At 32.2% G+C, this 101,249-nt stretch overlaps 4 protein-coding genes and 1 long non-coding RNA gene across 14 annotated transcripts; 3 read left to right on the top strand and 2 right to left on the bottom strand.

Annotated features, from left to right (window-relative positions):
- The first annotated feature begins 2,038 nt into the window (after positions 1-2,038).
- Positions 2,039-24,275, top strand: LOC143072305 (15-hydroxyprostaglandin dehydrogenase [NAD(+)]-like). Its single transcript, XM_076247185.1, has 7 exons — positions 2,039-2,445; positions 7,636-7,759; positions 8,369-8,475; positions 9,908-10,004; positions 10,328-10,404; positions 17,678-17,820; positions 23,516-24,275. Exons 1-7 carry the CDS (start codon positions 2,353-2,355, stop codon positions 23,655-23,657), a joined length of 783 nt encoding a protein of 260 aa, XP_076103300.1. The 5' UTR covers positions 2,039-2,352; the 3' UTR covers positions 23,658-24,275.
- A 1,334-nt stretch (positions 24,276-25,609) lies between these two features.
- On the bottom strand, positions 25,610-60,205 carry LOC143072304 (uncharacterized). Of its 9 annotated transcripts, none has more exons than XM_076247174.1 (13): positions 60,053-60,204; positions 44,878-44,918; positions 44,475-44,659; positions 43,196-43,234; positions 41,693-41,812; positions 41,176-41,224; positions 38,453-38,535; positions 34,024-34,348; positions 31,618-31,695; positions 30,375-30,647; positions 28,210-28,356; positions 27,373-27,450; positions 25,610-26,452 (listed from the first exon to the last, which is right to left on the bottom strand). In XM_076247174.1, exons 1-13 carry the CDS (start codon positions 60,103-60,105, stop codon positions 26,286-26,288), a joined length of 1,638 nt encoding a protein of 545 aa, XP_076103289.1. In that variant the 5' UTR covers positions 60,106-60,204; the 3' UTR covers positions 25,610-26,285. The 9 variants fall into 9 exon arrangements, with proteins under 9 accessions (XP_076103289.1, XP_076103290.1, XP_076103291.1 ...); XM_076247175.1 differs by having other exon boundaries at positions 41,693-41,800; XM_076247176.1 differs by having other exon boundaries at positions 44,496-44,659.
- Positions 47,417-56,250, bottom strand: LOC143070924 (uncharacterized). Its single transcript, XM_076245022.1, has 6 exons — positions 55,733-56,250; positions 54,680-54,801; positions 53,969-54,124; positions 49,287-53,252; positions 48,107-48,266; positions 47,417-47,563 (listed from the first exon to the last, which is right to left on the bottom strand). Exons 1-6 carry the CDS (start codon positions 55,757-55,759, stop codon positions 47,417-47,419), a joined length of 4,578 nt encoding a protein of 1,525 aa, XP_076101137.1. The 5' UTR covers positions 55,760-56,250.
- Positions 60,206-66,898: 6,693 nt separating the features above from the next.
- On the top strand, positions 66,899-74,625 carry LOC143072303 (heterogeneous nuclear ribonucleoprotein 27C-like). 2 transcript variants are annotated; one of them, XR_012977127.1, is made up of 5 exons: positions 66,899-67,040; positions 71,156-71,196; positions 71,757-71,923; positions 72,831-72,923; positions 73,804-74,146. XR_012977127.1 is itself a non-coding variant. In XM_076247173.1 (4 exons), exons 1-4 carry the CDS (start codon positions 67,018-67,020, stop codon positions 73,837-73,839), a joined length of 267 nt encoding a protein of 88 aa, XP_076103288.1. In that variant the 5' UTR covers positions 66,899-67,017; the 3' UTR covers positions 73,840-74,625. The 2 variants fall into 2 exon arrangements, 1 of the variants encoding a protein (XP_076103288.1); XM_076247173.1 differs by lacking the exon at positions 72,831-72,923 and having other exon boundaries at positions 73,804-74,625.
- Positions 74,626-86,065: 11,440 nt separating this feature from the next.
- Positions 86,066-87,784, top strand: LOC143072302 (uncharacterized). Its single transcript, XR_012977126.1, has 3 exons — positions 86,066-86,686; positions 87,361-87,459; positions 87,706-87,784. It is a non-coding gene; the product is annotated as an uncharacterized LOC143072302 (long non-coding RNA).
- The last annotated feature ends 13,465 nt before the right edge of the window (positions 87,785-101,249 follow it).

Below are 101,249 nucleotides of genomic sequence, written 5' to 3'. Positions count from 1 at the left end.
TTACATAAATTAGGCCGTTAGTTTTCTCGTTTTCGAGGCCTTTTATAGCTGACTATGCGGTATGGACTTTGCTCATTGTTGAAGGCCGTACGGTGACCTATAGTTGTTAATTTTTTGTGGAGAGTTTGACAATCATACCACATCTTCTTTTTTTATATGTAGACAAAGCATATTAGCAAAAATGAAATATAACATTAAAAAAATACTAGAACAATAACACAATGACGGGATGTATAAGTACAGAGCCTCGTCATTCGTAAAAAAGAAGTGCAAAAATGAAAGACAAGAATACAAAAATTTATCCGCATAGAACAATAACACAATGACGGGAGGTATAAATACAGAGCCACGTCATATGTAAAATGAATAACAAAAAGGCATATAGACAAATTATATTATCAAAAAGTAAAGACAACAATACAAAAATTAACATAGAACAAGGACAGGATGTATAAGTACAGAGCCACGTCAAATGGATACCACCAAAAACAGTAATGGTTTACTTTTATAAATTGTTATTTGGATGGAGAGTTGTCTCATTTGCACTCATACCACATCTTCCTATATCTATAAACAGTAAAAGTAATATTCATAAAGACAAATAAAAGAACACGTTATTCGGACGTTATTCGGACGATAAACAATGTTAGTACCCAGACTCTATACTTCACGACCATCGTGTATTATTTGTGAAGTTGATACGGAATATTATCGACACGATCTTATTGAACTTTAAAAAAAAAAAGACGAGACGAGACGATCTTTGACATGCCCCTGCATGGAAAATGAAACGGTGGGCTGCATTTATATGCTGATCTGAAATGCAACATGGCTTGCTGTTACTGCTAAACATAATTTAACAAGTTGCGGCCGGCCTTTGAGGACATCGGGTACACATAAAGAGTTTGACGAAACTGTTACATTGATAACCTGGGGAGTAATAATTGCAAATTTACTTATGATATTATATGAAAATTGCTGTTTAAGCCGTTCTGAACTTCTGGACAAACTACACGCTGAAGAAACACGGCTATTATATGAAAATAACGTTTTTTAATAAACATTAAAGTTTCAAAGATTCAATTTATTGTTATGCATCCATGTATGATTTTTTTGCGGAAAAAGCTTATCACTTATTCATGTTATTATACACACAATTTTTAAGTGGGTGATATGTGAAGTAAATGTTCGACTAAAATTGGTACATTTCAGTAATCAAAACGAGCTTTTTGAAGCTCAGTCTGGTATTTAATTGAACTACCGAAGTGTATACAGTTCGCGTGATAAAAATTTCAGCTAGTTTTTTAAGAAATGATTAAGAATTTAATGCACTAACTGCTTGTATATACTTCTTCTGTTAGTTTGTCTTTTGTTTTCTATTGTTTACTATAGTGTCGTTATTTAAGCGTATGTATATTTCCTTTATCATAAGTATTAAAGTTAATATATTCAGTGACACAGATGTTACTTTCATGAACCTAATTTACTTGTTCAATAATTTTACTTACTAGCAAAGATTTTCATAAATGATAGGTAAGTATATCATGAGATTTCTAAAATCATTTTAAGCCCAAAGGTTGTTTATCTCATAATACATGTTACGAGCCTGATATATCATTAGGGCGAAACGAACAATAGTTTGACAAATATCTACTTAACACAAATATTCGCCCCCATATAGTCCTAGGTACGTGTGGTGTCGAAACACTTAAATTGAATTTTTTTTCATTTACTACAAGTTTTCGTCTTCCTTATGCATTATATACAAATAAAACAAAACCGTGTCAGTCATTGAATTAAACTTGTGCTATATTCCTTGCTTTTTAATAAACTAAGACCTTTTATTGTTTCCATGCACTTTTGCCACTTACAGCATCTTATTCAAGGAGTTGTCGAGTTTTAAAACAATGTAAATTGTTACTGTGTTAATCTACAATATGTGTACTTAGTCAAAACGTACACAAACCGACCACACTTCCCGTTATTTTTTGTTAGTTTTTTGACAGTTTAAAGGAAGTTTTTTTTTAGTTTTTTAGCATGTTCAATGTGCCCCCGCATCTCGATTTCATTTTACTCTATAATAGCGTACTCTTAAACGTACTAACTGTAGCATGCTATATAAAAGGACACATGATTTGAATAAAAATATTATTCCGGTATATACTTTGAACAGGTTGTGATTAATCAATATTAACTTTGAGGTTAATCATCCGTGTTTAACAAATATATAGATAATATATTTATAAATACATATCTGATAGATAAAGGGGACATACTCAGCGATATTTTTTTTATCTCGAAGAAAATTTTCACCGTTCTATATCGATAAGAAGGTCGTGGCTATCAATAATAATGGCAAGTGTGGTCGAAGCAGCTATTGTGACGGGAGCTGCCCAAGGGATAGGGAAAAGTATCGCAACAAGTTTACTCAAACAAGGCTATAAGGTATGTGTTCCATTATTTCGTTCGAAAATTAGTTTAAAATTCAGTTTAACCTGGGACATATTCTGTTACTCGGATATATATATATAAGCTATATTACGTCCATGCTCGGATTGACAGTCTATTAATTAAGGTCGCATTTATGTAATTTTGGTTCCGCTCAAATGCAGTACGTGTTTTGAAATGACAAGCATCGATTACAAATTAAGTTAAATTACTTTCTTATGATATTTATATTATGTCTTACAGGTAAATTACGATGTAAAGATTGCGAAATAAAATCAGATAATCCTAATTATTTTAAAACTATTGTTATAGCAGTAATAAAGGTTTCGGAACAATGCCTTAAATGACATTTTGTAGATATATAAAGGTTCTTAGTTATAAATATTTTTTTTATAAGTCTATATACATGTATTTTAATCCATATTTGACCGCAATTACATACTTGAATATTACCATAAAATGAATGTTTTCTTGTTTACTTATGGAAATCGGTATCAAAAAGACGTTTTCGTGTCTTGTTAAAAATTAGTACGATTTCGCGAAATAGGTGTTTTGATTCTGCCAACAAAAGCCGGGACAAATCACATTGCACATTTGGTATCGGTATTAAATTTTGGTGACACTTCTGTGCATTAAGATTTTTTTATTGAAGTTGTATTGCAACCTAACACCGTATTGGTTTCACTCTTAGTTTCGATGAAATCCAATATTTGACATGTTATGAGTCCTGTCATATGAATATATAAAACGTCTAAATAGTAAAAAGATTATCAAACATCGTTAATAAACATCTGTAAATCATAATCAAATATTTAACCATTCACTTTGCGGATGAGGGCAATTTCGATATAAAGAATAACCCTGGGCTGTTAGATAGAACACACCCGCGATATCGCGGATCGGTGACTTGGTGAATTAAAGTATATAGTATGCGTATCCTGTATAAAGTATAACTGTGTGTAAGCCATTTTGTCATATCAATGCTTATTTAAGGATGTGCTTAGGTAAGGTTTTGGAATTTGTGTCAAATGTTCGGACTCCTTGGTGTTTTTCCATACAATACAATGTAAAATATTTTGCACCATAACACCCATTTATTTTTTTCATAGAAGACTTAATAGCTCATGAAAGGTCATTTACCAAAATTTTAAAAGATTCTTAATTTTCTTTCTTTTGTTTTGAGAACTAATAATACCAATTCAAATATAAGTGAAAAGTCTGTGTCAGCCTTTTCCCGCCATATTTTAAATCTCAAATATCTCGAAAAGGAGATCATGACCTGTCAATATTTTTAGCTTATTTTTATCCTTAATTGATGCTCTACGAGTTTATAGTATTAATTTTAACTTCTTAATTTATTAATTTTCACCTAACATCACCTAAGTACATCCTTAATGCTTAATTTGTTCATTGTTGTATATAGTTTTAAGGTACCCTATAGTTGTTAACATTCTTATTATTTGGTCTCTGGTGGATAGTTGTATTAAAGGCAACCAAATCCACATCCCCCTTTTTAGTTCACCTAGCCCGAAGGTCCAAGTGAGCTTTTCTTACCACTTGGCGTCCGTCGTCCGTCGTCGTCGTCATCGTTAACTTTTACAAAAATCTCCTCTGAAACTACTGGGCCAAATTTACCCAAACTTCGCCACAATCATCATTGGGGATGTGTCCGGTGACCCGACCAACGAACCAAGATGGCCGCCATCAAGGCCGTAACTACCCTTGAGGCAAGTGAGGCAATTGCCTCACTAAAATTTCGACACTGATTATTTTTTTTATACATATATATAAATATAATAGTCATTTGTTTTTCTGTCACAACCTCAATTGCTATAACTTGTCATCATTCCTTTTAAACTATTCTTTCTGGATATAACTCAGCATCTCAACGGGTGATGTTTCTCGATTACACTTTAACCTAGTAACGATAATCATCATGGATCTTTAGTTAAAAACAGGCTCTTGCAGAAAAAGGAAAAGCGACACTGAAGGTAAAGAAGGAATAATTCTAGTAAACTAGTTTTTTTTTGTGAACAGAGTCTGAGTATTGCATATAACTTCATTAGAACACTCCAAAAACGATAAGAAGACTGACAAATCAAGTACTGGTCTTCGGAAGGGGGCAGTCCTGTCTGCGTATTCGTTTCTCCGTTTCACCAACTTTTGACAAATCAAGTACTGGGCATCGCAAGGGGGCAGTCCTATCTGCGTATTCATTTCACGAACTATAATCTTTCTCTTTACAGATAAATAAAATATAAATAATATGAAACACGAATGCATGGATTAGTTTTTACCCATGTTTCTTTAACCTTAAAAATTGAAAAAAATATCCCATATTCCAACTTGATATTATTGAGGAATGGTAGAACCTTTAACACAGGATTTTGTCTTTACATATTCGGGACTACGGAATTTCGTTTCTTTATATTCGGGGTTTCGGAATCGGACACATCCAACCCCTAACCCCTAAATTTATAGATTCTGGAACTAAAATACCACCAACTATTTCCAGAAATAATTTGAAATTACGGAACTACATGTAAACGTCAAAAACTCCATTCCAATTCCCCTGTACCCATATCATATATACTTACTCTATAAATAGAATCATATACATGTATGTTATCTCATTCTATCCCTAGTTTGTCTACTCTTTGTCAGCATAAAAGCGAGTTTAATAATTTGTAACTGCGACTGTATGATGGTGCTTACAGGAAAGCTTAATTCCCTTTTGCAAACAAAAGCTGCTACCGAATTGCTGATGGAGAAGGAATTGGAAGAAGACATTGATCATTGTATTGATGATAATGTGCTACCTTTAGAAACACAGACTGCCCTGAAACGACTGAAAACTTGGAAAAGAGCATACATGAGTGGCGAGAGATTGTCCATGTTCATCGCGATAAGGATATCAGCAGACCAAATCATGATTCTGAAACGATTTGACTGAACCGGCCATAGAAAAATGTGGCAAACTCTACTGAATCGATGTTTGTTTTATGTTCTGGCAGCAGACTCAAATCAGTGATATTTGGATGATTATCTTACATATAAATTTAAATAAAGTTGTTAAAAATTTGGTGTTAGTAAAAGTCTTAAAATATGAAAAACTTATATAAAAAGTGTACAAATTCAAAACATTATCAAACTCTCTAAAAAATGCCTAGAATGCAGGATTTTGCACCATTCATTTCATACCCTCCAAAAAAAATTTTCGCCTCGCTTTGCTCGGCTCAATTATTTTGCCTCACTAAAATAAGATGCCTAGTTACGGCCTTGGCCATGGCTAAAAATAGAACATAGGGGTAAAATGTAGATTTTGGCTAATATCTCTGAAACTAAAGCATTTAGAGCAAATCTGAAACGGTGTAAAATTGTTAATCAGGTTAAGATCTATCTGCCCTGAAATTTTCAGATGAATCGGACAATCTGTTGTAGGGTTGCTGCCCCTGAATTGGTAATTTTAAGAAATTTTGCAGTTTTTGGTTATTATCTTGAATGTTATTATAGATAGAGATAAACTGTAACAGCAATAATGTTCAGCAAAAATGGTCAGTTGACTCCTTAACGAGTAATTGCCATTTTTAGTCAATTGTTGTCAATTATTCGTAAATTTTTGTCAATTTTTCGTAAAATTTTGTAATCTTTTACAAAAATCTTCTCCTCTAAACTGCTAAGACAAATTTAACCAAACTTGTCCACAATCATCATTAGGGTAGATAGTTTTAAAAAAGTGTGACCCCACCTGCAAACCAAGATGGCCGACATGGCTAAAAATAGTACAAAGGGTAAAATGCAGTTTTTGACTAAAATCTCAGAAACCAAAGCATTTAGAGCAAATCTGACGGAGACAAATTTGTTTGTTAGATCAAAGGTCTATCTGCTCTGAAATTTTCAGACCAATCAGGCACCCCATTGTTGGGTTGCTGCCCTTGAATTGGTAGTTTTTAAGAAAATTTTGAAGCTTTCGGTTATTATCTTGAATAATATTATAGATAGAGATAAACTGTAAAGAGCAATTATGGACAGCAAAGTAAGACCTACAAATAAGTCAACATGATCAAAATTGTCAATAGACCCCTTAATGAGTTATTACCCTTTATAGTAAATTTTTAACAATTTTCATAAATTTTATAACTTTTGTAAATTTTTACAAAATATTTTAACTACTGGGATAGATTCATAGGTTCATTATAGATAGAGATAATTGTAAGCAGCAAGAATGGTCAATAAAGTAAGATCTACAAACGCATCACCATCACCAAAACACAATTTTGTCATGAATCTGTCTGTGTCCTTCATTTATGATATGCCCATAGACCAAGGTGAGCGACACAGGCTCTTAAGAGTCTCTGGTTTTAATTTAAAGTAGACAGAACCTTTAAGTGCACACATTGAGACATATATCTTTGCCATGAAGAATATGACGGATGCCATATGTGGAGCAGGATACGCATACTATTCTGGACCACATGATATTACCCTCGGTATTGGTGTCTGTGTTGCTCCAGGGGCGGATCCAGCCATTTTAAAAAGGGGGTCCCAACCCAGAGTAAAAGGGGGGGGATTCCAACTATATGCTCCCATTCAAATGCATTGATCGTCCAAAAAAAGGGGGTTCAACCCCCGGACCCCCCCCTCTTTTGGATCCGCCAGTGTGCTCAGTCTTCAGTGTTTTATTTAGTATGTTGTAGACTGATGTATTTACGTCGTTTTTAGTTGTGTGCTCTTAACTTACGAGGTTTGATTATCCCTCTGATAGGGTCTGTCCCTATTTAACTTTGATGAACTTCAAAACGCGCGTCTGGCGTGTATACAAAATTTAGTCCTGGTATCTATGATGAGTTTATTTCGCACGAGTAGAAGAAAGCTGGATCATATACTCATTAGAACCAGTTACCAGGTCACCTAAGTTGAATGAGAAGGCTTTTTATTAAATTTCAATCAATCCATTTAAACTGTATCTTATCATTTCGTTGCAAAATTAAAAAAGTCGCCGAATTATTGGTTCGTTGGCAGGAGTGTTGATCATAAGTGCCTATACACTAAACTGCTTCTTTTTTATTGCTGTTGTTGGTGTTGTTGTTTTACTATTATAAGTTCAGTAAATACTCTTTTTGACTTTGAAACTTTTATGTTTATATAAATACAATATACATTTATTTTTTTCTAACATTTATGTAGATTTTCATTTTTGACCTGGACTCAAATTTGGGACAGGCCACAGCAAAAGATCTTTGTCAAAAGTTTGGTGAATCGAAGGCAACGTTCATAAAATGCGATGTCACAGACAAGGAACAGTTTATAGGTTAGTCTTAAATATACAGGTTATCCTTATATGGTTATTCAAGAAGATTGAAAGTTTTGCAACCGCCTTCTAAGAGGAGGAGGTTCGTTAGGGCTTTAGTTAACCGTTTAAAACATACGATTGGTTTATATTGAGCTCATATTGAGCTGACTATGCGGTGTAGGCTTTGCTTATTGTTGAAGGCAGTATGGTGACCTATAGTTGTTATGTCATTTTGGTCTCTTGTGGAGAGTTGTCTCATTGACAATCATATCACATCTTCTTGTTCATATTGTGTGTATATTTTGTATTAATAATTAATAGACATTTTAAAAGTTTTAACTACGGGTCTGCTCCTTCAAAATAATATGAACATTCACCTCGATTATAAGGACATTTTGTGTCTTAAATAACATAAGAGTTGATAACAATTCCTATTTGCTATTTTACTAGTGTCATATTTTTATCACATGATGACGAAGAATACACAATTTTACGATATTTATGACCAATAAGGAAAAGGAAGATTGCTATGTACTGATATTTTTACATGCCGCCAAGCTTTTGGACCTAAAGTAGTGTTGTATTGCATTGTTATATGCTCAAACCTCCATTCGTTTATATATCCAGGAGCTTTTAACGAAGCTGTGAAGACATGTGGTCATATATCGGTGATGGTCAACAACGCAGGTATAGCTGACGAATTCAATTTTGAAAAATGTATAGCTGTGAATTTGGTAAGCAGATTCTTGTTTCTATTATTTTCATTTGTTAGTCTTTTTTTGAAAAAGGATATTTTTTATACAAATTCTTTTTTTCAGTATCAATCTACATTCACTTATATAATTATTAATTCACTTAAATATTATTTCCGATTTCCTGTTGCTTTTGTATTTATTGAATCCGTCCTTAACGAAAACATTAAATGATATTTCCTGATCTATTTTTATTATTGATTAAATACAGCTGTATATTTACATTAATACTTTCAGTGCAACTTCAAAAATAACGATATATATGTTACCCATCAAAAGCTTAAGAAACCTGTGATTATATATATTAGATAAATAAAAATTACATATTTCATGTTATCATCAAAATAGATCTAATAATTACATTCTATTTGATGTATATGTCAAATACGATCAGATATCGACACCAGCTGTCTAAAATATAGTTATCAATGGTTATGAATGAGTGTTTTAGTATATAAACTTGAGAGTTGTTGTAGAAAACTTAATAGAGTAAAACAGGGAGAAGATTTAAGATTTAAAAAATTAGAAATTAACGACAGCTTTTCTCGGGTATCCTTAATATAGACTTTTTGGTTTTCCCCCAATAATTACAATTGTTATATAAATGATATCATCAGTTTTTTTCATTTAAATATTTTTGACCCGTTTTTTTTTTTTTATTTAAACAAACCACTGTGTTAGTCAATAAAGGTTGGTATGGAAAATCTATTGACAAATACATGCACATTTTAATTAATCAATGACTAAGATAACCGCAAAATTACGTAAGGGTTCATTGACAAAAAGGTATTTTTTTAAGATAGCAAACATAATTTCTTTAATCCAGCTTTAAAATTTATAAATGAGGAACCCAGAGAGAGAAGAAAGATAATTCTTTCAAATGGTGTTAATTTCATTATTACATATTTATTACAGGAGATATCATAGCACAAGGCAAGACAATGGGAGAACAATTAAAGGAGAGAAAATGATTTACATTGTCATTTCTGGACAACGATTTAAAAAAAAAATAGTTTTATTTTTTGTTTGAAGAAGTCAGGGGAATTACTAATATCTCGTTGTTGTACTGACCATTTTCCTTCCTTCCAAATTTCTTTCAAATACATTGAAATATGAAAAATCAGTGGCGGATCTAGAAATTTTCATAAGTGGGGGCCCACTGACTGCCTAAGAGGGGGCCCACTTTAGTCACGCTTCAGTGATTCCCTATATAAGCAACCAAATTTTTTCCCAAAAAGGGGGGCCCGGGCCCCCTGCCCCCCCCCTAAATCCGCCTCTGAAAATCATATATTGGTTAGAATCAACAAAGCACATAACCATGTAATAGTTTAGGTTTTATACAACATTTTTCATCATATCTCGTTAAATGTCGCAAATCCATTCTTGAAAGTACTTTTTTTTTTGTATTATTCAGATTGGAGTGATTCAGGGTTGTAACCTTGCTATAGACCATATGAGGAAGGATAAGGGAGGAAAAGGAGGAACGATAGTCAATGTGGCGTCAATGGCAGGTAAATTAAAGACACAATAGCTAGCAAATGTTTATTCTTATAAATTGAAAAGGAGAAAACTATTAATGTGAACACGATATCAGTTGTGGTAGCCATTGAAAAGTCTCGAAAATAATGTTAAGAATATAAATTTATGATATTGCTGTTTCGTTGAAATATCGATAATTTGACACTTATTCAATTTGTTAAGCATTAAAAAGGCGATAAACCAGGGAAAAAAAAACACATTATGAATATTTGCTATGTAGTGTATATGTACAAAATGTACGTATTAAAATTTAGTTGATTTAGCTAAATAACTTTTTATTTAACCTTTATTTCAGCTGTTGATGCACACTTCATCCTTCCAACGTACTGTGCGACAAAGAGTGGATCACTCCAGTTTACTAGAGCGTGGTCTGTGAGTACAACATGCTATATCTTTAAATAATAATACAAGTAATATCCTATTCCTGGTGTCCTAGAAAAGCCATTTTTCACCGATGCCAAATATTTCTGAGTGCAATTTGGATGGAACAGGATCAGGCCTATTGCACAGCTCTACTAACTCGAAAATTGGATACTTCTTGTAGACCCCCCCCCCCCCCAAAAAAAAACCCTCCAGAAAAAAAAGAATTCAGTATTTTTGTACTTTTCAAAATAGTCTCTTTTTAAAAACTCTAAAGCTTTTCTCTTTATTTTTTAGAAACATTGGCATGTATCACACCATGTTAATTACGGTTATTGTAAACAACTGGTCCTAACGGGGAACATGAACGCTAATACGATTATTCCGTCAAACATATGTTGTCGTTTAATGTGATTTAAATAACATCGGAGTTCAATGGTTTTTTTTTTGTTGTTGTCCCAATTACTTCCTGCTAAAAAAAAGTGAAGACAAATGGATTCCATTTACGACATAGCTATAGTAAGCATGCTTCAATCATCTGCTTCGCATAAGCTTACATCCCACAACATGATTACAATAATGCCAATGTCCGTCAGAACATGTTTTTATGGATTCATAGCACTATGTTAATATCTGCCACTTGCTACAAACATGATATTATATTAAAATTGATTGTTATAATTCTGTTTTTACGGTTATAGTTTTACTTCAAAATTAAAAATCGCTATCAGCTCAAACATATATAGGAGACCAACTACTAACTAATATATTAGACCTAGCTATTATATGTAACATTTAGTAGATTTTCAAACCCCAAATCAGTTACAATTACTGAAATATAAGTAAACATATTTTTCACTCATTTTAGCCTATTTTTATGATGTGTTAGATAAGAAGATAACAAAATCAACTATCAATTATATTGATTGATTGATATAGATTGCTAAACGTCCAGTGGCAAATATTTCATTCATGTTCAGGACGAGAAAAGGTTAATAGTAAATACAATATGTAGGTTTTGTAATATTAAAGGCCATCCAGGATGATGATCGGGGAAATTCGGACTACCACAGGAAATACTGATGAGGGTATAGTGGATAGAGACAAAAAGTTGGCCTTGCAACAGGCCACCCCTCTAAAAAGTTGTTGCAAGCGGGTTCTTAATATGCAAAGAGCGTGGTACATTGGATTTAACGTCCCCATTCTGACCGGACGTCAATTATAGACCAGTTATAAGATCACATGCGTTGTGCATGAACATGTGATCCTTGCACTAAATTCCACTGCAAATTCTTTTATGTCAACATTTTAAATTAACACATACTACTTCAATAGCCGCTCTTACTATCTATGTGTAAGAAAATGGTAATCCCTTGATAAGTACGAGCGTTAGCGTTTACCATGAAGAAAAGGATTATTATTATCTTACAAACTTTAAATTAAGGTAAAAGTATTTATTAATGCTCAAATAATCTAGGCAGTTGCTATTTGTCCTGCTAGCGAGGTTAATAGTACAAGGACTATTTGTCGGCTAACCGGATGCATAGCCCTGTGACTAATAGTTTTTGCCCGACTTGTTTTTTTATAAAAACACATGTAACAGATCATAGCAAAATTATCTTAAATAATTAGTATAAACTAGTGTTTCATTTACATACGATTCCTCCCTGTTTAACGGAAGAGGAACTTATACAGGAAAACTTATTAATTTACAAGGTAGAGTTTACTTTAAAAATGTATCATAAAAAGTAAAATCACAAAAATACTGAACTCCAAGGAAAATTCAAAAAGGAAAGTCCCCAATGAAATGGCAAAATCAAACACATCAAACGAATGGATTACAACTCTCATATTCCTGACTTGGTACAGGCATTTTCTTATGCAGAAAATGGTGGATTGAACCTGGTTTTATAGCTAGCAAAACCTCTCACTTGTATGACAGTCGCATCAAATTCCATTATATTGTCACCGATGTGTGAACAAAACAAACAGACACAATAGGTAAAAATGTCAAAAATAGAGTACAGCAGTCAACATTGTGTTATCATCTTAACCACTATATAAAAAACAAATGTAACGAAGAAGCACAAAAAGGCATACTTCAAATTTAACATCCTCATTTTGCTTATATTATACGATTATATTTATCTATGTAAAATGCACCCATAAAGGATGGAAGGTTTTAAGTACTGGTACTCAATATTCAATATTCAATAACTACTTTCCTTTAAAATACAATTTTGGGGAAGCAATAACACAATAAGGAGAGGTTGCATTCCAATGTTAAGTTTAATACTTATTCTTAACCTATAGCTTCTGAAAACAACTTATGAAAACATTTACTCCTCATTTTTTATTTTGGTTTTCAAAAATGTATGTACAAGTCAGAAAATATGTCTTTAACCGTTACAGATATGGACCTAAAATGTGAAAAGAATAAAACTTGCATGGGGGTTATTCATTTGTAAATTTGATCACGAATGTAATGAAGGTCTAGGAACTATACTGGGTGTTTGATTTATCTTATTTCCACCGAATTTGACAATGCTAAAAAAACGTTTTCCTGACGTTTACATGCTAAAGCCAGAATTATTTTGTTTGTACTGTGTTTGTTACGTATAAAATTTGATGATAAAATTGCTTTAAAACGACTAAAAAAGCATGTATACCTCACTCTGCATGGACTATAGCATTAAAGCATCCAAACCTACAAAAACAATAAAATTGAGAATGCAAATGGGGAATATGTGTAACAGAAAACAACAACAACCCGACCAAACAGCAGAAGGCCACCAATGGGTGTTTAAAGTAGCGGGAGATGGTCCTCAATTGGGCCCTTAATAAAATTGTGTACTAGTTCAGTGAAAATGGACGTCACACAGTAAACTCCAAAATATATAAAGGAACTAAAATGAAGAAAAAAACACCATACAAGACTAACAAAAGCCAGAGGCTCCTGACATGGCACATTATATGATTTCTGTCTGCTGTTTAGTAAGAAACAATGCCAATGAGCAAAACATCCTCTGTGACAGATGTAGTAATATTGAGAATGGAAATGGGGAATGTGCCAAAGAGACAACAACCCGACCATAGAGCAGACAACAGCAGAAGGTCACCAACAGGTCTTTAATGCAACGAGAAATTCCCGCACACGGAGGCGTCCTTCAGCTGGCCCCTAAACAAATATATACTAGTTCAGTGATAATGAACGTTATCCTAAACTCCAAATTGTACACAATAAACTAAAAGTTAAATAATACAAGACTAACAAAGGCCAGAGGCTCCTGACTTGGGACAGGCGCAAAAATGCGGCGGGGTTAAACATGTTTGTGAGATCTCAATCCCCCCCCTATACCTCTAGCCAATGCAGAAAAGTAAACGCATAACAATACGCACATTAAAATTCAGTTCTAGAGAAGTCCGAGTCTGATGTCAGAAGATGTATCCAAAGAAAAATGTTTTTGGATCCATTATAATTCAAGTTATTGCTTCATGTGACTATCTCGACCAAACATGCACGTGCTAACTTTTGGTGTGAAATTATAAATATCAATCCAATAACTTTCAGTATCTTTATAGCAAACATGCCTGATGAAAAACTTTTTTATTACTTACTATCCTATTATTCGGACAATTTCCCACTTGTGAATTTAAATTATGTAATAATTTAGTAAGGAATTATCTTTAAAAAGTTTTTGTTTATTTACAATTCAAATCAATAAATTCAAAATCTGAGTTACAACTGAATGTGATCTAACATTCAATATTTTATTTCAGCTCTAACGCGAAATACATTTTGTACCACGTTATTATCTAAAAGTAAAATATTCAAATAAATGCAGTTTAGGCCAATTAAAATTAATTGATAGATTTCCATCCCCGCCCGCCCCTCTGAAATCGTCCCGCCCCGATTTTTTTTATTTTATAAAATTTACGATTTACGGGTTTTGTTCGTTTCCTTTACCGATAACCGTTAAAATTTCGTTTAATTTATGACTTCCTGTTTCAAATTTCGGTTTTGTACCTCTAGTTAATCTAACCAAAATGATTGTCGACATATTCTGCTGCACTATGATGACAACATCATCTTCCGAGAGTAAAAACTGATAACGATAATGACGTGAAATATTCGTGTTACGAGAAAAACGCTGTGTCCTAGACCACAAATCGCGGTACGTCACAAATTTCTGTGATTTGAAAACTGGATTTTTATGCAATGACTTTGTGTCAGGAAGTTTAAATGTGAAAGATATCCAACGCGCAAAACTTGTGGAACCCATTGATACAGAAAACATGACTGAATTAAATATATTGAAACACAAACACGAACTTGTATATTAAGTTTAAAAAGTCAACTAACATACGATTTTTATTGACACAAGCCCTTAGATTTGGGTACCACAATTTCCCGAGAAATACAAGAAAAACGTAATATCCCCAAAACAAACTGATATATCCCGAGAAAAATTTTTTTAATGGTGTTATAGGTGTTATACTGCTTAAATTAGTGTAATAGCATACAATAATAAGGTGTAAGGCGTTCATAATTAATAAAAGTATACGCAATCTTAAGAAAATCGATTTTTATATCTTGTATTTTGTTACACTATTGACTGGAACGAATGACAGAACCAAATGAAAAATGCTAATAACTTTTTCATTTCTTAAAGGATTTATCTAAACTTTGAAAAATAATAAGATTGTTTTATTTTACATATCGATTTGAGATGAACATTTTTTTTTTACAAAATTTAGAAAACGTGACTTGACCAACGCTGAGAATGACAACCAACATCAACAATGACAGGACCAAATAAAAATTCTAATAACTTTTTTTATTTTTCAAAGGAATTATCTCAAATTTGGAATATAAAATAAATGTCATCTTTCAATCTTAGCAAAACACCATAAAAAAATCTTTTTCTCGGGATATATCAGTTTGTTTTGGGGATATCACGTTTTTCTTGTATTTCTCGGGATATCGTGGTACCGCTTAGATTTTACCCATGATAGTCTTTTCTTGTTGATTAACAGAAAATTTCACAATACCCCCAAAACGGTCATTAAACACTTCTTTTTTTTCATTAAGTTTTACATGATAATAATATTTTCATCTTGCATAAATGCATAAGTACCAACCCTATTACTTTCAACACTGTTTGAGTTTTCATTTTATTCTGTACTCATAATAATTGTGTTGCATTTGTTTCATTATATGGGGACTAAAAACCATAGTTTAGGAACCCAAATACATTTGGTGTAGAAAGTCCAACTGAAGAGAGTATTTCTACATGTTTTTGTTGTTTAGTGTCTAAAGCCGCAATTAGAGACATTTATTTTGGGATTTGAAAAATAATGTAAGATTCCTCATACCTGTGTATACATGATATAAGCTTATTATTACACTTGAATATATGAAGAACTCGTCACAAAATGGTTTCATATGAAATAAAATTTAAGAAATAAAATCTTCCCACCCGCCAATTTTTTTCAAAATTTGGATGAAAATCTACTAATTAATTTTAGTTGGCCTTATGTGAAAATGAATATTCGAGAGATTTTTTTTATACTAGTATCGAAAAAAAACGTTATGAGTGTCTTCATTAGTTTTTATAACCTGTGGTATATAATTTACATAACTATAATAAAACCACAAATGTTTACTAGTTATTCAACAACATATGCATCACATAACCGCAGATCATCACATGATATTGAGTTATTTCACAATGCTCCTTCGGAATAACTCTGGTATTAAACCACTCACGGGGAATGTGTAATCTAAATATTTTACCAAGGATAACGCTTGCATTTTCTCCTTATGTCAATTACGGAACAAAAATCCAAGACAAAGATTCTGAAACTGACCCCTGCCAAATGTGCAACAAAGCTGTCAAAATTAAGATAACTAGAAGCCTAAGCGGCTCCAACGATAGATATAAAAACACCATTCAAATGTAAAAAAAACCCAGACCGTCCGCAATAATTTCCAACTGAATTTTGTACTAGCAAAACCTAGCAAAACCTAGCTATGCCTCCTAACCCGGCCTGTTATATACCACTGTCCCAGGTTAGGGGGAGGGTTGGGATCCCGCTAACATGTTTAACCCCGCCACATTATTCATGTATGTGCCTGTCCCAAGTCAGGAGCATGTAATTCAGTGTTTGTCGTTTGTTTATGTGTTACATATTTGTTTTTTCGTTCATTTTTTATATAAATAAGGTCGTTAATTTTCTCGTTTGAATTGTTTTACATTGTCTTATCGGGGTCTTTTATAGCTGACTATGTGGTATGGGCTTTGTTCATTGTTGAAGGCTGTACGGTGACCTATAGTTGTTTATGTCTGTGTCATTTTGGTCTCTTGTGGACAGTTGTCTCATTGGCAATCATACCACATCTTCTTTTTTATACTTTCCCTATACTAGACATACGAACCATGAATTACAAACTTTCTATAGATCTGTATACAGACTTTAGTCAAACCACAAAATCAAATATCTTCGAAAATGCATGTTTTCGTATATCAAAGAAATGTGGTACCTGTGATAATATATCAATGAATCCATGCATACTATATGGTTACCAAAATGATAAAAAAAAATACATTAACAGGAGTTTTCAGCATGAACCACTACTCTAGATGTGTTTTCTTATTTTCTATAAAATGTTTGCAATTGGTGATAACTGTAAGTCCTTTTAAGAAAATGTCTTGAAGCCAAAATAAATAAGAAAAATACAACAGTGATGGAAAAAAGCTAAAATATAATCAGAATGATCTTTGCACGAACAGATGTAAAGAACATACGTTTTACAACAATTTGTAAACATTGCTAGATATTCGACATTCATAATACTTTATTATAAAAGAGAGTCGAAATATACGAAAAGGAATTCAAAAATAAACTTACAACGCCATGGCTAGAAATAGAAAAAAAGACCAGCAGACAAACACTAACACATAATAACGCAACATAGAAAACTAAAAACTGAGTAACATGAATCCCACCAAAAACTGGGGTGATATCAGAGGCTCCAGAAGGGTAATCAGTCCTCCTCCACATGTGGCACCAGTCGTGTTGCTCATTTGTTAGTACAACCTCGGTAATAAGTATAATTTGGTAGGTCACATTTGGGACACAACTTGGACAAATGTTTAAAACTTTTTTGAAATTTTAGACCAACTTGTAGTTTATATATACAAGACTCATGAAATCAGAATTTTATGTAAGCCTTTTTTATCTTTTAGTGTATAACATGAAAAATATAACAATCCTTTTTCAGAAAAACCCAAAATGTATGGAATATGGATTGACGTTTATGTGTTTGTGTCCAGGCTTTGTTGACACAGAAATGGTACGCACAGGAGGTCCACATTGTTTAAATCCAAACATTTTTGAACTAGCAAAATCGTCAGGACTATTGAAGTAAGTTAATAATACTTATATGGAAGGTTCATCAAACGAAGACAGTGATAGTATTAAGTCACTTATACTTTAAACAGAAGAGTACACACGTGGAAGTGTCTCGTCTGCTTTACTTATAATAATTGAATTTATGCTGACAATATTTAAGATAAATGCTTTTAATATTATACAAATTACATAAACATGCTAAACTTTAGCAATAGACCATTTGATGAGGTCATGGTCAGATGATTCCTGCCAGACGCACATGTTCACCTTCCAACCCTTCAATACACCAAAATATAGTTGCCTTTCTAGCTAAGAATACTTAGTTCGAGAAACCCAACAATGTTCTGTCATATACTCTGAAGCATAACAATTATAACATACTCTAGGAAGGCAGACACTTTCTGATGCATCTTTTTTACATCCAAAGCTGCAAAAGTGTTTTAAATAGTCAGAGCTGAAATTGTTTGTTCATATGCACATGAAGTGTTTTACCATGATTTCAATTGTGTGGTTTTCTTTCTTGTATCCCGCACTGTTCAGAGGCGGATTTACGAGGGGGGGCAGGGGGCCCGGGCCCCCCCTTTTTTGGAAAAAAATTGGTTGCTTATATAGGGAATCACTGAAGCGTGACTGGAGCGGCCCCCCTCTTAGGTCAGTCAGTGGGCCCCCACTTATGAAAATTTCTGGATCCGCCACTGCTGTTTAGAAGTGCGAATAATGTTCCAATTTTCATAACTCACAACGCTTTAAGATTTGAAGTTATTACAGTGAATGGGATCATATGTTTCAAGGTTTACCACAAGGGTCAATTCATGATCCAGTTCTTTTCAATGTTTTCATAAATGACATATTTCATTTTGTACAAAATAACAAGCATAAAACTGAAATATGTAAAAAGGCATCAAGACAATTAAACATTCTAAAACGTATGGGTATATATTTATGTCAACAGCATAATATACTCTTTCGTATGGAACGCCATGACTGCCTTATGTTAATGATCAGCAGTGCTCAACATTATATGCAGTGCTCACACCATTATATGCAGGGCTCACACCGTTATAGGCAGTGCTCACGTGACAACATTATATTAAGTGCTCACAACATAATATAATGTTGTGAGCCCTTAATATAATGTTGTGAGCACTTAATATAATGTTGTGAGCACTGCATATAATGTTGTTAGCACTGCATATAATGTTGTGAGCACTGCATATAATATTGTGAGTACTGAATATAATGCTTATCATTAAGATAAGGCAGTCATGGCGTTCCATACTTTCGAATTTTAACTATTGTATAGTAATTTGGCACTACTATAGCGAAGCAAATGCTTTGAAATGGAGAAAAAATCAAGAAAGAGCTCTTAGATTCATCTATAAAGATTATGATAGTCTGCACAAAAAACTGCTAGAAAAATCAAATATACCATCTTTAAAAATAAAAAAAATTGCAACAGTAACTTTAAAAATAATTCATAAAAAAGACATAGCTTCTTTCATGTTTGATTGATATAACAATTAACAAGTATGAATTAAGATCGCAAGAAACAGCAGTACTCCCGAAGGTCAGAACTACTAGGTATGGCTTAAGATCATTTCGCTAAAAATCTGCACTAATCTGGAATGAGCTGCCGAACCTTTTTTCGAATTGAAACATCTTTTACCAATTCACAAAATTGGTACAAACATGGGATCCAAATAACAGCACATGCCAGTGCAGTTAGTGCATGCATATAGTGTTTTATGCCTATGCTTCTTTCATTTTTTTTATTTTTTGTTCGACTATGTGAGTTTTTTTTTAATTTGCTTATTTTTCTTAAACTTGTGTTATGTTTTAAGATATACTATACTTTTAACTTTTATATCTTACTGTGCATTATATGTTAAAAATTGGGTTGTTTTCATGACTTTTGTATGTGTGTATATATTTTGTTATTCAGTCGATTCGAAAATCTCACTAGAGCTGTGTTTATGTAGTTTATGTTTAAATATCGACTTTAAATAAAACTTTGAATTGAATTGAATCTAATTAAAGGGAAACTTCGCAAAAAAATCAAAAATTGATATTATGTTCATTCTGTATAAAAATGCTCAAATTCATAGATATTAAAGTTTTATTCCGCTAGATAAGCGATCACCATCGATTTTAAATTTAGAGTATTAATTCTCTGAGTTCCGCCATTTTGTCCTTCTTTCCCGATTAATGAAACGATATGTCTATAAACCACAAAGAAACAAAACTACAGTAACCGATGTAGTCGTAATTGCGTGTCGATATCTTGTCAATCGTACGGTTGTTTTATCCGGCTAACTAACCATGGTCTGTTGTTTTTAAACTTGATATTGGAATTAGGTGAAAAGTCAAAGTTGAAATCATAAATAAGTGTTCCGTGAAAATTGTTTTCGAAAATCTAATTTGTTCATAATTCTTTAAAGTAATAAACCGTTTTCAAATAAATTTTTATCTTCCCTCTTCTGATTACCAGCATGGCTAAAGGTATTACTTCCAAAGGTATTGTGAGGGGTGTGAGGTGACACGTCCAGGTATTCAAGCGATTTCCTGTCGGGCTTGCAAGTTCACGCATCGTTTCACTTCTGCAGGTATTGATCAGTGTACACGGCTGATAACATTTAACTTTCCATTTTGAACTATCAGATGTATAATATACAACTCTGTCTTACTTGTCATTACCAAACTCATACGCTTGTTTATAAATAACATTTCTGGTGTAAAGAATATTATTCATAAAAATATAAATAATACCCAAAAAATAAGATTTGATGAAATTAAAATCTATTTAAATATTTTTTCCCAGGGTGAATTTGGGAAAATGTAATATATACTCATTGTCAAAAGTGAAGGACAGATTGGAACATACCAGAAATATTGATTTAAAAATATGTACGCACTTGCCGACGATTCGTTTATACGACTGGATAGAAAGTTACGGAACTATAGCGCAATTTACAATATATACATGTATACATTGAACATAAGAAAAAAACATATATTTTGAATAAATAGGGGTAAAAGTGTTGTAAATAGACTAGTCCACGTATGCCAACAGTATGTAATCATCGAATGTCGATAGACTATTGTATACCAGAAGAACAAGAAGAGAACCAATTTGATTTAAATACAGGTCGATGTATAACTTTTGCTTTGGTACATTGAAGTTGTGGACATAGTAAAATCACAGATTTATATTTCAATAAGATTGTTCTCGAACAAAGGAAGGAATTCGTCATCACAATTGTTATATATGCCACTGGACGAACACTAATTATCCCGAAGGGATGTGAATATTTTGCTGGGAAACTTTTGAGTATCAAAGTTTCAAATTAATTTCGGGATTTATTTTTTTTCTTGGTATTCAATAACAGAAAAAAGAAAAATTACTTGTCCGCTAAATAGGAGTATTCTTGTCAGATGAAAGACTTTTAGTTATATTTAAAAAAAAATAGGGAAATATGACATTAAATTGGTTCTGTCTTTTTTTTAAACATCGTTAAAAAGATGTGTGTCTAAGGTGAACGCCACAAGAACCCTGTAATACTAGTACGAGAGTATAGCATGTAAACATTCCTTCTCAATAATATGGTTGTATTGGAAATCTTTTCATACAGATTGACAACTCATTGTCCGATATGCATGTAATATTTGCCACATGACGCCCATAGTTCTTTCTACCATCATCATCTTATTCTTTGATATTGCTGTCAACATCGATGGTTCACACCCAAACAAAATGGGAGTAATGGACCTTCAGAGCTTCTCCGTGTTATACACTTGTGAAATATATAGACGAAATTTCTGTATTGAAATGAATATACATCTCACAAACAGGATTTTCAAATAACGATTTTGAGTAATCACCTTACAAACCAATATAAACGTATGGCAAGATATCACCATGAAGGAATTTAGTTTTTGCCAGACACAAGAACTCATCACTATCATAAACGTATACGTATATATGCATACAATTTCAACTATCAAGAACAAGCGGTCGATGTCGATAGTCCGTTTTCTAACTGTTCGAGTTAGACATGTCACTTGTTCATTCTTGAAAGCCTTCATATTCCCCGTCTAACGATGGGAACTGTTTCTGATTGTGTTGACTATAAATGCTTGTATGGTAATTCTGTTGTTTATCTGTACAAGCGGTTGCATTTCCTCTCCTTTCCCAACAAACAAACGAACGAAACGCTACTAGTCTGCTTTCTCTGGAGCTCATCCTCAATGGCTCTTATACGTCAGGAAACTTACATGTATACTAATAATGATTGTTTTAAGAACAACGATGTATGGATGAACTATTCTAAATTCGTCAATATCAGTTATGCATGACTAAAATATAACTTTTATTACAACTACTGTATTACTTATTTGGATTAATGACGGCTATCATGTTCAACATAGCACAACTATTATCATACTAGAATTAAAAAAAAATCCTCAAAAATCCTTAAAAAAAAATAATGCCTTAGCTTAGATAATTGGTATTTTTTCACAAAAAGTTCGTGTAAATGATTGTCAAATGAATTTAATTATGTAAGACTAAAATGTTAAAAAGAAACTAAAAAAAACCCCATGTATGTTGTATTTTTTTGTCAATTAAAAACTTTAAAATTGCAATAGTTTCATTAGCATTTAAACACAGCCAGATTTGAATACAAGTTAAGAAATTCCGGTAAAGTCAATGATATCAAACAGATGTACAATGGTATATCAAATTGGGTAATATTGCATTTAGTTTTTATTAAAGATTAAAACTACTATTTTTTACTTCATATTTGAATCTTTACGCAAATTGCCGCTAAGAAAGTAATCAAAAATTGTTTCCTTTTATTTTTATACATTTTCGGATTTACGAATCTGAATTTTATTTTCAATTAATTTACACAATTTAATTATTGAATCTTTATTCTCATCGTGTATTAAATCTTAGTGTATTAACATCGTGACATCATACTCTTTCTAATCCTTTCTGTATATCCTTTCCAAATAACAACATTTATACCTGTGTACGCTTGAACTCACACCTGCGGCTAAATAGCTAAAAGGTAAACGAATTGACCTCAAGCCGAGAAATATACAGTGACCTTTACAAAATAATATACACACTCTGCTCACACATTAGTTGCATTGAAATGATTATCAAAACAATAACGGTAAATAGACAAGTAAATAGTAAAAATGTTCAATAAATATTTTATGAATAAAATCTCAACAATAATTAATTAAATTTATTCAAAAACATTTACTAGAGACAGAGACATATAATTTTATAGGAGTTTAATTCAATGAATACAAAACGGTATATGCATATTCATTTTCGTTCATTATTATATTGTGGTTAATAACTACGACCATTCGTCAGCTGTGCGCTTTTAATTACGTATATTGTCGATAAGCTATAAGAGTTAAACAGATTTTATTTTTTCCCAGAATTCAATAAATCGGGCTAATACGTCACGACCCACTCGAGAATTCAACCAAAAAAGTTACAAATACTTGATTTTCTCCGTTATTAGAAGGAATATAAATTTAAAACTTTGCAAATGTGTTTTTTATGTTAAGATGAACATAATTAGATGATAAGTAAAAAATCGCGGAATTTCCCTTTAATATGAAAAAGCAGCACTCATGTATATATTATATCTAACATGGTAAAGTTCTAGATATATACTTCTTTTTGCAGACTAGACACAATTGAAGATGCCTTCTTGAAGCTCATGAATGACAAGCAAAATGGTTCTGTGTTAGAAGTTTCAATATTCAGAATAGAGTATTTAAAACAAACTTCTGTAATGCAAGTTAACAATGACAAAGAAACGTCCTGATTAGGTATTGTGAATGAAAAACTTTGCATCAATGTTAGAAGAAGCCCAAGTCATTGGTTCTGCACAAGTGGAGTGGCAGAACAGACATGCATTGAAAAAAAAGCAAACTAGAATATGGTGGAGCACATTACTTTAACCCGACTGCAATGAATGACATTATAAAAGGAAATCCGAATTTAGCAATCCATTTTTCGTAGTTATACAATTGTTGTCTTTTTCTATTTTCAAAACTCATTGAATAATTTTTCACAATGTACTATTCCAGAAAATATTATAAAGGGGGGGGGGGGGGAGAATTGCACAGGCACTTGCATTGTATATTGAAAAGAATTGTTACACCCAACCACATAAAAATACTATTTCTGGAATTGCCAAGATAACATGTTTTCAGTGGCCATCTTGAAATTGTGAAATTAGAATATCATGCAGTACTAAATTGAACTTCAATGTTGTTTTCTTTTCTCATTTTATATTGTAAATAAAATGCCATCAAGAATATTTTCGAACTTTTTTGCCACAAGTAAGTTATTAATTACAAATGTATGTAATTAATGTTTATCACTCATAATACCATTAGATTATATTAACTTTAATAACAATAAATTAATTTCATTGGAAGTTGTGTTGCTAAATATGTTGCTTTTGATTGCTTATGGTGTTACACTTTTATTCTATACAACTTCTTTCTCCAGTTGAAAAAAAATCAATTGAAAGAAAATGTTGACACAGATCAAGATCTTTGCTGTCTGAATATCGGATGGACATCAACATTGCTTATTATTTCAGTCGCTGGCCCATGATCTAATGGGCATGGCCTGAAAATAGTCAACAAACTGAGTTGTGCAGACAGTAATGTTACTTTAAAGAAAATGTTGTTGTTTATTGTAAGTAGTTTCGATAAAAAAACTTAACATTGAAAATTGCTAATGAGTTTAGTCCCTGGACTATATCCTCAAAATAGTTGTCAAACTGATATGTACTGATAGAAATGCAACTTTATAAGAAACATATCAACGATCAATCACAGGCAGTTCTTATCACACCATGAAAACCTCAAAGTTTTCACCGAAGATCTTACTGACCATTATATTTATGTTGTAAGTATTAAGGATAAAAATTTTACTCCAAATATCACATACTCTACAAGATCCATAACAATGAAATGAGGTCAAGGTCAGATTAAACTTGAAAGACAGACATGTACACCTAACAATTATTCCATAAACAAAATACAACTGACCAATGTCTATCAGTATTTGAAAAACAGACTAAAACACAAAACTTAAAATTGACTAATGAACCATGAGTCCTATATTACGGACTAGACAAGCATTAGCCCTGAAAATTATTCTACCGTCACACCAAATAATGTTGACCTATTGCTTATAGTTCTTGAAAAAACGATAAAAACACAAAAAGTTAACATAGACCAACAAACCATGAAAACATGCCATATTGACAGGTACCCCTTACACTCATTTTTATAGAGCTGACCTACTGCTTATAGTATCTGAGAAATAAATAGTATTGTTCAACATTAAGCTTGAACACTTTTATCAATGAAATGAGGTCAAGGTCAGCTGAACACTGAAGAAAGGATATGAAGATGTTGCAAGAAACCTATATACCAAATGTAGTTATCCTACTACTCATAGTAAGTAAGAAATTCACATGACTTAGATAACAATTTTTTTGCGAAGCAGTTGCTGAAATATGAAAATGAGGTCAAGGAAAATGAACATATTACAGCATGATACTTAGTAAGATAAGGTATCTGAAATATAAACCTATAGTTGTTCACTTCTGTGTCATTTGGTCTCTAGTGGAGAGTTACCTCATTGGCAATCATACCACATCTTATCTTTATATAATACAAAAAGTGAATGCAACCCCCTGATAGTAATCCCTATGTATACTTACTTCATCTTTATAGGAGATACAAAATCAAAAACTAAAGGTTTATAATTTTATTACGCCAAGTCATCCATATTTGAACATCTTAATAAAACAATTGACATTTTAAGATCCATGACAAGTAAATATTTGAATGTTCTCAGTTATAATATAACATTCTTTTATCAAATGATTCCACCAACAGCGGGATTGAAGAACAGAAATCTGTGTCTTAATGGTTACTTAATATTTGGCATATCTGTGCAATAAAAATGATGTTGAATCAAATTTCCTATACTTTCTGTGTTCAATTATTGCACGAAAAATGTGCATTCCTACTCTAAAAAAAAGATGATACTATTGAAAAAAAAGAGGAGTACTTTTCAATCAAGTTCTTTCTTTAAAACATAGCTGCCAATTTATGTTGGATGTCAATTAAAAGAATATTACAAATACCTATGGCAATACAATGAAATTCCCATATACATTTGCTAACATTATGATGTTTGTCTATCACTGTCTATAGAACACATGTGACATTCTATATGGTGTGCAACATCAATTAACAATAACACTAACCAGTGATTTTAAAACTGTTTAAAACCATCTGTAATGATAAATGTCTATGACATTTTGATTTCATGAAAATTTGTCTTTAATGTCCAACCATGATAATAAAAAGTCTGATGCAGACATGATAAAAGATTATTTACAACATTGATTGTTTTATTGAGATTATCGTCTGTATGGATGGTATGATGGAGCTGATGATGGGGGTCCTGATCTCTGGTATCCACCCCCTGGTGGGCTGCCGTATCCTCCGTGAGGGTTGTCACCGGCTGGAGGTCCGTATCCTGGGGCAGACTGTGGTGCTCCATAATTTCCTGCATCACCGTATCCCCCTGTAATAACAAATCGTTACTGTTAGTTACCATGCTGGCAACTTTTTATATACAACCTAGAAGTTCACTCTTTTACATTGTGTCTACTTATCTTACAAAACAAATTATTGGACAATTAGGTATATATTGCTAGTTTGTATTTTTATCCTTAGCAGTTGGTTGTATTACACATGTGTGCAGCACTCAAAACTATTTCAAAGTCAGAAACCTGTTATTCAGTGGTTGTCTTTTTGTGCATTGTTTTGTACATCATATTTGTTTTGTCCATTATTTTGTACATAAATCATGCCGTTGGTTTTCTTGTTAGAATTATTTAACATTGATCATTTAGGGGCCTTTTTAAGATTTGCATTATGGGTTTGGTCATTGTTGAAGGCTGTATGTATGGTTATCTATAGAAGTAAACTTCTATGTTATTTGATGGAGAGTTGTTTTACTGGCAATTATACAACATCTTCTTTTGAAATAAATGATGCCTTCCTCTTTAACAGTAATAAGTGAACTCGTATGCAGTTTATTGTCAATTCTATAAAATAAATATTTTTTATACCAAAGTAGTGTGTTATACTGTCTGTGCTTTTAAAAATATATCTTATATGTTTAGTAAATAAACTCAACACAGATACCAGGATTAAAATTGTTGTGTACACCGTTTAGTAATCCATCATGACAAACAGTAAGTTTTTTTTTGTTATGTTTTGTCTACAAAAGGCTCATCATTGAGGCTGAAGTCAAAAGAATTAAAACACCAAATAAAGAATGAAACTGGAGAGCATTGAGGACCAAACATTCTACAAGATTTTGCCAAATCTATTCCTATGGTAGAAAATTAAAAGTAGCCAACCAAGCTTACATTCAATAGGGATAATGTCTAGTATATATTTGAACTCAAGACAAATATTAAAACTAGAGAAACATACCATAAGAAGACCCATATCCACTATAATCAGCAGGCTTTCCTGGATCTGAAGGAGGGCCACCAGCAGGATGTCCATATCCTACAATGACACCAATCCATTAATCCAACAGTCATTTGATTTTTTAATTACAGACACTCACAAAAGTGTAGGTATGTGTGTTAAATAACACCAACAGCTGGACTCTTGCATAAAAGTTCTGCTTTTTGAAAATAAGGAGATGTGTTATGATTCCCAATGAGACAACTATCCACCAGAGACTTAGCGAAGTGGATGTAAGCAACTATCAGCAACTGTACAGCCGTCAAAAATTTGAAAACCCAATACATGAAAAATATGAAAGTTCCAGTGAGAAAATTATAGCCTAATTTCTAACAAAACAATTTACGAAAATCAAATATGCCAGACCTGTTAGATTGATGCATGAACCATTAATTCTCTATCAGCTATTTTGAATATAGAAATTCATTTAAACTGTTTATTTAAGTCAATCTGTCCTTTTACAATTCCATAATGCTATTTAAGGATATTTGATCATCTGAAATTTTGGCATGTACTTGCAAAAGTGAAAAATACATGTTAAATTTTCTAAGTTTTCAAATGACCTGGAGCAATTGAAATTTAGGAACAGATTACCTATTTGGCCCTTAATTTTTTTATTTGGGTACTACTAATGAGTCTTTTGTAGATAAAACACATGTCTGTCTTACAATATTAAAAGCCTGGTAGCTTTGAACAATTTTTTTTAGCTCTTTTTATTTATTTCATATTTGTTTGAATGCAAGAATAAGCAAGCAAACAAAACTTTGTTTCCAACTTTCTGTTGGATTTATAAAATACCTGGTGCTGAACCATGAGGGGGTTGTGACCCTGGTTGGGGCTGGCCATAAGGATCTGCCCCTGGTGCCTGTGGTCCACCGTATGAACCATAACTACTGTAGCCTGGGGCCCCAGGAGCTGAAGCTGGCTGACCTGGCTGTGGAGAGCCTGAAAATAAAATACATGGATTTTATTTTCTTTGTCCACAACATGCACAACAAAGGCTTTAGGTCTTACAACTAAACAATTTACAAATTCAATAAAGATTTAAAAAAAAAAAGAAGCTATAAACAAAACAAAAGCAACTGGAACTAATAAAGCTAACCTTATCCTATGTACTTGAAATTGTTTTAGAGACTTTTCCATTTGATGTAACTTATAAAATGGAGAACAAATTTGATATTTGGAAGGAGGTAGGGGGTCTAAAAGTCACATATCTGGAATACAATAAATGGCTTCAATAATACATCAATTTATAACAAAAGTTTGAAGGCAGACACCAACACTATTTTAATAACAATTTTAAAATTTCATGGTCATTGATACCATCAGATCTATCATTCCCATATATTTAGATTTTTGGCGTAATATTTAAATGTTCAGTACAGCTAAGCAAGAAATTAAATACAGTTTGCATGAATTTTGTGATTTTGTCTTTGTAAGAATCAGGCAATTTAGGTAAAAATTAAAACATGATTAGAAAAAACCCACCGAGCTAATCATGCTATTTAATACTAACCATCATCCTGAGTTAAAAATAATTGGTCTTTTGTTTGTGTGTGTCTGGTAATATCAAATAACTTGGTTAGAAAATTGGTTAGAATGATAGCAAATTACATAGTTATCTCCCCTTTTTTGTTAATTTCTAGTGCATTTCAACCAAATTGTATCTTCTATTGCCAGAACAGAAAATGGAAATGAATGTTATTTTTGTGCATAACTACATATTATGAACTGAAATCAATGTCAAATAGGGTGGTTTTTTTTTATCATGTTTTCACCACTGCCTGATTCTTAGGCAGACTGGCACTTAAAATACAGTAGTTATAACTTTTATGTTTTATTCTGTTAAAACACAATCCCCACTCATTCAATTCAATGACTTCATTTTTTGACATATTACATCAGCCGAATTTGAATACTTTTCAAAATCAAGGTGATTGATTGATTACTGTTTTCATAAAGCCCAGTGGTAATAAAATGCTTTGCCAAGTGCAGCCTGAAATGTCAGTGAGGTTGAACTCTGAACAGTTGAGGCAACTTTGGACACAATATTCAAGCTTGATACTGTCTGAATTTGGATTGTGATCAAGTTATGACGTAATATAGGTTTCTGACACAAGATAAATGTGCTAAAAGATTTTGGAAATCAATTGCGTAATACTGCGCAATTGAAGATTTCTTCTTGAAACTTTTCAAAATTTGAAATTTGAAAATTCTGAAGAAAAACAATATGACCCCCCCCCCCCCTTTTCCACCAATCTTTTTTACCCCACCCCTTCGAGTAAATGCCCTGAAACTCAATCCCAGCCTACCCTTTGTGTATGGAACCATGTAAAACTTTAGAAAAATCCATACACTTAAACACAGTTATTGTCTGGTAACTAGAAAAATGCTTGTTTTGTTGTTTTTTTCCTAAACTGTTGGTAGCATAACCCCCAAAATCAATCCCAACCTTCCTTTTTGGGTATTGAACCTTCTTGTTAGTTTCATTGAAATCTATTTACTCTAAGTAAAGTTATTGTTCAGAAAACAAGAATGTGTCCCCTGTACACGGATGCCCCATCCGCACTTTCATTTTCTATGTTAAGTGGACCGTGAAAATTGGGTAAAAACTCGAATTTGGCATTACAATTAAAAAGACCATATCATAGGGAACATGTGTGCTAAGTTTCAAGTTGATTGGACTTCATCAAAAACTACCTCGACCAAAAACTTTAACCTGAAGCAGTGAGACTGAAGAACGAACAAATGGGAAAATAGACTCGCAGACCAGAAAACATAATGCCCATAAATGGGGCATAAAAATGTGTCTTTATACATTGACCATGCAAACGCAGAAGACAATATCATTACATTTTACAAACCCCAAAATGTTTTTGTGATCGTATAAAAAGCCATGGATGGGTATCCCTATAAACCCCAGCTATAAAGTGGCAAGGGCAATAAAAAACTGAATTCCTTACTATAATCTCCATAATGTCTTGGAGGTGCCCCAGTCTGGGGAGATGTAGGGTGTGGTGCCTGTCCCCCGGGAGCTGAGTATGCCTGAGACGATGGTGCACCTGCTGGTGCTTGTCCATATCCTCCACCATATGGTGCCTGACTTGATGGCGGCTGTCCTGGTGCCCCTGGTTGTCCTCCAGCAGATGGATGGCCAGGCTGTGATGTAGCTGGCCATGAACCATATGGATTAGCACCTCCCTGCTGATAACTTTGTTGCTGGTATCCTTGATAACCTGATAATATGAAATCATTCTAATTTGTTTTTTTATATTAACAATAATCGCTGTATTTGTCTTAACAAGCAATTTTGTTGTTACTTCCCAAAATTTACCAATATTTTGTGCAATAGTGGTCTGAAAACAAAACTTTATCATAAATATTCTAATTTATCATAAACAATGCCTCAATAACTCTTTATATAAAAAAAGCTTAAGATTCTTATGTTGTGTTTTAATTTTAAACCACAAAAAAATCCATCCAGAAACTTGTATATCAACAGATAACTAACTACCTCTACAGATCTTTTCACAAAAAAATCTCAGAACATTGAACTTACAATCAATTTTAATTGTCATTAGATTATTTAGAAAAGAGTTATAGGCCAAGTGCAAAGTTACATGTAACTCTTAAAAGGTAACAATAGCAATTTTTATCATATTAAGAAAATCTTAACTTTTGTCTCAAGGAAACAATATGAATAACCAAATGGCAATACTTTGCTTTCCTTTCTCATAAAAGAAACAGTTCAATGGATTTACAAGTTTTCCAGAAAACACAGGAAATCAAAAAGATAATCAAATCAGTTTTACAGAATTTTCCTGTCTCATTTTAAATATTAAGAGTCCCTTATTCAAATACAAAGATGAAAATGCGAGACATGAATAATTCCCTCCCCCTATATATGTATGGATTGAATATTACTACAAATATCACATATTATAGCTCTTCGTTACACATGTTGACTTATATTTTAGTAAGATGAAATCCCACCATTAACAGAGAAAACCCGTTACACAAAAATCATGCAGCACATATTTACTTAAATTCTGATAAAAAAAATGTTCAGTCAGAAATGATTTGAATGTTGAAGAATTACAGAAATCACAGATGAACTGATTTTGAAGACAGCCATCATTCACTAGGAAATGTTAATTCTCTTAATCCATGACTTTCACAATAAATTTGGTACAAAGTGAAACCTACCAACGGAACTTTGAACAGGGGCAGGTGGTTGGGTCGGTGCTGCTGCCACTGTAGGGGGATTCTGAGGGGGCCATCCTCCTAAAACATAACTGCATTTATAGACAAAGTTCTATGACGTGAAGAAGAACAACAGCCATGCAAGCTATGAAACTGAAAAAGGCAGCAACCTTCATGCATCTTTGACAAACATGTATGTGCTTAGGTGACTAGAAAGGCCATGTCTTTCAACTCAAACAACAAAGAAAAATCAGGGTAAAAAGCCTCATGCACTTCTGAAATCTTCTAAATCTGAATTTCAATAAACTCTTGATAACATGCAATGGTCAGAGCTTCAAAAAAGACCCAATTATCTAATTAGAAATCTGTGAACAAAACAGATAACTTCATCCATTTTCATCTTCTTGCCACAACAAAAACTTATTACAAAGGATTTAAAAACACCATTGTCAGTTCAATATTTGATAACACATAATTGTATGTAATTCCCATGGTAAGATGAAAAGTTGTTAGTGATTTCCCTGTTTTATGTAGACATTTAATGTGGATATACCCAGCACCAGTAAATACAAATAATTTGTAACTCTTTCTACCTTACCACAACCTCCACAGGGGAAGTTTTACTTGGATTAGAGTATAACCTATTCTTAGATTCCAATGAACTTTCAATGGTGTTTCTAAATGTGGTGTATATAATCCACTACTTATACCAGACAACGTAACTTAAAGCAGCTCAAAATTTATTGCCATGCTCTACAACCCGACAAAAATGCAAAATAACTTAAATTCTACCATAGTGTATAATAAATTTCATCAAACTCTAATGTTTTTAGAAGTACATTTTGTAAGTACTCCTTTCTTCAAGGTTTTTGTCTTTTTTTATGAAAGAATATGAGCGACAGACTTTAAAAAGCATGGACTAGTTTTTTGTTAAATTTTTATGGTAACTGAGTTTGATAAACCTATTCATGCTTTCCAGCTGAGAGCATATTGGACATTGTATAATCACAGTGCTTAATGTTAAAGGTAATTTGAGACCTTGTTTATTTACCACGCTTAAGAAACTCTCTGGATTAAAATTGCTTCAACTCCACAAAATGGATTAATTTCTGGGACACAGATAACATACTGCAGATCTCATTCTTGTTGAAATTTAAGCCTTCATTTGGAAACTTCTTAATTTCTTTGAGATTTTATCAATACATGTATGTACTAAGATCAGATAAAACAGTAACAATATTTGGGATATTAATCTAAAACAGAAATTCTAATAGTGATTTTGGTCAAGTTCATATCTTTATAACACAATGGTTTTAGGGTAAAATTGAAGTTTTTTGGTGCCCAAACAAACAGAAAAAAATTAGATTCTAATAGTGACAAAAGCTCATAATGAATCACGGACCAGATAAACTAAAAGTACATTTCAAGCTTAACATATCCCCCTTCACTTGTAAAAGATAGATTTTCTTATTTGCATTGTCAGAAATCCATTTAAAATGTGTTTTACTTGTTGCTATTGTTTTGTTTTTGTGCGTGTGTGTATTGAGGTTTACTTTTTACAACATACACATGCAAGCAATTAACAACAAAATTGTTTTCCTCGTGGAGTTAACATACTGATTTTATTTTATTTACACAACTATTGTTGATCTATTGTCTTGCACAGTCAGTCATTTTCATGTTGTCTAAATCTTTCCTTTTGTACAATTCATTATGTACATGACAACTATTTACTTTTCTGATTATTTCTAAATACTTTTAAATATCTTATATTATCAATAAAACAAGAAAAGCTGTTAATCATAAAATTTGTCACACCCAAAGGATTAACATGTACATCTAAAAAGGTAACTGTTTTCAGTTAAAATAGTATGGCATGTTGCAAGTAGCTAAAAATCTTTATAAAATTTCTTAGTCTCAAAATCAAATAGTTTAATATCCACTAGCATATGCTATTTCCCGTAAAATTTTCACTAAAATGAAAAATACAAATTTCAGTGCAGAAAATAAACATAAACATGTATAAGTACAAGATGTACTCTTTCCTTTCTCATTAAGAACACAAATTTAAACTGTAAGATTTTCAAGCCATTAAATAAATTTCTAGGTGTCAAGAGTTTATTTTTCCAAGCACGATGTAAAAACTGTGCAATTGTTTCATAATCCAGCTAATTTTGAAGAACTTGTGATTTGCTTTGATCAATCTGTTTTAAACAGAAATCCTGTGTTCAACTTGTTTTACTTTAATTTCTGTATTTTTTTTAATTCATATACACTATCAGCAATCCAAAGCAAAATGGAGTTTTGTAAGATCTTTGTAAGCTAAATTTTAATCAGATTGTGCATCTAATTTCCTTGCAAATTTGTTTTTTCTTTATTATTTTGTTGCTAATTTTTTCTGGGCTCTACCTTGCTGAGGTTGTTGACCCCAGCCAGGACCTCCTTGTGGCTGACCATAACCTTGGTAACCAGGGGCCTGTCCATATGGTTGCTGGTGAGGTGGTCCTTGTGGAGGTCCCCCATATCCAGGTTGATATCCTCCACCATTAGGGCCATATCCTGGTGGTCCACCTTGTTGTTGGGCCTGTTGCTGTTGCTGGGTCCACTGTGTAGCAGCCTCCTGCCAGGTCTCTGGTGTGGGTTGGGTACCAACTCCAGTTATCATCTGTTGAATAGCTGTAATAGCCTCTTGATGCTGTTTTCCATTCCTGGGTTCTGCTCTTTTACATTCAACCTGTTAAAATGATGAAAACATTATGAAATCATAACCAATATCATTCATTCATCTCTTATACATACTAGTATACAATGACCTAATTTATTATAGACCTTAAGTTATTATCATTCAAAACATGACCACTTAACATTAAATACAACTTAATTAAAAACTCTAAGTAAACTTACTGTGCATATCTTGAATTATTTCTATTACTCTAATGTCTTAAATTATGATTAATACTAATGAATTATCTCTATAACCTTAAATTACTAGATAACTGACTAAATAAATTACTTATCATTACGTAAACAACTTAAAGAAAAAAATCATAATATAAATCCATTTTAAATACATTTAAAAAGCTGAAATATACATGTTTATCAATCAGCAGCTACACAAATATGATTATCACCATCAAAATACTGTTAAAACAGATAAAACATGCACAGATTTCTCGCCAAAACAAAGCAGATCTCAATCTATCTCGAGTTGGCAATAATTTCCCCCATTTACATGAATTTTCAAAGTACAAACACAGACATACATATATATATATATATATATATATATAGAGAGAGAGAATACATGGGAATGAAGACATGTCGCATAATTGTTAATCTAAATATGTGCATTCAAAAAAGGTGTAGCTTTAAGTTTGTATAAAAGGAACGTTGATATTTGTCTATAGGGTTAAAAACTTGTGCAAACTAACAAAAGGCATAGATCATGGTGGTAGGTTTGTGTCTCTAAAATACCAGATATGTAACTACATATATCTAACATTGTTTTAATTCTAACTTGTACCCAAATGAAACAAATATAAACCCTTGTCATATTTATGTCAATAAGTGCTATGCATTGTAGTACAGAAAATTTAATTTCATACAGATTTTATCTGAAGTTGAAATACATTATAATAAAAGTAGAAAACCTAATAGATTATCATATTTATTCGTGGTAAATGTCATTTACACCTACAATTTTCTAAATATTGGTACTTAAATAACAGTCTTTTGGAGTTATAATAATATTATCTTTGAAATGATAAGAAAGACTGCAAGTGATCAATGGCTATAATCAGACTTAAATTATTGGTGTAAAGCTTTGTTATTTTTGTAGGCCTCTTATGTCAACATTTGTATGTCTCTTTATCAGCTATTTGTACATTTTCTCTTTGGTCCTACTGCTTTATATTCTTTTAGAGCGTGGGCAGGGCCTGATGCCCCGAAAATATCAAGGAATGATGTCACACGTCCATGTTCATCCAAGTCAATTTTTTCAATAAAATGTGTGGGACTTTATTTATACAACCAAACATCTATCACATTTTGTAGGTTTTAAAATAGTTTTACTAAAGGTTATCAACCAAAAAAATATATACAATGTATTGTGAAGACAAAAAATAATCTTTTGATACTGACTTCCATCAACTTGCCATATGAAGTTGTTTGATATTCTTGCTTATAAAGTTAGTATCAACAAGAATGTGTCCAAAGTACACGGATGCCCCATCCGCATTATCATTTTCCATGTTCAGTGTATTTACACATTGTATTATGCTTATACATATTGATTTGCAATGTTTATAAATACATCTATATTTGACACAATCTAAACTTATCTCAACCATATCTAATTACAACCTATATAAGACAAATAAATGACATACTCTACTTTAAACATACAACTACCTATTACCAATGAGATCTGCTTTGTCTTGTTAAAATATGGTGAATTTCACTGCATCTGTATCCATTTTTTTTAGTTCAGAGGGTAAAACGCCAAAATCACATGACAGAACATAAACCATGAAAATTGAATATTTTCCAATTTTTTTATGTGATGAAAACTTCATACATTTACCCTACGTTTTTATTCTTTTTATTATGTCTGAAGACCGTGACGTATGGTATAAAAGTGTTGAAAATGAAAAAAAACTCATTGATCTTCTTATTATCTGACATTAAAATCACTAAATGCAAGATCCTCTAACTTAGGGACGACATCAAAAGATCGATGTAGGATAAAAAACTTAAATCAAATAGTTTGGGGGTGGGGTCAACATTGCTGCAAGTTTTGTTAATCCAAAACCGATTTTATATATATCCATATAGGTAAATCAATTTTACCCAAATTAAGTTAAGAGGGGGGTGGGGGGTCAGTGGAAAAACTATGTGAATTAAGTTGTTTATCCTACATTGAACTTTTGATGTCATCCCTTAGGGTTACAGATTTTTTTTTTTAAAGAATAGATAAATGGATACAGATTGTAAATATATATTCACTGTTGTCAATTTGGGGGTGAAAATATCTACGACAGAAGGCTGCAGAGAAATAAAGCTATGCAGGACAGACTTTAAATATAAATAATGTTAACAAATTGTGACTATGTTATGCCTCAAGGACATTTTACTGGTTTGTTAAAAAAGATGCTTTCCCCTTTTGCCCCTTTCCTTATGGAGGATTCAAAAGCCTTGCTACAAGATGCGAGTAGCAAGTCCTCTTCATATGTTTTCCTGAACATCAATCATGTCTCAATTTGCTGACATATTTACAACAAGTCCTTTTCATTTCTGTTTAAAATCATCACCATCAAACAATGGTTGATTTCAACAGCATGTGTACCCATTCAATACATTTTAATGGATATATCAGACAGTCTTCTTGTTCAATATTTTTTTTTATTTCATTTACCATCAACATGATCAAGGACAAAACTTGTGCAAGCTGAACTTGTTTGGGACTCCTACTTATAAATCTCAGGATACAAGATAAATCTTTTCCTAGTAGTTCAGTTTGGACATTTTTGTTTTTAAATTTTCAACAAGAAAACAAATAGTAAAATAGTAATCCCATACCAGCATAAAGACTGTCTGAAGATCCTTTCATAATTCAATATTTTGCCTTACAGATCTGACTTCAAAGTAGTAAAGCCCATGAAAGCAAATCTACAAAACACTTACCTTAATACAAGTAGAAATTAGTGTTGTTATTAACACTGATGATTTAATTAATCAGACCAAAAAATATATATTTATAAATACTTATTTTAATAAATTTTAAAATAATCCTTTTCAAGTGCTTTTAATTTCAAAAGACATCTTAATCGTATGCACATTTTCTTATTCTCTCCTAAGAGGAAGATAAATATTGCAAAACAAATTAAAGACAAGACAACTATTATAAACGACACCTAATTGAATGTTAGTTATATCTAGTCTTCATTATTTAAAGTGTGTAATTTGGGTGCATAACATTAAGTTTGCTTGATTGTTTAGATGGACCATTAATACTTTATCAGCGATTATAAATGTAAAACAAACTGGACTAATCAAGTTTATATTCTGCCTTTGGTAACTGTGCCATGATCTGAATGGCTAGAAAAACTCTTTTTAATAGGAAGTTCAAAAAGGATAATTTTTTTATATTCTACTTAGCAACCAAGCAAACTTCTTTGTTCTTTGGACACACCAAAGTATATATTTGCAGTAACTTATGAAGCAGACAGATGCATGATATACATGTAGCATGTTCAATGCATATACAATAAATTATTGGGATCTCAAGACTTTGTAATGCACTTTTTTTTACAAACCCCAAATATATAATATCTATCTATAGCAACACCACACCTGCACACTTGTAAACATCATTAATTAAGATCCAGTGTAACTACATAGATGGTCTAATACTTTTAAGCATATGTATTAAAGGTATAAACACACTTTTATAGTAAATATCCTGTGAAAGCAAAAAATTAACTTGTAAATGTCCGATCTGTAGGCAAAGTATTGTCAAATTGTTATAATTAAATTACATGATCTCAACTGGTTTTTTTTCCCCCAAGTGTTTTTAATACTATTACAAGTGGTTATCTATAACATTGTTTCAATTAAAACAAAAATATTTCCAAAGACAACATTTTGCATAAATAATTATAAAACTTGGTGTTGAACAATTTCAATACATGTATAAGCTGTCTAAAAAGATGAGCCAGTTCTGATTGCCAAAAACAATACTTTATGAATAATGTTATTTCTCAGTTCAAGCAAACTCACTTTGAAAAAATAAACAAGCTGAGATCTGTAATTTCATAATTAATTTAAAATAAAATTTAACCTTCTTATTACTGATAACCACATAGTGCTCACTGCACACGGCGTCTACGCTATCTTCTGACTCAAATGTCAAAAATCCAAATCCTAATGTATATATAAGTACATAAATAATAATAACATGTTTTTCTATTTCAATCTGAAATTAAAACTTAGCATATTATAGAATTTACAGAAATAATTTCTATACATGTATAATTTTTAATACTACATGTTATACTCTTTAGTAATAACATAAATTACATCATTTAATTTCAAGAAAACAAAACTTATGCATGTACATGTAAATAATATCATATGATTTCTCATTACATACAGGTTAAGTTTTTCCATAAATAGTAAGTTCTTAATCTTATCTTAAATATATGTTGCGGTAATTCACAATTATCTAAAATCATACTACTTGTCATGATATATTTCATACATAAAATAAGTAAAAATGCAGACAGGTTGTATTCAAGTATTTCTACCAGCAAAACTTAACTACCTCTCTCAATATCGGCAGAGCAGGCATTTGTGCATATTAATATATGATGATAGAAGTCAAATTTCCCTCCTATAATTTTTCCATCGAATAGCCCCATACATTTCTTTTAAGAAATTTGGATGTAGTTGTAGCCTTGGACATCTCAGATTTAATCGATCATAAGTATCAAAACTTTTAAGACTGTTTTTTTTCCCACAAATTTTAGCATGTGTAAATATTTTTTCTGGCTGACCAGGTTTATTATAATTATTGTAATTTTAAAACAAATTCATCAATATTGGGTAATTAAAATCTTCCAAAATTTACTTTGATTAGTGTTTAACGAAGATTTGTAGATTTTTAAAATAAAGTTTTTTTGGAAGTGTAGTATACGGGTTTGTTGAATTTTTCTTCAAACGTTTTAATAAAATGATCATTAATCATTTTTCTGTGCAAATTGAAAGATTTTGTATAGGAAACACATCATCCATATTGGAAAAATCAATTTTGTTTGGTACAAAAATAACTAAATGATAAAATTTTAGGGTTATAGATCATGAGAAGATAGATCTTATTTATATATGCTTTCAGAAAATTTGGGGTCACATGACTATTTTCAGCCTAAAAAAATAGGTACATTCTTAACATTTCATTAGTGAAATTTAATCTTTTTAACTCTCTGACACAATATATTTGCATATTTTAATAATGGATAATGTGTTAAAATAATCTCATATGAATGTATCAAATGAAATCGGTTAAATTTTTGTATACAAGATAAAATATGTTTAATCATATGGCATGCTAGGAATTAAACATCAAACATTCCTTTTTTATTTTATCAACATATTTCATTAACTTTGGACTGTGAATTGATGAATGGATTCAAATATAATTTTGAGAATTGTTGTGTTTTCTTCTTCACCTATTAAACATGTATTCAAGTTTAATGTCCATTCAAGCATATCTATTGAGATATAATTAAAAAAGTTTTTTTTAATTTTTTATTTCAACATATCTAATGTGTAAGTAAAATTTTACAGAAATGAGTGTCATCATGTTCTTGGCCAATAAATGATAATGTAACCAACTGTAAACTCATGTATTCTTAATATATAAAAAGAATAAGTTCTAAGGATTGTTCCAAAATTAAAAGCATTGGGGGCCTGAAGGCACTTGTTTAAAGACCCAGTAAAAGGCAGTATATTATAATTATATAAAAAATTTGGTTAGTTATAATCCTTAAAAAATTCGGAGGATAACACAACCCATATTAAATTAATTTGAGTGCCTCCTATCCCCCACCCAATAAATTATGGAACAACCCTAATGTTCTTATTCTGTTCTGTTTAAGATTAAAATATGTCAATCATGTAAAAGAACAAAAACTTTTTACATCAATGGTTCTCACGAGTAAACTACTCAAATATGTATAGTCCTAAATTTATTGTTATTTATCTTGATACCCTATAAGTATATCTACTTTTCAAATCTTCAACTTTTCCAGTACTATGTGTAGGAACACATTTTCTGCTAAAAGTAACCAAATAATAATTCCTCATTTTAAACAATCATTAATGTTATTAAGGCATAAGTACCCATTTAATGTGTAGCGTTTCTATTAGTTACATAGATTTTTAAGCAAATACTGCTAGTCTTCAATAAAATGTCAGCCGATTTTTGTTTTGGACCAAAGTTACAAGGTTAACCCAAAAGTAAAACCAGCAGTTTTGATCATTTTCATGGGAAGAACTTATAATTGTGCAATGCAATTTTTGCAGAAAAAGGAATATTAATTTGACAGTTAGGTTTAATTTTTTTATTGCCAGTACAACATTTGTACTAAAACTTTATATAAAAAAAAAATGGAAATTGTGCTTTTTGTTGTGTATTTGAATTGATTTGAATTTAGTTTAAATAAAAAAGGTATTCATAATGATATTGATCAAAAGGGAGCAAATTATATTTTAAGAATAGGACAAAGGATAGTGTGTGAAGCTAAATATATTTTTTTTTGGGGGGGGGGGGGGTTATAACTTGTTTATTTAGCTTAGCTGATTCTCTGCTTCTCACATTGATTTAATAGTTTTACTGAATTTCATTTCAAGCTTTGGCTGTGGCAAATTAAATGGTTCAGACGGAGGAGATAGATCATATACAACTTTAATGACATGATCTAGTACCCACTGCCTGAACTGTTGTATTGCCAGAGCAAAAGCTACACAAAGCATTTTGATTTTCTTTTTCTGTACATGACCTACCTTTTGATTTTTTGGTTTCTTGATCTACCACAACGTTGACATCAAGCACCTGTAAAAAGAATTTAATTCTTCAATTAGAAAAAAATATAATTGCCAATGAGACAACTCTTCACAAGAGACCAAATGACACAGAAATTAACAATTGTAGGTAACTTATGCCCTCCAACAATGAGCAAAGCCCATACCACATAGTCGGCTATAAAAAGCCTCGAAATAACAATTCAAAAGAGAAAACTAACAGCCTACATGTGTAATTTATGTATATATTCTTTTAAAACCAAACAAGTCTCTGTCAACATGGTCAAAGTTGAATACAAGCTAAAAAAAAAAACCCAAATAATTACAAATCTTGACCATAAACTTAAGATATAAAATTAAGTTATAAAGTTAGCTGCAAACTTAATTTATTTTTGATACTATATCCTTTACACTTTATTTTCAGTTTGTGAGTGAAATTTTCTCATTAATAATATTATTCCAAATACTATTGATTTCTGTCATGTTTGGTAAGTCTTACCTTTCCATATTTACTGAAGTAGTTTGTGAGATACTCAGCATCCACATTTGGTAGACCTCCCATGAATATCTTTGGGTGGTTGTCTAAGTTTTTGTTAGTTCTTGGTGCCTGTTGAAAAGACTGAAAATCGTTTCACAAAAGGAAACTATTTAGGTAATCAAGGAATTCATATTCATATCACAAACAGTAAATGCTGACCAACCTGTTAACCATGCAAACTTAAATAACATGTTAAAAGGAGTAGGTTCAGTAAGACCCCTTTTTGGCCCCAAAATATAGCAGTTTTACAAAATTCTGAAAATGTAATCTTTTAGCTATATACTGGAAAGTAGAATGCTTCTGCTACATAAATATAGACTGTTTTTGACAATGCAATGCACATATATTGGGTACAAGCATCATTAAGTCAAGCTAAATTACTGAAATTTTAACATTTTAGCATATTAGTTAAATTTTAGACGGTTTCCATCTTAAAATGAAAGTAGCCACATTCGTGTTCATTCATAATATTGAAAATTAAGTTGTATTTGATGATAATACTTAACATATATAAAGGTTGAAGATGAACACGGATGCGGCCACTTTCATTTTTGACAAAAACCATCTGAAAAATGATGTTTTTTTGGCATATTTGATAGATTTTTTATATTTAAGCTTGAATGGGAACACTTTTAAATTCTAAATCAGTTAAAATCTTTCACATAAACTAAATGAATCAATTGAAATACACATTTTAGTGTTTAAAAAGTGTCCAACAGCATTCGTTATATGAACCTGAAATTTGTTGCCAAAATCAGCGCTTACCAGACCTACTCCTTTGTTGTATAAGAATCAAAACTACCTATATTAAAAATTTTTTGTGAATGTTTAATTTGTACAATGTTCTCAGTAGACATCTCATCACAGTGGCGGATCCAGAACTTTTCCTAAGGGGGGGCCAGCTGACTGATCTAAGGGGGGGCCCGCTCCAGTCATGCTTCAATGATTCCCTATATAATCAACCAAATTTTTCCTACAAAAGGTGGGGCCCGGGCCCCCCCAGGATCCGCCTATGCATCATTAAGCTATATTTGTTGCTCAGTCTTTACTTTTCTATGTTGTGTTTTGCATATTATTGTTTGTTTGTCTTTTTCTATTTTAGCCATGCGTTGTCAGTTTAATTTTGACTAATGAGTTTGAATGTCCCTTTGGTATGTTTCCCCTCTATCTTATAACTTGTTGTTGGCCTATGTGTAGACAATCTTAACGTGTTGTTATCCTATGTGTAGATAATCTGAATTTGTTGCTTGCCTTTATGTAGACAATCTGAACTTGTTGCTTGCGGCTGCAGACAATTTTAAAGCATTTTTCATGGCATTTATCTAACTTGCTGTAATCTGATTTTTTTATCCAATAATTTAATGGTTTATTTCTTATAAAAAAATAAATGTTTCTGCTCAATAAATTTCAAATTAGGTCACTTGTTAATTTCTGTTTTCTTCTAATAACTACTTGACATCCTACCTTTTGAGCTCCTTTTGGATTGCAAGCCTTGGCATCTACCTGAAAGAAAATATAAAAAATAGTTTAAACCCTAGTTAAAACAAAAATTGGAATATGTGAAAGTAATATGGGGACGAAGTCCCCAATAACAGTAGGGAAAAAAAAAAAAAAAAAAAAATCGGAAAATTTTCCCGAAATTTCCATTGTACTAATGAACTCAAAATCGTTCAATTTTTTTGATGTCATGTTTTGAATTCCTGCATCTGCACAGAAATCTACAATGTACTTCCAGTCTTCACGCTGCACTGCTAAATCTACAGGCCCGCAGCTCAATTATTGAAAATTTTTAGTTAAGATTCTGTTGGCCTGTAGGTCTGATTTTTACAGGCCAGAGAGCAATTTTACCAGCCTGGGCTGCTACTCGGCGTGAAGACTGTACTTCCTTTTTCTGGTCTCGTTTGTATGAAACTTTGAGAAAAATATATATTTATCAGTCTAGTATAAAATAGGAAGGATCGCAATACCAATTTCATTTTTAATAATTCCTTGATATGAAAAAACGTTACCTGATGATAGCGTTTCTTTGTTTACATTGCATATGACGTCATAACTTAAATAACGTCACAACTAAAATCCCTAACAACAGAACCAAAAACAGAAACGTTACAATATTTCTGTTTCTTTTTTTAACAATTCTATGAACTACATTCTTTTATACACCAAGCCTATTCTTTTTTCATAGCCTATGATCCTAGTGCAATTGTCACCTTGAACTTAAATTGTGGATTAACAAACAGCAATGTACCAAAGTTTGTGTACCACAACAGGTCATATAGCTATGTATAGAGTATAGACAATGATAGAAATGTATCCGAAACACATCAACAGAGTTCACACTTATTAATTTTGACGGCCAGTCCAATTTTAAGAAGAAATTTTATTGCTGTGTCTTTTATTATTTCAGTCCCCATGGCAAAACATAGTAAGGAAATGACATTAACTGTAGATTAAAAAATAAACTTTCGATGTAAAATTTTATTTGTACATTTTACAATTATAATGAATCTTTGGATTGACCAGTTTTGAAAAGATTCTCACAAGTCCAAGGCCATTGGTCGTAAAACTTAGTACTCAGAGAACAAAATTTATGCTTCAAACCAAATCCAATAACATAATTGGTTGATTTCTGAGACTGAGTAGAATAATCAAACTTGAAAGTTTTATAACCGCAAGGCCAGGACTCTTTAACTCGCCTTAATGAGAACCCTGCATCAGAATGTATTTAAAAGGATCCATTCACCTTATTTGATTCAACACCCACCTGTCTTCCATCTATGGAATGTTGAGTTGAGAGAACTGTGTCCACACAATTTGGATCTTTAAATGTGACAAAACCAAATCCTCGTGATTTACCAGTCTGGGGATTTTTCATAACGACACAGTCACATACTTCTCCAAACTGACTGAAGTAGTTCAATAAACTATCTAAAAATATACAAAACATAATTCTATTTGTCCTGTTAGTATTTTTGTTAAAAGAGTGGTAAATAGTATTAAACATGAAATCATAAAGTTTGAGCCCTGCATATTAAGAAGAATTAGCGTCTTTACTTCAATTACAGTATGTGTGTTTTGAATGTCCTCCTTGAAAGAATCTGTCAACATTTGTTTTATAACTATCATGGAAAATTTAATGAACTAACCTTGATCTGTATCCCAACTCAATCCTCCAATAAACAATTTTCTACAAGGTAAACAAAATTAAATTAAAATGTAATTATGACAAACAAATTTCAGTTATTCTTATACAAAATTAATTGCATGTCATATAGTTATAAGGGGACATAACTAAAGAACAGTAAAAATGTCCCTACCCAAATTTGTAATTGATATGAGTTTAGTGGTAATAAGTATTGTGTAAGTTTCATAAAATTTGGTTGATGCAAACTTAATAAAGAAAACAGAAACGAAAAATTTCAGCAATTTTTCCATCTGTGAATGGGACATACATGTAACTCTAGAATGGTTAAAGTGACACCCCAAAAATTCAAACTTTTGGGTAATGAGCATTGTGTCTATATGTTTCATTGAATTTGGTTGAGGCAAACTAAATTTAGAGAAGGGAAACTAAAATATACAGCAAGTTTGGGAATAACTCTCTAGAAGGTTAAAGTGACGCCCCTAAAGACGTTAAAGGGACACCCCCAAAATTCATTCTTGATCTGTATTTTGTGGTAATAAGCATTGTGTAAAAGTTTCATTGCGTTAGGCTAAGGCAAACTACAGTTAGAGAATGGAAACAAAAAACTCAACAGTTTATTGGTCTGTGAAGAGCATAACTCTTAAATGGTAAAAGTGATACTACCAAAATTCAAAATTGATCTGTGTTTTGAGGTACATGTAATAAGCATTGCCCTGTGTAGGGCATAAGTTCAAAACATTTAGTTGTGGAAAACTGAAGTTAAGAACATGTTGTACTTATTTGGACTATGTGCCTCGGTGTTGTTTTGTCAGATTTCCATATGGCTAAGTATTCAGTATAGTGTTGCCAGTGTGTGACAAAATGTATGATTTTAAAAGTAGCTGTTTCAATCATAATAAAATGATTTTCTGAAAGGAAAATGATTCTAGTTTAGGTTTTTACATGTAAAAAGATAGTTATTTAGTCAGAAAACATAAAATTAGACCTGAATAGCATGTTGGTCGAAGGTTATGTTGGACGTAACAGGACATTCAAAAATGAAATTTTCGCCCATTATACAAAGGCTTAGTTAATAAATATATCAATTTTCCTCTGACAGTTCATAAGATCTTCAAATAAAGTATATAATTTTGTTAAATTTTTTAAAAACTAACTAATAATTTTGAAAAATCTTAAAATATGTCGGACAAACATGGACATTTTTGGAAGAGAATTTGTTCCAATTGCATCATTCAAAGTCAAAAACAAAATCAAAACTATGCTGTTTAAACTAATATCTACACCTGGTGTTCCTCACCAAGAGGTAAAATGGTTCATTGTTGAATAAATGGATAAATTAAAACCATAAAAATCTGTTGGACGAACAGAGGACAGATTCATTTGTTGTAGGACAAACATAGGACAGAATATATTCCCTGTTGGACAAAGGAAGGACAGAATTCATCATTTTACTGATCCAAATGGCAATTTAAAAATGGGCACCTCTTAAGAAGAGACCAGGAAGGGTCTGATAACTGTTTTTAAATTTATGTGGACTAGTTCGTTGTAAATAAGTTTGTTTTTACTCATAATCATGTTTGTTAAAGTTTTTTGTTTCCTTTTTTGCATGTGCTTTTTTTAGTTGAATTTGAACATCTAACTGACTTTGATTCACAGTCAATGTGGACTTATTCATGTCATTTGTTGTAAAGCATGTTTCTTTTTAACCAAAATCATTTTTGTTTTCTGTCTGTCCTGTTTCTTTTTTTCCATGTGCTTTTTTAGTTATATTTTATCTTCTTACTAACTTCAATTCACTGTTGCGTTGTCTGTTTTAGTTGACTCAAGTTTATGGTGTATTTCTAACTGATGAGTCCTGAATGCACTGTATGGGTCATTAACCTCAATTAGGACGAAACACATCCAATAGTTTTTTTTCAAATTTTCAGATATATTTAACCCCATTCAAGATTAAACATTTCATATTAAAATCAAGAAACACATACATTTATGTGATATTACTTTTGGATGTGTCTTAGAGCACCTAGCCTGCTTTTTTTAAAACTTCTATGTACCTCTATTGAAAGATCTTGGTTCTAAGATCATGAATTCCAGAATATTTTATATATTTTAAAATTCATTTTTGCTCACACGAAAACGAAACATTCTAGAGGGCAGTACTCAGTCTCTTATGAATTAAGATGATGCCTGTGAGAGACTGATCAATGAGAATACACCTGTTATTCCACTAAAAGCACATCTGTAAAAAATAAACTAAGTCCGTAAATTATAAGTAGGTGCTGCATAAGTATGAAATTGGTAAGAACAGTACAGGATCCTTAACTGAGGTTTGTATACCAAATATCAAATAGCTATGATCAGTAGTTCATGAGAAATATGTTTAATACGACAATACTTGTTTCTGACAAATGGACATTTCTACAACATCAGACCCCCTTCTTCAAAGCTGAAGTATAACAAAATCTTGATTGTTCCTTGATATTTTTCTTTTTTTTTTATTAAAAGAAATACTGAAAAGTGTATAGGAAAATTTTGTGATGCTAACGCAGGACGACAGATAGTGCCATAGTGATCCCCAAATGTGGCTTCTGTGTGAACACAGGCAACATAAAAAACACTGTACAATAACTTCCTAAAATTTTATTTATTAAAAGTCTCCTTTGTCTTCCTTGGTCCATTTGGAAAATCTGCAAGAACAAGAAAATTTAAATTAAAAGAATCAAAATGACAAAAATTCATTGCACACAATTTCCTTAATGAAAAACAACTATTATTATATAAATAAATTCTCTAAACCCTCATTTATAAACCTTTTACTTTTAAGTATCAAAATCAGAATACACATGTGGAGATAATTTCTTTCAAAGTTTTAGTTTCTGGTCATTTTATAAGTTTAGTTCACATTTTTTTTTTAAAGTACAAAAACTATGTACACCAGAAGACAAATGGGATGTGTTTCTAATTTATTAATGATAAGAATTGCATATGAAAAGAAATTTCCAACTGCCCGCTCTGTTTAGTTTTTGGCTAAGTGTACTGTTATGAAAGCCTAAACACATTTTGGCTTATATAAATTTTGGACTAAGGTGTGAGAATAAAAAAAGCACAAAGGTTCAACTTTTCAAGCATTTGTCAAAAATCAATCCTTATTTCCTCTGTAACTGTATCGTATGCCTTTTAGCAAATAAATCACTATATAAATTTTAATCTATTTATTTTACTTAACTTACCACGAAAGATGTAACCCATACTTCGACCAAGCATCTGAATGTCAGGAGCAGACAAGTCCTGCACAATGTCCTGAGTAGAACAGGTAAAGGGAGTTTCATGAGCCAACCAAATATTGCCTTTCTTTTTCTTAAAGTATAGTATCCATGGCCAATGAGTAACCTGTAAATACATATATATCAGTGTGAGAGCAAGTTATCATCTGGTGACTGTTTCACAAAGCACTTGTATGTCTTGCATACATAAATCCATAAGAAAAGTATGCAAGTCTCATGATAGCTATGCGAAACAGTTACCAGGTAATCTGCATAGTAAGAAATTACCCAAACAAAAACCAAAAAAAAAAAACACAGCCTAACAACTAACTAAACAGATATTCATTGGTAAATAAGTTGTTGGTTTTCTGTTCAGATTTTTTTTTAGAAATTTGCTAATATGGATAACTGTCCAAATTAAGAAACAAATAACTATTGGATAACTAACGAACAACTAGTGGATAACTAATGAATAACTGCAAATAAATATAACTGCTAAATTAACTAATGAACAGCAAAAACATGTGTTGACATTTCAAACTTTGAACTTTACTTACAACAACCGGGAATAAATCATTGCCATGAGACAGACAGAGGTACGTCCCCGTAGGATAGCTGTTGGAGAATACAAGTTATTTTACAGTTTAATAACTTTTAACTAAACCTAATAACTTTAAAATATTTGACCAAATGCACCAAAATTTGAAAATGTACATCTTCATTACTAGTATCATGATTATATGACAATAAACAATTATGTAAAATTTCTTTGTTCAATGTTGTGTGTTGTATACTTTCTGAGTAATAAAGACAAAGATAAAGTGAAATGTTAATGTGGATTTGAAAACTTAGTCTAATTTGTTTTCATCTGTTCATAATATAAAAAAAAAATGTGGTATGATTGCCAATGAGACAACTGTCAGCAAGAGACCAAAATGACACAGACATTAACAACTATAGGTCACTATACGGCTTTCAACAATAAGCAAAGCCCATACTGCATAGTCAGCTATAAAAGTCCCAGATAAAACAATGTAAAACAATTCAAACGAGAAAACTAACGGCCTTATTTTTATAAAAAAGTGAAGAATATTAAAGGACACTAAAAACAAAAGCATGATAAAAATACATCATTACAATTTATTACCTGGCAATCTGTCTATCAATGCCTCCATCAGATACTGACTTGACCTCCTGATGGACTTCTGTCAATAGATCAGGCTGTATCAAATCGACCTCTGGGTGGACTTCTGTCAATAGATCAGGCTGTATCAAATCGACCTCTGGGTGGACTTCTGTCAATGGATCAGGCTGTATCAAATCGACCTCTGGGTGGACTTCTGTGAATGGATCAGGCTGTATCAAATCGACCTCTGGGTGGATTTCTGTCAATGGATCAGGCTGCATCAAATCGACCTCTGGGTGGACTTCTGTCATTGGATCAGGCTGCATCAAATCGACCTCTGGGTGGACTTCTGTCATTGGATCAGGCTGCATCAAATCGACCTCTGGGTGGACTTCTGTCAATGGACCATGCTGTATCAAATCGACCTCTGGGTGGACTTCTGTCAATGGATCAGGCTGCATCAAATCGACCTCTGGGTGGACTTCTGTCAATGGATCAGGCTGCATCAAATCGACCTCTGGGTGGACTTCTGTCATTGGATAAGGCAGCACCAAATCGACCTCTGGGTGGACTTCTGTCATTGGATCAGGCTGCATCAAATCGACCTCTGGGTGGACTTCTGTCAATGGATCAGGCTGTATCAAATCGACCTCTGGGTGGACTTCTGTCAATGGATCAGGCTGTATCAAATCGACCTCAGGATGGACTTCTGTCAATAGATCAGGCTGCATCAAATCGACCTCTGGGTGGACTTCTGTCAATGGATCAGGCTGCATCAAATCAATATCAATTGGGTTTACTAGCATCTCTAATGAACACAATGAAAAGGAATCAAAGTCGAAGTCAATGCTAGTACTTGAGTCATGACTATTTTCCACTAATGAATTGTCTCCTTTTTCCTGATCATTACTTTGTAAAGGCAAAACAGGCACAAAATGATTGGGGATCCAGTGCTCATCTCTCATTTCCTTTGTTCTTGTACTTGTCCACATTAGATAAACAACATCACTAGATTTGGTCATCCTTGGGCAAACCTCTCTGTTAAGATGACTTCTGACAACTGGGTTTCCTTTTTGTGGATAAATTGCAAATAAGCTGCACTTCAATATGCTTGACAAAGCAAATATCAGCCATGCATTACCATATGCTCCAAGTTTCGCAAAATTAAATGTATCTTCTCGTAGTATTCTTCTTGCTACAGCTGGTGTTATTCTATCACCTGCAATATAACTGTCAGAGTACATCACCAAATTGTTAACAATGTGCTTGTCTTCCCCAGTAGTTCCCCTATTCAAATAATATTCATCTAGATAGACATCTTCATGGGTAACTATTTCTATAACCATCCGAGTACGAACCTCTAAATGACTCTCCTCATTTCCATTTGCTAGAACACTACCTGCACGGGGAAGGCAGTTTCCATCTCCTTTCACACAGACTGGATACTTTAATATATGTTTTTGGGGTTCATCTTGTGGCCAAATGTCTAGAGAAAGTTTGTCAACAGTTTTGGCTGTGCTAATGACACTATGACAGGAGGATCCAAGAAATGGAATTTCGTCAATTAAATCAGTATGTCTCGTACATATCAACTGAAGCTCCTCAAAGCTTGATGCATTTTGGAAGTCATCATAGATATATTGAAAAACAGTTTTACGCATGTCATTGTCAACAGAAATTTCAATGATGGGCTCTATGGTCCTGCCAGGTTCCTGATGTGTATCTATTATCTGCCATTCCTCATGTGTTTCTTCAGTATGAGGCTCCTTGTGTGTTTCTACGATCTGACTTTCGTCAAGTGATTTTACGATCTGAGGTTCCTCGTGTGTTTCTATGATCTCGGTGTCATGTGTTTCTTTATTCTGACATTCCTCATGCGTTTCTACAGTCTCATGGTTCAAAGCAGATTCCATGTTTGTTAATGTTTCTTTTCTTTTACCCACCTTTCGTTTCTTCGATTTTGATTTCTGGTTCAATTTTCTAAGGTCATTTGTTAAGGTCTGTTCTACCCATTCATCTACATAGTTATTGTTTATGCATGTTCCTTGCTCAATGTCTAGACATACAACACATGTACATGAAACTCTTCTTGTCTTGATCAATCCTTGGGCAACTGCCTTTACACAGTGAAACTGTCTTGTTCCAGGAACAGTTACAGCTTCGTTCCTTAGTGGCCTTGATCGTGGTACATCTTTCTTGTCAATCAACAAAAATGTTCTCTTAAATGTGTCTGCATCTTTCGTCAAATCTGAGGTTACAAAGGAGAAAATGTCTTCTGCACTAGAAAGAACATTTCCTGCTATTATCCCTCTTGTTATGGCAGATTTCACAACTCCACTACAGCCATCAGCAGGTCCTTTACCATGGCCACTCCCAAAAAAATGTCTCTCAACTTTAATCCCATCTAATTCTTCAGCGTATGAACTTATATCAAAGAAAGGCACTTTCGATTTATATTGGCTAGAGCAGCCATCGGTGAATTGAAGACATTGATTAAGCCTGTTAAGTGACAAATTTGTATGCAAGAAATTAATACAGTTTTTGAAGCAATAATCAACAAAGTTTGCATCATGTGTTAGGTCATCTGATATATAAACGACTTCATGTGTGACTGTTCTCCCTAAATTATCACTATAATAGCAGACGATTGGATGAATTGTGATCTGCTCATAGCACCAATGAGCGCTTTGGCACTCATCTTGGTATCTGGTGCAAAAGTTTTCGGCGAAGTCCATTATGCATACCATTATATTTGCGGGTATATTTTCTTTTAAGTTCGAAAATTGTCTGTATTGCCAGTTGGCAAGGAATAAGTGGATAGAAAATTCTGTCATGTCTTCTGTCAAATTTTGAAGTAGATCTTTAACATATGTGGACTTTGAAGCCAACACTTTTCTTGTTGAAACTTTAGGCTCTGTTATCTTTTTCGTCTCCCATTGATACCAATTGACTGTTTCATCTGTGTTTGCTATTACACCAAGCTCATGAAAATGATTTTCTAGTTGTTTAACCCCACAAGTTTGGCACTTTCTCTGTATACACTGTAATTTCGGATCTTCACCTTTAGAAACCTCGCACATTGTTAACTTATTAGCTTCATATTTGTTAGCAACTGTTTTGATTGACTGTTTGCTGGGATTCTTGTTTGCAATAACTTTGTTGTTTAAGGCTTTTAACTTTAGCTCCACGTTTATACATTTTTCGCAAAGACAACTTCTGAATTTACCTTTCTTCAGGGGAACAACATGTTTGGGTTTTAAGGCCCAAAATTTGCTTTCAGAAACCTTGACATTTTTATTTTCATTTTTAAAGGTTTGATATGCGGTTTTTTTACACACATTTAAGAAATGTTTTGGTTTCAAATCTTTTCCCACTTTTCTCTTTTCGGGATTATTGACTGATATGTATGGTTTAACAAAGAAATCCCTGACCTTTTGTGTTGACTCTATTGACAATGCATCTTTTCTTTTCTTTCTTTCAGAGTCTGAATTACTCTCACGTGACCATTTCAGCATGGTACAATATCTTATACCTAATTCTTTTGACATTGTTTTTATTTTCTTATATTTTCGGAGAGATCTAGACAGTCCAGATACTATCAATTTTCTTTTCCTTTTATACTTTCTGGCATTTGATGATTTTTGGATATCTAGATTTTGTTTCAAAGACACCATGCTTTCTTCCAAAAAATCCAGTCTAGCTTTCTTTGAAGGTGTTAAATGTGTTTCTGAAAACAATTTCCTCTTTCTAGGTGTTGCTTTTAAGATACATGTTTGAATTAAGGATACAAATTTTTTTGGTTCTGAAGGCATTTTTTTCTTTAGTCTACTGAAGGCCTTTCGCTTTGCTGCATGTGTATAATCATCATCAACAAAAGCATCATTAGTTTCACTTCCTTCCTTTGGTTCCATTTTCTTCTGTTTTTCAACTTTTGAAATTCTGTCTCTTTCTCTGATTCTTCTTTTCTTTTGAGGCCCTAATTTTGCCCTGAAGTAAGAACGGTTTTAATGATTAACTATGATTGAAATGATAATATAAAAAAGAAGATGTGGTATGATTGCCAATGAGACAACTATCCACAAAAGACCAAAATGACAGAAACATTAAACAAATATAGGTCATCGTACGGCGTTCAACAATGAGCAAAGCCCATACCGCATAGTCAGCTATAAAAGGCCCCGATAAGACAATGTAAAACCATTTAAACGAGAAAAGTAACGGCCTTATATACGTAAAAAAAATGAACGAAAAACAAATGTGTAACACATAAACAAACGACAATCTCTGAATTACAGGCTCCTGACTTGGTACAGGCAAATACATAAATAATGTGGCTGGGTTAAACATGTTAGTGGGATCCCAACCCTCCCCTAACCTGGGACAGTGGTAGAACAGTACAACATTAGAACGAAAGTTCTATAAAAAAATCAGTTGAAAAAGGCTTAACTCATCAGATAGACACAAAATATGGGATAAATGTCAGCGAGACTAATTTGAAGCCAATATTGCCCACCTATTGCTTTTCTTTTTTTACTCCATTAAATCCCCGTTGCGGATCCAGAATTTTTCATAAGTGGGACCCAGTGATTGTCTAAGAGGGGCCGGCTCCGGTCATGCTTCAGGGAATCCATATATAATCAACCAAATCTTTCCCAAAAAGGGCCCCTGCCTCCCCCCATAATCTGCCTCTGAATCCTTTGTACCTGTAATTCCTCTTAGCATCTCTCCACTTTCCACGTTGTTTTTCCTTCTGGCTTCTAGTCAAAATGCATGTTAACTGTAGGTTTTCTTTCTCTGTCTCTTTACTTTTTTGTTTCTCTCTATATCTCCTCATTCTTTCTCGAGCAGTACTCCTATCTCTACAACACAAATTATGCGTCTAGAGTTAACTGGTTGTAAATTATCAGATCTCCTTTGTATATAATATATATATATAGAGAGAGAGTTTAAGTTACATTTAAAGTAAGAATATGGATTACGTGCATGTGCTGTACAGACAACATGGATTAAACATTAAAGTCCTTTCTGGATTAACCTTCATCAGACAGGCTAGATTTAAGCCAAGTAAGTGGAAAACAAGTAAATTTTAATCAAAATTGCAAACTTAAATAAAATCTACATTAGCGTTTGAAGACCATAACCCAATGATTATTTCCTATGTGTATGAATTTTGTAGGGTCTTGGGTTGTGACGTCACTTAAACATGCTTGATATTTTCCATGTTTCATTATATAACTCGCTTTCTACACATTCTAACTTTTACGTATGCGTATGGATCTAAAAGTATGCCAATATGATTTCTTTTTTTATTTTATACACTTATAGATCTATCTATGTATTTTACTCACTTGCATTGTAAGCCAATATATAATAAATTTTGAAATCTTATATTTATTTTATTACTTTTTTTTTACCTTTCAACCTGTGCAGGTGTTCTGCTTTTCCGTTCCTCCTTTTTCCTCTCGGCCTGAATTTGTCGGAAGGTTGGATCATTTTTCCTTTGGTCCCGCCATCTTTTGCAGTTTTCAGCATTTTTCTACAATTGGTTATGTTTATTTTAATATTGATTACATTAATTACATACACCTTAAGATTAATATTGTGTTTAACTAGGGAGGTCAGTTTTATTTCCCTACATATAAAAAAGGATTATCATGCGTATTGAACTGTCTAAATTTATTTATAAAATTGTGATTAATTCCCCCCCCCTCTCTTTCTCTGGTAATCGTTGCGGAACATATTCCTCTCCTGGTCATGTAGCATTAACAAATGTTGTTACCATTGATTAGGCCATAATAAGAAATTCTTAGAATATTATTCGTCTTTTCTGAAAATTTTGGGCGGGCAGGGTATTTTATTTTATTATTCTCTGATTAGGGACTGACCATTTAACTTCAAGGGGTTAGCCTTGGTGTTCTTTTCTGTTAAGTATATTTTTTTGAGACAGCAGGCGAAAATTTTGGGTTCTTTTTAACGCCTCTAACCAAAGTATTTTTTTTCTTGGGGGCTTGGGTTGGTTTTTTTTTTTTTTTTAATTATTTGGACTAATAAAAAAAAATCCTGGCCAGCACTTAGGCTTAAAAATAATCTGGCTCTCATCAAAAAAAGATTTCTCAACAAAAATCTGGCGAAAAAAATCCTAAACATGATAAACAACATAAACAAGGAAATCTCAAGAATTAAATTGAAGCTGGAAAGGACAAACTGAATCACAAGATAATTCTTGCTACTGGTACACAATTTTGAAAATCAATTAAAAAATGTATACGGGTGGGAAATAAAAGTGGGGGGAGGGGGTATGAGAATCTCCAAAATCTAGGATTTTTTTTTAATTTAATATGGCCTTGCATAAATCATGTAAATATACGCAAGGGTTGTCTGTACCAAAAAATCAATACTTGTATTATAATCTCTGAAACAAAAAGATTTTTTTCGCATAATTTATGTCCACTATGGTCAAACAGTACCTTTTTGTCTCTTTGTTTGTCCAACATCTGAACTTTGAGTCCATTTTAAAAGCTGTTATGTCCAACATTACAATATTTAGTCCTTATGTTCGTCCGACAGAACATTATCTGTCCTTTGTTACGTTTAAAATGTGTGGTTTGTTTGTCCAACATTTGCTGATTGTCCATTTAAAAAGCTGTTACGTCCGACATTACAAGATTTTGTCCTAAGGTTCGTCCGACAGAACATTATCGGTCCCTTGTTACGTCCGACATTACAAGATTTTGTCCTAAGGTTCGTCCGACAGAACATTATCGGTCCCTTGTTACGTCTTTATTTTCAAAATAATGTCCGATTTACACTGTCAACAGTTTAAAACCTCTTTATTTTTCATTTATACGGTAGTATTTAAGGTAAAGTTATTGTCGAAGTTGAAGCAAATTGATTCCGTGACTTATGGTAGCCATTGTAGAGAATATCGGATCATATAATAAAAGAAATTGATCAATCTATGCAAATCTTGAATGTTGGACGTAAAATTAATTCGGACGTAACTTACATCGTTTGTTTGGACAGAAAGAGCGTTCACCCCGTTCATGTCGTTGACCTCCAGTAAAAAAGAACGGTTGACGGCAATACCGCAAGCGAATCGCGATTGTCGTAAAATTTGTTGTCGTAAACGTTAAAAAACAAAAACCGAGCTGACAATTTACGAATGAAAATTGAAATGTTCGCCCGTAACGGGTGGACCGAATTTTCAAGAGTAAACTTTAATGACAATTCCTGAAAAAACTAAAACTTTCAGCTGTATTTTCATGATGAATTATTATATTTTAGATAATTAGCTCAAGCCTCAAGATATTCCGTACAGCTAATTGACCTATATTGTAACATAACTTATACTTCATTTTCACTTAGGAAGAAGACAGAAAATGTTAGTCCGACAACGTGACCATTAAAATAGTTTTTTTTCCTTATTTTTAAAGATTTTTCATGTTTTTAGTGTCCTAAACCTTGCCAAGCATACTTTATTACCTGTAAATCCTTTTTACCTAGTTGCCATTCTTAAAAAAAGGTTTATAAAACAACTTTGATTTTGGGTCATCAGACCATGTCACAAAATGAGCATGCAAAAAACAGGGAATTCAACACTTCATTTATAAAATACTTTATTCAACAATAAACTTTTCATATGAGACTGTTTATATTATCTCTTTATTATACAGTGGATTGATTAGCTACCTTCATTACAACTCCAAATCATTTAAAATATGAGAAAAATGCATTTTTCTGTGACATCCATTGAAACAGCACTTTACTGAATACTTAGCCATATCCCACTTGCGGTTTTGTCAGATTCTCATATCCCGCTTACTGTTTTGTCAGATTCCTATATCGCTTACACTTTGTACGTAAGCAATACTCAATTTTTGTTATTTTCTGTGTCCAGCTAGACTTCATTTCTAGTTTTCAAGGCACAATCATTGGACTTTTAACGCTTACAAACCAGATGCTCCACAAATAGTTGACACAGCATAGGTTTCTGACACACAATGAATGTGGTCTAAAGAACTTAAAATATTTTTTTTGCCTTTGAGCACCTCACTATGCTGTTGAATATTAATCCTCTCAAAAAAATGTTTGAAGAAATTTTCTTTTTATTTATGAAATCTGAAATTTTTTTTCACATCCCCCTTTCCCTTTTTCCAAAACTGATCTCAATTCAAATTCCTAATTGAGTTTGCAACAATAACTACTCATTTAAATACATCATAAAATATTAAAATGTAAAATAAAGTGCTTGTTATCACTGAATGGTAAAGATTGTTTTAATTTATCAGTTGGTAGTAAAAGTGAATAAACATTGTATATTGTATAAAACAATGATTTAAGTTGATTCAACTACTATTCTGGACGAAGAAAGATAACTCCAATTGAAAATTTCTTGCTATTGCACAATATTGTGCAATTAGATATTTCTTGTTATTGCACAATACTGTGCAATTGAAAATATTTGCTATTGCACAATACTGTGCAATTGAAGATTTCTTGCTATTGCGCAATACTGTGCAATTGAAAATTTCTTGCTATTGCACAATACTGTGCAATTGAAGATTTCTTGCTATTGCTGAATACTGTGCAATTGAAAATTTCTTGCTATTGCACAATACTTAATATAATAATTTTGAATCCTGATTTGAACCAACTTGAAAACTGGGCCCATAATAAAAATCTAAGTATATGTTTAGATTCAGCATATCAAAAAAGCCCAAGAATTCAATTTTTGTTAAAATCAAACTTAGTTAATTTTGGACCCTTTGGACTTTAATGTAGACCAATTTGAAAACGGGACCAAAAATTAAGAATCTACATACACAATTAGATTTGGCATATCAAAGAACCCCAATTATTCAATTTTTGATGTAATCAAACAAAGTTCAATTTTGGTCTCTTTGGGCCCCTTATTCCTAAACTGTTGGGACCAAACCTCCCAAAATCAAACCCAACCTTCCTTGTGTTTAAATTTCATAGATTATTATTTACTTATACTAAAGTTATGGTGCAAAAACCAAGAATAATGCTTATTTGGGCCCCTTTTTGGCCCCTAATTCCTAAACTGTTGGGACCAAAACTCCCAAAATCAATCCTAACCTTCCTTTTGTGTTCATAAACCTTGTGTTTATACTGTTTAAATTTCATAGATTTCTATTTACATGTACTTATACTAAAGTTATTGTACGAAAACAAAGAATAATGCTTATTTGGGCCCTTTTTTGGCCCCTAATTCCTATTTAAACTGTTGGAACCAAAACTCCCAAAATCAATCCCAACCTTCCTTTTGTGGTCATAAACCTTGTGTCAAAATTTCATAGATTTCAATTTACTTAAACTAAAGTTATAGTGCGAAAACCAAGAAAATGCTTATTTGGGCCGTTTTTGGCCACCAATTCCTAAAATGTTGGGGCCAAAACTCCCAAAATCAATCCCAACCTGTCCACATGGACACTTTTTCATTGAAATTAGGTATTTAATAATGTCCATTGCCATGGAATGGTGTCCCTCAAAAGGACAAATTTTTACTGCTAACAATATGAAATAGTGTCCACTCACAGGACAGATTTTCATAGTAGTTGCTATTAAATTGTGTCCTCTAAGGGAAGTAATACAAAGGTCATTACAAAGTTTTATTATACTTAAATTTTAATTAAAATATGAAGGATTGGTGAGAAATTGATCAATATACAAATGTAATTTGTATATTGATCAATATACAATTTAACTATTGTCAGTTTATTGTCTTAATTTTGTATGCCATAACCATTTAATGTAAATGTGTTTGTGGGAATAAAATATTGTCTATTGTCTATTGTCTATTGTAAACAAATAAATAATGGATGGAAGTGAATATAGAGAAATTTAAGTTCTAAGAAATTCCCAACAAATGGTTATGACAATGAAAGAATAACAATAAGAAGGAAGTGTAAAATCAAATATGAAGAACTTTGTAATATTTATTATGTCAGATAAGAAGGCAATAGAAAATAAATAATGTCCATTGCCATGAAATATTGTCTCCTAAGTGGACAGCATTTTACAGCAACAGTTATGAAATATGGTCCATCTGCTGAACAAATTTTTGTAGTGAATGTTATTTAATTGTGTCTTCAAAGGATAATAAAATGGAACAGCATCTAACATGTATATAATTGTATTAAAAAATATAGATATGAAGATAAGGATGGTATGAGTGCCAATGAGACAATTTTTATGTCAAAGTAACAATTAATTCAAGTTCGTAATTAAAGTTAAAATGCGTCCAGTAATAACAAGGCAATGGAATCATTTAATACTTTAATCATATCAAAAAATGCCCTGGCGGACACAATGTCCTGTGAAAAAAATGTCCACCTGGACAATATTATGGTAGTGAATAATGTCCATGTGCATGAACACTTTTTCATACCTAAGGACATGTTTTCATAGGAAATTGTGTCCAGGACACATTTAAATAAGTAAATATTGTCAAAATGTGTCCGGTGGACATTTTTTCATGGAGGACATTATTAAATCCTACAATTTTACTGTCAATGGCCATATAGGATAACGATCGCCATTGACAGTAAAACCTCGTCTAACCCACTAAACAAGCTTGGTTTTTTATATAGGATAGCTATCGCCATTCACAGTAAAACCTCGTCTAACCCACTAAACAAGCCCCTGTGGTCCCCAAAATTATATCCAGTTCCCCTTTAGTTTACGGATTGTTTTTCTTTCGTGGTAATTATTTTCACAGATGTTTTACATGTGAGATTTTAATAACCATTTGATATTGCAATTACCCAGCTTCATTTGAATTGTTTCGGTTCATATCTTTATCTCTGTGCATTGGCATCTCTCTCAATAATTTTAAGATGGCGTTGACGTGACCACGGGGAGATAACCACAATAGTTCGGTATATTCCGGCTTGCCGGAAATTTTAACGGAAAGAGTCGAGACCTACGGTAAGATATTCGCCACTAAACACTAATCGCCACAGATGATCGTACAATCAGGAACATGTATTAGATATACTGTTACCAAGTATATTCTGTCCAGGAATCGGAAAACTCCCGATAGCAATCATTTATTTCCCAAGAAGAGTCAAATGGGATTTTTTACCTACTACCATACCACTACCATAATTTTGAAATAAGAAAACACCTCGAGTCAAGTTTTGCTGACACTGAGTTTTTTTTATCCCTAATGTCCAATATAACATTAAGCAACCTTACACCAATCAATGATTTGTATAGCGTCACTATACAAATCATTGCACCAATGAACACCTATAGCCAAAGTGCTTAATTTAACTACAACGCACTGCCGTCATATTCTAACTAATTAATCAAGTTAAAAATAAACTGCACTTAAGTATGCAAATTTACCCTATAATCAAAAGAGATCAAGGCGCTCATTAGTTTAATATGGAATTGGAACAACAATCTTACCACGAATATTGATTGATAGGCATAGTAATTTGTTTGTGTCGATTAACCCGCACGTACGAACGAGTCGACCAAATGCCAACTATCATTGAATTAACACCGTAAGATGGTGACAAGGGAACGTCACCATCTAAAAATGGATAATTAACATGATAGAAAATGAAAAATCATCTCTTTTATCATAAGTTTTAGTATTAAGCTTGCCGGTAGTGATGTAGATATCAAGATCGAGGAAAGGGCAGTTGTCATTGTTAGTATTAGCTTTACATTTATCAGTACGAATTTGATACTCTCATAAAAGAAGCTTTTTATCCAGGTGTTTGATTTTCCTGCCATCCCATAGTGTTTGAGTTTGTGTATCAGTAGACTATGGCTGACCTTGTCAAATGCTTCGAAAAGTCTATGATTAGGCAGTCAGTTTTTTTGGCTATTGTCAAGGTTTTTGGTGATATCGTCGATGCATTATATCAACGGTGTTAATTTCTGCCGAAATCCATGTTGGAGGTCATACAGGATGTTAAATTGTTGTTATCTGCATGGCACATGATATGGCTGGTGACTATGTGCTCCATTATCTTACAACATAAACAAGTTAACGATATTGGTTCAAAATTTTTCCCTTTTTTAAATACTGGGCAGACATTTTCTGCATGTTTCCATAATGTTGGTACCACTCCTGTATCATATGCTGTTTTAAAGATAATTTGGAGTATTGTAGCTATTTCATCTGCTGGAGAAAATATCTGGGCCGGCAGCTTTATGTGGATTTAGATCATTTAGAAGTTTCATTATACCTTCTTGAATGATGATATTATCAGGTCCTGTGGGGTGTTGGCCAGACACGTTGCATCTTTTCTTGAATTTTGTGTTGCTGATGTCGTTTTACTTGAAAATGTTTCCTGCAACGGTGCATTTAAGACGTTGGCTTTGTCAGTTGAGTCGTCATGTAATAGACCTGCTGATTTAAGAGCTGGTATGCTACTCCCATCTAACCGTGTATGCTAAATCATCAATGTACGTTCAGAATCTGTTCATGCAGTCAGTATACCTCTGTCCGACTCACTACTTGGTGTATTTAAATGATGTCTTCAATAGTTAGTTATCTGGGTTTTGCTTTTTAGGTCTTTACAAATATCAACAAACATTGTCTCTTTAAGGGACGACATCAAAAGTTCAATGAAGGACAAAAAACTTAATTCACATAGTTTTTCACTGACCCCCACACCCCCCTCTTAACTTAATTCGGGAAAAATTGATTGACCAATAGGGATATATGTAAAATCGATTTTAGATTAACAAAACTTGTAGCAATGTTGACCCTCCCCCCCCCCCACCCCCAAACTATTTGATTTATGTTTCTTTTTATCCTACATCGATCTTTTGATGTCGTCCCTAATCTCCTGATTTTTTCCTTTTTTTGAAAGCTCTGTCCCTTCTTCTTACATGTCTCCCCATGTCTATTGTTATCCATAGACAACCATCCTTTTTACGAGCAGTCTTAGTTGGTATAAGTCTTTACTATACTAACGATATCTTCTATTGATGTTCCAAATAGATTCCAGATGTCATTTACATATGACTTGTTATCATGCATAGAGTGATTTGGCTATGGATTGGATATTGTAAAGGTCGTCTTTCATATTTTGCCTTTTTGTAAAGGAGGATCTTTCTTGGTTTCTGATATAATCTGTCCACTTCAGTATAGACGATGTCATGGTCAGATAGCCTGGCTGGTATCACTCTGCTCTCCTAAAGCTACCTGTGCAATCGGTTCATTAACTATTTGAGTTAGCCCATGGTCATCTAGAACGTCTGTAAACTTGTGGGGGATCTGGTCATTCTGGTTTTAGTTGGTTAATTTTCAGTCCCATCATGGCAGGAAGGTTGAAATCTACGGCTGCCATGATGAATGCATTCTTCACATTTGTAGCTCTATTCATGCTGTTTGATCAAATTGCCTATATTCCTCTTCATTAGATGTCAGTTTTGGATTGTAAAAGGATCATGTTAGGTGGATGGCTTTATGTCCACTCTAGTGAACACTCTACTGGGCGACATATTTTATCCAATTTGTATTATGTATATATAGTTCGTTTAAATAACAGCCCAAAAATTTTAGATCTGTAAATTTTCGGAAGCAAGTTTCTGTTCTTTACCCCGGCTTTGCCGGGGTACGAATTCATGCATACATTTATGTCTCTGATTTTATCATTATATGCCTGAGGGGCCGTGTGTTGGGGTTTACAGATGAGAGATTATTGATAAAAAAGAATGTATCTATATAGAGGGAAAAGAGAGAGTGCAACAATGGGAAAGCCACCCATCAGTTCTGCAAAAGTGTAAGCATCTGCTTTGGGAGATATATACAATTTTTTGGTGTTTTTTTTTTTAAATAACTACCATATGGCCTTTTAAAATACAGTATCTAGGGAACGACTGTGTTTTTTTTTCTTTCTTATGAAATTATTATGATCCCCAATTTGATGAAACAAATATTGTGGTCGAGCTGCTGACCGAAAAAAAAGTATATTATTAGTTATCTTGGTGTAATCAGGGGCGCAGCCGAATGGGTGTATGAATTTTCAACAATGGTGTAAAATTTCGTACACCCCTGATTACACCAAGATAACGAATTTATTTCTTATGAACAATTCCTTTACTCATTTTGAAACCAGGATGTAAAATTGAAAAAAAGGTAATGAAAAATTTACAGTGTAACATTTTTTCAATGTCCATGTTGCTGCGCATTGTAAAATACTTTTTACTTAATTTTTGGAAAAAATCAGAAATTTTTTTGTGTTCTTTGAGTTTTTCCGGAAGAAAAAAAAAATTATTAAATTTTTTTTAAAATTTTTTGAATTTTTTTTTTTATGAAATTTTTTAACATTTTATTTTGATTATTTATTTTTTTTTTTTAATTTTTTTTTTTTTTTTTTCTTTATCTTGGCAAAAAAAAAAATAATTCTGAAATTTTTGGCAAAATTTTATTTATCCCAGGGTGAACCAGGGTGGGGTGTTATTTACACCGTGGTAATTAACCAATCAGATTGCAGTATTTTTGCTGCATAAGAAATAAAATTCTGTATCCAGACTTCCCCATCATTTATATAGTCCGAAGTTTATAGAAAAAAAGATAATCTAATTGATACGAAAAACCAATTTTTAAAAAATGTTTGCGGTTTGCACAAATATGTTTCTTGACATATACCAAAAAAAAAAACAATACCCTCTCCCCTTTGAAGATAAATGGTTGCTCAACGTTATTACCACAAATCATTCAAAAAAAGATTGGATAAACTTTAAAAAGTGGCGTAATAAAACAACGTCGTTAATATTTAATGCAAAAAAAGAATATTACCAAAACGCCATAACTAGTTCCAAAAATAGTAAAGAACTTTGGAATCATATTAAAGAGTTAAATCCAAAAGAGGATAATATTTTTCCACCTAAAATGCAGTATGAAAATCAAACGGTTTATAACAACCAAGATATTGTAAATACTCTTAATGTTCATTTTTCATCCGTAGCTGAAAAACTTATTGGAAATAATACTTCAGATATGGATTTTTCTATGCTACAAAATTTTACTAGTGAAAAATTAAAGAAAACTGAAAATTTTCATTTAAAACTCATTTCCATTGGAGAGGTGTGTTCTCAACTAAAACATCTTAATATTAATAAATCCGCAGGTTTAGATGGAATAGGTCCCAAATTTTTAAAGCTAAGTGCAGAAATAATATCCCCATCATTAACTTTTTTAATAAACAAAAGTATAACTTCAAATCGTTTTCCGCAAAAATTAAAACTTGCAAGAGTAACTGCTATACATAAAGGAGGACCAAGAGATATTCCCTCAAATTATCGTCCAATTTCTATTTTGAATACCATATCTAAAATTTTCGAAAGACATGTATGTACACAGTTATATGAATTCCTTAACAATAAAAAATTGTTACATATCGCCCAGTCAGGTTTCAGACAAGGTCATTCCTGCCAAACAGCGCTAACTAAACTAATTGACGAATGGTTAAAATATTTAGATAATGGAGAAATAGTTGGTACAGTGTTTTTAGATTTCAGTAAGGCTTTTGACCTTATTAACCATGCCATACTTCTAGAAAAATTAAAATTTTATCATATCGGAAAACATATAATAGATTGGATAAAATCATATTTGTCTGACAGACAACAAGAAGTCCAATACGCTAACATTAAATCTGATAAATCGTTTGTAAAGTATGGAGTGCCTCAAGGTTCTATTTTAGGTCCGTTGTTATTTTTAATATATATAAATGATTTACCAATTCATGTTAAACAATCCAATATGGATTTATATGCTGATGATTCAACATTGCATTTTCATGATAAAAACATTGAAAAAATAAACAGCATATTGCAAAATGATTTAAATGCTATACAATCTTGGTGTAACAATAACAGTATGAAAATCAATGCACAAAAAACTAAGTGTATGAAATTGGGTTCAAAACAAAAACTTAAACAACTATCAGAATTATGTATTACCGTCAACGAAACATGTATTGAGAATGTCCATTCTTTCAAATTACTTGGAATAGACATTGATGAAAATTTAAGCTGGGAAGATCATGTTGATCGTATATGTAAAATTATCTCATCTAAAGTATCACTTTTATATAAAATTAAAGTATATTTGCCAATACACACAAGGCAACTATTTTATAATGCATATATTCTACCATATATAGACTATTGTAGTTCAGTTTGGGGAAATTTATTACAAAAAGATTCAGATAGAATCATAAAACTTCAAAAAAGAGTAGCAAGAATTATACTGGAATGCGATATTTCTATTCCATCTAATTTCATGTTTTCTTCTTTAAAATGGCTATCTTTTACCAAAAGAATAAAATATCAACAATCAATTCTAATGTATAAAATTGTAAATGGGCTAACACCTGATTACTTAGCAATACTAAATATTGATGATGTGCAACGCCACAACTTACGATCTGTCTCTAATAATGATCTTTTTGTTCCAAGACCAAATACAAATTTTTATAAAAAATCTTTTCATTATTCTGCAACCAAAGTATGGAATAATTTACCACTCGAAATAAAAAAATGTCCTAATGTGGAATTATTCAAGAAACATAGTTATAATCATTTTCTTGAAAATTATATGCAAGTCAACTAATTTTTTTTCCTCTAACAAAACTATATCAAATATTGTCATTTATTACCCTTTGTATATTTCAATGATTGAATTGTGTATATACTAGTAATATATATTGTAAATTAATGTATGAATGTATGAATGTTAACTGTATGCATGTATTTTGTTTGAGGGCCTCAATGAAAATTATACTATTTCTAATTGAGTTACCCTCTTTAAGGTAGCACAATACAAAGATTTTATAACTCCAACTCCCAAGTTTTAAAATGCTGTAACTTTCTTAATAATGCTTGAAAATTTATAAAAGTGGTAGTTTTGGATAGCTAGCAGATTACACTTTCAAATTAATGCAATGTTAGTATTATGCAACAATTATGTAACCAATTATAATGTTAACTGTGTCTAAAATATTTTTCACCAAATTTCCACTTTCAAATGAAATTAGCTTCTGCATAGGTATCCCTAGAGGGTTGATTTTATTATATGTTGTTCCTATGGCCATTATCTACAAAAGGGTGTCTCAGATTTCAGATAGAATGTATAGAACAAATTTTACACCTAATTAAACATTATCTTCTTTAATGTGGTCAGAATGTTTACACTAATTAGAGATTTATGAGAGAATAGAATACCATAGAGACAATCTGAGACACCCTTTTGAAGCCCATGATGTGTTGATTAAGATTTCGTTAAAATTTTCTGTATAGTTAAAGAGATGATAGAGCTAAATTCATTCAAGTGAACTTACCCTGATTTTGCCACTAATTACATAATAATTGATTACATAATGATTGCATAATAAAAATATTGCATTTATTTAAAAGATTAACCTTTTATCTATCTATATATACCTCTTTTATTATTTTCTATGCATTCATAAGAAAGTTACAGCATTTCAAAGGTTAGTGATTGGAAGTAAAAAAATCTTTGTATTGTGCTACCTTAAATAAAGAATTTATTATTATTATTATTATTATTATAATGGGACGAAAATAGCATGGACGAGTTTGTCTATGTTATTAATCGACAAATCAGCGGAGTTTCCCGAAACATTCCGATCTTTCTTATCATTACAGAAGACGCCATTACAAGAACAATCTTGTCTCTTGGCTCCATAAACGAAACAAAGAATTAAAAAGATACTAAAATACAACCATCATCACAATGGCTGGTAGAGACGATCCAGGGTAAGATACTATTAATTTTTAATATAGCTGTGCCGATTATGATGATTGGAAATGGAAAATAAGCGAAGCACATATACGGAATTTATTTGGGAAATCCCCTTCAAAACATTATTTCCCCTGTCGGTGCCAAAATGTTGAAAACTATTTATGTATGAACGTATATTAACATAAAATAACACACATTGGCATACTTATTATATGTAAATTATCATTTGATAAGAATGTGAATAGTATATTGTTCATATCAAATCTATTTATAGAATACATTCTCAGAATCTGAGACTTGAGATAAAAACCGACACAAGGCAAAATACGACGAATGTAATAAGAGAAGAAATGTTACATAACATTTTTAACAGTCATTAATGAAGAACAATGATTAAATGTTGACAAAGAATAAGGCTACCAAGCAGTGATGCAAGGCCGTAGCTAGGCATCTTATTTTAGTGAGGCAAAATAATTGAGCCGAGCGAAGCGAGGCGAAAATTTTTTTTGGAGGGTATGAAATGAATGGTGAAAAATCCGGCTTTCTAGGCATTTTTAGAGAGTTTGATAATATTTTGAATTTGGACACTTTTTATATATTTTTTTTAATATTTTAAGACTTGTACTAACACCAAATTTTTAACAACTTTATTGATCTTTATTTAAATTTATATGTAAGGTTATCATCCAAATATCACTGATTTGAGTCTGCTGCCGGAACATAGAACACACATCGATTCAATAGAGTTTGCCAAATTTTTCTATGGCCCAGTCTGCACCAAAAACTTTTGAAGGTACTAGTCCAGTGGACTAGTAATTATTTAAATTTACTAGTCCTGAATAATTTCCACTAGTCCGACACCGGTGAGGGTCGCAAAGCGACCCGAACCAGCTAGGGGGGTTTGGGGGCATGCCCCCCCAAAAAAATTTTGAAATGTTAGATACAAAATCCTGCATTTTAAGCACACCTGAAAGGGTTTAAGCTGGTTGAAAATTATTTTTGTTTAGCTAATTTTAAGGATTTTACATTTGCATAAAATTATTAAACAAGGAAAACTTCCTACACTATTTATTTTTAGTCATCATAAGTTCATAACAAAAACAATGTCAGAGTTTCCAAGTAATTTATAGTTTTTTTTATTCCTCATAGTCTTTTAATAATTGCTTCAGTTTTAATTTAAACATCCCTTTAAATAGCAAAATTGGTTTTGTTATTTTCTTTGCAGTACATTCAAAACATTAGGAATTCAGTTCAATTCAAAGTTTTATTGCCATATAAACTTTACAGTTTGTGACATATAACAACAAAAATAAATAAAGACAATAACTAAGTAACTCAATATATATATACAAATTCAGGTAAATATTAAAGGGTCCCCTGTCCTCAGTTCCATTGACTTTTTTATAAAGGATAATAGTTTTTTCACTTGGGTTAAAAGTTAAAGTATATTTATAAATATGTCATTGTCAGTGAGATTAGCAAATGAATTATTTTCTCTGTTAATGCAATTAAAATATGTTAGTCTAATATTTGAATTGTAAGAACAATTTATTAATAAATGTTTTTCATCATCTAGTACTTTGAATTTTTTGCAAAGTGAGGAATTTGAAAATGCCTTCCTTTTTCAATTAATAAATGTATGGTCACTGATTCTAAGTTTTGTAATCAATTTTCTAAATTTAAAGTTTGAGTTAGAGAGGTAAGGTTTGATCAATAGATTTGGATCAAGTCCTTTATACAAATTTAATTTACTTTTATCATCAATATATCTCAACTTATCCATCAACAGGTTGTTGTAGTATGAGTTTATTTATTAAGGATGACGGTTATTCTTCCAACTACAGGAGATCCGAAACCCTCTGGTCCTGGTTACCTCGGATTTTTTGCTTGTTCAGAAACGTCATCATTTGATCTCTTTCGTTTTATAGCCTTTCCTGGCTTTGCCCCGTCGGTACATTGAAGAATGTTTACGTTCTCCGGTCTTTCTAATTACCAAAAAAATCGAAGTGTACCAACACGATGTTGTTAAGATAACTCATAATGACATAAATCTATTTTAATAACTTTATCGATGATGTGAAGTAAACTAGAACATTTTTATAACATTAAAGATATATAATTAATCGGGGGAAAACTTGTTAGTCTTTTCGTTTATAAACAATTGCCGTCATTATTAGAAAATTTAATGTGTCCGTGTTGGTCCACTTTCTACTGGTTATAAGACAGATCGAGTTACCGGAACTATTGTGACTGGTTTTCGTTTCTGTTTCACTTCCTAGGGAAATGTACAATTATCGATCTCGATAGTTTAGACTTCGTTACTTGTCAATTTTAACTTCCAATATGTTCAAATTTCAAATAACATAGAAAGGACGTTATATTTCTTACTAGTCCGGTCGGGCTAGCGATAAATAAAATTTACTAGTCCGAGCTGAAAATTACTAGTCTGGGGCATCGGGCTAGTGGTTAACGTCGCAGACTGATGGCCGGTTCAGTCAACTCGTTTCAGAATCATAATTTGGTCTGCTGATATCCTTATCGCGATGAACATGGCAAGCCCGCACAATCTCTCGCCACTCATGCATGCTCTTTTCCAAGTTTTCAGTCGTTTCAGGGCAGTCTGTGTTTCTAAAGGAAGCACATTATCATCAACACAATGATCAATGTCTTCTTCCAATTCCTTCTCCATCAGCAATTTGGTAGCAGTAAGTTTTGTTTGCAAAAGGGAATTAAGCTTTCCTGTAAGCACCATCATACAGTTGCAGTTACAAAATATTAAACTCGCTTTTATGCTGACAAAGAGTAGACAAACTAGGGATAGAATGAGATAAGATTAATGTATGATTCTATCTATAGAGTATATATAATATGGGTACAGGGGAATTGGAATGGAGTTTTTGACGTTTACATATGTAGGTCCATAATTTCAAATTATTTCTGGAAATAGTTGGTGGTATTTTAGTTCCAGAATCTATAAATTTAGGGGTATAGGGTGTCCGATTCCGAAACCCCGAATATAAAGAAACGAAATTCCGTAGTCCCGAATGAGTGAAGACAAAATCCTGTGTTAAAGGTTCTTCCATTCCTCCATAATATCAAATTGGAATATGGGATATTCTTTCAATTTTTAAGGTTAAAGAAACATGGATAGAAACTAATCCATGCATGTTTCATATTATTTATATTTTATTTATCTGTAAAGAGAAAGATTAAAGTTCGTGAAATGAATACGCAGACAGGACTGCCCCTTGCGATGACTTGATTTGTCAAAAGTTGGTGAAACGGAGAAATGAATACGCAGACAGAACTGCCCCTTCGGAATACCAGTACTTGATTTGTCAGTCTACTTATCGTTTTTGGATTGTTCTAATGAAGTTATATACAATACTCAGACTCTGTTCACAAAAAAAAACTAGTTTACTAGAATTATTCCTTCTTTACCTTCAGTGTCGCTTTTCCTTTTCTGCAAGAGCCTGTTTTTAACTAGAGATCCATGATGATTATCATTACTAGGTTAATGTTATCGCGAAACATCACCCGTTGAGATGCTGAGTTATATCCAGGAAGAATAGTTTAAAAGGAATGATGACAAGTTATATAGAAATTAAGGTTGAGACAGAACAACAAATGACTATTATATTGATATATATGTATAAAAAAATAATCAGTGTCGAAATTTTAGTGAGGCAATTGCCTCACTTGCCTCAAGGGTAGCTACGGCCTTGGTGATGGGAATTCTTTTTAATGGATGTGTACATCTATCAGGTCAAATAAAAATATATGTGTGGTTCCAGTAACCCTACCGTCCCTACTTTTTCGGCTTAAAAGTAGCCTACTCTAAAGATTTTATTGTAATTTTTCATTAAGCACTGTTAGTCAGAATATTGCTCCCATAGACTCAATGTAAAAAAAAAATCCCTACCTACCTACCCTAACTTTTTTCAGATGTAACTGGAACCACACATACTTTTTTATTTGGCCTCAGATACAATGTATACTATTGACCATGTCCTCAAAATTCTAAAAATATAATAAGATGATAAAGTTGTAAATAGATTTCTGTTGTACCATACACTAGTTATAAATTAAAACATGTATAATATAAATATGAAAAAAATATATTTTTCAGTAAATTTTTTGTTGGAAACCTCAGTTGGAACACAGACAATGGTAAGATATAAATTAAAAGAACTTTGATAATGAATGAGTGTATATTTCAGCTTAAATATAAAAAAAAAAAGATGTGGTATGATTGCCAATGAGATAACTCTCCATAAGAGACCAAAATGACACAGAAATTAACATTTATATGTCACCGTACGGCCTTCAACATTGAGCAAAGCCCATTATGCATAGTCGACTATAAAAGGCCCCAAAATGACAATGTAAAACCATTCAAAGCTTATTATAGCTAATAATACATTTGTTTACTATGCCAGCACCAAATAAAGCTTATTTATGTACATGTAGCTATATATGTATACCTGTAATACATTCATTTACATATGTTAAAATACCATATATACTTGCGTATGACTACAATATATCATGGCCTATTTCTAACTTTTAGTGACTGTCACGTGTGAGCCTGTGAGGAGATGATAAACATTTGTTTACATGGATCCAAAATAAAATCTATGTGTGTATTTTCTTTCTGTAAATAAAATTTTAGAAAATATTGATATGGGGCATGTGATGTACAGAAAAAAATGATTTTTTACTTTATCTAGATGTGTTGTGGAGGTACTTCAGTAGATATGGAGAGCTCAGTGATGCAGTTGTCATCATGGATAGACAGACAGGAAGATCAAGGGGGTTTGGTTTTGTCACTTTCCGTGATCCACAATGTGTAGATGAAGTACTCCATGAAGGACAGCATACGATTGATGGCAGACAGGTAAATGTCTAAACGTTATAACTAAATATTCAAATGCTTGGCTTTTACACTCATCCCCGTTTACTAAGGTCTTTTTTTTTTTAAAGAAAATTGGTTTTGTCAAGGGAAATTATTATTAGGGAATATACATGATCAAAATTTTTTGGTTTACCAGTTTGTCCAAATGTTATTATGGGACCAATCAATCACTGACCTACTAGTATTTAAAAAGGGAATGATAAATCCATGCCGAAGTAACCTTTTTTTGTTGTAAACCTGCAAGAAATAGATTTATGCAACAATTTCAAAAGATCTTGATTAGCAAACAAAAAAGATTTCTGAACAAATTCACAGGACTCTATAGGTTAATTGAGAAGAAATTATTTTAAGATATAAAAAAAAGAAAGTAATATCATTTCTCTCTTAAAGTGCTAGTGCAATTTAAACTTATCACTGGGTCAAAATAAGTAAACTGATAAAATGTGCAGGTGAACTATACATATTTTTAATTTGGTTCATAAAAATGATAAATACATCTTTACATCAGTGATTGGGAAGACGATTTTACAAATATTAATATAAAATTGGGTACTTCAATTTCCTTCATGTCTTCCTTTTTCTTACATTATTTTCTAATGACTGAATTGGCCGCTCTTTTCCCAAACACTGGTAAATGGCATTTAAAATTGTTATGGATTAAAATTCGTAATTTTTCTATTAAAATAGATCCCATTGTAAGATAAGATAATTATATAAATATAATTATGGGACTTAAAATACACCAGTAACAAAGAAAATGCTTTAACACAAATTACATGTTTACCTTGTATGAAAATAATCTGAGTCTTCTTTGCAGCTTAAAATTGTATCAGGTCTGATCATAAGAAATAAAAATACAATGTAGATCAAATTAATTACTATTATTTAGGTGCTTCCCTAAAGAATAATATGCCTGTCGGAGAGGAAGGAGAAAGAACAAGGCAATATCAAGCTACGTGTTTAAGCTTAACAGCAACGAATGGTAAAGCTCGTGTTAATTTAAGATGCGTGGACTTGATCTTGAATAAACGGCTGTTTACACTTCAAAATTAAAGAGTCCTTTTTACGATGTTCAGGTAGAACGTTAAAATTGACCTCCAAGGTCATGAACTCTTTTTAAGAAGCTGATAATGTACAGGTTATAGAATTAAGAATAATTGAGGCTGTGCATTTTACTTTGCAGTAAGGTTTGTATAGGATCTAGCATCATAAACATAATAACTTGCTTATCTGACACACATTTATAGAAAAAAGTAGGATTTATATATATATTAAACAGTGGAATCTGTCTAAATATAATACCTGATTTGAAAAATAAATTTGGAATGTGAACAGAAGACATGTTAAATTAACATTTTTCTAGAGTTCAGCAAATACTTAAGTGAACAAAATCCATCTTTCTCAAATCCAACAACATTCTTCTTTTTAAAGTAATTTTCATTAACCTGTGTCCAGAATTTGTTTTAAGGTTCCAAAGCAATGGTTTTACTTTTATCATGAAATAGTTTTGTTTTAGTCTGTTGTCTATCTTTGTTTTTAAGTCAGCAGCATATTAGAATATTATAACTCGCTCAAATTTCATAACAAAATGATTTCTTTTTTGACACTAAATGTCATTGAAAGATCTCACTTTTGCTTCCAAGCAGCAAACCTAATCTGATTAAATTAGAAAGGTTTCATTGTATATTTATCTGTCAGACAATCAAGTGAATTTTATGAAGCTGTGTACATACATATCCAAACAAACTAGCATTTGTTATCGGTCCAAGTGTATAGACTTAGAATTAATCCACTCAAGTCTGGAATCCAATCGTTGCATTTTGATAATATTGAATTTAATTTTTTTTTCTTCAATCTTGTAGGTGAATGCCAGACCCTGTAACAACAACAACAGATAGGCAGGATTTGAAGAGGAACAGACAAATGTTAACACTGTTAACACGTACTGTTAAATAACAGAAAACATTATATCATAATTTATTATGTTGAAAGATCATGTTTCTATTCATGTTTTAATTCGTGTGACAACTATATTTTTATCATAATTTATAAATTGTAGACTGAAAATTTTATTATCTTAATGCTCTTTTATACAGTATACTGTAGTTATTTTTTTATGTAAAAGTGTCTGTATGAGATCCAATTTCATGAATTCAGGTACATTATTAACAATATTTGTTCAAATAAATCAGAAAAACAACAAGATCATTCTCAAATTTGCTTATCATTGTAAGGTTCAAAGCTTTTTTTCTGAGTTATTTTGTTTTACCATTTTCAATCCTTAGATTTGGACCTATCACATGAATTAGTGAGTGAGTTACACTGGAAATTGGCACTTGAAAAATCTCAACTTGTATAATTTGATTCAGATTTTTTTTTTTAATTTGCGAAGGGACTAAAAAGTGTTAAAATTGTGGAAAGTAGTATACATTATACTTACAAATCAATAAGTTATGTGGTTTGAAAACAATCAAAAGTTCTTTTATTTTTTATGAGAAAGTCTGCATTGTTGGGTTGATACCCAAATGAACTTTGAAGATTCGAGTCGTCTTTATATACTTTCATCTCGGGTACTGAATGAAAGCTCACTCACTCATTTAGATTTTTTTTTAAGAAAGCATTTATATATATACATTATCTTTGTGCATCATTGTCTTAAAAAAGTAAAGTTTTAAATCTTAGAATTGGATTTGTTGTTTGTTTGTGACATTCTTCATACATCCGTTTATGGGATGTATTATGCTATACCGTTGTCCGTCTGGCTGTCCGTCCATTGTCAACATGACATTAACTCAAAATTGCTTGAACCAAATTGCATAATACTTTAGTGTTGAATTGTTCATATTTAATGACATGAGCTTTTTTTTGTTTTTAATTAATTTGAGATATTATGTTTCTGAGTTGTGGGATTTTATTCATTAAAAAAACAGGGATTTTCCAGTTTTCTGACAATAACTCGAAAATACTTTCACAAATTTGCAAGAAACTTTGGTTGATTGTTTATATCAATTGACATGAGCTCCCTTTTAATTTTTATAAATTTCAGATTTTACGTTTTTGATTTATGGAGTTTTATTCATTTTAAAAAAGGGGGGATTTTCTAGTTTTCAGACAATAACTTTGGATAATTGTTTACATCTAATGATGTAAGCTCCCTTTCAATTTTTATAAATTTTAGATTATACACTTCCTAGTTATGTGAGTTATGAGATTTTTTTCATAAAATAGGGGTGATTTCCTGTTTTGGACACCTTTAAAGTGCTTTGAACAGTTTTCATTAAACTTTGGAGACTGATTTATATCAATTGATATAACCTCCCTTTAGTTTTTCACAAATTTATTACATGACATTGAGAAATTATTGAACTTTATCCTTAGAATATGCAACAGGTGTATCATGCGCTCATGGCACAGCTGATTATTTGTCTTGACAAAGTTAAAAAAAAAAGCGATACTTAGGTTTGCTGTTTCTTACGACATCAGCCCCTACAATATATGAGTTTGTGGTTAGGTCAAGTTTATGGGGTACTTCTAGTGGTAGGTCAATGATATTTGGTATGCAGTTGTAATAGCATTCAGGCATCTCATTTCCATCGGAGAGATTATTTGGCCCCTCCCCCTCAGACTATTGACTTGAAACTATTGCTTAGTTTACCGTTTACATGTACAAGTTTGTGATGAGAGTATTGGCACATCTAAAGACATTTTTTTTGGTCCCCCCTTCAGACATAGTTCATTGAATGAATGTTTTGCATCAGTTAAAGAAAAGCAAGTTTAAATGTAAAGTCAATGACATTTGGTATTCAAGTGTATTGGGATTTGCAAGTCCCATTTCCATGGAGATTATATGACCCCACCCTCTCATGGTCCATTGATTTTGAATCTTTTACATATCTTACTAGTTTAGGTTAGTTTAAAGGGAATCACTAATGGTATGACTCGATTTATTTCACTTGACTGGGCGGAGTTTAACCGATTCGCTCACAATAAACCAGTCCATCTATAGATAGGTGTTTTAGGAAAAACTCATCAATGAAGTGTCCAGTCATTGTTTTTTAAAATTCCTTTGATGACACTGATAGGTGATTAGAAATCAGTAATAATTATAACAGCTATCATCCTTATCACACACATCTTCAAATAGACTGTCCTTATGCAAATTAAAATGTAAGCTCAACCCGGTCAGTTGAAATGACATTGGTAATAAGTCAATGGTATTTGGTATGCAGTTTTATAAGCATTGACATTTCACATTTCATTGGAGGTTATTTGACCCTGCACCTTCAGTCATGGTTCATTCATTATACCAACAAAATCACAAAACGAGACACATCTCTGTGTCATCAGATTATGGCAAAAAAGAATCACAAACAACATAACATACAGCCATTTGAGTGAAACATTGTTTCAACGGTAGGCAGGTGTTGACAACTCAGTGAATGAATGCATTATAGTTGTTTTAAAATTTCCGTGTCATTTGGTCTCTGGTGGAGAGTTGTCTCATTTGCATTCATACCAAATCTTTTTTATGCCCCACCTACGATAGTAAAGGGGCATTATGTTTTCTGGTCTGTGGCTCTGTTTGTCTGTACGTCCGTCCGTTCAAGTTAAAGTTTTTGGTCAAGGTAGTTTTTGATGAAGCTGAAGTCCAATCAACTTGAAACTTAGTACACTTGTTGGTTATGATATGATCTTTCTAATTTTAAAGTCAAATTATACGTTTAACCCCAATTTCACGGTCCACTGAACATAGAAAATGAAAGGGGGAGTTTCAGGTTAAAGTTTTTGGTCAAGGTAGTTTTTGATGAAGCTGAAGTCCAATCAACTTGAAACTTAGTACACTTGTTGCTTATGATATGATCTTTCTAAGGAGTAGGGGCAATAAGGCCCTTATTTGGCCCAAAAATTACTGCAAATTTAAAAGTTATACATATTTAATTAGAAATAATGAAAAGTATCTCAGGTAGAAGGTGTTCAGAAAATCAAAATAATTTTGGACATTAAACAAGTTACCATGGCAACAAATCATGCCTTAATTTGCATATTTTGTAAAATTTTGTGATTTTCCTTGTTTTTCATCAAATTTTTAAGTATATTTTCGATTGTAAAAGTATGTGCACTCCCAAGAAACAACTTTATATTTGGTGAGATTTTGTCAATAGTAATGATAAAGCTTCAGTTAAATTATTTTGTTGTTTCTTGGCTGCGCACGATGTTTCTACAACAGAAATAAAGATAGAAAACTGCATAAATTCTGAATTTTCATCGTTTTTGTGAAAACAGTATATATTATGACGTAATTGTGACGTCATCACATAAGAATCTTAATGTTTTTCATTTATATTTCTTGACCCTATGCATTTCTAAAGATTATGTTCCAATTTGAAAAAGTTATCAAACATTTTATTTTCTTGGGCCAAAACCAGGCCTTAATGCCCCTACTCCTTTAAAGCCAAATTAGACTTTTGACCCCATTTCACGGTCCACTGAACATAGAAAATAAAAGGGGGAGTTTCAGGTTAAAGTTTTTGGTCAAGGTAGTTTTTGATGAAGCTGAATTCCAATCAACTTGAAACTTAGTACACTTGTTGCTTAGGCAGCAACCATTTGATTTTCTGGGGGGGGGGGGCTATGGTTTTTTTTTCTGTGCAAACTTTTTTTTTCGCCTGTGGCGAAAAACAATCTATTTTTTTCGCAACAAGTCGAAAACAATTTTTTTCTTTCAATTTTAGCATTACATATAGTGGCAGCTGAGGGTGAAACAAACAATTTTTTTTTCTCAGAATCAAAAACAAATAATTTTTTTCTCCAAAAACTGGAAACAAACTTTTTTTTCCAAAAAAAACCATAGCCCCCCCCCAGAAAATCAAATGGTTGCTGCCTTATGCTATGATCTTTCTAATTTTAAAGCCAAATTAGACTTGTGACTCCAATTTCACGGTTCACTAAACATAGAAAATGAAAGTGGGAGTTTCAGGTTAAAGTTTTTGGTCAAGGTAGTTTTTGATGAAATTGAAGTCCAATCAACTTGAAACTTCTATAATACTAAAATTACGAGGTCCAATTTGTCAGCCGTCATCACGTAAAAACGACGAATCAAAGAATTCAACTTTATATATAACTAATATAGTACAAAGGTGTAGATTAAAAATTACACCACCCCAGGCCCTTTTGTTTTCCACGTAATTAATATTGCCAATAATTAAGAAGTTCCGGGTCGAGTCCGATACCGATACCAATAGTATATTCACCTGTTACCTATTACCTTATCTGTACGTTCCGCATCTGACAGGCGCACCACCAAACGGTGTATTCAGGATTAATATGCTATATACACGGGTCATAATCACAGAGTGGACACTATTAAATTGTCAAATTGTTACCTATTGTATTATTTTAATCAGTAAGACTTTCTAAGATAACAATACGAATACTAAAAATCTGTGACTAAAAATAAGGCGTATAGGTACAGTTTTCAATTTGTTAGCGGGCATGACATAAAACAGCGAATCAAAGAATTCAACTTTATTTATAACTAATATAGGACAATGCTGTTGATTAAAAAATACTCCATTCCAGGACCTTTTGTTTTCCAAATAATTAATATTACCAATAATTGATAAGTTCCAGTTCGACGGGTTCAAACAGAAAGATTTGAAACTGTGTATCTTATAATCGGCATGACTTTAGATGACAATACTAATACTAAAATAAGGCTTGCGCATAGTTATATACTTTAATTCAATCACGGACCCGCGATATCACGGGTATTACCTTATCTGTACGTTCCGCATTTGACAGGCGCACCACCAAACGGTGTATTTAGGATTTTGCTATATACACGGGTCATAATCAAAGGGCTGACACTACTAAATTCAATCATTGTCAAATTGTTCCCTATTGTAGCTTTATTCAGCAATCAGCAAACAGAAAGATTTGAAAGCAGAGAAAACTGTGTATCTTATAATCGACATGACTTTATCAGATGACAATACCAATTACTAAAATAAGGCTAAGGCATAGTTATATACTTTAATTCAGTCACGGACCCGCGATATCACGGGTGTATACTTGTATTACATATGTTCCCTATAGTATAATCTTTCTAATTTTAATGCCAAATTAGATTATTACCCAATTTTTACAGTCCATGGAACATGGAAAAGGATAGTGCAAGTGGGGCATCCGTGTACTTTGGACACATTATTGTTTTTTTATATCTTAAGAAAAATTGAATTATTAAGCTACATGAAGTTATACATTTAAATCCAAATTAAAGACGCTAAAAGACCTATATACAGATAATTAGGTAAGGAGGCTTCTAGGGGGGAAAACCTCAAGCAGAATGTTTCTCTATTTCATTGGTCATGTCTGAACATCCTGAGGCATATATTTTGTTTATTCAAGACGAGAACAAATATATAACAATAAAAGAAAGATGATTTATTACAAGGGTCTTTTGACACAGCACAATTTATGTAGAAAGTCGGAATATTCAACAAAACATGACGTCCCTGAAGGCTCTATCGGCTAAGATAAAGGTTCAGATGTTTATTATTAAATGTACAAGACACAGATGATGATTTCATAAGATTGGTTACTTTAAGCTTTTAGCATATTTTACTTCGAGATGGTCTGTTATTATGACCCGCCTCAAGGGAAGGGACATTAAGTTATACCCAGTCCCCTGTCCATCTGTCTGTCCCAAAATTGGTGTCCGTTCAATAACAGTTTGAATTTTGGTGGCATCACTTTTACTGTTCTAGAGTTATTCCACTTTACAAATTGAAAATTCCTGAATTTTTCGTTTCAGTTCTCTTACTTTAGTTTGCCTGAACCAAATGTTTTAAAACTTGTACATAATGCTTATTATCACACAAAAGACATGACAAAACAGATCAAGTTTGAATTTGGTGGTGTGACTTTTACCGTTCGAAAGTTATATGCCTTTTACAAATGGAACAATTGCTGTTCTCTAACTAAAGTTTGCCTCAACCAAATGTTATGAAACTTATGCAAAATGCTTATTACAATAAAATACAAATCAAGTTTAAATTCTGGTGGTGTCACTTTTACCGTTGTAGAGTCATGCCTGTTTACAAATGGAAAAATTGCTGATTTTTTTTTTCATTTCTATCCTCTAACTTAACACACAAATGTAGGGCGAGAATGTCAGAAATTTTGGTAGCATTAGATCAATACAAGGTCAATTAATTGTGTATGATGTAACCTTGTAGTAAGTTTTCTTGAGGCTGAATGGATCAAATTAGAACAGTGGTCAATTTTTATACGACCGCAAAAATTAAAAAAAAAATTGGTCGTATATTGGTATCACCTCGTCAGCGTCGTTTGAAGACAGATGGTTTCCTGATAATAACTTGAGTATAAATAAATAGAAATCAAATAAAATTTTAAAGGGAAACTTCGCAAAAAAATCAAAAATTGATATTATGTTCATTCTGTATAAAAATGCTCAAATTCATAGATATTAAAGTTTTATTCCGCTAGATAAGCGATCACCATCGATTTTAAATTTAGAGTATTAATTCTCTGAGTTCCGCCATTTTGTCCTTCTTTCCCGATTAATGAAACGATATGTCTATAAACCACAAAGAAACAAAACTACAGTAACCGATGTAGTCGTAATTGCGTGTCGATATCTTGTCAATCGTACGGTTGTTTTATCCGGCTAACTAACCATGGTCTGTTGTTTTTAAACTTGATATTGGAATTAGGTGAAAAGTCAAAGTTGAAATCATAAATAAGTGTTCCGTGAAAATTGTTTTCGAAAATCTAATTTGTTCATAATTCTTTAAAGTAATAAACCGTTTTCAAATAAATTTTTATCTTCCCTCTTCTGATTACCAGCATGGCTAAAGGTATTACTTCCAAAGGTATTGTGAGGGGTGTGAGGTGACACGTCCAGGTATTCAAGCGATTTCCTGTCGGGCTTGCAAGTTCACGCATCGTTTCACTTCTGCAGGTATTGATCAGTGTACACGGCTGATAACATTTAACTTTCCATTTTGAACTATCAGATGTATAATATACAACTCTGTCTTACTTGTCATTACCAAACTCATACGCTTGTTTATAAATAACATTTCTGGTGTAAAGAATATTATTCATAAAAATATAAATAATACCCAAAAAATAAGATTTGATGAAATTAAAATCTATTTAAATATTTTTTCCCAGGGTGAATTTGGGAAAATGTAATATATACTCATTGTCAAAAGTGAAGGACAGATTGGAACATACCAGAAATATTGATTTAAAAATATGTACGCACTTGCCGACGATTCGTTTATACGACTGGATAGAAAGTTACGGAACTATAGCGCAATTTACAATATATACATGTATACATTGAACATAAGAAAAAAACATATATTTTGAATAAATAGGGGTAAAAGTGTTGTAAATAGACTAGTCCACGTATGCCAACAGTATGTAATCATCGAATGTCGATAGACTATTGTATACCAGAAGAACAAGAAGAGAACCAATTTGATTTAAATACAGGTCGATGTATAACTTTTGCTTTGGTACATTGAAGTTGTGGACATAGTAAAATCACAGATTTATATTTCAATAAGATTGTTCTCGAACAAAGGAAGGAATTCGTCATCACAATTGTTATATATGCCACTGGACGAACACTAATTATCCCGAAGGGATGTGAATATTTTGCTGGGAAACTTTTGAGTATCAAAGTTTCAAATTAATTTCGGGATTTATTTTTTTTCTTGGTATTCAATAACAGAAAAAAGAAAAATTACTTGTCCGCTAAATAGGAGTATTCTTGTCAGATGAAAGACTTTTAGTTATATTTAAAAAAAAATAGGGAAATATGACATTAAATTGGTTCTGTCTTTTTTTTAAACATCGTTAAAAAGATGTGTGTCTAAGGTGAACGCCACAAGAACCCTGTAATACTAGTACGAGAGTATAGCATGTAAACATTCCTTCTCAATAATATGGTTGTATTGGAAATCTTTTCATACAGATTGACAACTCATTGTCCGATATGCATGTAATATTTGCCACATGACGCCCATAGTTCTTTCTACCATCATCATCTTATTCTTTGATATTGCTGTCAACATCGATGGTTCACACCCAAACAAAATGGGAGTAATGGACCTTCAGAGCTTCTCCGTGTTATACACTTGTGAAATATATAGACGAAATTTCTGTATTGAAATGAATATACATCTCACAAACAGGATTTTCAAATAACGATTTTGAGTAATCACCTTACAAACCAATATAAACGTATGGCAAGATATCACCATGAAGGAATTTAGTTTTTGCCAGACACAAGAACTCATCACTATCATAAACGTATACGTATATATGCATACAATTTCAACTATCAAGAACAAGCGGTCGATGTCGATAGTCCGTTTTCTAACTGTTCGAGTTAGACATGTCACTTGTTCATTCTTGAAAGCCTTCATATTCCCCGTCTAACGATGGGAACTGTTTCTGATTGTGTTGACTATAAATGCTTGTATGGTAATTCTGTTGTTTATCTGTACAAGCGGTTGCATTTCCTCTCCTTTCCCAACAAACAAACGAACGAAACGCTACTAGTCTGCTTTCTCTGGAGCTCATCCTCAATGGCTCTTATACGTCAGGAAACTTACATGTATACTAATAATGATTGTTTTAAGAACAACGATGTATGGATGAACTATTCTAAATTCGTCAATATCAGTTATGCATGACTAAAATATAACTTTTATTACAACTACTGTATTACTTATTTGGATTAATGACGGCTATCATGTTCAACATAGCACAACTATTATCATACTAGAATTAAAAAAAAAATCCTCAAAAATCCTTAAAAAAAAATAATGCCTTAGCTTAGATAATTGGTATTTTTTCACAAAAAGTTCGTGTAAATGATTGTCAAATGAATTTAATTATGTAAGACTAAAATGTTAAAAAGAAACTAAAAAAAACCCCATGTATGTTGTATTTTTTTGTCAATTAAAAACTTTAAAATTGCAATAGTTTCATTAGCATTTAAACACAGCCAGATTTGAATACAAGTTAAGAAATTCCGGTAAAGTCAATGATATCAAACAGATGTACAATGGTATATCAAATTGGGTAATATTGCATTTAGTTTTTATTAAAGATTAAAACTACTATTTTTTACTTCATATTTGAATCTTTACGCAAATTGCCGCTAAGAAAGTAATCAAAAATTGTTTCCTTTTATTTTTATACATTTTCGGATTTACGAATCTGAATTTTATTTTCAATTAATTTACACAATTTAATTATTGAATCTTTATTCTCATCGTGTATTAAATCTTAGTGTATTAACATCGTGACATCATACTCTTTCTAATCCTTTCTGTATATCCTTTCCAAATAACAACATTTATACCTGTGTACGCTTGAACTCACACCTGCGGCTAAATAGCTAAAAGGTAAACGAATTGACCTCAAGCCGAGAAATATACAGTGACCTTTACAAAATAATATACACACTCTGCTCACACATTAGTTGCATTGAAATGATTATCAAAACAATAACGGTAAATAGACAAGTAAATAGTAAAAATGTTCAATAAATATTTTATGAATAAAATCTCAACAATAATTAATTAAATTTATTCAAAAACATTTACTAGAGACAGAGACATATAATTTTATAGGAGTTTAATTCAATGAATACAAAACGGTATATGCATATTCATTTTCGTTCATTATTATATTGTGGTTAATAACTACGACCATTCGTCAGCTGTGCGCTTTTAATTACGTATATTGTCGATAAGCTATAAGAGTTAAACAGATTTTATTTTTTCCCAGAATTCAATAAATCGGGCTAATACGTCACGACCCACTCGAGAATTCAACCAAAAAAGTTACAAATACTTGATTTTCTCCGTTATTAGAAGGAATATAAATTTAAAACTTTGCAAATGTGTTTTTTATGTTAAGATGAACATAATTAGATGATAAGTAAAAAATCGCGGAATTTCCCTTTAACACAATGTTTATAACCACAAAAGGAATATTTGGATTGATTTTGGTGGTTATGGTCCCAAAGGTTTAGGAATTTAGGGGGCCCAAAGACCCCCAAAACAAGCATTTATCTAGTTTCAGGACAATATTAAGTTGTGTATAAGTATTTTAATTGCTCTGAAATTGTGCCACAATGTTGAATACCATAAGTAGAAGGTTGGGATTTATTTTAAGGGTTATGGGGCAAACTGTCTAGGAATAAAGGGTCAACAAACTAGCATTTTTCTAGTTTTCGGACAATAACTTGTGTGTAATTATATGAATCTCTCTGACATTGTACCTCCAGGTTCCATATAACAAAGGGAAGGCTGGGGTTTATTTCCCCGAATATGTAGGAATTAGGGGCCGAAATAGGGTCCCAAAGAAGCATTTTCTATTTTACAGTCAATAACTTGTGTTTAAGTGTACGGATCTCTCTGAAATTATACTACAACGTTCCTTACTACGAAGGAAAGGCTAGAATTGGGGTTCTTGCTCCTAGGGAGGTTTCAATAAGTTGGGACCAAAAAAGGGCCTAAATAAGCATTTTTGTAATTTCTAGTCAATAACTTGTGTGTAAGTGTATAAATCTCTCTGAAATTATCCGCAAGTTTCCATACTACAAAGGGATGGTTATGGAGGGTTATGGCTCAAATCATTAAGCATATAGGGACAAAAAGGGGGAAAAACAAGTCTTGTTTTTCTGGTTAAAGGCAATTTAGACAATTTAAAAGCAGTGTAAGTGAGGCAATCCCAATTCCATTTTAAGAATACTGTAATATTTGTTTGATTACCTCCCTTACACTGCTTGAAAATCACGTATTAAGGAATGATGATTGTCTTGAGATGATTAGCTGTAAAAAAAAAATTAAGAAGTTCTATTAATAACAGAGACATATAATTGTATTATATGTCTCTGTTAATAAATATTAATTTTAACCATGACTGTATGTCATTTTATATTTTAATATTTTATGATGTATTTAAATGAGTAGTTATTGTTGCAAACTCCATTAAAAATTTGAATTGATGTTATTTTTTGAATAAGGGAAAGGTGAAGTGAAAACAAATTGGAGAGGAGGGGGGTTACAATTTTTCTCATTTCAGATTTCAGCAATTAAAAAGAAAATTTCTTCAAGTATTTTTTTGAGGGGATTAATATTCAACAGCATAGTGAATTGCTCAAAATAAAAAAAAACCCCACAAATATTAGTTCATTGGACCACATTCATTCTGTGTCAGTAACCTATGCTGTGTCAACTTATTAATCACAATCCAAATTCAGAGCTGTATCCAGCTTGATTCAATGTTGTGTCCATACTTGCCCCAACTGTTCAGGGTTCGTATAAAGCTGCGCCCTGTTTTAAGTCGATATCTACATTCCATTTGTCGTGTGATACTTTTTCAATCTCCACATTGAAGCAAAACTATCCTGGAACTCTCCTATTTAATTAGCTAAACTAGCCTTTAATTAGGCCATGATAGCTAATGCAATCACTTTGTGTATGCTTTTGTCTGTAAACTTCATTATATTTTCTTCAAAATTAGGTCAAGGTCATATGAACTCTGCTAGAAATACATGTTAACCCTGGAATGTCTCCTTCTTTACTAATCATTGATATTATGTTGAGAGTCCTAAATATAAAGCTTTCTTACAACTGTCACACAAACTTAACATTAACCAAGAAAACCAAACATTGACCAATGAACCACGAAAATGAGGTCAAGGTCAGATGACACCTGCAAATAAAGTTATCCTATTACTTATTATAAGATAAGTATTATTATTATAAGGCACAGCCTCGCATTTCCCCGTTTCTAAGCCTCATGCTTATATCGTTGAATAATATGTCAAGTCAATGCACTATTATTGTCTTTATATATTGTATTTTAATGCGAGAATGTATGAATGTTAACTGTATGCATGTATTTTGTTTGAAATGAAAATTTGAATAAAGAATTTATTATTATCATTATTATTATTATAATACGGATGCAAAGTGTTGTGCTTTTAAGAGTTATAATGACCGAACGTCATAAAAGTAATGATCGACGACGTTGATTGTTGTTGCCTAGGCTTTATGAATAGTCTGCAAACATTTGTTGTACGACGCGTACGTTGTTCATTTTGCAGCAGTCATGAGTTTTCAAATCGCATATTGTGGAAGTGAATGTTTCGAAATCGATGAACAGAAAGAACATGGTGAAAATAAGGACAACAATATTCAGACTAGATTACAAAACAATACAGAGGACGAAAAAATAGGTGAAGGCGCCAAAAGCTTTGCCACTGAGGTAACATCAAAATGGCTAAACTTTTCATTAAAGCTTCATGATTTCGTGAATACTAAATACAACCGTTATATAGAAGATTTTACTAATGACGAAGTAGAAAACAAAATTAAACGTAGAAGAAATTGCGCTCAGTTTGTTCTAAAACAAGTTGCAAATGAAAATAAATCTTCCTTATTACCGATTGTTTCTGGACACATTATAACGGACTCCAAGACAACGGAAACAGGCACTATCGCCTTGGATGAAAGACTGACAGAAGTCGAGGATGCTATAGTCCATCCTCCTGTGAAAATGTCTGGATTCCTGTCATCTGCAGTAATGCCGTGGACAGCAGACGCCAATATTGCCAATAACGAAAATGTTACTCCAGTAGAGCAGGTACAACCAGAAGGGTGCTTTTGTTGGCCTCTTGTTCGTCTGGTAAGTCTGTATGAAACATGTAAATGATAATTTAGCAAGGTTAAACAGAAGAATGTTGACTATTGAGCACAGTTTCAAAAGAAATGGTTTAAAATATGCGTAACACTATACCAGAGGAAAAAAAAAACGGACAACAAAATTTAAATTATTAACGGATACAGCAGATTTAACTTTTTAAGTCTGTTATTTGATTGGGATACATGACTATATATAGCTGTTATGTCATCTTTCCGTACATTTTAACTTGTGAAGGATAATCTAGGAAATTAAATGCTTTGAGAGCAACGCATCCCGCATTTGTTTGTAATTTATACCGCAACTGCATACATGCAATGTCAACTTTCGATCCTCGTAACGTTCACTCAGAAGTTAGTTTTAATTGTACAGTATTTCGAACCTTTTCTTGGTTCAATTGTTTATTCTCGCTAATGAATATTGTAATTATCGTAAAATAGAAACCATATGGGCTATTAATATAAAAAAGAAGATGTGGTATGTATACGCTCAAGACACCAATTCTGGCTGGTATGATTGTCAATGAGACAACTGTCCACAAAAGACCAACATGACACAGCAATATAGAAGTTTACATCTCTAAAAAAATATATATCTTCAAAGCTAATAATCTTCTTTTTTTTTTTGCGACTTTAACTTGAAGTCTTGTGTATTTTTAGATTTACAGAATACGGTACCGACTGTTTGACAAGAAAAAGGACAAGAAACTTCAGAAAAAAACAAAAATCTAAGGATTAGGAATATAGAGAAATACTACGGTATGTTTTCCCAAAATTAATTACGCATACTATTAGTCACTGGAAATTTACCTTGCAAAACCAACAAATAAAGTAATAAATCTTATTTTTAATTTATTTTTAAATCAATTACCTTTTTATACTTCTATATATTTAGCAAAAAAATTATATGGGTAATACGTAATGGTACAATATACGATACTTCTCGGTATAATTATGTGATAAATATTAGCCCTTTTAATTACTTGCAATCATTTTTCTTTTCAGATATTAAAAGCAGGAGACAGAAGAATAGCTTTGTCTGAATATTTTATTAATAAAAGAAAGTGCAAAAAATCAAAGTAAACTTTATTTAGAATCATGGCTACAGACACGCATGACAGAGAAAATTTGACATAAGGGCTTTTTCGGTGAAATTCACAAGTTTTTCTTACAAGCATCCTATATCCTTCCTTTTTCCAAAAGATATTCTCAAAAGTGGTGTGCATGTTCCTCATTGCGGGAAAACTTGTTCTGGTTAACGTGGCGATACATTTTTTTTTACCTTTAAAGGGACATTAGCTACAAGATATGAAACAAGCAAGAATATGATTTTATTTATTTCAATCATTTATAAAAGTGAAATATTGAACTAATATTTCGGTTTTAGCAGCTATTTGGTTCAATTTTGTCAAAATAAGCAAAGAAACATCGATGATCAGAATTATTGACTTGCAAGTGAATAATTTGACCTCATTGAAACCGTATTCCTGTGACCCTCAATTCAACCCATTGGCTAGAGATTGATTGTGATAGTCGTGTTAAAAAGAAAAGAATGTCATTTTGACCGTTGGCAGTCTTCGGAGGTCATCATGATAGACTATTAGATGGCGTCAAGTCTAAATACACACAACATATTATTCATCTCATCGAGTACATGCATTTTGACTATTTCAGGCTTATTGATTGTTTATACGTATTGGCATGTTATTAATCAAATATGAGAAATATGAGAATTTGAGTCAAATCGGTAAACATGAATTTGACAGCTAATGCCCCTTTGCATACAATACATTAATACCATGATGTTTTGTTTTGCTAGAATTTGCATACAAGCAAATTTTCAACCTAGCAAATTCAAATATGAATAAACATATGCTGGGTACAGACTATTGAATGACTCTGAAAAAATAATACAGAATTGTACAGCGAGGGATCGTTTGAGATTCGTACTTCGATATATAAATTGAGAATGAAAATGGGGAAAGTGTCAAAGAGTCAACAACCCGACCAAAGAGCAGAAATCTGCCGAAGTCACCAATGGGTCTTCAATACAGCGATAAAATCCCGCACCCGGAGGCGTACTTCAACTGGTTCTTAATTAAAAATGTGTATAAGTTCATTGATAATGAACGCCATTACTAAACTCCGAAATATATAATTGAACTGAAACTGTATTTGAAAATCGATATTTGTGTTTTACATTTGATATTTAGATTTACTGGTCTCAAAATCATACAAGAAAGTTTAACATATATCATAACGATGATTATAACATTGTTTATCCTTTATATTGACTAGTGATTAATTGTTGTGTTCGCTGAACACTGGAAAGTCCTGTGGCGAATATTTCGTTCACCGTTCTAGGACTTATACAAATTACAATGACTCTTAATTATTAGTGACTGGAAAGTAAGATGGTGATTGCGCTCAGCGAGAACGAGGACATAATGGATACGTCAGAAATAATACCCTTAGAATAAATAAAAAAAAAATCTACTTGTGTGGTACAATTTCAGGGCAAATGAAATACTTAAACACAAGTTATTGTGCTGAAACTAGATAAATGCTTGTTTTGGGCCCCTAATTCCTAAACCATTGCTACCATCATCACCAACATCAATCCAAACATTCCTTTCACAGTTATGAACCTTCTTTAAAAAATTCATAGAAATCCATTCACTTAAACTTAAAGTTATTGCCCAGAAACCAATGTGTCTTCTGAAGACGCAGACGACATCATACCATTATACAATCTCGAAAACATTTTTTGAAGTTGTATAAAAATAGCTACTAAACACAAAACGAAGCTTTTTTTATAAACTAATTTGCTGTGCTCAATAACAGAAAAGATCGATTTTGATATTGTGCAATACCAAAATGCATGCAGAAAACCCAATAGACAGAAATTGTATGCGAATATAATCACCAAAGAGATCTGAACAACTAAGTAAAAGTAAAGGTTAGTTACTGGAGCAAACTGTGAGCTGGTACAAAAAATGTATAGTCTTTCTCTTGACCTGTCACATATATAGTTCACATCATTTGAGTATATTTCTTCCAATTGTTTTTTTTTTATCTCACTTTACTTGGTATGCACATAGCAGAAGTGAGCTTAAACTTGAGTGAAACTATTTGTGGAAGCAATCATAAATCCAAGAATAACTAGAGGCTTTTAAAAGCCTGTGTAGCTCACTTTGGTCTATGTGCATGTTAAGCAAAAGACACAATTGAATTTGTTTTGGTAATGATGATGTGTTTGTAGATCTTACTTCACTGAAAATTCTTGCTGCTTACAATTATCTCTATCAATAACGAACTTGGCCCAGTAGTTACAATAAAAAATATTTTGTAGAAATTTACAAAAATTGTTAAAAATTGACTATAAAGGCCAATAACTCTTTATAGGGTAAATTGCCCATTTTGGACATGTTGACTTATTTGTGGGTTTACTTTGTACACTATTGCTGTACACAATTTATCTTTGTCTATAATAATATTCAAGATAATAACCAAAAGGTGCAAAATTGTCTTAAAATTGCCATATTGCCAACTCAGGGACAGCAACCCAACAACAGGTTGCCTGGTTGGTCTGAAATTTTCAGGACAAATAGATCGTGAACTACTGATCATGAACAATTTTATCCTGTCTAAATGCTTTGGTTTCAGAGATATGAGCCAAAAAACTGCATTTTACCTTATGAACTATTTTCAGCCATGTCAACCATCTTGAGTGGAGTCATCGGACACATTTTTAAACTAGATACCCTAATGATGGTTTGGTAAAATTTGTCAAAGCAGTTTAAGAGAAGATTTTTGTAAAAGATTACAAAATCTTACGAAAAATTGTAAAAAATTTGACTATGAAGAGCAATAACTCCTTAATGGGTCAATTTACCATTTTGGTCATGTTGACTTATTTGTAGATCTTACTTTACTGAACATCATTGCTGTTTACAGTTTATCTCTATCTATAATAATATTAAAGATAATAGCAAACCAGATGTTTTGCAGGGCAAAAGCTTTATACTACTGCAGAGGTTGAACCCGGAACAGTTGGGGCAAGTATGGACACAGCATTCAAGCTTGATATAGGTCTGAATTTGGATCATGATCAAACTTTTGTTTTGACATAATATAGGTTTCCGACACAACAAAATGTCGAGATCTTAAAAATATATTGCACTATGCTGTGCAATTGAAGATTTCTTCTTGAAACTTTTCAAAATTTTTTAGAAATTTTGAGAAAAAAAATTGAACCCTTTAAAAAAATTGGAACACCCCAAAACGTTTTAAATCCCCCCTTGGAGCTTGATCCCAGCCGATCCATTGTAATATTTGGAACCTTGTAGTACAATTTCAGAGAGATCCAAACACTTAAACACAAGTAATTGTCTGGAAACTAGAAAAATGATTGTTTCTAGCCCTTTTTTGGCCCCTTATTCTTAAATGGTATGAAAAAATCTATCCCAACCTTCCTTTAGGGGTATTGAACCATATTATTAAATTTCAAAGAAATCCATTCATGTAAACTAAAGTTATTGTCCAGACACCAAATGTGTCTTTGGACTCAATCCCAGCTACCTTTTATGATTTTGAACTTTGTGGTACAATGTTAGAGAAATCCATAAACTTACACACAAGTTCTTGTACAGAAACTACAGGAATGCTTGTTTTTGGCACCTTTTGGGCCCTTAACTCCTAAACTGTTGGCACCATAACCTCCAAAATGAATCCAATCCTTCTACTTGTGGTAATAAACATTGTGGTACAATTTCAGAACAATTGCATTACTTAAACACAAGTTATTATCCTGAAAGTAGAAAATGCTTGTTTTGGCCCCTAATTCCTAAACGGTACGAAAAAATCTATCCCAACCTTCTTTTTGGGGTATTGAACCATATTATTAAATTTCATAGAAATCCATTCATGTAAACAAAGTTATTGTCCGGATACCAAATGTGTCTTTGGACGATGCAGACGACAACATCATACCATTATACAACCCCAAAATATTTTTTGCAGTCATATAAAAACAGCAAAATTTCCTTAAAATTACCATTCAGGGGCAGCAAACCAAAAATGGGTTGTAAGATTCTTCATCTGAAAATTTCAGGGCATATAGAACTTGACCTGATAAACAATTTTACCCCCAGTCAGATTTGCTCTGATTGCTTTGGTTTAAGAGATAAGCCAAAATTTTTATTTTACCCCTTAGGCCCTATGTTCTATTTTTAGCAATGACGTAATAAACATAATAACCCAAAGATAATCTCGGCCAAATTTGGTATTGGCCCAGCAGTTTCAGAGGAGAAGATTTTTGTAAAAGTTAAAGACGATGGACAACGACGATGGACACCAAGTGATGAGAAAAGTTCACTTGTCCCTGTGGGCCAGGTGAGCTAAAAAAAAGTATGCACACATTTCTAACACAGCTGATGGAATTAAAAAGGGAAAACAGACAGCTTAATGATAAATTGTTTTAATTTGAGGTTATAAACTTTTGCTTTGATAGCAATACTCAATTTAGCATTGTTTAAAAAAGCATACAAAATGTTGTTTGGAACAGACAATCATAAGAAATTTTGGTTAGTCACAGACAAAATGTACATGGTCTTTCTCATTGCCATATTTCTTCTTCTGTAACCACACACAATCTCAAAACCTATGTAGATGTACAGAATAACTACAATAAACTAGATGTGTCAAAACCACACAAACCAGAAGGTAGTCTCACATATATAACCAGATGCTCCGCAGGGGACAGCTTTATACAACCGCAGAGGACGAACCATGAACAGTTGGGGCAAGTATGGACATAACATTTAAGCTTGATACAGCTCTGAATTTGGATTGTGATTAAATAGTTGACACAACATAGGTTTCTGTTGTTTCCTATATTTGTTTAGGGGCCAGCTGAAGGATGCCTCTGGGTGCAGGAATTTCTCGTTACATTGAAGACTTGTTGGTGACCTTCTGCTGTTGTCTGCTCTATGGTCGGGTTGTTGTCTCTTTGGCACATTCCCCATTTCCATTCTCAATTTTATTCTGACACAGAATGAATGTGGTCCAAGAACTTAAACTTAAAAACTTAAAATTTTTAAATTGGACATTTACCTATTATGGTCCAATATCCAAAATCTAAATACATGGTTTAAGATTCAGCATATCATAGAACCCCAAGAATTCAATTTTTGAAAAAAATCAAATAATGTTCAATTTTAGACCCTTTAGACCTCAATGTGGACCAATTTGATAACCTGGCCCAAATATAAAAAATCTAAATACAAGGTTAGATTCAACATATTGAAAAACCCCAAGAATTCAATTTTTAATTAAATCAAACAAAGTTTGATTTTGAACCCCAATTTGGACCAACTTGAAAACTGGGCCCATAATCAAAAATCTAAATTCATGTTTAGATTCAGCATATCAAAGAACCCAAAGATTCAATTTTTGTTAAAATCAAACTAAGTTTAATTTTGCACCCTTTAGACCTTAATGTGGACCAATTTGAAAACATGACAAACCAGGTGCTCCGCAGGGCGCAGCTTTATACGACCGCAGAGGTCGAACCCTGAACAGTTAGGGCAAGTATGGACAAAACATTTAAGCGTGATACAGCTCTGAATTTGGATTGTGATCAAATTTTTGACATTACATGGTTTTTTTTTACACAAAACAAATGTCAAGATTTTACAAATCAATTAAAAATTTCTTCTTCAAACTTTTTAAATCTAAAATTAAATAGTTGACACAGCATAGGTTTCTGACACAGAATGAATGTGGTTTAATGAACTTAAAAGTTTTTTTTGCCTTTGAGCAATTCACTATGCTGTTGAATATTAATCCTCTCAAAAAAAATGTTTGAAGAAATTTTCTTTTTATTTATAAAATCTGAAATGACAAAAATTAAACCCCCCCTCCTTTTTTTCACATCCCCGTTTCCCTTTTTCCAAAACTGATATCAATTCAAATTTCTAATGGAGTTTGCAACAATAACTACTCTTTTAAATACATCATAAAATATTAAAATGTAAAATAAAGTGCTTGTTATCACTGAATGGTAAAGATTGGTTGGTAGTAAAAGTGAATATACATTGTTTATTGTATAAAACAATAAAAAAAACTTCATCAGCAACATTTTATATTGGCAAATTTCCAATGAAGTTATTTACATAAAGTTATTGGCAAATAAAAATAGAAAATGACATCATAGTCATGTCTGGCAAATGTCCAACATACATTATCTAAAAACATTTTAGATAAGATAAGGAAAAAAAGCTTCATCAGCAACATTTTATATTGGCAAATTTCCAATGAAGTTATTTACATAAAGTTATTGGCAAATGAAAATATAAAATGACATCATAGTCATGTCTGGCAAATTTCCAACATATATTATCAACTACTATTCTATACAAAGAAAGATAACTCCAATTGAAAATTAATTGCTATTGCACAATATTGTGCAATTAGATATTTCTTGCTATTGTGCAATACTGTGCAATTGAAAATTTCTTGCTATTGCACAATACTTGATATGGAATCCTGATTTGGACCAACTTGAAAACTGGGCCCATAATCAAAAATCAAAGTACATATTTAGATAAAGCATATCAAATAAGCCCAAGAATTTAATTTTTGTTAAAATCAAACTTAGTTTAATTTTGGACCCTTTGGACCTTAATGTAGACCAATTTGAAAACTGGACCAAAAATTAAGAATCTACATACACAGTTAGATTTGGCATATCAAAGAACCCATTTATTCAATTTTTGATGAAATCAAACAAAGTTTAATTTTGGACCCCCATTTGGACCAACTTGAAAACTAGGCCAATAATTAAAAATCTAAGTACATTTTTAAATTCAGCATATCAAAGAACCCCAAGGATTCAATTTTTGTTAAAATCAAACTAAGTTTAATTTTGGACCCTTTGGACCTTAATGTAGACCAATTTGAAAACGGGACCAAAAATTAAGAATCTACATACATAGTTAGATTCGGCATATCAAAGAACCCCAATTATTCAATTTTTGATGAAATCACACAAAGTTCAATTTGGACCCTTTGGGCCCCTTATTCCTAAACTGTTTGGACCAAAACTCCCAAAATCAAACCCAACCTTCCTTTTATGGTCATAAACCTTGTGTTTAAATTTCATAGATTTCTATTTACTTATACTAACGTTATGGTGCGAAAACCAAGAAAAATGCTTATTTGGGTCCCTTTTTGGCCCCTAATTCCTAAACTGTTGGGACCTAAACTCCCAAAATCAATACCAACCTTCCTTTTGTAGTCATTAACATTGTGTTTAAATTTCATTGATTTCTATTTACTTAAACTAAAGTTATTGTGCGAAAACCAAGAATAATGCTAATTTGGGCCCTTTTTTGGCCCCTAATTCCTAAACTGTTGAAACCAAAACTCCCAAAATCAATCCCAACCGTTCTTTTGTGGTCATAAACCTTGTGTCAAAATTTCATAGATTTCTATTAACTTAAACTAAAGTTATAGTGCGAAAACCAAGAAAATGCTTATTTGGGCCCTTTTTGGCCCCTAATTCCTAAAATGTTGGGACCAAAACTCCCAAAATCAATACCAATCTTCCTTTTGTGGTCATAAACCTTGTGTTAAAATTTCATAGATTTCCATTCACTTTTACTGAAGTTAGAGTGCGAAAACTAAAAGTATTCTGACGCAGGACGACGACGACGACGACGACGACGACGACGACGACGACGACGACGACGACGCCGACGCCAACGTGATAGCAATATACGACGAAAAATTTTTCAAATTTTGCGGTCGTATAAAAATTAAGAATCTAAATACACGGTTAGATTTGGCATATCAAACCAGGTGCTCTGCAGGGCGCAGCTTTATACGACCGCAGAGGTCGAACCCTGAACAGTTGGGGCAAGTATGGACAAAACATTCAAGCGTGATACAGCTCTGAATTTGGATTGTGATAAAATTTTTGACATTACATGGGTTTTTTTTACACAAAACAAATGTCAAGATTTTACAAATCAATTAAAGATTTCTTCTTCAAACTTTTTAAATCTAAAATTAAATAGTTGACACAGCATAGGTTTCTGACACAATGAATGTGGTCTAATGAACTTAAAAGTTTTTTTTTGCCTTTGAGCAATTCACTATGCTGTTGAATATTAATCCTCTCAAAAAAATGTTTGAAGAAATTTTCTTTTTACTTATGAAATCTGAAATGAGAAAAATTTAACCCCCCCCTTTTTTTCACATGCCCGTTTCCCTTTTTCCAAAACTGATATCAATTCAAATTTCTAATGGAGTTTGCAACAATAACTACTCTTTTAAATACATCATAAAATATTAAAATGTAAAATAAAGTGCTTGTTATCACTGAATGGTAAAGATTGGTTGGTAGTAAAAGTGAATATACATTGTTTATTGTATAAAACAATAAAAAAAACTTCATCAGCAACATTTTATATTGGCAAATTTCCAATGAAGTTATTTACATAAAGTTATTGGCAAATAAAAATAGAAAATGACATCATAGTCATGTCTGGCAAATGTCCAACATACATTATCTAAAAACATTTTAGATAAGATAAGGAAAAACAGCTTCATCAGCAACATTTTATATTGGCAAATTTCCAATGAAGTTATTTACATAAAGTTATTGGCAAATAAAAATAGAAAATGACATCATAGTCATGTCTGGCAAATTTCCAACATATATTATCAACTACTATTCTATACAAAGAAAGATAACTCCAATTGAAAATTAATTGCTATTGCACAATATTGTGCAATTAGATATTTCTTGCTATTGTGCAATACTGTGCAATTGAAAATTTCTTGCTATTGCACAATACTTGATATGGAATCCTGATTTGGACCAACTTGAAAACTGGGCCCATAATCAAAAATCAAAGTACATATTTAGATAAAGCATATCAAATAAGCCCAAGAATTTAATTTTTGTTAAAATCAAACTTAGTTTAATTTTGGACCCTTTGGACCTTAATGTAGACCAATTTGAAAACTGGACCAAAAATTAAGAATCTACATACACAGTTAGATTTGGCATATCAAAGAACCCATTTATTCAATTTTTGATGAAATCAAACAAAGTTTAATTTTGGACCCCCATTTGGACCAACTTGAAAACTAGGCCAATAATTAAAAATCTAAGTACATTTTTAAATTCAGCATATCAAAGAACCCCAAGGATTCAATTTTTGTTAAAATCAAACTAAGTTTAATTTTGGACCCTTTGGACCTTAATGTAGACCAATTTGAAAACGGGACCAAAAATTAAGAATCTAGTTAGATTTGGCATATCAAAGAACCCCAATTATTCAATTTTTGATGAAATCACACAAAGTTCAATTTTGGACCCTTTGGGCCCCTTATTCCTAAACTGTAAGGACCAAAACTCCCAAAATCAAACCCAACCTTCCTTTTATGGTCATAAACCTTGTGTTTAAATTTCATAGATTTCTATTTACTTATACTAAAGTTATGGTGCAAAAACCAAAAATAATGCTTATTTGGGCCCCTTTTTGGCCCCTAGTTCATAAACTGTTGTGACCTCAACTCCAAAAATCAATCCCAACCTTCCTTTTGTGGTCATAAACCTTGTGTTAAAATTTCATTGATTTCTATTTACTTAAACTAAAGTTATTGTGCGAAAACCAAGAATAATGCTTATTTGGGCCCTTTTTTGGCCCCTAATTCCTAAACTGTTGGAACCAAAACTCCCAAAATCAATCCCAACGTTTCTTTTGTGGTCATAAACCTTATGTCAAAATTTCATAGATTTCTATTTACTTAAACTAAAGTTATAGTGCGAAAACCAAGAAAATGCTTATTTGGGCCCTTTTTGGCCCCTAATTCCTAAAATGTTGGGACTAAAACTCCCAAAATCAATCCCAACCTTCCTTTTGTGGTCATAAACCTTGTGTTAAAATTTCATAGATTTCTATTCAATTTTACTAAAGTTAGAGTGCGAAAACTAAAAGTATTCGGACGACGACGACGACGACGACGCAGACGACGACGCCAACGTGATAGCAATATACGACGAAAAATTTTTCAAATTTTGCGGTCGTATAAAAATCAATCCCAACCTTCCTTTTGTGGTCATAAACCTTGTGTTAAAATTTCATTGATTTCTATTTACTTATACTAAAGTTATTGTGCGAAAACCAAGAATAATGCTTATTTGGGCCCTTAATTCCTAAACTGTTGAAACCAAACTCCCAAAATCGATCCCAACCTTCCTTTTGTGGTCATAAACCTTGTGTTAAAATTTCATTGATTTCTATTTACTTATACTAAAGTTATTGTGTGAAAACCAAGAATAATGCTTATTTGGGCCCTTTTTTGGCCCTTAATTCCTAAACTGTTGAAACCAAACTCCCAAAATCGATCCCAACCTTCCTTTTGTGGTCATGAACCTTGTGTCAAAATTTCATAGATTTCTATTCACTTAAACTAAAGTTATAGTGCGAAAACCAAGAAAATGCTTATTTGGGCCCTTTTTGGCCCCTAATTCCTAAAATGTTGGGACCAAAACTCCCAAAATCAATCCCAACCTTCCTTTTGTGGTCATAAACCTTGTGTTAAAATTTCATTGATTTCTATTCACTTTTACTAAAGTTAGAGTGCGAAAACTAAAAGTATTCGGACGACGCCGACGACGACGACGGCGCCAACGTGATAGCAATATTCGACCAAAAAATTAAAATTTTTGCGGTCGTATAAAAACCCTGATAATTCATTTTTTGATGAAATCAAACAAAGTTTAATTTTGGGCCCTTTCGGCCCCTAATTCCTAAACTGTTAGGACCAAAACTCCTTTAATTAATCCCAAACTTCCATTTGTGGTCATAAACCTTGTGCTAAAATTTCACAGATTTCTATTTACTTATACTAAAGATTGTGCAAAAAGCAAGAAAAAGGCTTATTTGGGACCTTTTTTGGCCCCTATTTCCTAAACTGATGGGACCAAAACTCCCAAAATCAATCCCAACCTTCCTTTTATGGTCATAAACCTTGTGTTTAAATTTCATACATTTCTATTTACTTATACAAAAGTTAGAATGCGAAAACCAAAAGTCTGGGGACGAAGACGACGCCAATGTCATACCAATATATGACCAAAAAATTGTCAATTTTGCGGTCGTATAAAAATCTGCTCAAAAATCAAAAGGTTTAAAAAACTCCATATAACTGAGATTTTCAACAATTTATCAAAGTCCAAAGCCCATAATTTCATAAAAAATTAGTGAAGTGGAACTAAACATAAACTTGATTTATAACTCATCATGGTTAACTCACACACCAAAAATCAGCCCAATATCTGAAGGCGTTTAGAAAAAAGTCTGTATAACTGTGATTTTCAACAATATATCGAAGGCAAAAATTAGTGGAGTGGAACAAAACTCATACTTGATCTATAACTCATCATGGTTAACCAACATACCTAAAATCAGTCCAATATCTGAAGGTGTTTAGAAAAAAAGTCTGTATAACTGTGATTTTTCACAATTTATCCAAGTCCAAAGCCCGTAATTTCGGCAAAAATTAGTGGGGTAGAAAGAAACTCAAACTTGATTTGTAAACTCATCATGATTAACTCACATACCAAAATAAGTCCAATATCTGAAGGCGTTTAGAAAAAGAGTCTGTATAACTGTGATTTTCAACAATTTATGGAAGTCCAAAGCCCGTAATTTCGGCAAAAATTAGTGGAGCGGAATGAAACTCAAACTTGATCTATGACTCATCATGGTTAACTTACATACCACAAATCAGTCCAATATTTGAAGGCATTTAGAGAAAAACCCCATATAATAGTTTGTTGCGGAATGATGGAATTACAGAATTACGGAATTACAGAATTAGGGACAAGATTAAAACTATATGGCCCCAACAACTTTGTTTCGGGGCCATAAAAAGTATGTATAATTGACAATGACACAAGTATCCATCAGAGTTAAAAATGACCTGGTTGTAACTTAGGATACTGCAAGTCCTTCAACAATGAACAAAACCCATTTTGTATAGTCATCTATTAATCTTTATTTTGTTAAAACGGCTGAATCATAACAAAATGTAAAACAATTCAAAATTGTATAGAAATATTGTTCTTAAAGGTTTTCTTAAATGTGTAACTGTGATACCTTATTAAGGAATGACTGTTATATTTTTTCTGTCTATTCGAAATAACATCAAAAATGTGGTGCATCCTGAATAACCTGTGAAGCGGGTTATTCTAAAGTGTGCACAACATTTTTTATGTTATTTTGAATAGACAGAAAAAAATATCACAATCATTTCTTTTGATTTAATTCTAAATTCCATTTTAAACTATAGAAAAAAACCACTGATGACGTCACAGACACATGACGAAATTATGTTTATGAGCTGATAAACAAAACAACGTCAGCCAATCAGAAGACGCTTTACATCAAAAATTAAATTATTAAAGAATACACATACTTTATGGCTGCCTATTTCATAAAAAATCAAAATTGAACCACAATATGTAAAATCACATCTAAACAAACTGTTCATAATCATCAATTGGAGTTGATAGATCAAGATATTACAATCTGAGTATAAAAAAAAAAACATTGGATCAGATCAATTCACACAAATTTTATAGGGCAAATTAAGCTCACAAGTCCTGCATGCTCCTTGTGTAAAATCATCTCTCTTTAAAGATCAGCAAAAATTCTGTTACAATTGATACTGTATTACATTAGCTATACTAGCAACATAGGCTTGGTAAATACAAATATAAACAAGAGAATGAGAAATTGCAAAAGTAGCAATTAAACAAAAGTCATTAATAATATAAGTAAAAACAAAATGATGAAATAAACCAGATAAAATTCCAAGTGTATTGCTGAAAGTTATCTATGTAAAAAAGTGTTCTAAAATCAAATTTAATTAAATCTGAGACTAAATACTGCAGATTCATTATTATTCCTTGGATACCAATTTTTGTGGGTTTCGTGGGTACAGGTGAACAACGAATTAAAATGTTCAACGAAAAAGATATTTTAAATAGGCTTTGTATACAGAGACAAGCAAAATCAAATATCTACAAATATGTAAGAATTCAGCAATCCACAAAAAATGATATCCACGAAAATAAATCAATCCACAGTAAACTGAAACTTACAATAGCAACCGATACATGACATCTGCATACATTATTCAAATACTTGCTTCTATATCATTTTGTTCTTTAATTTACTTCCATACATATGATGGTGATTGAAATAAATAATAATGAGGATGCAGGTATACTAAGAATAACAAAACATGATAAAATTATGTTTTTGGCAGTAATAAGCGTTAAATGCCCATCTATCTTGTATCTTGTATAACAATATAAGTATAAAAAATAATTACATTTTATTTTAACTATAGTTTGATGTACGTTTCTAATGTAACATACATATGCAGGATATTATATTACATAGGGCTTGTTTTACTTTCTATGCAATTAAAGGGGGAACTTCCATCCTTTTGGAAAGCATCAA

This window comes from Mytilus galloprovincialis, chromosome 4, assembly GCF_965363235.1.
Source record: "Mytilus galloprovincialis chromosome 4, xbMytGall1.hap1.1, whole genome shotgun sequence".
Classification (NCBI taxonomy): Eukaryota; Metazoa; Mollusca; class Bivalvia; order Mytilida; family Mytilidae; genus Mytilus; species Mytilus galloprovincialis.
The sequence above is the reverse complement of the archived record's forward strand: the minus strand, read 5'-3'. Positions and strand labels throughout refer to the sequence as shown.

Coding starts and splice junctions, on each gene's coding strand:
- LOC143072303 (XM_076247173.1), top strand. CDS start 67,018: ATGGCTGGTAGAGACGATCCAGG. Junction 67,041..71,155: donor GCTGGTAGAGACGATCCAGG/GTAAGATACTAT, acceptor TATATTTTTCAG/TAAATTTTTTGTTGGAAACC. Junction 71,924..73,803: donor ATACGATTGATGGCAGACAG/GTAAATGTCTAA, acceptor TCAATCTTGTAG/GTGAATGCCAGACCCTGTAA.
- LOC143070924 (XM_076245022.1), bottom strand. CDS start 55,759: ATGTTGGACAAACAAAGAGACAAAAAG. Junction 54,125..54,679: donor ACACCTGCACAGGTTGAAAG/GTAAAAAAAAAG, acceptor TTTGTGTTGTAG/AGATAGGAGTACTGCTCGAG. Junction 53,253..53,968: donor GATGCTAAGAGGAATTACAG/GTACAAAGGATT, acceptor TTCTTACTTCAG/GGCAAAATTAGGGCCTCAAA.
- LOC143072305 (XM_076247185.1), top strand. CDS start 2,353: ATGGCAAGTGTGGTCGAAGCAGCTATTGTGACGGGAGCTGCCCAAGGG. Junction 7,760..8,368: donor AGACAAGGAACAGTTTATAG/GTTAGTCTTAAA, acceptor TTATATATCCAG/GAGCTTTTAACGAAGCTGTG. Junction 17,821..23,515: donor AAATCGTCAGGACTATTGAA/GTAAGTTAATAA, acceptor TTCTTTTTGCAG/ACTAGACACAATTGAAGATG.
- LOC143072304 (XM_076247174.1), bottom strand. CDS start 60,105: ATGCCAATGCACAGAGATAAAGATATGAACCGAAACAATTCAAATGAA. Junction 44,919..60,052: donor AACAATTCAAATGAAGCTGG/GTAATTGCAATA, acceptor TTTACCTTGTAG/AAAATTGTTTATTGGAGGAT. Junction 41,813..43,195: donor ATCCAAAAGGAGCTCAAAAG/GTAGGATGTCAA, acceptor AACGATTTTCAG/TCTTTTCAACAGGCACCAAG.